At 40.7% G+C, this 115,858-nt stretch overlaps 3 protein-coding genes across 13 annotated transcripts; 1 reads left to right on the top strand and 2 right to left on the bottom strand.

Moving 5' to 3' along the window:
• Positions 1–15,132: 15,132 nt before the first annotated feature.
• Positions 15,133–26,454, top strand: LOC135464754 (zinc finger and BTB domain-containing protein 24-like). 2 transcript variants are annotated; one of them, XM_064742294.1, is made up of 2 exons: positions 15,133–15,243; positions 24,141–26,454. In XM_064742294.1, the coding sequence occupies exon 2, from the start codon at positions 24,158–24,160 to the stop codon at positions 25,802–25,804; it is 1,647 nt and encodes a 548-aa protein (XP_064598364.1). In that variant the 5' UTR covers positions 15,133–15,243; positions 24,141–24,157; the 3' UTR covers positions 25,805–26,454. The 2 variants fall into 2 exon arrangements, with proteins under 2 accessions (XP_064598364.1, XP_064598363.1); XM_064742293.1 differs by lacking the exon at positions 15,133–15,243 and adding an exon at positions 20,590–20,677.
• Positions 26,455–30,772: 4,318 nt separating this feature from the next.
• LOC135464589 (zinc finger protein 850-like) lies at positions 30,773–58,544 on the bottom strand. 2 transcript variants are annotated; one of them, XM_064742029.1, is made up of 13 exons: positions 58,442–58,544; positions 57,575–57,700; positions 56,413–56,592; positions 55,389–55,517; positions 53,458–53,880; positions 52,800–53,006; positions 50,335–50,808; positions 49,393–49,656; positions 45,364–45,642; positions 43,519–43,737; positions 42,949–43,167; positions 36,562–36,801; positions 30,773–36,118 (listed from the first exon to the last, which is right to left on the bottom strand). In XM_064742029.1, the coding sequence occupies exons 1-13, from the start codon at positions 58,493–58,495 to the stop codon at positions 34,946–34,948; spliced, it is 3,987 nt and encodes a 1,328-aa protein (XP_064598099.1). In that variant the 5' UTR covers positions 58,496–58,544; the 3' UTR covers positions 30,773–34,945. The 2 variants fall into 2 exon arrangements, with proteins under 2 accessions (XP_064598099.1, XP_064598100.1); XM_064742030.1 differs by lacking the exon at positions 45,364–45,642.
• Positions 58,545–59,863: 1,319 nt separating this feature from the next.
• Positions 59,864–102,143, bottom strand: LOC135464686 (protein suppressor of hairy wing-like). 9 transcript variants are annotated; one of them, XM_064742179.1, is made up of 19 exons: positions 102,056–102,143; positions 86,282–86,952; positions 84,841–84,996; positions 83,634–83,737; positions 82,568–82,664; positions 81,643–81,807; positions 80,765–80,879; positions 77,737–77,848; positions 75,608–76,946; positions 74,569–74,727; positions 70,656–70,796; positions 69,055–69,186; positions 65,784–65,930; positions 64,897–65,094; positions 63,605–63,748; positions 62,261–62,469; positions 61,282–61,518; positions 60,401–60,655; positions 59,864–59,967 (listed from the first exon to the last, which is right to left on the bottom strand). In XM_064742179.1, exons 2-17 carry the CDS (start codon positions 86,729–86,731, stop codon positions 61,470–61,472), a joined length of 3,717 nt encoding a protein of 1,238 aa, XP_064598249.1. In that variant the 5' UTR covers positions 86,732–86,952; positions 102,056–102,143; the 3' UTR covers positions 59,864–59,967; positions 60,401–60,655; positions 61,282–61,469. The 9 variants fall into 9 exon arrangements, with proteins under 9 accessions (XP_064598249.1, XP_064598250.1, XP_064598253.1 ...); XM_064742180.1 differs by having other exon boundaries at positions 86,282–86,732; positions 102,056–102,141; XM_064742183.1 differs by having other exon boundaries at positions 64,897–65,091; positions 102,051–102,132.
• Positions 102,144–115,858: the final 13,715 nt, after the last annotated feature.

The following is a 115,858-nucleotide window of genomic DNA, read 5'->3' on the forward strand; positions in this document are numbered from 1 at the left end:
TAATCAAAGCAAGGAATCACAATGAACTGAAAAGCGCGTGCAAGAAACAAAAATTTAACCTCTGGCGAAGAAAAAATAAAAAAATGCAGCCTTAGAGCAAGCAAGAGTTAGTCATGATTTATTCATTTTTAGCAAAAACTCCACAAAGTTCGAGTCAACAGTGGCTTGCAAAATCTGAGACAGTTTTTGTGTTTTGCATTAAAGATGGTAAAATAGCTAGTCATAAAAAAACGGCAGAATATTCTTTGAGGTCAGCAGCATTTTGCTTCTATTGTATTTCCAAAGCGACCTGGGTGACAAACATTCTCGCGGAGCTATTCGGGAGAACAAAGGGAAATTAAAACGGAAAATTCCCAAATCATTGACTAGCCGATGGCTCATTAACTTCCTCGCTCCCATGACAGAGAGTTGACGGATTCTTCTGCAAGCCGGCGTTCCCAAAGAGCTCGGTGTGTGAAGCAATCTCGGCAGGCAGGCATGCATGCATATTGAGGAAAAGTAGCGAGTCTTGGCAAATAAAATTCTTGTGTCACTGTTTCCATTGCTATGGGAGCATGCGCGCTCTACATGGCGATGGAAATTGGCCAATGACCTTCCATTGTCAAGCAGGAACAACGGCTTTTGTTCTCTCCAGGGAAGAAGACATAGTTGTGCGTTCCGTGGGTCCGGGGACTTGAGTCATGGATTAAGAATGTCCCCTACTAATCGGCGTAAATGGGGCTGCGGTAATGCGTGTGGGACAGAGACAGGACAACCACCCCACTCCACCCCCCACCCCCCATTTCCACCACCTCGACCCCCCCCCCCCACACACACACACAGTTTCTGCATCACGCCACATTTTGACCCGTCTTACAGTGACTGTGGCCAATCCAATATTGTCAAAGTTCGTTGTCACAACGGGATCATTAATTTTGCATCCAGTCCAAACGCAGATGGACACCCTCCTATCTCCGTTTATTCCAAACGTGCATTCCTGACCGGAATTTGAAAAGAAGGAACTGGCCTTGGTCTATATCGTATACAGTTTCACGAATAATAAGGTATAAAACCCTGTAATTATCTCTGTAACATCTCTCGTTGTTCGGTGGGTCCATTGTGACCATAGACGATGCTCGTGTGGCCGTTGCGCAGTATAATGTTGCTTAAAGACCATTTGTCTTGTTCGTAAGTTGTTTTTCAAAGGTTCGCAAGTGGTGATTTACCCTGGGTTCTCTGGGTTCCTGTTAGCGCTACACAAATGTTTGTTTGGACGCATAAATTCCCACACCCATAAAACCAAACCGCAATCGTGTAAGTGAAGAATAGTTTAGTATGACGTTAACAACAGTTGTTCTTTGTTACATCTGTGTGAAAGTCACATAGATGTTATGACCCTGCAGTCACAGTGCCCTCGTAGATCATTCTGGAAGTTCTAACACTGTGACCAAAAGGGCTTCTTGTTATAACATTGTGGCCAATAACGCTTCTCTTTATGACACTGTGACCAAAAAGCGCTTGTCGTTATATCATTGTGGCCAAAAAGCGCTTATTGTTATCGCATTGTGGCCAAAAACGCTTTTCTGCATAACACAGTGGCCAAAAACGCTTTTCTTCATAACACAGTGGCCAAAAACGCTTCTTGTTATAATAGTGGGTCCATACTTCAGAATTTTTGTAATTATACGATAGCTATCAGTTTTATGACTGGAAGAAACCAGAGTTACTGGCGAACTTTCCCACGTTTTTAGAACTGATTTCGATTCTTAACATTCATTCTATTTCCACCCGTACCCCTACGTTGTCTGCAGGAGAGCTGTACGAGCGAGTATGCAGCATTGGACGGTGTCGCACGAGCACGCAGCAAGCAAGCATGCAATCCGATCTCTTCACATATCCCATTATCAGCTTTAATAAATGTGGACATCATTTTTGTGACATCCCTACTACATCTCCGCTTTGCTGTCTCCGTTTAAAACCGTAACAGTGACAGATATTGTCCTGGGCTTTGTTACTCGCTCCCCCCCCATCCCCCAACATTCCCAGAAGAAACCAATCTCGTTAACTGGGTTTCATATCAGGAGATCGACGACTGTGTGTTTCGCTGTGGAACAGGTCAAAAAGGGTCAGTCCCGTCGCTATATTACGCTGCCCCGGCCGTGCATCTGATTCCTTGTGTCCTGTACGTTAGCTGCGTTGAGAAAAAAAGAGCCGCTAGCGACTCGTCATGCCACTTTAACATTTAACGCTCGTGTCACTCTTAATGGCAGCCATTTTGTTAGGGCGGCGGAGGAGGGTGGGGTCGTGAAACAGATAACAACTCATCTCTAGCCTACAGCTCAAGACTCTTGCATAATGATTGGGACTCCAAGTCCTTAAGATAAGATATGTGTTCATACAAACGAAACATGTGTAATAGATTTCTGTTAATACAACATATCTTCATCATCAAAGTGGCATAAGTGCGCATAGCAACAACAATTCAGACACACCCTAACTTTATATATAAGATTCTTTATTTGTTTAAATAAGTTTTCTCACAATTTTTTTTTACGCCTACGGGCTCTTCCTAAGTGAAATAGGTTCTTCGAGTTAAGTGAAAACAATGTTGCGAAACACTTGTCCAGAGCTAAAGCCTCCTTAAATATAACAGCATGGAGAGTAAAACCAGAGCAGCCACGATAGTGTGATAGTTGGCAAACGGTCACACGTAATGGTGAAATATGACCTCTTGTCCATTTAACACCCGGCAAAACAAACTAGCAACCTTAGTGAAATTAATTCAGTCCTAATTACGTCGAAGTTTAAGAGGTGAAGAATTTCTTAGTACGGTAGACATCAGTAGGAATACATATTACTAGCACGCACGTCAAAGACGCAGTGTCTCGCGGGATTCGGACGAGAGTTACAGTCCTCGTATACCACATGGCTAAACCACGTGTTATGTAACATGTAACAGATCTTGGACCAATCCAGGAACATCAATATCTTGTTAACTCGATTCCAAATTAATACAATCCTCAACGGCGTTCGTAAAAAAGGCGTGTGTATACGAAAGCGCAGATGTTATTATTTCGGACAAGCCGTATTACATCATATAACGAAAACTCCAATTTCTGTCTACTTTATCTGATTACAGTATGGCATTTCCAACTCACTTATCTCATTATGTTATTTCGTGGAGAGATGAGTTGATAAATATTATGAGTGCTGTCTCCTTTGTCAGCCAGCTTTGTACAGAGCCCGATGTAGAGCTGTCAAGAAGTGCATGGCGCAATATTATTGTTCTTCATCGAAATTGAAGTTTATAACCTTGCTTTTAAACAATTGGTAACGACTTGATTATGTAATAACACAACGCTCTTATGTAACAGCCACTGCTGTGAAATCAATAAAGATAAATTTTAGCGGATTGTAAGCCCTGTTATATATTATATCTTTTCCCGCTATAATAAAAAAAAAAAAAAGAAAAACATACACTGTGAAGTAGAGCAAGCCTTAATGTCGTAAATAATATATATGCCGTAGCCCTTTTATTGATTACGGAACTTTGTGATAATGTCATGAGACACATTTATTGTCCGTGGTGACTGTGTGCGAAATCACATGGGTCGAGCATTAGCAGCAAATGTATACAGCAGGGTGGCCTCTCTTTCGCCAAGTCGTGAGTTCAATTCCCACCCTCGTCTTTTTGACAAAATAAGAATTTTTTAGCCTGTAGTGAACGAGTTTTAGATCAGCGTTCGATAAATATTATAACGTCAGTATTAAGGCTCTGTGTGGCCTCCCGAGGAGCGAAGTTGAGAGTTCGCTTCCGGCCATGGTTCATGTGTTTGTTGAGAACTTTTTAGTAAATGTTGTGGAGGAGTGTGTATGTGACCATTATTGCCAAATGCTCACATGATATGTCCTTTTGTTTCTTTTTTGACCACCGTCTTTTGGAAATATTGCCATTGACTAACATGATCAGACCTGTTACATAGTATATGTATTTGGTACAAGGCTTATGAGAGTGAACAGATTTAACACTAATGCTCGGCTGTGGCACACTCATGGAGTTAAAACTATAAAAAATGGCTAGTGTACCATGATGTTAGCTTGATGTTTTGAACTTTTTTCTTGCTAATTACGATTATTATGGTGTTACTTTATAGCACAAACATTCTCGAATTTCCCAGTGCATAAAATGCAGTTTGTGGCCACTTCTTTCAGTTTCGTTTTCTAGCCTAGCCCCTTGAGCGTTCTAACGTTCGTCGAAGAGCACTTGTTTCCCTCCAATGCGCATGTCTGTAAATCGAATGTGAGAAAGTTGGTCAGTAAATGTCGGTGGTTTACATCTATGAAAACTTACCCCAATCTCTTAAGTAAAAAGGTCTTGGGAATGCCGTTAGACAACATTCAAATAAAAAAAATAACATGCCGATAAGTCCACGTATATAACATGTTACAGAGGCCTCCGTGGCCGAGAGGGTTAACATGCAAGCGGGTCGCAATGACCTGGCTAGGAGCCTCTCACCAATGCGGCGGCTGTGAGTTGAAGTCCAGCTCATACTGGCTTTTTCTTCGACCGTACGTGGGAAGGTCTGGCAGTAACCTGTGGATGGTCGTGGGTTTCCCCAAGGCTGTGCCCGGTTTCCTCCCACCATAATGCTGGCTGACGTCGCATAAAAGAAATATTCTTGAGTACGGCGCAAAACACCAATCACACCAGTAAAATAAATAAAATGACATATTATACTGACCTGATTGATATGTCTGTGACAGGTACAATTTCACGTCCATGCCGAACGACCTTGGTCACGAGCGTCAACACGATGTCCATTTCGACTGATGTTCTCCGGAACATGGTAGAAGAAAAGGTGCTCTCCACATTCCAGGAGGTTCTTTGTGCCATGTTTTACCACGGTGTTCCTGGACTGGTCCGAGTGGGATGAGAGTGGAACATCCATGTAGACAAGACTGTGAAATAGTTAAAAATGTGTGAGTTGGCCTACGTCTATAATTATATTATACTCCTGTATAAATCAGGATTCTAATCCTTGAGTTCTGGTCCCTTTGCCTTCTTTTAAATTTGAAATGTGAAGACAACACATCGTTTTGAGTAATTCTAGACCAGCGACCAGTCTAATAAATTGCAAATAACATCACTGCATTTCATATACGTAATTCTGCTTAAGGCATGGTGCTAGGGGGCATGTAATTCGCTACTATTTAAGCTTTTACACGAACAGATAGAATAAAACCCTAACTGACTTAAACTGACAGGAGGCCGTGTTTCACCGGTGGCGTGTGGCCATTTGCCAGCTGTCACACTGTCGTCGCTGCTCTAGTTTTACTCTGTATGCTGTACGTCTATCACACTGTGGTCGCTGCTTTGGTTTTACTCTCTGCGCTGTACGTCTATTACACTGTCGTTGCTGCTCTGGTTTTACTCTCTATGCTGTAAGTCTATCACACTGTCGTCGCTGCTCTGGTTTTACTGTCTATGCTGTACGTGTATCACACTGTCATCGCTGCTTCGGTTTTACTCTCTACGCTGTACGGCTATCACACTGTCGTTGCTGCTCTGGTTTTACTGTCTATGCTGTACGTCTATCACACTATCGTCGCTGCTCTGGTTTTACTGTCTATGCTGTACGCCTATCACACTATCGTCGCTGCTCTGGTTTTACTGTCTATGATGTACGTCTATCACACTATCGTCGCTGCTCTGGTTTTACTGTCTATGCTGTACGGCTTTCACACTATCGTCGCTGCTCTGGTTTTACTCTCTATGCTGTACGTCTATCACACTGTCGTTGCTGCTCTAGTTTTACTCTATATGCTGTACGTCTATTACACTGTCGTTGCTGCTCTGGTTTTACTGTCCATGCTGTACGTCTATTACACTGTCGTTGCTGCTCTGGTTTTACTCTCTATGCTGTACGTCTATCACACTATCGTCGCTGCTCGGGTTTTACTGTCTATGCTGTACGTCTATCACACTGTCGTCGCTGCTCTGGTTTTACTCTCTGATCTGTACGTCTTTAATTACGTTACGGAGAGTATTCATTATTATATTATAATACTATTGGTTTTAATTGTTTAAAATACTATGCACAATTTGTTCACGTTTTAAAAGACTCTCAGGAGAAAAAATTAAAATCATCTGCGCGTAAAAAAAAACTTCCAATGTTGTGTCTGAAAACTAAAATTTATTTAACTATTAAAGCTGATGAACATGTAAAAGAGAAACAGTCATCAGTTTTCAATGATGCCTGGAACACAGTCGATATTCTGGGTATTACGTCCAATTCAAATTTAGAATTTCAAATTCGTAATTTTCAGGTCGAAGGCAAACATGGGTATCTCAGTCGCACTTTTATTGCAACTGTTCATAAAATAATAAACATGGATGTTTATAGAGTCGCTTTAACTTGTAAAGTTTCGTATTTCTCTTCTTTTTTATTTGTCCTGCATTTAAAGCCTTACATGTCTGATGCCCCACCTCCCTATCTCATCACTTTCGTTTTACGTCTTGTCTTGCAGGTTGTGAACATTACCTCAACAGAAGCGGAACTAACTGGCCACACTTCCTGTCATGTGACCGGCTACCGGATCACTCGTGCTTACAAATATCAGCTCCAGCAGCGCCCTCTATCGATATAATAATGGCACGTGATCCGATGGACAATGCTGCGACGTCTCAGTATTTGTTGACTCAAACCAACTACCGACTTTTTATGACTTTACAAGCGGTCTTTTGTCTATATAGTGCAAAAGTGTTGTAATACAGTGTATATCGTGGATTGGGTTACCTCCCCTTGCTTCACCATTAAAATCCCTCTATCGGTCGACTTTGGGCGGTCGATTTAGGGGGAGATCACCCATCAACGTATCATGTGGCGCACATAGACATAGGATATGTGGTTTTGCATTTTATTGAAGAGATTTTAATTTTTATTCAAAAATGTTGTGTATATTATTGCAATTTGTAAATATTTGGGCACTTTGTGGTCTGTTGAATAGATCATCCGCTCTGCAGTTCAGCTATTTTCTCTCACGTTCTCGGTGTCAAGTGATAAAGAAAGTTGCATGAAATAATTTGTGTTAGCCTTGGTCAAGTCGTCGAGTTTGTAAAGCAAACTCCTCACAGGCGCGTGCTCCACTAGTTCGCTTACACCTCTGCCATCACTAACACATTTCGGACATAAATCTTGACCGACGTCATAGAGGCCGCATGGCCAGTGTCTACAGTGGTGGCAGAGATGCAAACACACGTATATATAGGTAGTCGCGCAGGCGCTGTCAAAACTGCGAATAGTGGTGGTACCGGTAGCGAAAAAAAAAAGCCCAGAGGTAGCGGCGTCCGTGCAGGGGAAAAGGTGAGATGACTCCAAACACACTGCTCTGTGCACGACTGCTGAGTGTCAAAACTCCTCTTGCAGCTGTGGCAAAATTTTCACCAGGTTTTAACAACTTTCATGTTCGTTAAATTTACAGATTTAACCGGTATTTATTTATATTAAAAAGCCAAAATTTCACCCCCCAAAAAATTTTTTATTCTGCTATGTAGAGAACGACATAATTATAGAATGACAGCAATAAAGCTGTTTTATGAATTGTTTCCAAAATCTATGTGCTAAACATCTTTGTATGTAAACATGTGTTACGTTTTTATTCGACAAAGTGTGCATGTAATTTGTTTGCTTACGCTACTAAGCTGGAACTGTGCAGACAAAAGCGATTAAACAGAGCTGTTGTTTTATTGAACAGAACATGGTATATTGGTTATTAAAGTTTATTAAATATTAACTAAGATCACAGCTGTTGTTGGTTTTTGTATCGTGTATTAATTTATTTATTTGATTCGTGTTTTACGCCATACTCAAGAATATTTCACTTATACGTCAGCATTATGGCGGAAGGAAAGAATGCAGAGCCAGGGGGAAAGCCCACGACCATCCGCAGGTTGCTGCTAAACCTTCCAACGTTTGCATCGTGTACTGTACAATCCAAATTTTACTGAAACAATTGGCTCGTCTTTCTGAATTCAGCTATACTATAGTCTATTTCTTTTAGCGAGTCGCCTATATCAGCTGTCTGTAAAATCAATCATACTGGCTACCAAAATTGCATTTAGTCAGTTACACGTAACAACACAAGCTCTACACATGGATATGTTGTACGTCTGTATTATTACAAGGAAAATGCTGTTAGAATACATTTTCTAATTCATAATGTTAAACTCCATAAGCCTGGTTTCCACACCAAGAACTCATTGCCTTGGGTGAACATCATATTAATTAAGTGCCGTACTGGGGAAGGGGCGTGGAGAGTAATTTGTTTGAAGTAGCTGGATCAGCATGTGGTTAGAACAAACGCCACGCAGTATTACAACTACAATTGTGTCTCAGCGAAAAGGCTACATTATTTTTTTTATAACAGAATTTCCTAACATGCAACTCTAAAGCCATACTGCTGTGAGATCGTATACTACATGAGATAAAATATAATCATTCATGAAACCTATGTTATACTAAAACGTGCGAACAATGGCAATATGGCAATGTCAGAAACAGGATTAAAGTCGACAGCAGTTTAGGAAACAGTGTGTAAATACATACACGTATGAACACGGCCTTATGATTCAGTTCCTATATACCCAGTGACGCCAGGAACAAAAAATTTGTCGGACATACACGTGTGAACACGGCATTTTGATTCGGTTTCTATATACACAGTAACGCCAGCCACAAAAGGCTTGTCGAACATACACGTGTTAACACGGCCTTATGATTCAGTTCCTATATACCCAGTGACGACAGCAACAAAAGATTTGTCGGACATGCACGTGTTAACACGGGCCTTTTGATTCAGTCTCTATACATACAGTAACGCAGCAACAAAAGGCTTGTCGACCATACACGTGTGAACTCGGCCTTATGATTCAGTTCCTATATACACAGTATCGCCAGCCACAAAAGGCTTGTCCAACATACACGTGTGAACACGGCCTTATGATTCAGTTCTTATATACACAGTAACACCAGCCACGAAAGGCTTGTCGAACATACACGTGTGAACACGGCCTTATGAACAGTTTCTTTACACACAGTAACGTCAGTCAGAAAAGGCTTGTTGAACATACACGTATGAACACGGCTTTATGAACAGTTTCTATATACACAGTAAGGTCAGTCAGAAAAGGCTTGTCGAACATACACGTGTGAATACTACCTTATGATTCATTTCGTATATACACAGTTATGCCAGCCACAAAAGGCTTGTCGAACATACACGTGTGAACACGGCCTTATGATTCATTTCCTATATTCACAGTAACGCCAGCCACAAAAGGCTTGTCGAACATACACGTGTGAACACGGCCTTATGATTCATTTCCTACATTCACAGTAACGCCAGCCACAAAAGGCTTGTCGCACGAACACGTGTTAACACGGTCTTATGATTCAGTTCCTATGTACACAGTAACGTCAGTCAGAAAAGGCTTGTCGACCATACACGTGTGAACACGGCCTTATGATTCATTTCGTATATACACAGTAACACCAGCCACAAAAGGCTTGTCGAACGTACACGTTTGAACACGGCCTTATGATTCATTTCCTCTATACACAGTAACACCAGCCACAAAAGGCTTGTCGAAGATACACGTGTGAACACGGCCTTTTGATTCATTTCCTATTTACACAGTAACGCCAGCCACGAAAGGCTTGTCGAACATAAACTTGTGAACACGGCCTTATGATTCAGTTCCTACATACACAGTAACGCCAGCCACGAAAGGCTTGTCGAACATACACGTGTGAACACGGCCTTATGAACAGTTTTTTTTTTTTTTTGATTGGTGTTTTACGCCGTACACAAGAATATTTCACTTATACGACGGCGGCCAGCATTATGGTGGGTGGAAACCGGGCACAACCCGGGGGAAACCCACGACCGTCCGCAGGTTGCTGCAGACCTTCCCACTTACGGCCGGAGGGGAAGCCAGCATGAGCTGGACTTGAACTCACAGCGACCGCATTGGTGAGAGGCTCCTGGGTCATTACGCTGCGCTAGCGCGCTAACCGACTGAACTACGGAGGCCCCCGCCTTATGAACAGTTTCTATATACACAGTAACGTCAGTCAGAAAAGATTTAGTAACAGTAACGCCAGCCACGAAAGGCTTGTCGAACATACACGTGTGAACGCCAGCCACGAAAGGCTTGTTAATTCGTGGTGTAAATATGGTCTAAAAGTTAATGACAACTGTTTTCAATTTACCAGCAAAACAATACTTAAATTATACATGACACATCTGCAAAAATTGACTCAAAAAATTGCACAGTGTATAGTTATCTGGTGTATGGTGACCTAGAATGAGCCAACATAGATATGCTACATGTATACATTGGCTTAATAGTGACAGTTTGTTATATAGTGATTCGCATTGTTTCTGACAAATCAATTTACAACTTTAATGAGTGTTTTTGTGGTAATTGCTTTATTAGGACAAATTACAGGCCATTTTACCGCCAGATAAATAAGAAATTGCGGCGCCGATAAATTAAACAAACCTGAAAAAAGGGGGCGAAAATCCACAAAAGGTTAGCATTTTGGCGCAGTTATGTGGCTTCCATGTATAATAAGCCACTGTGCCCTTTCCTCGACAGCAATGAATACGAGATGAATTTTGTTTCTGCTTTATCTCTGTATAGTTCTGATTTGACCGAGCAACTGCGCGTTGTGTCCAGTTCCTACAGCTGTGTCCAGTTCGTACAGTTGTGTCCAGTTCGTACAGTTGTGTCCAGTTCGTACAGTTGTGTCCAGTTCGTACAGTTGGGTCCAAGTTCGTACAGTTGTGTCCAGTTCGTACAGTTGTCTCCATTTCGTACAGTTGTCTCCAGTTCGTACAGTTGTCTCCAGTTGGTAGAGCCGGGTCAAATTCCTACAACTGGGCCCAATTCGTATAGCTGGGTCCACTTCTTACAGTAAGATGTGCCTAAGAACGAAAAAGTACTTTGGCACCGGCTGGGTAATACAGCCACACACATTAAGCTTGACTATTGATACAGGGTAAATTTCGACCCTGTTGTTTTGCACCTAGTTAAAATATATAAAAACTGTGTCTGCGTTGCATAGAACTGAAAACTGTTTGTCCATGTAGTGTTTCAACCCACCCATCTGGAGGTTGCCAACGTGACAAAATGCTGTGCTTTCATTTCCAACAACAACAGTGCTGGGATGGTTTTTGTTATATATCGTTGACGTTGACGCGTTGATTTTACTATATAAATGGTAAGTAAAATCAATGCTGTCGTGTAACCAGTAACAAATCTAGAAGGCACCGTGCATATATTACTAACTCGAATTATTCATGTACCTACAAAACTGGACGACCCCATGCCGCTGGGGGCCGTTTGTCCAGAGGTGTATTAAAAAAAAGGTGCCGTACGCGGGAAGGTCCCTCAGCAACCTGTGAATGTTCGTGGGTTTCTCCCTCTCATTGCAGGGTTTCCTCCCACCATAATGCAGGCCACCATCTTATAAATGAAATATTCTTGAGCATTAATGAAGAATGCGTGTTTATATTATATTAACAGAATAACCTGCTGCAATAACAGAATACATTCTAACATCACTCAGACGACACACGTAAAATTAATAGAATTTTTTTAGTGTAGAAGCTCTCTGATTACTTTTAAAGAATGTCTTTCTTACCCAAATATTTTTCACCTATAAAATGTTATTCAAGGCGTGTCTCGCCTGGGTTGAATTCTCTCTGTTTACATCTCATGTTTATCATCTTCTCGCGTGACCACAGAGAGCGCCAATGATTTTCTCAGGGCAGCTATCTCGTCCTCACGTGACCACAGAGAGGGCTGATGATTTGCTCAGAGCAGTTATCACATCCTCACGTGACAACAGAGAGTGCTGATGATTTGCTTAGAGCAGCTATCACATCCTCACGTGACAACAGAGAATGCTGATGATGTGCTCAGACCAGCTATCACATCCTCACGTGACCACAGAGAGTGCTCAGGGCGGTTATCACATCCTCACGTGACCACAGAGGGTGCTGATGATTTGCTTAGAGCAGTTATCACGTCGCTACAAAACTATGATTAGAATACGGTAATATTGTGATTTATGACAGCAGCTGCTGGGTTAATAGCCAGATGCTGTGTGGAAGTCCGTTAAAGGCCATGACCTTAGCATCGCCATACGAAGCCAGGTATATGTGAAGCGATAGCACGATGGCACGAAACCATGACACGACAACCATCGCTTCTTATACTTGTCCCCCGGCGCCGCTCATTTGTCCCCCGGCGTCGTGCTTTTGTCCAGTGGCGTCGTGCACTTGTCCCATGCTATCGTGCATTTATCACATAGCGTCGTACACTTGTCCCAAGCCTTAATGCATGAGCTTCAAAGCGTTGTGTACTAATCCCATGGCGTCGTTCACTTGTCCCATAACGTCTTGCATTTGTCCCATGGCGTAGTACACTTGTCCCATGATGTCTTGCATTTGTCACATGGCGTCGTACACTTGTTCCGGGGCTTCATGCACTTGCTCCAAGGTGTCGTGTACTTATCCCATGACGTCTTGCATTTGTCACATGGCGTCTTGCATTTGTCACATGGTGTTGTGCCAGCACCAGGCGATATATACTACAATGGCATGAGGATTGCCTTAACCGGCTTCCGTAGTTATTTGCAGATCGTGTGTTAAGTCAGACTGAACTACAGAAACATATAGTCACATCAAATATGACGAAGTTGTCTTCTATTCTTCGAGGCAAGACCACAATCATTTTCCACACTCACCATGTATATAAATACTTCGTATTCCCCCTCAACCAACCGTGATAACCAACCGTGATAACCAACCATGATAACCCACCAGGACAACAAACCATGCTAACTTTTTTTTTTTGATTGTTGTTTTACGCGGTACTCAAGAATATTTCACTTATGCGACGGCGGCCAGCATTATGGTGGGTGGAAAGGGGGAGGACCCGGGGGAAATCCACGACCATCCGCAGGTTGCTGACAGAACTTACCACGTACGGCCGGAGAGGAAGCCAGCATAAGCTGGTCTTGAACTCACAGCGACCGCATTGGTGAGAGGCTTCTGGGTCACTACGCTGCGCTAGCGCGCTAACCGACTGAGCCACGGAGGCTCCCCCCCCCCCCCCCCCATGCTAACTAATATTATGAGGCCATGAGTACGCACAATGCATGCATTTGATTAAACACTTTCACTCTAAGTTTCTAAACTTTTTCATTGAGTATAATATAATTAAAGACGTACAGCAGAGACGACAGTGTAAAAGCTGGCAAGTGGTCACATTTGTGAAAACCGGTGAAATACGGCCTCCTATCGTAGTCAGGGTTTTATTCTGACTGTTCATGTAAACGCATCCATAGTTGCAATTTACACGCCCTTTTAAATGCAATTTATTAGACGTCACTGGTTCAGAATTACTCAAAATGCTGTGCTGTCATCACGTTTAATATACAATCATGTTAAAACAATGAAAAGGGACCAGGCCTCGAGAAGCTTTGTCCACCAGCAGAGTCCTAGTTTATGCAGGAATACAATATAACGAGATGCGTACAGCACAGAGAGTGAAACCAAAGCAACGAAGTAAATAATGGACAGAGTGTTCAGAATCTCTTGCACTCTACTTCATGATTGTGTCTAATTCCGCTCAACTTTGGGCCTAGGGGCTATGCATTCATCGTGTTGAATTAGATAGTTACATAAGATATATGAACAGTTACAAACAAAGCGCAACTGAGGTGCATATTTTATTATCGATACCAGCATGTTACAAGATTTGAACACTGATTCAACTCAATCGCCTATAATACACCTAGCGCCTGTTTAACATCAGTGAAAACTGATAACTACATCGCTTTGCCTGACTCCATCCTAATTTCGTACTATATATACTTCCTTAGTTCTTTGCTTATTTGCTAGGTGTCGTGACGGGAATTGGCCTTGCGATTATTGATCTGGAGTGTCCTTATTGGTTGACGACTGGCACACGAATACCTGTTTCGACGCATAGATTCAGTTTCATCTAAATTGCCAACATTTTTCATGGCAGAGTTATAACAGCAATAAGCGTTTATCAATCCTAAACAGTGCTATTTTGCTATTTGTAACAGATGATATCACTCTCCTGCAAAAAAAAAAAAAAAAAAAAAAAAAAAAACAGAAAAAAACCCGCAAAAAACAAAGGTCACGAAGGTTTGTTGAAAAAGGCATGAGTAGTAATTTCAGAAGTGTCAGATTTGTCGGCAGTTGGCGTTGTCGATGCAGACAGTTCCGGAACAGCGTCTCCAGTCGTCTGCGCACATCCCATCCAAAACAACTCAATAACAAAAGGTTAACACCTTTGCCGCTCGTTTTGTCCGCCAGATGTCGTGTCGTGGTAGTTGTGACAGAGACATTACTCCGAGGTCATTGAGGATACGTTATTTTACGACTGGCCTTAATTGGCCGGGAAAAACAATGTGCTTTCACCTCCGTCCCCGCCAACAATAACCCCGCAAAACACATCAAACGCTTTTATAGGAGAATGGAAACAAGATTTTGCGGCAAATAGCGGACCTAAAATATGCAACAGAATAAATTTCCAATCCATCGGCGGGTAACAGCTTGGCTTGAATAAACAGCACTTGGAACTTTGAGGTCTGGGTTATGTATAAACCGGACCTGGAGCACGACACAAGCTATGCGCGTAATAAATCTGAATTCGGACTACTCGTACTCTGGGTGACAGGTGCTACTGTCGATATTGTGTCGAATTTGAACAAGAACTATTGTTTTCGCTTTTGATCTATAGCAAAGTAAACATGATATGTTTAACTGATAGCCGACAGGAACACGCAACTGAATCGTTATTTCTTCCTCAGACGAATTAATCGCCAACAGGATAAAGGCTTCGGGAGTACACGTAGTCCTAACCATAGACCAAGATCGCTATAATACCAGCATACCTTCTCATTTAACATCTGTACGTTTGTTGACCTATATGTGTATACAGACATACACGGACTATTGTAGATGAGATCGTGGGAAAATGTCAGCGGGTTTCGTTATCTGTCTTTCATGGATGAAGGAGTATGGCTTTACGCCACCCCGGTAGTATTTCAGCCATATGTCGTGGAGATACGTATATACCACTGACGAATATTGCGTGAATACAACAACATGGGACAGAGAGTAATACCAGAGCAGCGACGATCGACAGTGTGATAGCTGGTAAATGGTCACACGTATGTAACGGGTGAACTACAGGCTCTAATTCTTTGAGCTAGGGTTTCATTCTCTAACAGCTCATATCAGTGCTTAAACGTAGCAAGTTGCTTAAGCATAGCTGTGTAAAAACACTAGTGATGCTAATAACAATTTATTAGACTGCACTGGTCTAGAATTACTCAAAATGCCGTGTTGTCATCACTTTTAACAATAACTCAGAAATAATGCAAAAGAACCAGGCACAGGGCTTATAGGTGATGCTTAGGCCACAGGCAGAATCTTGCTTCATGCAGAAATACAATATAAAAGTCTAGAACATGGAGTGTAAGATCGGAGCTGTTTACCTCAGGGTTTTATTCTAACTGTTCAAATTGCTTAAATGCTAAAAGAGTAGCAGCTTATATGCCCTCTGGCACGTGTTCAATATTGTATATATAGCTATACCTTACTTAATGTAATATGTGGAAGATGACAGTTTTACAGGGCGCATTTACTGCTGATAGTTTTATTTATTTATCATACTGCATGATGTTTAACGACCTAATTGTAAAACATTTTACTCGTATGACTGAGATGAGGTTGCTGCATGATGGGTGGAGGAAAAAAAAGAGTTCCTTGTACTACTAACAAACCACCCTCTCAATTGTAGTATATCCAATAAACTTCTTGATTTGCGGCGAGAGCTAGGATCGAACACCCGACCTCCTTGCTCAAGGGCTTCACAGTTGCAGCTACTACCGCCCTTTTTTATGCAAACTCGCACTTGACAAACATCCTGGTAAAGCAGAAGTCAATTCGTGAGAGCTGGAGTCAAAAAGTCACCCGTTAGTCATCCAGGCAAACCCGTTGTGACAAAACCATTGCTTTAAGCAAGCTACATGAGTTTGGGGACGATGCTGGGATTTCATGTACAGGTTATGCATGGGGTACATTTCACCCGCACAGCTTGGTGACTCGGGTCGAAACTGTATTGGATGTTTTCCTCTTTTAAAGTTTACATATGAACGCTAACCAATTGTTTTACAAAAATGCACGCGGTACATATTTCCACGCAGTGGAGATACGGGTCCAAGTTGAATTGAACCTTTTCTTCTTTTAAAATCAGACCTATTTATGACGCTTAGCTATTGTTTTAGCTTGCCATCATACTTTTAAGGGAATTAATGATTTACCCGTGTCTCGATGTCTGCAGGCATTAGTTATGGTTAGGTCTTTTGGCCTACCGAGTGTACACTGGTTTTGTTTTAAAATTGAACTCTCAAACTCTCGACTTCAGCATTCTGAAGGGTGCAATCTGCAGTTTAGCTCACCGATCACCGATGTCATTAAATGAATGCTTTGGAAGTGAAGCTTTCGCAGGGTAAAACATCGGCCATTAGCAAGTTACTGACGAAGTTTTCTGCGAGAGGCGGACCGACATGCGTGTCATATTCGGAGAAGACAAGTGGTTTTCAACCAACTTTAGACTGCGCCAACCTGCACAAAACCATTATCACACCAAGGCCTCATTAAAAGTGAGAAAGGAGGAGGGGGGGGGGGGTGTGGGGGTACAAACTACCTGCCCAAAGCCGGTACTGAGCCCATATACTTCGTGTGTTTTACAATCGCATTAGATCATTGTGACCAAACTTAATGCATTTACCACATACCAGGACACCTATGTATTCATAAACTAGACAAGCAGAACGCGCGGGAAATGATCGCACTTCCAATGTTACCAGACAAACATCCTGATGTAAAGCCATATTAAAGTCAGCCAACCATGCCGTGAGATCACCTACCCCCTATACCGAGCAAACTAGAGTATTGTAGCAGCTCCAACAAAAGATACATCGCCTTGTACCTTTTGTTGCAGTTACCACAATACTCTACTTTGTGGAAATGGAAAAACTATACCGAGCAGATTGCAAACTATGGGGAACCCTCACTTTAAAAACAAATCTGTTAAATTAACTGAACATCATGTTTACAGAGCAATGGCGGCTCAGTAGATTATGTTACTGCTGCAACCGGTTATGTTATGCATGCCACATTTGTTCCGCTGTTCCAACAAAATGCTTTTGTTCGTGTAGCTGTTTATTGTGCTGTTCATAATGTAATGCTATTTTGCAGTTACATAATCTATTCTGCGCAACACTCTACTAGCGCCGCAATGCGGTTAAATCAGTGTGATGAACTTCAGCTCATGCTGGCTTACTCTCCGGTCGTGCGTGAGAAGGGTCTTCTAGTAACCTGTCAGCTGATGGCCGTGGGTTTACCCCGGGCACTGTCCGGTTTCCTCCCGCCATAATGTCGCCGCCGTGAAATGCTCTTGAGTTCCGTGTAAAGCTAAAATGAAATAAATAAATGTAAAAATTGCATCACTCAGAAAACATAATACTATGTTAAATTTAACAAGCTAGAACACAAGAGGACAATAGTCAGTCCAGCTTGGACCCGAAGCGCCACTACGTGGGAAAATGTATCTCAACGGCCAACGAATAAAATGGCTATGTTGAACCGCGGCCTGGACCTTAAATTGCAATAAACATCAGTGCATTTTTTGTACCTAATTCTGCTTAAGCCATGATGCTAGGGGGGCGTGTAAATTGCTACTATTTATGCCTTTACATGAACAGTCAGAATAAAACCCTGGCTAAGGTGAATTGACAAGAGGCCGTATTTCACCGGTTACACGTGACCATTTGCCAACTCTCACTATGTCGTCGCTGCCCTGGCTTTACTTTCTATATTGTACGTCTATCACACTGTCGTCCCTTCTCTGGTCTTACTCTCCATGCTGAGCGTCTATCACACTGTTGTCGCTGCTCTGGCTTTACCCTCTATGCTGTACGTCTATGACACTGTTGTCACTGCTCTGGACGTCTATCACACTGTTGTCGCTGCTCTGCTTCACAATCACTGCACTAGAGAAACATACGTTTTACACAGCTTATAACCGGCATGTTCGACTGGAACCCATATTTTTAATGCAAAATGTCACTCAGAGAGAAGGGGTTACGACATATGGTAAACTCATGAACTTGTGTCTAACAAATGCCAAATGGGGGTGATGACATAATGGGCGAGGCCGGCAAAATGGATAAGAGCGATACAGAGTGCCCACCATAATATCACAATCAATTTTTACTCTTCGGTAAAACCTGACCTAAAATGCCAAACGATTCAGCAACAGCGGGATGTGAACCTTCGACCTCATACACTGGTTAATCATACACTGGTTAATCCCATAAGGGCCCTGTATACATTGTAAATGGGGTTTTATGCGCATTAATCAATCGGGCATGTTCAGTTTTGGATTCTGCGGAGACATTTTCTGTTAGGTGAAGATCTCAGATTTTTAATAAAGGTACTGAATAAAGTAACTGAATAAGGTCTACACAAGCACAGACGGATATAGACTTCTGCATTCTGGAAGCATTGGCCTGTACATATACGCTTATCCTGCATCAGACAAAATGCCCCGCTTTTCATTGGGCAACAACGGTCACGTGGGGGACGTGTATGTTCTATCCTGCAGACTACGTCAAATGTATCTACTGTGTAGGTTGTCTCCCTCTGTTCCCTCTGATAACAGTCGCGGACAGACCTTCGTAAGCGTTTTATTAGGTTGGAAAAATTCTACAAAAAATATAAAAAGAACTATTTTCCCAGGCAGTGTTTAATCTGCCAAACATATGTATTTCATTGTAGTGATTTTCTTTGCTGTCCATGCATATTATCAGGTGATGGCTGTTCTATCCACCATGTTGGGAGCATGATGTGGTCTAATGGTTAGAAGCACTAGCATTTCAATAGCTATGACCGATAAACTGCTGATTCAAACCCGGTCTTGGTCAGCGAAATTTTCGCTTTGATTACCGGAAGGCCTACCTATCAGATCTTTGTGACAGTAATTAAGCTGTCGACCACTCTCTGTTGGTTTAACGCTCCTTAGGCCTATAAGTGAAAAACTCTTGAGTATGGCGTAAAGCAACAATAAAACAAATAAATTATTTGATTGGTGTTTTACGCCTTAATCGAAAATATTTCCCTTATATTACCGCGGCAAGCGTTATGGTGGGAGGAAACCGGGCAATGCCCGAATGTAACCTACGACCATCCGTAAGTTGCTTTAGGACCTTCCCCAAAACGGCTACAGAGGAAGCTAACATGAGCTGGACTTGAACTGAGAGCGACAGCATAACCGCGTGAGAGGGTCCTGGGTCATTGTGCTGGGTTTTCACCTGAACTACCTCGCCCGCGGAGGCTTCCAAATAAATAAATAAATAAACAAACATTCAACATAACGTCCCTTAGCCTCCTCAGCCGCCAAATAGATCTACAATGATGAATTGTTCGAGAAATTTAGTTAGACTTTCTTTTTACGCTCCTACTGAAGAATTGCTCATTTGGCTGCATGCCAATGCTACTAAACGGGCGTAGAGAACATTCCTAGAGACAGTGCGGTTAACGGAAGGGGCATAACTTGGCAAAGACTCAGAAAAGTTTCTTTTAACGAAGAAAGTAGCCTCCCTTTAAAACATCAATCTCTCATGATATAAAACATCAGCATAAAAGTGCAGCAGATACGACAGTGTGATGGTTGACAAATGGTCACACGTAACTGGTGAAGTACCGGTACGCTCTTCTGATATCCTTTTGCGTTTGTTTATCCATCAAGGGTATTTTTCAAAAGAGTTAGCGGATAGACACGCCATCAGCCTGTCAGTTTTTTAAGTCAAAGCATACAGAAATCAGCTGGTTCGAAATTGCATTTTCGAAATTTGTAGCAAATATTTATGTAAAATAAAGCAAATGGAAATCTACAATTGTTGACATCCCCAGTATTTAATGTTGCCTTACACTCTGGCCACACCTTTAGTGAATGGCCTCTACTATAAGATGAGACACCGATATCTATAAAGTTAAATTTATTTATTTATTTGATTGGTGTTTTACGCCCCACTTAAGAATATGTAAATTATACGACGGCGGCCAGCATTATTGTGGAAAGAAACCGGGCATAGCCCAGGGGAAACCCATTAAAGGGTGTTTTGTAATACGGTATTACAAATTGCAACTCCCATTGTGTTTTTTTCCAGTTGGGTTGAACATTACGTACCTTACCCGGCCAGTTCCCATTTGAGGTTTTGTTTACTTATATGATTGATTGTTTCACTTTTTAAAAAAATTAGTATTATTTTTCTACAAACGTTGAGCGAGTAAATGTATGCACGCCCATACGCCATCACAGTTGTGAATTAGATCAGATTTATCGAGTCTGGAGTGCCTTTAATTTTGTGATCCGTTCGGGCGTTTTCCAGACCTGTTGGCGGCTCCGGATTTCAAATGCACCCAGTAAGGGATGTAATTCTTGTCTGAACTTGAAATTTTCTTGTTTAACGAATTTTCAGCGTTTGGCATCGCATAGCAGCTCTGCCACTCTGTCGTCGTGGTAAGTACAGTTCTTTGTGCAAACCTCTATTCTTGTTTCGCCTTAACAAGAGATATTGAAAGCGTTACTATGAAGTTTGGCTAGATTAAGAACACGTTAAATGGCCTAGCATCGGAAACTGGACCTCGAATAACCATCGATGTGTTGAGAAATCAAGATATGAGTCAAGTTTTACTCATATCTTGTTTTCCTTTTATACCCAGCTTTCACATATGCTGCTTTGAAGATTACTTTCGTTTTCCAATTAAACTCATCAGGTAGAAGTGGCTAACGTCATTGTCTGTCACAAATTGCCCTATTCTTGAAAAAATTCTTTTTGAATTTCAGTTGTGTTTTTCTCACCTTTGTTCTGTTGAAAAGGTTTTTACAACTGAGAACGAGATGATTGGTACGTTTGAATTTCATGTTTCGTTGAAGAGACAATGTAAGCCTAAAGTTATCTGAAAAACCTACAACATACTTCGTTTTTGTGGCAGATCTCTGATAACCTTGAAAAAAATAATGAATTCACAACTCTTAAGGACCTTTAGGCCTGCATACGTGTACTTTGGGGATTGTGATTGTTTCAGTTAGTTTTTATCAAAATGATGAGCTGATGTAATTGCTTATTTAAAATTACAGCCGTACATTTATGATCCATTTTGAACAAATTAACTCCATAACGCAAGCGCAGAATTTCCACAGGGGAAAGGGGCATATGCAAATTAGTAAATTACCCAGGCAGTTTTTCATGTGAATCAGAAATTTTTGTAGTGATATCACTTAACCTACTCTTTCTTTGCGATCACTTCAAACTGTCAGAGCAAGGAAATTTCATTGGATAACAGACAGCCCTTTTATCTCACAAGATTTTCAATTTCATTGTATTTTGGATGAGAGCACGGTTTCATACTCATCACCTAATCCATGCAGTTTATAATTCGGACATCCTTAAATATCTCTCAAAAAAATCTAAGAAACATCAAAAATGATACACCAAAGAAGGATGTTGAAGCTGTTGCAAATTTTTTGGTGTCACACTTATTTGGTTTTTATCTTGGCTCATCTGCACTGCTGTTATTTGGGCACACCTGTTGGTGCACATCAGCACTGCTGTTATTTGGGCACACCTGTTGGTGCACATCAGCACTGCTGTTATTTGGGCACACCTTTTGGTGCACATCAGCACTGCTATTATTTGGGCACATCAGTACGGCTGTTATTTGGGAACACCTGTTTGCTTAACTTAGTATATATGATCGTTCCATTGTTACGCGATATAGGAATGGGTATACCATTTTGTGATCACTGGTCTAATTTGGTTATTAATTTACACTTATACCTGCTGAATTTCATTGTTATACACATAGTAAATGCTGGAGGATGGGATAGCAGGAATTGTCAGAGGCCATGTTCAGCTAGTGTCGAGACCTGATAATTCCTGATATCCAGTCCCCCAGCATGCACCAGTTGTTCTATTATACCAAAAAGCAAATCAGAAAAGAAACCAAAAAAAAAACAGTGTACTTGCTCAATTGGCACTTCAAAGGTGGAGAAAACATAAAAATGACATAAAGTTCAGATGAAAGAGTACGAAAAGCTATTCCTAAATGTGGTCTTCAATATTCTGATTTCTCCTTAAGGAGAGAAAGACACTCGAAATTATTTTTGTATGGTATGTATTTGGGACCACCTTTTGGTATTTATAGTTTGTTTATTAATGTGATAAATGGGGATGTAACACAGGTTTAATAAATATTTTTGCAATAGAATTTGTTCTTTTCAGCTAACAAATGTATTAAACCTCAATTTGGATCATATTTATATTTTTAATACGCTCATAAATATTATCATAATTTAGGTTTAATGCAAAAGTTTCAATATAAACAACATATTTATATTCAAATAAATTTATTAGACAAGCATCACGTTCTTATTTAGAACATTATTATGCAACAAAGATAAATACCAAAAGTTGGTCCCAAATACCCACCATACAAAAATATTTTCAAATACCCTTTTCTCTTGGAAAAAAAAATCCAAAAAATATTGAAGATCTTGTTTGCAAATAAGTTTTGACGTTCTTTCATCTGATTTTGACATCATTTTTATGTTTTCTACTCCTTTAAATTGTTGAATTTGTACATTGATAATGGAGCTAACCATTGCCTGGTTGTTTACTGTACAAACAATCAGATGTCAGAGAGGCAAACTGCAGTAGAATAAACTCCTGTGATTGTTGAATATTAGCTTAGATGACTGGCTGTTGCCACCTGAACATGTGATACATTGTATTACATTGGTTGAACGCATGATCAGTGCACATCATGTTTTGCAAAATGTCATGTGACTGTATATTGACCAATGGAAAACAAGAATCACTCTATGAAGTATAATAATACATCATATTTGGGCATGCTGGCTTGGTTGCTAAGGTAGGAAGAAAACTGTTTCAAAATAAGTCCCCCAGGCCATTTGTAAAAAAATTCTTTGTTGGCGGTAACCTATCACAAAAAATAGGATATTTCAGTAGGGACATTCTTTTTTTTAAAGGAAAACAGTAGGGATTTTAAAGAAATTGTACATACATACATGCATACATACATACATACATACATGCATACGTACATACATGTAGTGACAAATGAAAGTTTTGGTTTCATACAGTATATTATTGACCACTTGTGGGTATTTGTTCGTAAGATGTTCTGTTCAGCACACCTCGTACAATTCACATAGTGGTCTTTGCAGGGGCAGATATTTTCTCAATGGGTGTGTAGGGCGTGTGCGGGCCAAGATGGGATCCCACACGGGTTAATGTAGGCCTAGATGTTGACATCGAACATAGATACTCGAAAGTGAAAATCGTCAGCAGGAGTTTGTAACAATAGCCAGGTATAAAGCTGTCACAGAAGATGATATGCCATACACTGTACATGTAGATCCTCAGTCTGTTATAGTGGCCCTTGGCAGGCTGTGTTTGCCCTTGGCTTTGTTCCTGGCCATACAGGCACCTTGGATCAGTACAGTGTGCCCTGGGCCAGTGCCTTGGGCCAGTACAGAACGCTTTGGGTAAGTGCAGTGTGCCCTGGGCCAAAGCGTCGTACCTTGGGCCAATAAAGCATGCCCTAGGCCAATAAAGCGTGCCCTGGGCCTATACAGTGTGCCTTGGGACAATACAGCGTGCACAGGGCCAATACAACACGCACAGGGCCAATACAGCACACACAGGGCCAATGCAGTGTGCCTTGGGCCTACACAGCACTCCCTGGGCCAATACCGTGTGCTTTGGGCCAATACGACAGATCTTGGACGTACATGTGTGAAGTTAGCAAGGCCAATAGAAAACAACCGTTTAAACATTTTTTTATTTTATTTTTGGTCATAAACAAAGAACAAAAAACAAAAAAAACATCGCTTCTATCATTTCCCAACATCTTGATTAATGCAATTAACCTTATTTGCTTTTTTTCTACTTTGAAAGTTTTGAAGAGAACAGAGATGATGGAAACTGAGGGAGCTTTCACACTGGAGGTTCAGATATATGTGAACACATCCACCCCCAGTCGTATCCAGACGGTCACGCTGTGTAATGTGTTGTCATTTGTCTGCCGATGTCCTACATGCAGTAAGACTTTCAACTCTCACCTCACACTGAAAGCTCACATGAAAACTCATCTCCAAACCTTCGAAAACATCGAACAAGTTGTCACGGAAACGGAAAAGCTGAAATCAGCAGAGGAAAACTACACCTGTGTAGCCGCGGTACAAAGCGGAGAGCAGCATTTTATATTCATTACGCAGGATCCAGACATGGAGCAAAATGAGGAGAATGTAGACGGGTTGGGCAGAGTTCTGCAGCCATCAAAGAAGCCAAGGGTCAAGAAGGATTCTGTCGACCCTACTGGAACTCCGATGAGACGGCATCCTTGTACAGAGTGTGACTTGTCTTTCCCGACCCGCACAAAGCTGGATATTCACATCCGCACACACACCGGGGAGAAACCGTTCTCTTGTGACACCTGTGGAAAAAGGTTTGTTACCCGCGGAGAACTGACAGTGCACGTGCGAGTTCACACGGGCGACAAGCCGTACAAGTGCAACCAGTGCGGGACGTTCCACCGCACACGCAGCAGTCTGCACGGCCACATTCACCGCTACCATCAGGAAAAGGCGTACATGTGCACTGTCTGCGAGAAGAAATTTGCCATTAAAAGCTACTACATGGCTCACATGAGGATCCATGATGAAAGCAATCCGTTCAAATGCCATTTCTGTGAGAAAGTCTTTGCTTACAAGAGCTTCTTGGACAAACATGTGAAAACACATGGCAGTCAGGATCCCCCTGCCGCGATGCAGTCACCGATGAAAAAGAGGAAGAAGAAAGAAAGGAAGGGGAAAGGTAAAAAGGCAAAGAAGAACGAGGATTCTGATGAAGAGGAAAGCGGTATAGTGTCGACGGCAGAGAAAGAGAAAATTGCGGTTGAGGTGTTGCAGCAAGGACGGGCAGCTGGCGATGCTGCGCATCAAGGGAAAGCTGTGGAAAATGTGGAAATGAATGCATCAGAGCAGGGCATAATGATGACCAATCAAGAGCAAGGTACAAGTCAGGGAACAGCGACTGGTACACAAGTGGTCATGCCGGGTAATTCGCAGCTACCTCCGCCCCCACATTCCATCAAGCTCTTGGAAGCGGAGACGGGCAAAGAAACTGTGTTTGAATTAGAAACGACCAAAAATGGAACGTCAGAAACTATATACGTGGCTCTGGCGGAAGCAGATTTGAATGCTGCGGTATCAGGGCAGCCAATGGGTTTGCAAGTAGTCCCAGTGGATGAGCAGCAAGCTGTCCAAGCTGTCTTGTCACAGGCAGACTTAGCTGGGCAGAAAATTCAGTTTGTGTCCGATCCAGAAATGGGGATGATGGTGGTGACGGGTGACATGCCTGGGGTCGTCCTGGGTGATGCCATTCAGTCACAGAGCACCATTCAGACAGTTACCCCGCAAGTGGACGCCATTTTGGGTGGCGCAGGAGTGCATGTTACGACGGAGACGCAGCCACAGGAAGACGTCACGGCCTCGGAGTATGCAAGGCGTGTCGACGCTGTTGTACAAGAGCTTGAGAAGCGCATCAACACGAGTGAATGACTGATGTGACTGAGTGTGTGAGTGAAATCCTTATTTACATATCTCCCGATGGGTCAAATAGCACTTTGCACCCTGTGAAAATGAGATGTGGTTCCTATGACCGTGTAAAAACTGAAATACAGTGAACTGTCTCCTGGTCTCATACGGTAACATGAGAGGCCTGTTGTACAAACTGTACATTTGTTGTGCCTTCAGAGCAATAAGTAATAAATGTAGCATGGCTGAGGTCATTCTAATAAACACATCATGTTTTTGGCCATAACCCCGCTGATCCGTCACTGGCCTGTTCCACTAAGCGTAAACCATTGGCACCTTCCGCAACTTCCATGACATGATACGTCACCATGGTAAGGGCAGTTGATGTAGCATCATGACAGCTTTGTTAGACGGGCTCCTTACTAACTCCAGGGGGCCACTTTCACAAAACTTTATACATGAAAGTCATATTCCTTGTAACTTTTCATGATTAATATTGGTTATGTTAACAAGAAAAGTTGCAGAAATTTGATATACATTGCTTTGTTATAAATGTGTCCAGCTCCAACATGTTTTGTCTCTTTGAATGCGCATTTTCTTATATGAATACAGGTATTTATTTCTGCAACATTTAATTTTCACGAAAAGATTTCTGAACAAGTGAAAGAAATTTTGAATTTCCAACTAAATTTACGAGTTAAAGGAAAACCATTGTGGTATGATGCACAACGATTAATGAAGTTGTGAACAAGGGTGAACTGGTCCCAGATCAGTCATGCTTCCTTGATTTAATAGTTTTATAATGCCCTTGTTCACTGGACTATGCATTCTTTATCAGCTTCAGTTTTCTTAAGTCCAATGTTTTTCGAGCATTTTGTTGTATTATGCAGTTGTTGTTGTCTTAAAAGCTTGAAATCTGTTCACAACTTGTTGTTTTGCATTTAATATTTGGGGGCAGGGGGAGAGGATTACATGTATTTAAGGGGTAACAGAATTGATGATGATTGACTTTTGTGTGAGATAGGCAAGGATTGGTTGATGTTCAGATACTGTAGATTTCCAGTAAGTATTGTATGACCAAGGTTAAAGGCTGTAACCCAGGATGCCGTATGTCCACTGTTATCCAATCAGAATCAGTTGTGCGTGCCTCCAATGTAAATGTACGACATTGTTAAAGTATTTCTGTGGGATTGAGTCATTGACACATGGTTCTGTTGCTTACAATAAAACACACCAGGTGTGAGTTCCTGTCTCTGGAAGGGTGATGGAGATTCAGAATCTTCCGCTGTTCTCAGAGCCTTTGCAGTTACAGGGGAGTTTTGAGTTTTAAGTGTAAAAAAAAATTAATCTAATGTAAAAAAAAAAAAAAAGTGACTTCAAAAATTTTAGGCAGCTATTACCTAGACCATTACAAAGGCATCTGAAAATTGTTTACAGTGCAAGATGAACAATGGAGAAAATTGAGAATTTGCGAAGGAGGTGTCGTTTGTTGCCTGTGGAATGGGTAATCGGTGAATTAATGTCAGCAAAAATTGCCCAACACTTTTGAAAAGTCGTATGATACTGTAGGACTTTTTAACCTTTAGCGACTAAGAGTTCAATTTGAGCTCTTGCTCTATTAAGCAGCCACCTTCACCGATGTGGCTGGATGTTTCCAGGCAGTCTTACATGAATTTCACTGGAGGTCACATTGAATCGCCTTCCACCGCCCATACTACATGTAGCTGCTTTAACATTTTAGTTTGAATAAGGAACAGTTTCTCAATCGTTATATATAATAATATTCTGACAGAAATAACTTGATAAAACCTTTGAAGTCATCAGCTAATTATTATGCATAAAGAACATTTTTGTTATTATCATAATTAATTGTTTTCCTGCCCAAACCAGTCATGTTATCAGGCCTCAAATGTGGGAAAGATCAAGTGTGAGAACGTTTCTCTGTTACTTGCCAAAAACCAGAGGTTTACCCCAGGCACAATGGTTTCTTCCACATATAAAACTGACTGCCCTTGTAGCTTACATGCATTTATAAGTGAAATACCCTTGAACTAAGTGTTACACATACCGTATCATGAAAGTATGGAAGTACAGTATTTTTGCATTTGAAAATGTTAGTGCTAACAATATTTTGCAGATTGCCATAGCCGTCATAGATTCAGCAAGAATTTGATATCAGGGTTTCTCGTTTCCAATTCTTCTCCTTTTCTTCCTATCTCTTGATTGTTAATTTGTGAGAGTAGGGTGTCACACTGGGCAACCCCTGGCTAAGCCTTTGATTTATTTATTTGATTGGTGTTTTATGCCGTACTCAAAAATATTTCACTTATACAATGGCAGTGGCCAGCATTATGGTGGGAGGAATCAGGGCAGAGCCCGGAGGAAACCCACGACCATCTGCAGGTTGCTTGTAGACCTTCCCATGTACAGCCGGAGAGGAAGCCAGTATGAGCTGGACTTGAACTGACGGCGACTGCATTGGTGAGAGGCTCCTGGGTCACTACGCTGCGCTAGCGTGCTAACCAACTGAGCCACGGAGGCCCTCCTAAGCCTTTGAGCTAAAAGTAAAAATGATTAACAGTGATTTGAAAATGAAAATTGTGGTATAAACCTTGAAACAGTGTCACCGATAATCTGTATACATGTATGTAGGTGAAGCTCAGAAGTGTTCATTTTTCTTACAGGGTGTGCAGCAACCTTTGCCGCAGTTTATTCTTTTATGAGAATAGTTTAGCTCGATTCAAAGTTGCAGTTTGATCTGGTTTGCCAAGTACGTGTATTGTTGTCAGTTGAGACTGTTGTTTAAGTTGAAAATTTGCTTCATTGTAAAACTCAGAATAGTAAAGTTACTTTCTTTTTTGACCAGACTTTGTGATGGACAGCTCTGTCATTGCTTTGTACTTCCTGTTTTTTTGTTTGGTATGATCATCACCAAGACTTTAGGCAAAATTGGCAATATTTGTAGGTCAGCAGCTCACCATAGTAAGTTGTTTGACTACGAGTTGGTAGGGTGTCATGTCTGGTGTCCGATTATGATGGGTGTTGTGACTAGTGTCAGATGACGGAGTCGTGGCTGGGCACCATACGTCACGCCCCACCCATGACTGATGCCCTTTTAATATGACACAAGATCTCTATCACATCTGTTGTCAGATTACTGATTGGGTCGCAGGTGGGGTTTCATGTCTGGCCTCAGATTACTGGGTCATGGGTGGAAGTTCATATCTTGTCAGTATACTGTGACTTGGTGGGGTGTCATGTCTAGTGTCATATTACTGTGGGTTTTGGAGGAGATATCTGGTGTCAAATTATTGTGTAGTGAGTGCAGTGTCATGGCTGGTGTAAGACAACTGTGTCCGGGTTGCTGGGGGAGACATCAGGTTTCAGATTGAAAGGACATCAGTCGTAGGGGGAATATGTCTTTCTGGTGTCAGATTGCTGTGACTGGGGTTATGGGTGGGATTCATGTCTGGTGTCTGATGGCTGTGACTGCAGTTATGGGTGGAATGTCTCAGATTGCTGTGGGTTATGGGTGGGGTGTCATGTGTGGTGTCAGATTGCTGTGATTGGAAGGGTCTCATGCCTGGTGTCAGATTTATGTGACGGGTGATGGGTGGGTGTCATGTCTGGTGTCAGATTGCTGTGACTGGGGTTATATTTTTATGATTTTTTTCACATTTACTGTACAGTTTTAGCTGGAATGTCCTTTCAGCATTATTTATATAGCCAAAAATACTTTAGTTACTATGTTTCAACTAGTTTAGCATTTTTCAGGTCTCACAATTAGGTTGACCCTGATTGATTCTTTGACTGTAGGGGTTTTTGTGAAGTTTCATTACTTTCTTATCACAAAAATTTAAGAGTTGGCCTCAGAGGTATTATTTGGAAGCCTTTATGTGCATTTTGACGTGCTAAACTTCAAATGAAATACAGTAAATGATGGCCGTCAGTTTTAAGGGGTTGAGGAAACCAGAGTGCTTTCTATACACCATCGACCTTTGGCAAACTTTACCATGATCAGTTTTAATTTATCGAGGAAAAAGTGCTTGGCATAAACCGACCTTTGGCAAACTTTCCCATGATCAGTTGTAATGGGCTGAGAAAAAAGTGTTTGGCATAAACCGACCTTTGGCAGACTTTACTATGATCAGTTTTAATTTATCGAGGAAAAAGTGCTTGGCATAAACCGACCTTTGGCAAACTTTCCCATGATCAGTTTTATTTATTTATTTATTTATTTATTTGATTGGTGTTTTACGCCGTACTCAAGAATATTTCACTTATACGACGGCGGCCAGCATTATGGTGGGAGGAAACCGGGCAGAGCCCGGGAGAAACCCACAACCATCCGCAGGTTACTGGAAGACCTTCCCACATACGACCGGAGAGGAAGCCAGCATGAGCTGGACTTGAACTCACAGCGACCGCATTGGTGAGAGACTCCTGGGTCATTACGCTGCTCTAGCGCGCTAACCGACTGAGCCACGGAGGCCCCGATGATCAATTTTAATTTATCGAGGAAAAAGTGCTTGGCATACACCGACCTGGCAAACTTTCCCATGATCAGTTTTAACGGGTTGAGGAAACTACCGAACTTCACACAACCAGCTTTAATGTATTACGGAAACCAGAGTGCTTGACATAAACCACCAAACCTTTGGCAAACTTTAACCTTCAAAGTCCCCATCCTTGAATACAACATGGCTGATAATATCCATGTTCTTATTAGGCTGATGCAGCTCATGCTGGCTTCTTCTCCGGCTCCGGCTGTGGGAAGGTCTGCCAGCAACCTGCACAGGGCCATGGGTTTCCCCCTGGTTCTGCCCAGTTTCCTCTCATCATAATGCTGGCTGGCGCCGTATAAGTGAAATATTCTTGAGTAGGGTGTAAAACACCAATGAAATAAATAAATAAATAAATTTAAGACTAATGAAAAGCCTGCATCAGGGATTAATGTTTGCTTCATTAAACAAGAAATAACTCCTTTCTGGACATAAAATTTAATGCCATTTAAGCTGAACATGATCTTTCAAAAACATATTTTGCATGGTAAAAAAATGGACATCACTTGCTTTCACACAGCACGTGCTTATTATGTCGTAGCATACATACTCATGTACTTTAAACAGATTACCAACTCGCTCGTAAATGTACATCACATGACCTTAAATGAGAATTAGAACATCAAATCTGCAACAGATTCGTCCGTGTATTTAAGGACGTTGTACAAAGCTTTAAATCAGGCAGAATACACGACTGTGAAAATCGCCATGCTTTGCAAACGTGAACAGCTGGTACCATGTATTACAACCCTTGCTAAATACAAGAATGAGCGCACAGTCTGCTTAACATAATACAACAAACTAGGCCCCATCTTTACTGGGGTATAAAGACCTGTACTCCACATACACGCAGTAACTATCTCGGCACAATTAGTTCATGTAGGCCCTACTCCCAAGTGATCCGCAAATGGCCCTCAAATTTGGTTATTGAAAATGCGTCTTTGCTGTTCAAATTGAAATTAACAGCTATTGTGTCAGACTCGAGTGAATTTGATTTTAAGACTTTTAAGAAATATGTACCTCAGTGGGAAATTACCAACAACTGTATTATTGCTATGTGGTACACAAATATGTATACTACCACGCTGGGCAAGAAGCCTTTAATGAATAGTAAACTGCTTAACTAGCTACATGAGCATCATCCACTGTGTTTGTGTCTTGTCACCAAGGACCCAGCGATAGTAGTTCAGATTGCTCTGAAGTCAGGCTTGGCAAAATCTTGATCAGTCAAGAATGGTCCAATACCAAAGTCAGAGCATGCTTCATGAAAAACCTGTTGCAGTTACCTGTTCTTGTCAAATATGTCCAAGCTGTCAGTACGCTCATTCACTTTGAGCATCACCAAAGAATCTCGGGTCAACGCGGCCTGGAAAATAACTGCTTGATGTTGTGCTTGTGATACAAATAAGAGATGAAAAGACAAAGAAGATATCAGGTCTTCAGGTCTGCAGACAGATGGAGGCGTTTTTGATGGAGTGCGTTCTGACGTTGTTTTGTGGTCATCCTTGGACGCACAAAATTTTACCAAACCTGACGTCAGAGGAACCTCGGACTAAAACCGTGAAAGCGAGGCAATCCGCACATTCAATGTCCATCTCTTACATGTTCATTGTTTCTAATCAAAAACAGAGAGCAGCAAGATTTCTTTCTTTACTCTAGAATACTTCACTTACATGACGGTGACAGGACCCAGTTGAGACAACTTTAATATAAGTGTCCATGCCACTCTTGCATCATGGCCAGCCTGTGTGGTCTAAAACATTAACTGAATATGAAATTTTTATCTCCAGCAGTTTCTTATTATTCCAAACAAAACTATGAAACACAAAATGGTATTCACTTTGAAGGCGTAGAAAACACTAAATTGATGTGTGTACATATGAAATAAAAAAAACATTAAACATTGGTTCAGGAAAACAGCTTATAAACAAGTAAAATGGATTTAAAAATCGGTGTCTGTAATGACTCACAAGTGGAAACAAGACAATCTAAAATATCTGGTTCAACAAAGGTAGTGGAACTGATCCTATTTGGAGGATGACAGTCATGTTCATGTGAGTGCAAAGTACAGCAAAAATAGTTCTTGGTCAAGAAAAGATAACTCATTCTGAACATTACGACAACACGGATGTTACATCACAAGGCCATTGCTGTCAGCCCATCAACACAAACAGAACAAAGTCATAACAAAAAGCATTAAAAAAAAAAACAAATTCTACACAACAATTTTAACACTTTCAACTCCGGTTTATCCCACATATACTACACTGAACTACATACGTATATGTCAATTAAAATATATCAGCCGTCTTGTTCATATCAAATTATAATAAATTTGGTCAAGTATTCCAGAATTAGCATGCAACAGTACAAATCCTTCCATGACCACCTTTTAAAATGGAGCCCATAGTAATTATACAAAGCTGTTCTTAATTAAATCAGTGAAGTTTACCGTTATATTAACATTACATGTAAATCAATTTATGAGTCGATTCTTTTTTCTGCATGTAGCCTACAATGAAGCTAATTAATGCATTAAAATATGGAGAAAAGGAGTCTCGGACTAATGAAAGGCAGGAGTATGACCCTTGTCCACCAGGTGGCTCTACTATTTTGGGGGACATATCATGATATTGGAATGTCACATAGCAATCCATTATTGTTTTCCAACAATCCACAGTGGAAACATCCAGAGAACAAGGGAAGATTTTACACTCAACAATTCTGAGAAGTGAAAACATCTTTAAATCTATTAGAAATTAAACTATATGTACATGTATCCTATAATGACTGGCTTACTTAATGGGATGCACTGGAGGTGTGACTTTCTGACTTTGACCCCAAGAATTATATTTATTTATCTGATTGGTGTTTTACGCCGTACTCAAGAATATTTCCCTTATACGACGGCGGCCAGCTGACTGGTGGGAGGAAACCGGGCAGAGCCCGGGGGAAACCCACGACTCCAAGAATTATAAGCCACAATCTTTGGAAGACTGGTATAAATGAATCTCAGCCACAAACTGTAGATGATACTACACATGCAGGGAAAATCAGTGACTTGTTGGTAACTCTTATAAAACATACTACAGGACAATTCTGCAGGCATTTATCTCCCAGATTAGACATGAGCAGCGTGAAAGAAAAGTGCAATACCTCTCCTGATTTTACTCACGGGGATAAAAACTTGACCTGATTACGAATGGGAAAGATAATAACATCTTAAACCTCAACTTAAAGAAATTATACGGAATTTAACTATTAAACTATGTACAGATGTCTGAACAATGGCTCAGTAACTAATTAAACTTGCACGTACAAAATGCTGTTCACACTCAACTAACAGTGATTATTGCAACTGGCATGAATCAATGATCACACAAAACACTGTCTTAACAGATTTAATGAACGCTCATTATTTTTCTTTTGTTACCAATAGTTTGTGAAGAGAATGAGAGTTTAATAGCATTACTGTGTTTTACACCGTCAAATTGTTCCCGTAATTTAGGAAAGCTCAACAAGAAGTAAGAAATTCCACACTCCTTACAGTGCATGCACGGCTCTGAACGTTTGCTTTACATCACTACCACCACTAGCTAAATTTGTACCGAAATCTTGAACAATTGTCACTGGGGTTACAGTGTCCTCAGCAGGAAGAGATGTCAGAAAAAAGAAAACACAGTCTCAATATTTGCTTCTAATAATACCTCAAACGTGTGCCTTCCCTTCATCTAAACTTCATGTATGCATTACAGGATTCTAACCAACAAGTTATTTCATATCTGGCTACTGATTAAATAGTTCCACGTGAGGGCACCAGTGGCGAGGCAAAGTCTAACCAAGCCTACGGGTATTGCACAGGCTCCAAAGGTCAAGTTTGTCTAGTGGTGGCAGTGATGTAAACCGAGTGTGGAGAGCAGCACATGCGCTGTAAAGAGTACATGCATGAATACTTCCACAGCTCTTGAATGAATTTTTGTTACATGAACAGAGTCTCATTTCCACAAAAAACAGACACATGTATTGCCAATTGTTCATATACATAGCTCCATGTAAAGAGCAACACATTCGTACATTGAGCACAATTTCTAAAAAAGAAAGCATTCCTCCATAAAAGTATCTTTACATGTAGTCTTCACCTTAAGAAAAAACTCATCAGATCAGAATTCCACTGGTTTGTCACCTTCAACCAGTTCGATGAAACTTCAGCAGGAACTGCAGCTACAGCTGGATAAGAACTCTCTTGACACACTTCTTCATCCATGGGTTATGGTAAATTTCCAGGATCCATGGTTACCTTGGCAGAAGTCTCAACGTGACTGACTAAAACTACACTGCACGCCTCCTTTATGGAACTCTGCAGATTAGCCACTTTTTCAAGATCCAAGGTTACCTTTGGCAGAAGTCTCAACGTGACTGACTAAAATTTCACTGCACGCCTCCTTCATGGAACTACGCATATTAGCCACATTTGCAGGATCCAAAGACACATCTTCGGCACTGTAAATATGGTTGGCTAAAATTTCACTGCATGGCTTGCTCTTTGAACTCTGAAAGTCATCTTCTTGCCCTTCCAAAGGCTCTAGGATTTGGTCATAACTTCCTACAGTAGGCTTCCTACAAACTGGACTGTTTCCATGGGCTCTGAAGATACTGAGGGCAATGTATCCCTCTCTTTGACATGATAGGGAATATCTTGTTCCATAGGGAGCTCTGCATCGCCATCCTCCATCGCTGAGCCAATGCCTTGATCTAGTGCTGCCCCACACTTACCATCAAGCTCCTCAAAACGCTTTTCAACCTTTTCTCCATCTGTCAGTAACTTGGTTTCTCTCAAAAGGTCAGGAGAACTGTCTAATCCATCATGATATGCTGAACATACAGGCTCGTAAAGTTCTTCACCTTCTGTCTGAGACTCAGCACTTCTCTGTACGTCTACATGTGCAGAACTGTTCAGTCTGTCCTGATCTTTTACACAAGGTTGTTCCATGGACTTTTCAGTCGCTAAGGTATGATCCACAGAAAGGTTTTCTTTTCTTTCCTCATTTTCCCTAGACATTTCATTTTCACCACCTGGAACATCTACTGAGCTGTCCACATTTGCTATTTGTTCCACGTCACATTCCACATTTGCTATTTGCTCCACATCACATTCCACATTTGCTGTTTGTTCCACATCCCATTCCACATTTGCTGTTTGTTCCACAACACATTCCACATTTGCTGTTTGTTCCACAACACATTCCTCATTTGCACGAATCACAAAAACATCTGCATTTGATCCCTGTCCTTCAGGCGTTTCCATAGATGGTTGTTCCTTAGGAATTTCACTTTTACACAGTTCTACATTTTCTTGACAAGCTTCATTCGCTTGTTCATCTACAGAAATACCTCCATTATCAGAACAGCTTTCTGTTCTCTCATCATTTGCTTCACATTTTTCTGCATTGGACACATTTTCTGTCACTTCTTCCACATCAGAGACCTTTTCTTTCTGACCATGAGCAATTCCTGAATCTGTCTGACCTTCAGCATTAACTTTAGACTCCTCCTGTTGATCTGAGGACACACTCCCAGATGGTTCCTTTTCAGGGTCCATCTGATTTTTGGTCCCAGGTTTAGGTTCCTCTTCTTTGTCATCCACATCCACATCAGATTCTTCTGCCTCCGACGAGACATCGCCCGTGGCCTTGTCAGAATTTTCCCTGCTGTCTTGCTCTTGCTTTGAAGTCTTATCTAGGTTGGATACATCATAAGTGACACTCTTCTTGGCAGACTGCAAGTATAAAAAATTTATTTATTTGATTTTTGTCATGTTCAATATTTTTTACTCAAAACGTCGGTCAGTTTCATGAGAGATCACATTTGCAAATAAGATTTCAGGCTCTTTCATTTGATTTTGGCATCATTTTTATGTTTTTTTCTCTGTTACTACAATGAGCACACCACTAGCAGCCTTCACACCAGTGGACCCTCATGCTGACTTCCTATGTGGATTGTTGTGGACTTACCTCTGATGTCTACTCGGTTTCCTCCCACCATAATGCTGGTCACCATAGAATAAGTGAAATATTCTTGAGTACAGCATAACACACCAATAACCAATAAAAAAAAAAAAAACAAAAACAAAAAAAAAAATCTCCTGTCCATGGCTGGGATTGAACCCGCACTTCAACCACTAAGGCATGACCTGTTCCCTTTCCACTTGATTAAACTTACAGCCAGAGTGATGGAGTAGTCCTTATCAGCCCCTTTCTCCCCACTGTGGCATTTCTTCAGGTGGAAATCTAAGTAGCTCCTCTTGCTGAAACCAGCCTTGCATACTGTGCAGCGGTAACGGATGCTCCTGTGCTGCACGTTTCTGTGCTGCACCATGTTCTTGTGGTGTGCAAACGACGCAGAGCATATAGGACATTCATAGCGACCGTCTGGGCCGGGTTTCGGGAGTTCAGGCTTGGGCTAAAGAATAAAAAATAACGTCAAAAAATAATGTCAAAAAATTATTCTTCAGCTAGTCGATTCAGTGACAGGATGAAAAGAGATCAAACTGAAAGAAACGGTCAAACAACTTCCACACATTTCCATCTGCCAACATGGTGTAACATGAGAAACAGAAAGGCAATGTTTGGGCCGAACAACAAAATCAAAAACATTGAGATTCAATCCTTATAAAAACTTTTTTTTTTGCTTAAAATATAAAAATGCATGCTTTGTTTCAGTACAAGCATCTTGATAATTTGATATTGGAATAAAAAATAGTTTACGCATTCGAAAACAATACTGATCATCCCAAAGTGTTAGTATTTCCTATGATTTACATCTGGGTTTACTGTGTCCGACACGCAAGCTGGAATTTAAAGCTATAACAAATGAGCCAACAAAACCTAATCTTATCTTTTCCAAAACAAGCAATAAAACAGCAACAGATCCAGTGCACATAATACAGACCTGGCAATACAGCATCAAATTCTGACCTGGCAATACACCATCAAATTCTGACCAGGAAATACACCACCAAATCCTGACCAGTCAATACAGCATCAAATCCTACCCTGGCAATACGACATCAACATCAAATCTGGATCAGGCAATATAGAATCAAATCTTGACCAGGCAATACGACATCAAATCTGGACCAGGCAATACAGAATCAAATCCTACCCAGGCAATACGACAATTCGACATCGACATCAAACTCTGACCAGGCAATACAGAATCAAATCCTACCCAGGCAATACGACAATATGACATCGACATCAACATCAAACTCTGACCAGGCACTACAGAATCAAATCCTACCCAGGCAATATGACATCGACATCAAACTCTGACCAGGCAATACAGAATCAAATCCTACCCAGGCAATATGACAATATGACATCGACATCAAACTCTGACCAAGCAATACAACATCAAATCGTCAACAGGGCCATGCATTGTCAAATCATCAGCTGGCAATTTCACATCACATTCTGACGACAAAGCATAACCTTGAATCCACTGGCAGTAACACAACATCAAATCATCACTAACCACCAGACACCACCAGACATGACCGGACACCACCGGACACGACTTGCCTTTTCCACCTCAACTATAACACCATGTTGGACTTTGAGATGATGCCTATAGTAACTCTGTGACATGAATCCTGCATCACAGTGAGGACAAGTGAAGAGAGAGTTCGTATGCCCGTGCTGTTCTCGTACGTGGTGCCTTATAGACGACAGGTTAAGGAAAGCCGCCTTGCAGACAGAACAGACGTGTTTCCTCTCAGCAGGAATTTTACACTTTTCCTCAAGCTGTAATAGAGAAGATGTGGTGCAAGAGAGTGTGGGGAGACTGGGTTAAACTTCCTCACATAACGAATTTGTGGATTCCCTGGATTCCCCGGATTCTTACTGTTTGTGGGCATGCGAGTAACAATAAACATGAAGTTTTCATAAGAGAGAAAAACAGATTTAAATATTGTCATTTCCTACAAAATCCACACATTCCAGGCGCATTAAAAGTCTTGCCATGTTTTAGGCTTGTCCAATGACAAGCCTCTTTTCTTCCTCTTGAATATTCATTGTGATGTCAAGGTGCTCAACGTTTTACTCTTACCATATGATCAATGTGCATTTCCAGCTTCAGTTAAAAACATACGTACATTGTGATAATCGTGGATTTTAAGGTCTGTGAAAGCCAACTTTAAGAAGGAAGAGTTTGGGATATACTAGAGGACCCCATCATGCCTACATACGTGGCTGCTGTCTACCAAAAAAGCTGTCTTGAAGCACTACTTGGCAACGCTAAGCATGACGACGTATGTAATACGTTCAAATGGTGGCGTAATGGAGACTTCTAAGCCTTCGATGTTTAACTATTAAATACTCAAATAACAAGCCCTGCTAATAGAAAATTTAGACATTTTATTGCACCTTAAGTATAGCCCCTCATTTAAGGTATAGGTTGTATGCTTGAGGTCTTACGTCATACTTTAACAATTGTTCAGTCATATGACGATGAGGAGTCATTAGGTGTGTGTACATATACTGTGCCTTCTTGTGGCAGGGCAAATCCATGCTGCCACAGTGCTGTTGCCACTAAAGTATTTTGCCACAGACATCAAACATGACACCCCACCTAGTCACATTATATTGGCAACGTGCCAACCAGTTCTGTCTTCGTGGTGTGAGATTTATTGATGAAAGTCTGAAATCCTTGGCTTTCTGATCAATTGAGAAAAATAAAATTTCATGTGAACGTTGATAACATATCTACTTATTGACTGCTTCATTGAACTTGAGACAGAAAGCATATTTCACGGAATTTCAGTGTTAAGAAATCCCCAAAAGGCCCATCTGATTTACGTTAGAAAAACTGAGAAAATCAGGATATTGTCTGTCTTTGACAGAGTACTGGTATGCTTCCCGATCAAATTTCACAAGAAAGGATTACACCAACCAAAAGAGCAAAGTGAAAAAAGTACACATACCACATTATTTGGGAGTCGGAAGCACAAATTCCAAGTTCTTGGAAGTAATGTACGAGCTACTTCTGCAATAGTTTCCTCTCTGAGCATGTGCACAAGAGTTTGGGGCAATCCTGTGTGAACACACAGAGCCTATAGGCCTACACTTTGTGTCATACCATTCATATATAGTAAGGACGTGGTCTGACACAAGTCACAATATAACTTCTGCTGGCATGCAGTCATGTTTAAAAACCTCTACACTTGTTATTTCACAGGCTTAACCTTACCTGGGGGCCTCCGTGGCTCAGTCGGTTAGCGTGCTAGCGCAGCGTAATGACAGCGTAATGTGAGTCAGCGTAATGTGAGTCTCTCACCAATGCGGTCGCTACGAGTTCAAGTCCAGCTCATGCTGACTTCCTCTCCAGCTGTAAGTGGGAAGGTCCGCTAGCAACCTGCGGATGGTCGTGGGTTTCCCCCGGGCTGTGCCCGGTTTCCTCCCACCATACTGGTATGCTTCCCGATCAAATTTCACAAGAAAGGATTACACCAACCAAAAGAGCAAAATGAAAAAAGTACACATACCACATTATTTGGGAGTCGGAAGCACAAATTCCAAGTTCTTGGAAGTAATGTACGAGCTACTTCTGCAATATTTTCCTCTCTGAGCATGTGCACAAGAGTTTGGGGCAATCCGGCGTGAGCACACAGAGCCTATAGGCCTACACTTTGTGTCATACCATTCATATATAGTAAGGACGTGGTCTGACACAAGTCACAATATAACTTCTCCTGGCATGCAGTCATGTTTAAAAACCTCTACACTTGTTATTTCACAGGCTTAACCTTACCTGGGGGCCTCCGTGGCTCAGTCGGTTAGCGTGCTAGCGCAGCGTAATGACAGCATAATGTGAGTCAGTGTAATGTGAGTCTCTCACCAATGCGGTCGCTGTGAGTTCAAGTCCAGCTCATGCTGGCTTCCTCTCCAGCTGTAAGTGGGAAGGTCCGCTAGCAACCTGCGGATGGTCGTGGGTTTCCCCCGGGCTCTGCCCGGTTTCCTTCCACCATAATGCTGGCCGCCGTCGTATAAGTGAAATATTCTTGAGTACGGCGTAAAACAGCAATCAAATAAATAAATAAATAACCTTACCTGTTGGTGATACTGGAAACACCATTGTTGCATGCATGGGTGTAGGGGTACATACACGCAGACTTTCAGGCTTACTGCTCAGCTGCAGCAAGGATGGGGCTAGTAGCTTTAATAAATATTTATCTAATAGACAAAATTAGAAATATCTGCAATGATCCAGATTTATACCTCGTTTCCGACATAACCCGTGCTGATCGAACTGTTTCTAAAATTTTGTAACCCGCTTTATAAACTGAAGAAACTTTATTACCACTTTTGAACAGTAACACGAGCAAAGACACGGTATTATTGCTGCATGGTTGACTTTTTTTCTTTTTTCCAACAATCTCCGGTACAGCCTTATGAACTGAAACTTAACTGAACTATTGCTGTGCAATTTTTGTCGCAAAGTTTAGAAAATCCATTTCTTTTCAGTGTTGAATACCAAACTTCATAATGCATCACAATAAACATAATAATGACCAGTACCTCCGAGTTTGTTCCAAACTGAACCTAATAAACCGGTAGGAACGCATCAACCACAAACATGTAAATTATCAGATTTACTGAATCTTCTATAATAAGCTGATAAATCCGTCAAATTGAGTAACTGTAGATCACCATTAGAAGCCTAACCCTCTAGGCCTTTGATTCCGGGAATTTTCCTTTCTTACTGCAAAGAAGGCATAAAGGACGCTAATCAAAGAACCATCAATAATTCACATGATTTCCATTTTCAGAAACTTGAATATTACACATGTGCGTGTATTTTCTGCTTTATTTGTGTCATTTCAAGATCAAGACGCCTGCCAATCCTTTCTTTGTCTTCTTAGTCTGCTTATTTGCCAATATACAACCAGCTTCAATGTTCAAAACATTTATTTATTTCCATTTCAACCTAAAACCCCAAACAGAAGCACACAAACTTACAGGCGTTGTCCGCAGATCACCACGAGCTTGACTTAAGTTTTTATCAGAACACGTGTCCTGGCCGTTCACCTGCGACAGCCTTGAGAGCACTTGCACCAAGGCCTGACCAGTTGGACAGCTCTAATCTCCTGTCACATCAGAGAGCAGCCACCATGCTGTGGGTAACGTACTTTAAACACTTTGAAGCCTCATAGCTGTGCGTCCATCTAGTCTACCTCTGAGGCCTATCATATCACTTACTGGTGTTGGTGTAGGGGTCTGAGACCTATCATAACACTTACAGGTGTTGGTGTAGGGGTCGGAGACCTGTGATAACACTAACTGGTGTTGATGTAGAGGTCTGAGACCTGTGATAACACTTACTGGTGTTGGTGTAGGGGTCGGAGACCTATCATAACACTTACAGGTGGAAGTGTAAGTCTGAGGCCTATCATAACACTTACAGGTGTTGGTGTAGGGGTCTGACACCTATCGCAACACTTACCGGTGATGGTGTAGAGGTCTGAGACCTATCATAACACTTGCCAGTGTTAATGTAGAGGTCTGAGACCTATCATAACACTTACCTGTGTTGGTGTCGGAGTCTGAGACCTATCATAACACTTACTGGTGTTGGTGTAGGGGTCTGAGACCTATCATAACACTTACCAGTGTTGGTGTAGGGGTCTGAGACCTATAATAACACTTACCGATGTTGGTGTAGGGGTCTGAGACCTATTATAACACTTACCGGTGTTGATGTAGGGGTCTGAGATCTATCATAACACTTACCGGTGTTGATGTAGGGGTACAAGACCTAACATAACAGTAACTGGTGTTAATGTAGGGGTCTGAGACCTATCATAACACTTACTGGTGTTGGTGTAGGGGTCTGAGACCTATCATAACACTTACTGGTGTTGGTGTAGGGGTCCGAGGCCTATCATAACACTTACCAGTGTTGGTGTAGGGGTCTGAGACCTATCATAACACTTACCGGTGTTGGTGTAGGGGTCTGAGACCTATAATAACACTTACTGGTGTTGATGTTGGGGTCTGAGACCTGTGATAACACTTACTGGTGTTGGTGTAGGGGTCTGAGACCTGTGATAACACTTACTGGTGTTGGTGTAGGGGTCTGAGACCTATCATAACACTTACCGGTGTTGGTGTAGGGGTCGGAGACCTGTGATAACACTTACTGGTGTTGGTGTAGGGGCCCGAGACCTGTGATAACACTTACTGGTGTTGGTGTAGGGGTCTGAGACCTGTGATAACACTTACTGGTGTTGGTGTAGGGGTCGGAGACCTGTGATAACACTTACTGGTTTTGGTGTAGGGGTCTGAGACCTGTGATAACACTTAATGGTGTTGGTGTAGGGGTCCGAGACCTGTGATAACACTTACTGGTGTTGGTGTAGGGGTCTGAGACCTGTGATAACACTTACTGGTGTTGGTGTAGGGGTCGGAGACCTATTGTAACACTTACCAGTGTTGGTGTAGGGGTCGGAGACCTGTGATAACACTAACTGGTGTTGATGTAGAGGTCTGAGACCTGTGATAACACTTACTGGTGTTGGTGTAGGGGTCGGAGACCTATCATAACACTTACCTGTGTAGGGATCTTCCTGACAACACCATGCTGATTCTTGAGGTGCTGGCAGAGGTAGAGCACTGTGGTAAAGCCAGCTGGACACTCAGAACAGTGATGGTTGATGACTTCGTGCTGAGACAGCTTGTGGGGACGTAGGCTTTTCTTGCAGAAGAACTTTGCTCCGCAGATGTCACACTCTGTTGGCGACTTCTCATCTGGTTTGCTGGTAGGCGTTTTCTGAAATGAGTGACAGGAAACTGCAGGTGTGTTTGTTTTCTCTGCTCACTGCTTTAAAATATACTTTTCGGAAAATGGAGATTTTAAACTGTTTCTCAATGGTGTACATTTATTTAAGTGTCCTACAAGTGACTGTTCCATGCATACTTTAACCCAGCTGAGATAGGCACTAAAGAAGATTTTAGCATAAAAAGTGAAAAAAAGAGAAAATTGGAAAGTACTCAAGATGTATCTAGCCTTCAGATAAGATATTTTCAATGTCTTGAAATACTTAAAACTTTAGCAATTGGCAAAAATCCGCATTTTGCCCATTTAGCTCCATGTTATTTATCACCTCCTGCCTTGCCTTACCTTGACAATGACCTCCCCTTCCTCCATTCCATGCTGCCTGTTTAGGTGATACAGCAGGTAACTATGCGTTTTGAATCGTGCGCCGCACACGTGACACCCACACGTCGTCTCCCTGTGCTGTTTGTTGTGATGTTCTCTCAGCGACTTATGCAGCTTGAATAGTGACCCACAAACTTGGCACCTGTAACTCCCTCGGCCTTTCTTGGACTTATTCATAAACTGGGGATAAAATGATGTCACCACTAGTTAATGAAAGGGATCTCTCGCTCTCTCTCTCAACTGATTCATCCACTTACTGCTTATAGTTTTAGGCATTTAACCTGACACACATGAGATTGGCTTTTGGTCAAAAAAAAAAAAAAAAAGAAAAAAACCGGCGTACTCAAGAATATTTCACTTATATGATGGTGGCCAGCATTATGGTGGGAGGAAACTGAACAGAGCCCAGGTAAGAACCCAGGACCATCGGCCAGGTTTATGATCAGACATAAGGCCTAACATGCCTGAAGAATTGTGCATGTAGCAAGTTAGATCTATTGCATGTTGCACTAATAATCCGCTTTGCTACATTGGAAATTTGCCTTGGAATTTCCTTTGTTCCACTTAGAATTTCCATTCTTACACTTGGTATTTCCTATGTTACTCTATGCATGTTACTACCCTGGGAATTGGCTTTGCTACTTTTTTCAAAGTGTCTACAAGTGCAATTGTTTGCTACTTTAGTGGTTAATGCTTCAAATTTGCCAGCTAATTCACTTCCCAGTACCATGTAACTTTCTTTTTGTGTGTACTACCCCCTGAAGAAGAAAAGAATACTGTATTTCACCTAAATTGACCTCTAAAACTGCGCACTTAGAAGAGTATAAAGACTACAAAATAACATCTTTTAGTTTTTCTGATAAGAAGTCAATCAAACTAAAAAAAAAAAAAACTCCCGGAGAAACACGCACACAAGCTATGTAAATGTACCTCCTGGCGTAAACATGCAGCTATGCAGCTGAACTGGTGCCAGCTCAATTGTATTAGGAGGTCTTTTCAGGGGCACAGAATTGATTCTGATTGGCAGATGTGAGAGATAGCAAAGTCCACGCTATGCTTCATCCCTCAAATTTTGGTAGGTGCATTTATTCAAGCATGACCAAGGCTGCTCCACTGTCAGCTACAAGTAATCAGCTTCAATTCTGTATCCCTTTAAGCCTAGTGGTCTCCACAGAGAATCCATTATACCACTTGGCCAACAAGGATAAGACAAGCAGTAGAAGAGGAGAAAACAGTCTATATGAGAATGAAGATTAGGGATGTTCTATATTAGCTTGTAGAAGCATCAAGCCTGACAAAAAAAAAAATCCTGTAAATTTTTTTCAAACTTGGCTAAACAAGTTTGGTTGTGCAGTGAGAATCTGAAAGCTGTACACCACTAAGTATGTCAAGCAACAGTTTCGAAGGCTTTACAGAGAGATGGCATCAAAAGAATTCTGCCATTGTTCAACAAACTTTCTGGATTGACAATGTGGACAGCTGTATACTAGACCGAACCCCAAGAAAATAGCTGAAGCTTCTTTATCCAACACGTAATTGAAAAAAGCCGATTTGAAAAAAAAAAATTTCCGCAGAAAGAAATTTAGAGGAAATGGCTCCTGCAGATATTTAAGATGAAAACGACTGCTCGTGTAACATCTTTGGGAATTTCAAACCAAAAAACAGACGCCCCTTGTGTTTCTTCGTTACAATTGCAGTTACAAGGCTAAAATACTGCCTATGTGGCATTAAACTCTAATCATTCTTCCTTCCTTATAAATACTGACTAGTGACTTGAACAAATGGGGACTCCTGAACTTGTCACACCTTCAAATTTTGAAAACTCTTTAGTGACAAAGCTTTTCTTCGCAGTTCATCTTTTGGACTTTGGAGGCTGGCGTGTGAACCTCCCTCTGTCTGACGGCTCTTACTTGAACCCCCCTCACATTGCTCATCATCCAGGTCGTCAATGCCATGGAGTGTGTTAAGGTGGTAGCGAAGGTAGAACATAGTCCTGAAGCCGACAGTGCAGAAGGGACAGGTATAGCGATGACCAGTATCCGCGAAAGAGGAGGGAATGTCATGAAGATTGCGGTCTTTATTTCTCTGCAACGTCAACAATGATTGAGTAGAGGTTACCGTAATTTTGTTTAAAAAGCTTTTCGAGCTTAAAAATGACAAACTTTTACACTTACCAAAAAGCTCTGGATTAATTATATTGACAATTCCAAACCTGAGGATTTTCAGTCTCATGTGTTGAATACAATAATCTGACCTTAAAAATTGTTTCAATCACACCTTCTATTTATATAACATTCGGGATAAATTATGGAAACAATTCTATACCTAAATATTTTCCGTCATGTCCAATACGGTAATCAAATGTTCCAATCACACCTTTTATTTATATTGGCCTGCTTCCTATTTATGGGCCTACTTCCTATTTATGGGCCTGTTTCCATTTATGGGTCGGCTTCCTACTTATTGGCCTGCTTCCTATTTATGGGCCTGTTTCCATTTATGGGCCTGCTTCCTATTTATGGGCCTGCTTCCATTTATGGGCCTGTTTCCTATTTATGGGCCCGTTTCCTATTTATGGGCCTGCTTCCATTTATGGGCCTGCTTCCTATTTATGGGCCTGTTTCCATTTAAGGGTCGGCTTCCTATTTATGGACCTGCTTCCTATTTATGGGCCTGTTTCCATTTATGGGCCTGCTTCCTATTTATGGGCCTGTTTCCATTTATGGGCCTGCTTCCTATTTATGGGCCTGCTTCCTATATCATAAATATTTCTGATGAAACTTGCTCAGTCTTCATGGAACAGAATCAGACTGACATCTTTTCAAAGCACATAATAATCAGTCTGTGGTTTGCTCATCTCATATTTTTAACCAATATCTAAGGGTTTTGGATCGGGCATAGGGCCTAACATGCCTGAGGAATTGTGTATGTAGCAAGTTTGATCTGTTGCTTGCTGCACTAATAATCCGATTTGCTACGATGGAAATTTGCCTTGGAATTTCTTTTGTTCCACTTACAATTTCCACTGTAACACTTGGTATTTCCTTTCTTACTCTACGCACTGACTTTACCACTTGGGAAATGTTCCTTGATACACTTAAAATCTGGGTTTGCTACACTGGGAATGTCCTTTGCTAGACTGGGGATGTCCTTTCCCACACTGGGATATATCCTTCGCAACATTGGGGATGTCCTTTGTTACACTGGGAATGTCATATTTTACACTGGAGATGTCCTTTGCTACACTGGGACTGTCCTTTGCTACGCTTGGGATGTTCTTTGCTACACTTGGAATGTTCTTTGCTACACTTGGAATGTTCTTTGCTACACTTGGAATGTTCTTTGCTACACAAGGGATTTATTTTGTTAAACAGGAATTTGCTCTCCTACACTGGGAATTTACTTTACTTATTTGTTCACACAACGTAACAGGAATTTTCTTATTTCAAATACCCATAGAAAAAGAAAAAAACCAGGCACAAAAAAAAAGAGGAAGTAATTCATGCAGTCCTTCTGAAGGAAAAAAGATCCAAATCACCCAGTTTTCAGCAAGAAGAAAAGATTAGCAAAGCTATTCATGCAAGGAATAATCATGCTTATTTCATTAGAGAAAAACCAGCAACAACTGCACAACCAGACCAGGTTTTCACGACATTTTCACATCTAGTACAGCAAGTCAATGTGACAATGTTCATAAAGTAAAGCCAAGTCAATAAAGTGAAAGAAATATAACACAAAAGAAAAAAAATAACAACAAGACATCAGACAAAACACATTTTATTCACAGTATTTAAGGCAACGATTTGAGACGGAAAATTGTGTAAAATCTTAGGTAATGCAGTTTCAGCACAGAAAAAAAAAAAAGAAATGAAAATGCATAATGCCATTTGCTTCATGATCCTTGTTAAAGACACCTTGTATTGACCATTGCACAAGCAAATGACTTTGCCACAAAATTCATTTCTAAATGTCATTACCAACCCTAAATGACCTCAAATTTCACCCACAAAAGTGCATTATTAAAGTGACAATAAATGTCACAAAATATTATTTTTGGTTATGAAACTTACAATTTTCCAGTAGAATATCATTCCACATTCCAAGCAAACCTCAAAACGCCTTACTAAAATCAATAAAACTCTTAAAATCAGGAAAAATGGGCAAGTTAGTCATGGACGAAATTTATGGTCATTTCATGTACTGCTTTCTGAAATCCTCCTACTTCTCCAAAAAACCTTTCTAGCATTAATAAAACTCTCTGAATCAGGCTAAAAGTGCAACTTAGTAATTGGCAACATTTTAGGTTAGTGCAAGACACACTCGTGTGAAACAAATTCATCATCTAAAAACCAGGCTATGGCTTCTCAGTGGCAAGTCACAAGCTCACCATAAGCACACTTTCAGCGGGATTCTAGCATTCCATGAACATTCACTTACATACATGTACATGTATATGTAGACTACATGTAGATGTGTTAAAGTTATAGGAATACTTCTGTGGTTTCTGGATATCTTAACAATTCAACTAAATCACTATTTTAAAGCTTCTCAATCATTTGACTCGCTCAAAAGTCTAGGGTCCATGATTAGTACTACCTGTTTAGGTAAGGTTGTTCACTTCTATACGAACTTCAAGACTGCTTAAGGATTTGACACTGTCGTATTGGTGTTTGTTGCGTAACCTGATACCGCTGAACCTTTTCGTACCGAGTCAAATCCCAAGAATGTGCGCAGCATTCAAGGGATGTGATGAGGTACGAATAAGGTTCAGTGGTATATGGTTGTACGACCAACACTGAGACAAAGTCTATTTTGCACCCAAACATGAAGAAAATGAGGCAAAAACTGCATTGCTTCACACAGCTTTTGCTACTGTACCTTGTGCATAGGTCACGCATTTTAGACCAATCAATAGTAAGCTTAGGCCATTGCAGTTGATCTAGACACATAAAAGCTGCATGTACATGACATTGTGTCTTTTTGTTGCTTAATGCAGGAATGTAAAAGTTTTAGAACAATCAAGCTTATGCCATAGCAGTTGACCTAGATAGGTCAAAGCTGCGTATGCAGGTCGTGTCTTATTGTTGCGTAACGCAGGAATGTACAAGTTTACTGTACATGTATTATGACGTCATATCTCTGAGGTCAGACTGGAGTGTCATGAAACAAATGTTTCTTTTTCCTAGTCATGGCATCTGGGTGTAAACTATCAAAAATGTTACAGGAAAAGTGATACCTATCAACTATGCAAAGTGACACTCTTATGACTGAAGGAAATTCCGATAGTTTCACATTTATAGAAATCATAAAAGCAAACCTAATAAGTAAACCTAACTCAAATTCTTTTGTTTGTAGAAATAAGCACCATGAACTGATATTATTCAGGGAGGTAAACACACCCACCAGTGTGTTACGCGACACACTTGATGTAGTTTGAAAGGTTACCTCTATTTAATACGCATTTCTGCAAATGGGCTGAATCTGCTAAAAGGGGTAGAATAATGCACACAATCCTAAGAGCAGGTAATCCCACATCTAACCATGTTACTACGTTTTTATTTCATTGGTATTTTTACACCATACTTAAGACCATTCATTTATACTACGGTGGCCAGCAGTATGGTGGGAAGAAAATAGGCAGATCCAGGGATAAACCCATGACAATCCACAGGTTGCTGGCAGAATTTACCATGTATGGCCACAGAGGAAACCACCATGAGCTGGACTCACAGCAACTCCTGTGTCACTCCACTGTGCTGACCACAACGGCCACTGAGGCCCCATTTTAATCCTTAAATTCTCTGTACAGCAAAGATCAATCAGGTTTGAGCCTACCTTATCTGAGATGGGACTTTGTGTGCGTCCTGCAGTTGCCACTGGGCGCTCTGTCTCTGGGTCTGTAATACCGTGCTGACGTTTACAGTGGTAGTTCAGGTATACACGCGTCCTGAATCCAGCGGGGCACTTCGGGCATCTATGTCGAATCATGCTATGTTGCACTTTCTGATGTTGCACCAGAGATCTCAAGGTTTGGAAGAGAGCACCGCAGTTCTTGCACTGGTACCGTCCATCTTCAATCTGTATGAAAGATTTTGGTCGCTGGAAAAAGTCAAAGTAAAATTTATTTGCATTCAAAATTTACAATGCACTAAAGACTTTTTCAAGAATTTTTTTTTTATGCTCAATCTCTCTTTATTATGCTAAATACTTGGCAAACTTCGTTTCTGTTTCTTTTTTTTTTTTTTGGAATTTTTAAATGCTTCTCAAAAAATAAAGACAGAATTCTGAAATTAAATGATCACTTTGAACATTTACAGCCCCATAAAAAAGACCGTTTCCTTATTCAAATACTACAGATATTGATACATCTATCTTCATACACCACTAAGCCATGTATGAGATGTCTTTGTTTTCTCCCTAGATGTGACAAGTAGCCCTCTGGGAGGACAGCGTTGTTGTTGTTCCGGCTGGTGTTCTTATTGTTCTGGATTGTGGGGTGTATTTTGAAACAGACGTGCGTTACAAGCACATCAGCCACTTTTTCTTGTTACTGAATTATTAAGAACATACAGGTATTTAAATATTTATAAAACCTTTGTTATTTTTCTTTACAGCTTAAACAAGACAGCGTTGTTGTTGTTCTTGTTGTGACTCTTGGTGTATTTTTTGATCATGGGGTTGCTTATAGGAACAGTGGCTATATCACAGCTTGTGACTGAGCATCCATCATTTTTCTTGTTTTGTAACAAAAACAAGACCAACAACTTCCCCACTCACCTGTCCTTCAGAACTGGCCTCTGAATCTCCTGACCCAGACCTCCTATCCGCCTCTCCCACACTCGAGGGTACTGCTGCTCCTGGGGAGAAGTCCTTGGGTTCCGTCTTCACCACAGCCACAGGGTCACTCTCCCCTTCACGCATTACAACCGCCAACTCATTACCAGACGTACACGGTTCATCCAGCCGTTCTGTCTTAATCCTGACGGCCTGATTGGCCACAGCTTGACCGATGGGGCGAACCAAAGGCTCTGAGGCTCCGTGCTGGTCTTCATCACTCCCTTTGTTCGCATGCTTTCTCTTGATGTGGTACCGCAGATAGTTAAGCGTCCTGAAGGTGGCGCGACAGAACTTGCACGTGTGGACGGCATTGCGGTGTTGTTGTCTGTGATGGCGGACAAGGGTGTCAAGCTGAGAGAACGACTCCTTGCAGACTTCGCACTTGTACCGCTCGCATTCGCCTTCTTCCTGTTTCTGTCAGACAAAATTTAGTCGTAAAATGATAGGTGTGTTATGCCATATGTAAACGGGTCAAACAAAACATAACAATGAAGTATTCCTTTAAGAGATGAACTACATGTGTAATCTACTTCTGTTTAATGGACAATCTATGTCAAACTGTTATGGCAACACAAGAATGAAGTAAGTATTTTACTCATCTGGTTGTAGTCAACACCATATTCAAGAATTTTTCGCTTATACAATGGTGATCAGTTTTATGGGTGGAAAAACCAGTGTCCTGTCACCATCAGAAGACAGAACTTTAATTTAGAAATGGTAGCAAGGCTACCAAACAGTTCGCCTGTGGAAGGCAAATAAATGCAAAACTTCAGCTCAATACATAACGTACTGAAATGGTGAATTTGGTAATTTACGATAACTACTATGCACACAGAGCATCAGCGATGGAATATCCCCCTTGTGTCACCGTGCTTTTTATGTATGCAGGTTAAATTTCAGGTCAATGCATGCTGTCCTTTTTTGAGGTTTCCATTCCTACCATTTTGTTTAACTATGATTACAATACACAATACACTCAGTCAGGAATTCAGTGATTTAAGGTATTTAATATATACACTCCAAATCAATGATGGAATATCCTCCTCATTGTGCCCTACACATGTGCAAACCCTGAGCTCAACACAGAGTACTTTTTGAGAAACCACCCCTCATGCTATTGTGCTCTCCATGTGTGAAAACCTTGATCTCAATACATGCCGTACTTTTGGAAATACCACCTCTAACACTAAGTCAGGAATTCAGTAATTTAGGGTATTTAATATTTACACACCGAATCAATGACGGAGTATCCCCCTTGTGTTATTGTGCTCTACATGTGTGGCAACCCTGAGCTCAATACATACCGTACTTTTGGAAATACCACCTCTAACACTAAGTCAGGAATTCAGTAATTTAGGGTATTTAATATTTACACACCGAATCAACGACAGAGTATCCCCCTTGTGTTATTGTGCTCTACATGTGTGGCAACCCTGAGCTCAATACATGCCGTACTTTTGGAAATACCACCTCTAACACTAAGTCAGGAATTCAGTAATTTAGGGTATTTAATATTTACACACCGAATCAATGACGGAGTATCCCCCTTGTGTTATTGTGCTCTACATGTGTGGCAACCCTGAGCTCAATACATACCGTACTTTTTAAGATAACACCCCTAACATTTTGTTAACCATTACTTTCACTGTTATTGGACACAGCCACCAATGCTCACTGTACGCTATAAGCTGTACAGACGATCTAATAACTGTATGTGAATATCCCTTTCTTTTTGGAGGTAGAATTTGCTTTCACTAAATTAGATGCAGTCAGATGCAGGGTTGGCCAATTGGAACGTACTGATACCGTACTTTGCAATGTCTCCTTGAATTTTTCAGATTTGCTTTTCCATACGCAGCCAGACATTACCATCAGTACAGTTCACAAGAATTTGGCATTCCAACAATTTTGCGACATAAGAAAAATATGTAATTGTGTCTGTTATCTGTTGATGGTGAGGAACTGTATAAATCATTCCTGGATCTGCATCCAGATCCAGAAGCAGGTCAGAATTCAGATCCAGAACAAAAGATCGATCAAGATCCACACCCGCCACTAAATATAAACACCACCACTAAAATATACACTGTAATGGACTGGCACCAGGACAAAATCCAAGCTGTGCAAAAAATTCATCCAAGTCTTCTTCCATAAAGTTACAGATAGACAAAGACAAATAAACGCGAGCAAAAACTTAATCTCCTTGGCAGAGGTAAAGGTAATCAATAAATCAAATCACATTTACCTGTCATGTACATCACATTTACCTGTCATGTACATCACGTTTACCTGTTATGTACATCACATTTATCTGTCATGTACATCACATTTACCTGTCATGCACATCACCAAGTCGTTCTATTCAATGTCCCCGTAAGTAGTGATTGTTAGAAATCTTTTCCTACCTGTGGTGCAGATTCGCACCCTTCCGCATAATGCACGCTGAGTGCCTGGCAGCTGCGGAATCCTGCCCCACACTTCTTACAAATGCGCCTTTTCTCCTGGAGCAAAGTGTTCTGGTGCCTCAACAGGGAGTTGGCCAACCAGAAGCCACAGTTGCAGATAGGACACACATAGTCAAACTTCTCATCAGCACTCGAGTCCAATAGGCCCTGGAGATACATAGGAGAGGCTCCTGGGTCATTGTGTTGCACTAGCACGCTAAACACATATGTCATGGAGGCCCTAATGGTGCAGGTGAATGCACTGCGAGCAGCTGATTAAGTTTCATCAAAGCTGTGTGTAAAAAACTTTGTGCTCTTCAGTCAGTAAATGTTGCAATGATTGATTTGTTCATTTATTTGATTGTTTTTTTTGTTTTTTTTTTTACTCAAGAATATTTCACTTATTCGATGACGGCCAGCATTATGGTGGGAGGAAACCGGGCTGGGAAATCCTATGACCATCCGCAGGTTTCTGGCAAATGCTTCATTGATTACAGACTTTGACCAAACTGCCAAAGATGTGTTTGGTTTTTAGATTAAAACCAGCACAGACATAAAATGAAGGACCAGGCTTTCTCTGTCAGAAAATTTGAATCAAACAGGAACAACATTTACTCACAATGCCAGGCAGTGACGTCGTTGCAGTCCTGGATGTCACTGGTGTTGTGGGAACTTTGTCCGTCGTCAAATCACTGTCGATTGGTTTTATCTTCACAAGCAACTTTGACCCCTTCACAATAGAAAACGATCCCACTGACTTGGAAGAGCCTCGTGCCTCACTGGAATTTGGCGACTTCATGGAAATTGGTGACTTCACGGAATGTGGTAACCGTGCCAAACTGGGTAACTTAGTAATCTTCGGCGACATTCCAGAGTTCTTGACATGGCAAGTTTTTGGGATCAGGGTTTTGGCCGAATGAGGTCTGCCACAATGCCTGTTGATTGCCCTTAATAACAAGCGGCTACGGATGCAAGTCAAGCAGGGCTTGGGACCAAATGTTGTCTGCAGCTGCTTCCAAATGTATGTCCGCAAAAGCAAAATCTATTTAAAAAAAAATATATATATATATATATATAACATATTTATTTATGCAATTGATGTTTAATGCCACACTAAATTACTTTTCACTTACATGTATATGATGGCAACCAGTTTGGTGTGGAGGACACCAAAGTGCTTGGTTCAAACCAACCACCTCTGGCAGGTTACTGACAAACTTTCCCACATGTGCATATTAATAAGAAAGACAACGAAACAGCACGAACTTTAATTTGCTCTGTGACTTGTCTCTGTGAAGGCATGTACCAAGTCGTAATTCAGAATAAAAGTTTCAAAAAAAAAAAAAGTTCAAAAGAGGACAAAAACAGTCTCAATTCTGTCTCAAAAAGAATGAAACATCCCGAAACTTGAACTTTTTTTTAACAATTCACCAATAATATTATTCAACTTCACAAACTACTGTACAAAACAAATGGAAGTCAAGAAACACAGTTTCTGATTTATTTACAAGAGTATTTGTATTCATGTACAGCCTACACTTTCAAAGCGTCATGACTTCAAAGCCGACTTGTTCACTATGTTGAGTGAATTAATCAATCACTGGGTAGGGTGGGCCTGTGTTTGATGCCAGGAAAGGTTATAATCAGTGTGATAGGAAGTATAAACAATGTCCACTCAGCTGACGACAAGTGCTAGCGGTTCAACCTAACTGAAAAGATTAAAGAACCCATTTCCTGATTCCCCACCAGACCTCACTTGAAATCTGTACAGGGAAAATGTGAGCATACCTGTCATCTATCACATACAAACGACGTATATTTCATATGGCACCTGTATCCCCGTAAGGTGCGAGGTTCTGGAAGGTATCCCTCAATTTCCGACACAACATTGATTGTTGCCTGTCCTAATATCCTAATATGCGTATGTGTATTTATACTAATCATCCTAGAACATGTTACCTCTTTTCCCATCTCTCGAAAGCCTCAACTCAGACTTGGATTGAACCGAACCATAGCGACACAACGTACGTATGGATTAGATCAGACTGAATGACAACTGGTACAGGTATTTACTTTAGAAATTATTATCAAACACAAAACAAAAAGGCAGGATTACAAGATTATTTGAGAATTCAGACAAAAGCTGAAGTTGTCAGCTTGTATGTAGCCTGCGGAGATTTTTAAGAGGCTTTCCGTAATCATCTGAACATCGCGGAGATTTTTAAGAGGCTTTCCGTAATCATCTGTACATCCCCTGGTAGCCCTACTCACGCGCACATGTACTTGTACCGTGTACCCAAGGCCTGTATGAGTTTCTGGCAAATATGTTCGACCACATATTTAGGCCTATATATATAAATCGTTTAAACCAAATGAGCAAGCGAAGGGTTAAGATCGAATTCAATTTTTCACAGAAAAAAAAAACTGAACGAATGCAAACGATTTATGGGGGGATGGTACCTCATGGATTTTTAGTGTTGGCTCACCCGTAATACACACAAAAAAAATAATGTTGCCTTAGCTGAAATCCCACGAATCCAGTGGACTCACCTGGGCCTTAAGGTTCTGACTGTCCCAGGCCCCTAGTCGTAGACCATGTGACACATGGAGATGTCGCCGGAGTTCACGCGTCCTCACGATGAATTTCACACAGAGGGGGCATTCATTGGCCGGCGTGCTCTGGGCAAACAGAGAAACAAATAAAAGATTTCGCTGCAGTCCATCACCACAGTGCCAATAGAACTGGCATTACTCCATAATCATTCAATCATTCTGGCTTCATCGCTACGACATGGCTCTAAATTTAACTGGTGTTACGCCATAATCATTCAATCATTCTGGCTTCATCGCTACGACATGGCTCTAAATTTAACTGGTGTTACGCCATAATCATTCAATCATTCTGGCTTCATCGCTACGACATGGCTCTAAATTTAACTGGTGTTACGCCATAATCATTCAATCATTCTGGCTTCATCGCTACGACATGGCTCTAAATTTAACTGGTGTTACGCCATAATCATACATTCATTTATTCATCTGGAGTGCAGCTATGGGTTTCTTACGTTGATGGATTAATGTTTAGTGCCATTCTCAAGAAACTTTCACTTAGATAATGGCAATCGCTATTATGGCTGCAGGAAACCAGCGATCTTCAGTTACTGATGATCTTTCCTACAGACTTGCACATCATATTGATGGAAGACAAGTGGTCCACAGTCTTCAACAAACATAAGATGGCAAAAATGACCCTTAAAGAGGTGTGAAGAGCCAGAGCCCACTCGAGCCACGTGTGGCAAGGCGCAATCAGCAATAGAGTCCAAAAATAAAGGACTTCTTACAATGAGATTTTTCATCATGCCACAAAATAGTTTATGCGACATTCCAAAAGAACATTGGAGAAATGCATACAAAGTATATCCCTGAAACATCTTAACACTAAAGTCAAAACTTCAACCACATCAACAATAAAATATGTTGTACTCAGGGAAGTTTAAATTTGGTACATTGATTCTTTTTTCAAAACCAACTACAACTTAACATTCTAACTCCTAGAGAGCCCACAACTGCTTACCCCTTTAGGTGAAGTCATTGGGGTCTGTGCCTTACTTCCTGGGGTCCCCATGGCCCCTGGTTTTGGCAAGCCCTTGACGTTGCTGACCTTGTGGATGTCTTTCATGTGGCGGGTCACATTTCCTAAGCTGGAGTATGCCCTGTCACAAATTCGACATTTGAACTTCTCTGACGCAGTGTTCTGAAATACATATAATTTATGTCACATTTAACATCACACAGATGTAATTAAATATTGCATTTTTTTCACCATGGGATTCAACTTTCATCATTTGATATATTTATTTGTTTATCTGATTGCTGCTCTATGCCGTACTTGAGAATATTTCACTTATATGACAGCTGCAAGCATTATGGTGGGAGGAAACTGGGCAGAGACCAGAGGAAACCCATGACCATCCCACAACCATCCACTATAAAGCAGAATTGCCTTGTCTTCTTTTTTTCTTTTGTTAAATCCCATAAATACCATATAAATACCATAAATAAAATCTGCTCATTAAAGCACAATGCTGAGGATATAAAACAATGCTGAGGATATAAAATCAACTTTTCTACTTCTTAAACAAAATACGAAAATAATTTTTCTTTTCAATGTTGTTTTTACGCCATATGCAAGAATATTTCACCTATATGATAGCCACCAACATTGTGGTGGGAGGAACCTAGGCAGAGCCCGGGGGGAAATCCACGACCATCGGCAGGTTTTCTTTTCAATTAACACTCTTGTTGTTTCATAAGAGACTAATGGATTTGCCAAACATATTTGTGATTAAATCGAAATGACAAAAGTTAAAGCATTTCTGTTTCTTAATACGGGACTCTTTAACTCTTTGACACTGAAGGTAAACAAAAAAAAATAGTCTGATTATATCATGTGACTTGTCAAAAATGCAAGGGCACCCTTTGTTGACATTAATATACCAATCCCCATCTCACAATGTTTCTGAGGTATATATGACAACATTTAGCACCTTAGTTTCCTCTATTTTTTATATACTCTTTAACTTCTTGTAAAACTTTTTTCAATGCCTGTGTTATAGTTTTTAAAATGTGATCTAAGATAGTTGCGTAACATATCTGAGTCACATGATACAGTATGACTTTATTTTTACCTCTGGCAATTAAAAGAACTCAACCTCCAAACTCCAATAATTACCTACCTTCACGTGATGGTCATCAATCTTGTGGGCCACTGTGGCATGCCGACGCAGATTTACAAAGTCGGGGAACCATTCTCCACATCTAGGACATGTGTATAAATTTGGGCGTCGTCTTGCATTCCGAATCTGATGAAACAGACACATGTAATAACAAAGCAAAACCTGATAGAGATCACATAATTAACACCTTGCAGAATCTTATCTGTCTCGCATTAATGGTGTAGTGTCAGGCAGACACTCTCACTTCTCAATACAACAACAACACTCATACAACTCAGACTGGCTTTACAGGAAGACTTATTTATTTATTTATGCCTTGCATGTTTTACGCCCTACTTAAGAACAGTTCACATACAAGACGAAAGCCAGCATTATGATGGTGGGAAGAATGACCCATTATCTTGGATGTGGCTAACACAGTATCTGCTTTAGGAAGAAGGACCCATTATCTTAGATGTGGCTACACAGTATCTCTTTTCAGAAGCGGGGCCTCCGTGGCTCAGATGGTTAGCGCACTAGCGCAGCGTTATGACCCAGGAGTCTCTCACCAATGCGGTTGCTGTGAGTTCAAGTCCAGCTCATGCTGGCTTCCTCTCCGGCCCTATATGGGAAGGTCTGTCAGCAACCTGCGGATGGTCATGGGTTTTCCCCGGATTCTGTCTGATTTCCTCCCACCATAATGCTGGCCGCTGTTGTATAAGTGAAATATTCTTGAGTACGGCTAAAACACCAATCAAATAAATAATAAAATACTCTTCTCAGAAACAGACAGGAAAGGATCCACTTTGTGTCAATATAACACAGGGAGATCACTGCCCCTGCCAGACACGGTATATATGATTCCGGTTCATTTTGTTCCCACTTTACCTTGGACAGAAGTTTCACTTTGCTCTGGTGAACAGCCACATAATGTTTCCTCATGCTGGTCTCCGTCTCAAATTCTTTAGGACAAACTTTGCACTTTGTTCCCAAAACCTGGTAAAACCAAGTTCCACATTAATTTAATAGGCACTCAAAAACAGACTTTGTGAAAACAGCAGCTAACCCTGGGGAAAGGGCCATGAATCTTTGCAACTTAGAATTCAAAATGTAACATTTTTTGAGGATTTTAATTACCTACAATTAGATATGTCATCACAAGTCAGCAATTCTACATTACCTGTAAAATACAGTTATCTCCCTTGATAAATGGACAGGTCAAAATTGGTTTTATTTTTTTTTTACAATGATTCAGCTGTAGGAAAATGTAATGGTCAGAGTGAATCTTTCTCCTTTCAACTTGTATTAATTTCTTCAGGCAGAACCACTCTTCATACAACATCCACATAATTACATTTATTAATTTATTTATTTCATTGAAATCTTATGCTGTACTCAAGAATATTTCACTTATACAATGGCCACCAAAAATTATGTTGAGAGGAAACTTGGCAGAGCCCCTTAGAAATCCACAACCATCACTTTACCTCTTGTCTTTCAAACACTGATTTGCCTTGCATACTCCAACCAACTATCTAGCTTTCTGATTTTCTTTCCCCTTGTTTTATCAGGTTGATTGGCCTTGCACACTCCAAAGAGCTCTCTAGCTTTGTGATTTTCTTTCCCTTTGTCTTTCGAACACTAATTTGCCTTGCATACCCCAAACAGCTCTCTAGCTTTCTGATTTTCTTTCCCCTTGTTTTATCAGGGTTGAATGGCCTTGCACACTCCAAACAGCTACCTAGCTTTAAGATTTGCTTAGCCTTTGTCTTTCGAACACTGATTTGCCTTGCATACCCCAAACAGCTCTCTAGCTTTCTGATTTTCTTTCCCCTTGTTTTATCAGGGTTGAATGGCCTTGCACACTCCTAACAGCTACCTAGCTTTAAGATTTGCTTAGCCTTTGTCTTTCGAACACTGATTTGCCTTGCATACCCAAACAGCTCTCTAGCTTTCTGATTTTCTTTCCCCTTGTTTTATCAGGGTTGAATGGCCTTGCACACTCCAAACAGCTACCTAGCTTTGTGATTTGCTTAGCCTTTGTCTTTCGAACACTGATTTGCCTTACATACCCCAAACAGCTACCTAGCTTTCTGATTTCTTTCCCCTTGTTTTATCAGGTTGATTGGCCTTGCACACTCCAAACAGCTATCTAGCTTTGCAATTTGCTTAGCCTTTGTCTTTCGAACACTAATTTGCCTTGCATGCCCCAAACAGCTATCTAGTTCTGTGATTTGCTTACCCCTTGTCTATCCAGGACTGATTAGCCTTGCACAACTGAACAGCTATCTAGCTTTGTGATTTGCTTACCCCTTGTCTTTCAGGTCTGATTTCATCTTGTGAATAACCTTCTTGTGTCGCTGTAAAGTGGCTCGGGTTGCATAGCGGCGTCCACACCTCTCACAGGTAAACGTCTGAAATTTACAGCACATTGATTTCATAATTTACACACAGTGTAATTCATGTTGATTTTAGGACAGATATTAGTGCTGTAATTCTTCAACCTTTTTCGAATGTTTGCAAAGGTGTTTCTTCAAGCATGTTCTAAATGCATTATTCTGTGAACACCGATAAAATTATACTTTTTGTGAAGCCCTGAAGCTGACTTAAACTTTTCTTGCCTTCATTCACAAAAAATGTGTAATGATTCAGCAGCTAACAATGACATGTGAAAACCCTTCCTCTCACATTTTTTGATCTGAACTTATAGTATCTCATAGCAATCACATGAATAAATAAAGTAATAAATAAATACAAATATCCTTCTGAATGTATTCAAATTAAAATGCACCCACCATACCTCCACCCCCACCAAAGAAGAAATAAAGCAAGTATGGCAATACTCACCTTATCCTCTGCATGTTTTCCTCCTCCCTCCTTCTGACCGTCCTCCTCCTCCTGACCTTCCTCCTCTTGATTCTCCTCTTGATCCTCTTTGGACTCTTCCTCGTCTTCACTGCTCGCCTCAGATGCCACATCCACTAGTTTCTTGGCCATTTTCCGCTTGTGGTCCACGGCGATGTGCTTCATCAGGTGGGCGAAGTCTGTGAACCTTTCCCCACATTTACAAGTGTAACAAGGTGCGTCAGGCTTAGGCGTGCTCTGGTCAGGGAAAAGAAAGGCGCATATTTATTTGTCTTAGATGACAAACTTTTACACCCATGACTACCTCGTACACTGTGCCCAATTCTGTGAGCTCCATTGAGATTAGAAAGGTGTCTTGATTTTTTTTTTTTTTTTTTTTTGATTGGTGTTTTACGCCGTACTCAAGAATATTTCACTTATATGACGGCGGCCAGCATTATGGTGGGTGGAAACCGGGAACAGCCTGGGGGAAACCCACGACCATCCGCAGGTTGTTGACAGACCTTCCCACTTACGGCTGTGCTAGCGCGCTAACCGACTGAGCCACGGAGGCCAAAGGTGTTTTGAGGTTTGTATTGAAGGATTTGGATTTGTTTCCTTCTGAAAATCAAATTTTTGAGGGCAAAATTTTAGGTTATATACTGTATTTGATTGACAATGAACAGGTCTTATTCTGGTATTACCTTCTGGTATTAAACATGTTCTTACAACAATATGGCTGCAATTCTGCTGATGTGAAATTAACCAATAATCATTCACTCATTCCAATGTAGTCAGTCACAAAAAGCTACCATTACATCTAATTCTGAGTGAGATTTATATCCATATATATAAATACATTAAAATTTCACCACTGGTTTCACCTTCTCTGTTTTCACTTTCTGTTTCTCCGGTGTCACTTTCACTTTCGGTTTCTCCGGTGTTGTTTTCACTTTCACTTTCTGTGTTGTTACTTCCACTTTTGCTTTCTCTGCCAAACCAGCTTGGTTGTGTAAAGGCGTCAGCACCTTGCCATTGATGCTTCAGCTGATGCCTCTTCAGGTTGGCGAGGTTAGAATATCTCTGGCCACACTGACGACAAAACAGATCCCTCTGCTGGACTGTGATAAACAGAAACACCAAGGATTCAAACATTTTCCACCATCACTCCTTTCAATTATTTTACACTACGGAGAACAAAGAAAATGTTCTTCTAAAACATTCAGCAGTACAAGAAGTGGTCAATGTCAGAAAAATGTCACTATCAGTACCCCAAGACAAACCCCAATAAAACAATAGCTGAGCGAGAAGCAGTTGAGTCAAGCAGCAAGTTCGGCTGAGGGTGTAGAAACCAACATACTAATATGCCTTCCTTGTGATGATGACATAAAAAGATAACCTAATATTTCCATGTTCAACCTTTAACCAGCTCATACCAAAGGGAAGAATGCATGTAGCATATCTGTAAACACTATCTCTTCAGTTTTTTCAAAAAACATGGCCATGAGTAACACGGAGGCACACGCACACACACAGGGGGCATATTAAAAAGAACCACACGACAGGACCCAACTGTTCAAAAGTGTATTAGCTAATACCAGTATTAAGACATGTTTTATATTTAAGCTTTAAGCCAAATTCAGCAGCCAATGCAGTTGTCCAACATCAGAGTGTAAAAGCAGAAGTTCATTTTCATATTTAATATATTGTTACACAATTATTTTGGGGCAAATTACAAACTGAAGACTTACCCTAGAGCTAAATCTGGTATTAAATTTTCACACAGTTTCGAACAACCGGCCCCTGGTGTCTAACAACTCTAACTTCTTCAGAATTAAAACGCTATGCCAGAAAAGAGCTTACTGGTGAAAATGGTGGTTCGTCACTCTGAGAGGTTCCACGTTTACTCTCCGCGGAGCTGTCTTTTGTCGGTGTTCTCTCAACGGAAACCTTGGTCGTGCCCCACCGCCAGGCTTGTGTTTGTCTCGGACGTGAAGGAGAAGGCTGGACATGTCTGGACACAGCTCCTGACACCTACTACATTTTAGGCCCTTCTTGCCTTCTGTCGCACCCTATTGTTACAAAAACATAACACTTATTTTGGTATCAAATTTTATTTATTTGTTTATTTTCCTTTATATTATTTATAAAAAGCTATGCTAAAAAATTTTCGACTTGCCGTAATTCACCTAATATTTGGCATGTAAAAATGCACTTCCTGAAGCAGATAAAGGCCTCAAAATGAAATGATGCAAAGACTTCAGCTTTTTTGGATAACAAATTAATCGTCACAAAAAAGATTAAAGTGGCCCCATCAGGCAGATGAATTAATCAGAATCAAGCAAAATGTGCAACGTGAAAAAAGCTAACCCACAGGTAAAATACACTAATCCAATAGCAGTCAGTTTTATGGATATTTGCAGTGCTTTTTAAGATACCAACTGTAACATGTACTTCAACACTGCTTTCCCTGTTATTGGATGCTGGTGCTCACGCTGACACTCAAAGTGTGAAATAGGCTACACCTGTACAAAGTATTTATTTATTTATTTATTTTTTTTTTTTGATTGGTGTTTTACGCCGTACTCAAGAATATTTCACTTATACGACGGTGGCCAGCATTATGGTGGGTGGAAACCGGGCAGAGCCCGGGGGAAACCCACGACCATCCGCAGGTTGCTGGCAGACCTTCTCACGTACGGCCGCCAGCATGAGCTGGACTTGAACTCACAGCGACCGCATTGGTGAGAGACTCCTGGGTCATTACGCTGCGCTAGCGCTTTAACCGATTGAGCCACGGAGGCCCCTATATTTATTTATTTAAGCTATAAATGTATGCATGAAAGTGCAGAGTTCATTTAGCTTTATTAGATGTACATTTGTGAACCCCATTTTAATAGCGTACAAGCATCTCATCACGGCTCCGATTTTACCAAACCATTTTAAAGGCTTGTTTACCCTAATACTTTTAATTTTTGGGACACCTGGTCTTCTGTTTTAGCCAATATACACGTACATTTAACTGCAGCAGGGATATTTAGTTTCTGTTTTTTCACATAGTTTGTCCATCTAATGAACAACATATTCATATCGCAGCTTTTCCAAAAGGCTCGTAAAGAAATGTAATTTTTTGCTTTCAGCACTAATAATATCTGTCCTAAAATTAGAAGAATTAGGGTATGCCTCAGGTGTGTCCCATATCCTCACCTGTGCTGAGACAGCTTTGCTGGATTCCCGTTCAGGCTTGGGCGGAAGTTTCCCTGTGTGAATCTTGTGGATGACGCGGACATGCTGGTGAAAACATTTACTGCTGCTGAAGGTTTTATCACACTTCCAGCAATAGGTGTTCTCCTGAAAATAACAATAAACTGATGAATTGGTTGATTGTTGGTGAACATAAATATATTTCACTTATAATGGTGGCCGTCAATGTCTTAGGTGGGAGACACCACAGTGACAGTTATAAACACACTGGCCTTTGGCAAGTAAGTGATGAACTTTTCCACAAATCACACACAGACTTTCAAGTGACCTCAGACAAGCTTCCTGAGAATAGTGGATACAAGGGAAAACTCCTTCACCAAGGCTGGGATGAGCTCATGGTGCATTTCCCACGGCCATGCGATTGCGTTTATGATGAAGAATAAGAATTACAACTACGCCGGACTGTTTCAACTCACTGCATTTGATTCTATAACGCACACATTAACCCAGAGCGAAAGGAAAAAGTCCCATTTTTCAACGTATCGGATAAGGACTTCCCGCTGAGCTAAACTGACGAAGTAGAATCACAGTTGTTAACATATGAGCCGTGGATACACTATAATGAAAGCGTTAAGTAATCGAAGTAAGTAATACAAACGCAAATTGCATGTCCGTGGAAACACGGCCTGCTACATATTATTACATTATTAATTGAAAGAAAAGTATTTTAATTCCCTTGCCACAAATCTGCATCCTACCAACGGTTACAATTCAGAGCTACAGTGTATACATGGGTGCTGCACTTGTTGTTTGGGCCACACAGATTTAAATAAAAATAAAAATGAAAAATGTAATAAAAATAAATACAACTGGAAAATCATCTAATTTGGCAGTCATGGGGACTGTTCCAACTATTGTTAGGGTTAAAGCTTGGAAATGTGATTGGAAAGCCTTGAAAAACATAAAAAAAACCCACTAGGATCAGACAAAGTCAAAAAAGTGGATTCTGGGGGGATTTTTTCATGTCAACACAAAATAAACTTCACGTCACCTTACAAAAGTTTTGTACTTAATGGCATTTTGAGACAAAAATACATGTACAATGTATACGGAGTAGTTCACACTGTCTCACTTTCCTCTGAAAATTTTAAAAAAATAATAAAAATAAAGCCACATTCTTCAAAAATTAATTAGATTATCATCAGCGTACCCAAATTCGAACAGTCTTAAGCCATAATTATTCAGTCATCTCAAAACTGGTCAAAAGTAAAAGCCACAAGGTTGTTTCGTTTTACCTTTTCAACATTCCGGCGAATGACGAGAACCCCAAGTTTGCGTCTGTGCACCCTGACGATGTGTTTGTAGCATGAGCGTCTGTCTTTGTAAATCATCTGACACGACGGACACTGGTATGCATCCTCAACCTGCGCAACCTTCAGGCCACCTTCACCTGGTTTTGAACTCGTTTTTTGCTGGGGCTTGGAAACTGTCTGCTGAAGAGTTGATTGAATGGTTGCTAAACAGTTGACAGTTTCTTGATTTCATAATGAAACAGTTTCAAAACATTTCACCAAAATTAGTTCCAAATTTTCTCAAATAATTTACACAATTTTCCATATTTTATAATATATTTTACTGAGCTTTTGTCAAAATTATCTTGATATTATAACACAATTAAAATATTCAGTTAATTGGTCTGATTTTTGGTTGATTGGTTAACGAATTTAATATTTTACTGAAAATGAAAACCACTTTCAAGTGAACTACAATAATTGTTTGTAGAATTCATAATAAACTGAATGTACCAAATATTTATCAAAATTATTCCCACATTTTATAACATATTTCACACCTTTTTTCATATTTTTCAATATGCTTAACCGAACAATCGTCATAACTGTCTGAATATATATAAAAACACTATTTCCAAATTCTGTTTAAAAAAATGGTAAAATACATGTACTTTGTCTTCCAAATTTTGCAAAATACATCATCACATAAATTTAAAATGCTATAAACTATGTTAACCTGCTTGTTTTTCAAAATTATGCCAAGTATTTTGTCTTTCAATTTTTACAAAATGTCTCACTACCCCTTTTTACAAATTTTATTACAAAAAACATTTATTTAAGCAGCAAAAATTAACAAAAAAGGACAACCCTGTTCGTTTCTCTGTACACACCTGGCTTGATTTTGTACCTGCAGCTGACATGAGATTTTGGGGTAGAACTCCAGACTTGACCCGGTGAACAACTTTAACATGTCGTCGCAAACACTTCTTACTGCTAAAGTTCTTTTGACACTTCCAACAATACGTCTGCATCTGAAACTGAAAGATAAAAAGTGGTAAATGTAACATGTTTAATTCATATTATCCTAAATGTTTACCGAAGAATTCCTTGTTCAGAACGAGCTACTTTATTTCTTCTAATTTATGGGGCACTTGGTCTGCTCATTTTAGCCAATATATATGTAATTGTAGCAGGAATATTGAGTTTCTTTTTTCTCAACTTTTTCACATATGACAAAGAAATTTCAGTGCATTTTAAGCATATTTAAAGTGTGGTTTTTGACACAAAACTGAATTAGATGGATTGGCTAGTTTCAGGACTTAATAAAACATACAATTTTATCCATCAAAAAGAATAATGCCTTCAGAACATGCTTGAACACTTAGCAAGCATGCGAGAAGGTTGAAGAATTACAGTACAAATAATTTCACGGTTACGGTAAAACCATACACATGAAACTTAAATTTGTGATAAAAATTTGTGTTCTCCTAAATTACGTTCTAAACATTTTCAAAAGTTTGAAATATGTCACAGAGTACAAAAATAAGGTTTACATGCAACATTAAACAACATCCAGCTTACGTTGAAATTATCTACAATTTCTGTGACAGCCGAATAAAATTTTTTTAAGAACAACTTTAACAACCAAAGACAAAGACCTTACCTGATTTGTTTAGGAAAATTGACTTTCCTTTTATTTGAGGAAACTTGATTTCTATAATTTCTGTTCTATAATTTTCAGGCATTGGTAATTTGTCTCGTAGTACTTATAATGCATGAGCTCGGCTCTCGGTAACACCATTTTGCTGATGCAGCCTGTCCCACCTTGGGCACATATATCAATATCACCATATAAAGGAATTTTGTATTCTGCTAGACCAAAAAGGTAGTTCAGTGGCCCCCATTATTTATTTGATATTATTCACTCTCACGATTATTTTTTAAAATTTCCAAATTTCAACAAAATTTTTTATTTCTTGTGCCTTGTTCTCACAACAAATACTATTACTTTGCCTTTTTTTTTTCTCTAAATCTGAGTCATACAAGTCAAATGTAAAGAGCTATCTAAACAGGTCTTTTAATACACTTTTAAGGTAATATAACTGAGTTAAATGTAAAGAGCTATCTAAAGACGTCTTTTAATACACTTTCAAGGTAATATAACTGAGTTAAATGTAATGAGCTATCTAAAGAGGTCTTTTAATACACTTTCAAGGTAATATAACTGAGTTAAATGTAATGAGCTATCTAAAGAGGTCTTTTAAGATTTATTTATTTACTTATTTGATTGGTGTTTTACGCCGTACTCAAGAATATTTCACTTATACGACGGCGGCCAGCATTATGGTGGGTGGAAACCCACGACCATCCGCAGGTTGCTGGCAGACCTTCCCACTTACGGGTCTTTTATGACACTTTCAAAGTAATATAACTGAGTTAAATGTAATGAGCTATCTAAAGAGGTCTTTTACTACACTTTCAAAGTAATATAACTGAGTTAAATGTAATGAGCTATCTAAAGAGGTCTTTTAATACACTTTCAAGGTAATATAACTGAGTTAAATGTAAAGAGCTATCTAAAGAGGTCTTTTAATACATTTTCAAGGTAATATAACTGAGTTAAATGTAATGAGCTATCTAAAGAGGTCTTTTAATACACTTTCAAGGTAATATAACTGAGTTAAATGTAAAGAGCTATCTAAAGAGGTCTTTTAATACACTTTCAAGGTAATATAACTGAGTTAAATGTAATGAGCTATCTAAAGAGGTCTTTTAAGATTTATTTATTTACTTATTTGATTGGTGTTTTACGCCGTACTCAAGAATATTTCACTTATATGACGGCGGCCAGCATTATGGTGGGTGGAAACCCACGACCATCCGCAGGTTGCTGGAAGACCTTCCCACATACGGGTCTTTTATGACACTTTCAAAGTAAAATAACTGAGTTAAATGTAAAGAGCTATCTAAAGAGGTCTTTTAAGATTTATTTATTTACTTATTTGATTGGTGTTTTACGCCGTACTCAAGAATATTTCACTTATACGACGGCGGCCAGCATTATGGTGGGTGGAAACCCACGACCATCCGCAGGTTGCTGGCAGACCTTCCCACATACGGGTCTTTTATGACACTTTCAAAGTAATATAACTGAGTTAAATGTAAAGAGCTATCTAAAGAGGTCTTTTAATACACTTTCAAAGTAATATAACTGAGTTAAATGTAATGAGCTATCTAAAGAGATCTTTTAATACACTTTCAAGGTAATATAACTGAGTTAAATGTAATGAGCTATCTAAAGAGGTCTTTTAAGATTTATTTATTTACTTATTTGATTGGTGTTTTACGCCGTACTCAAGAATATTTCACTTATACGACGGCGGCCAGCATTATGGTGGGTGGAAACCCACAACCATCCGTAGGTTGCTGGCAGACCTTCCCACTTACGGGTCTTTTATGACACTTTCAAAGTAATATAACTGAGTTAAATGTAATGAGCTATCTAAAGAGGTCTTTTAATACACTTTCAAGGTAATATAACTGAGTTAAATGTAATGAGCTATCTAAAGAGGTCTTTTAATACACTTTCAAGGTAATATAACTGAGTTAAATGTAATGAGCTATCTAAAGAGGTCTTTTAATACACTTTCAAGGTAATATAACTGAGTTAAATGTAATGAGCTATCTAAAGAGGTCTTTTAATACACTTTCAAAGTAATATAACTGAGTTAAATGTAATGAGCTATCTAAAGAGGTCTTTTAATACACTTTCAAGGTAATATAACTGAGTTAAATGTAATGAGCTATCTAAAGACGTCTTTTAATACACTTTCAAGTAATATAACTGAGTTAAATGTAATGAGCTATCTAAAGACGTCTTTTAATACACTTTCAAGGTAATATAACTGAGTTAAATGTAATGAGCTATCTAAAGAGGTCTTTTAATACACTTTCAAGGTAATATAACTGAGTTAAATGTAATGAGCTATCTAAAGAGGTCTTTTAATACACTTTCAAAGTAATATAACGGAGTTAAATGTAATGAGCTATCTATAGAGGTCTTTTAATACACTTTCAAGGTAATATAACTGAGTTAAATGTAATGAGCTATCTAAAGAGGTCTTTTAATACACTTTCAAAGTAATATAACTGAACGCTCACCAAACTTTGAGCAAACATTTTGCTCTCTTTGGTGTTTCTGTGTAGGACATTGTTATGCTTGAGCAGTCCTGTGGAATTGTAAAAGTCCTTGTCACAGATCACACAAGTCCAGATTTCAGATCCAGCCTTGGTCTGCAATTCAACAACCACACAAATGTAACATACAGAATTTCACCTAAAGTTTAGCATATTTCTTGTGACACATTTTGTTGGATTGATTTGTCCATCTTCCGAAGTTTGATTAATTTATCAGAAAATTCTTTGTGTTGGCATGAAAAATACCATTTTAATGCCCTTAAATATCTACTTCTGAAAGGGACTTTTTACAGGCCTGTCAAACTTCAGGTGAAAAACTGTAATTCTTCTAAACTTTTCAAGATGTTATAAATAAAATGTACCAGGCATAGCCTTTCATGCAAACAACTATGCCTAAGGTCAAAAGACTGCTTTTCATAAAATCAGATTTAGGACTTGAAACACTTGGTCACAAGAACGTAGTCGTGTGTAATGCCTCGGATACACTAGGCGGATGTTTTTCGCTTGTAAGGACACACTTCTCCGTCAGCGTAATATATCTTGGTGATATTCACAAAATAGTTCATGGTCATGTAAGTTATGTCATGTGACCTAGCAATTCATGTGACACAAAGAGTGAGTGAGTGCTTGGGGTTTAACGTCGTACTCAACAATTTTTCAGTCATATGACGACGAAGGAATCATTAGGGTGCATGCACGTGTAATGTGCCTCCTTGTTGCAGGACGGATTTCCACCGCTCTTTTATTTAGTGCTGCATCACTGAGACGACTTACCGAAGGCAAGTAAGCCGCCCCGCCCGAGCCATTATACTGATACGGGTCAACCAGTCGTTGCACTGTCCCCTTCATGCTGAACGCCAAGCGAGGAAGTTACAACTTCCTCTTTTAAAGTCTTAGGTGTGACTCGACCAAGGATTGATCCTGGATCTACCGGTCCCGAAGCGGACGCTCTACCAACTGTGCTATCCGGGCCGGTCTGTGACACAAAGAAAAGGTCAACACAATTCCAACCTGCAGATGGTTGTGGGTTTCCCCCCAGGCTCTGCCCGACTTCCTCTCACCATATTGCTGGCTGCCGTGGTATAAGTGAAATATTCTTGGTGTACAACTCCAATCAAACAAATAAATATATCAACACAATTCCATGCTGTTTGATTGGTCAGCTCAATCATTCACCGGTCAATATCGGACAAACCACACAAACAGTTTGGAATTTCCAGTGTAATTTTTCGCTAGTACCTCACATGTTTAATAACACTTTATTTATTTATTTTATTGGTGTTTTACACCGCATTCAAGAATATTTCTCTTATACGGTGGCGGCCAGCATTATAGTTTGAGGAAACCGGTGGCAAAATAAGACCATCCGCAGGTTGCTGTCAGACCATCCGCAGGTTGCTGACAGACCATCCCACGTATGGCCGGAGGAGATGCCAGCATGAGCTGGACTTGAACTCACAGCGACCACACTGGTGAAAGGCTCCTGGGTCATTATGCCTCACTGGAGAACACTTTAGCAGAATGACCCAGCTAGTAGAGTAAAATAAGGGGCAAGACTGACTTACCGCACTGATTGCGAACTGTGGTTCGTCATCCTTGATGTTTCTGTGAATTTGTACAGCATGTCTTTTCACACCAATTGCCGATTCAAAATAACGATCACACTTCAAACAAGTGAACTTGTTGGGATGTTTAGATTGTGGTGCCTAAAACGAAAACAAATTGAATAGTTCAAGTTTGAGAACCAAGTACAATTTTGTAGGGATACAGGACCTCAGAACTGCAGATGGTCCTGGAATTCCCCCTGGTTCTGCCCCGTTTCCTCCCGCCATAATGCTGGCCACTGTCACATAAGTAAAATATTCTTGAGTACAGCTTAAAACACCAATCCAATAAAATAAATAAAAATATAGGGATACGGAATCAACGCTTATTGGCTGAATGTGGAGATAGGATTTCCTGGGTTAACCCATAGCCTTGGTCATCGCTGAATAAATAAGCCATACCCAAATTCAGCTTAGGCTGAGTACAGCCTGGTCATGCCCATCTCACACCAGCCAATCATAATGAATTCTGTGCCCCCTTTAAGCTCTGATGATGTCTATCATAATGCTTACAGGGTCTTTCAATTATTTACTTTATCGTTGTTTTAATGCCTTGCAGGTACTCAAGACCCACAAAAAATCAAGTTGTGACACAGGCCTACAAGACTGGGGTAGAAGAACTACAAATACTTTCAACATTTGACTCATTATGCATACAATTACAAATGGTTCAAAATATTGGTTGCAGAGGCAGATTGCAAAAGGTCGAAGAATTTTTATGTAAGCAGTATTTATCCTCACCACAAAATCAAACTGTAAAGCAGGAGCAGTATTATAATACAGGGCCAATATCTAGAGCCAATTCAGTTCTGGAAAACGTAGGGTCCTAAACTGTTGGACACCTAAACTGTTGGGCTCCCAAACTGTTAGACCCCTAAACTGTTGGGCTCACAAACTGTTGGGCTTCTAAACTGTTGGGGTTCCTAAACTGTTGGGCTCCTAAACTGTTGGGCCCCTAAACGGTTGGGGTTCCTAAACTGTTGGGCTCCTAAACTGTTGGGCCCCTAAACTGTTGGGGTTCCTAAACTGTTGGGCTCCTAAACTGCTGGGCTCCCAAACTGTTGGGCTCCCAAACTGTTGGGCTCCTAAAATGTTGGGCCCCTAAACTGTTGGGCTCCCAAACTGTTGGGCTCCTAAAGTGTTGGGCCCCTAAACTGTTGGGCTCCTAAACTGTTGGGCTCACAAACTGTTGGGCTCCTAAACTGTTGGGCTCAAAAAATGTTGGGTTTCTAAACTGTTGGGCTCACAAACTGTTGGGCTACTAAACTGTTGGGCCCCTAAACTGTTGGGCTCCTAAACTGTTGGGCCCCTAAACTGCTGGGCTCCTAAACTGCTGGGCTCCTAAACTGTTGGGCTCCTAAACTGTTGGGCTCCCAAACTACATGTAATCAAGCTGTATTAAAACTAACAGGTCATTATGATGGTTTACCCCCCAAAAAAATAAGTATTTATACAAATTTCTATCATTCATGCACTCAGAAGTCGTCATAAAACATTTTTGTGTTGCATTACATAAAATTTCTTACTGGCAAATTTAACGCAGACAAAGTTTCACCTTTAAAGTTTGGGTTCAGAGCCTTGAAATGATTTCTGGATATTTCCCCGTCACCATTCATTATGAACAACATCAAGTTGTGACAGACTAAGGAAAGAGCCATAGAATCACAAGTGTACACCATTCATAACAGATACAATATAAAGTTGCAACAAAACAAGGAATTAATTCAAGACCTAGAATTAAAAAAAAAAAAACTTCCTAACCAACCCAAGTTATTTTTTTATGAGTGTGTCTGGTTATGCCCAATAAAGAATTTTTCAATCATGGATTAGATTATTTGACTTTTTATTATTATGTTATTTATTATTATTTTTTTTTTTGTATTACAAGTCATCAGACAAAGGGCTAATGAATTAATTCATCTCGGATCATGATGACTGAGCAGATCACAAAATGTTACAGTTTAATACATTGTGTAAGTTCATTTTCTATTCATTTGAATTCGTTACAAACAAGCATTAGCACCCAGAAAAATCTTGACTACCAGCATAATAAATATAAAAGATATGCAACTTAGAATTGGTAGCAAGGCTACCATAGAGCTTGCAAGTATGACACACAAGAATGCAAACTTCAACTGAATGTATAAAGAAATAAAATCGTGAATTTGGTAATTTACGGTATTTAATATGCTCAGAGAGCATCAGCGTCATTGTGCTTTATATGCATGTAAAACTTCAGGTCAATACACACAATACTTTTAAAATACCAGCCCTACCATTTTGTTTAACAGTGTTTCTAATACACAATACACTAAGTCAGGATTCCGGGCTTGAAATAAGCTGCGAACGATCGTTTAGGTTTAGCGGGACATTACACGATCACTATTTTCTCAGATCGATTCTCCGTTCGCCAAAGATAAACTGACCAAGCTGGAGAAAAATACTAAATACCCTGTATGACTAAATCTGTAGAAGGAGTCAACAATTTATTTCCAGTCCTAGTCGCAATTTTCTTCTTAATCAAAAGTATTGTAAATTCAAATCCCGATGATTGAAAACTTTAACTTTAAAAGTTGATGCATTGCACACCTGCCATGATGCACTGCAACTGGACTCGTGAGGCAAAGAAAGGAAGATTAAAATCACAGCAAACAATGCAGTTACCTGTCACCTTTCCAGGACATTTGTCTCGCGATAATTAACTTCCCCCTTTTCAAAACTTCTTCACTGTCAAAGTCTCTTATAAAATCCAAAACCGCGTTGTTTTGAAAACCAGAAGGTGGTGCATGAGGCCACTGATGTGACGCACTTCCAATACTTGGTCAGTCGGCTAGTTTAATGTTTATTAATAATGATTATTTACTATCCATCAGTCCATCTGATGATCACTCTCGGGTGGAAAGAAATGTGCACCGAATGTGCCACCATGAGCTCAATTAAATTCTTTAAAACACTACTTAAAATGACAGCTATGTACAGAAATCATTGGAGTGAATTATAATGATGCAACAACACATATTTTTACATCATCAAAAGACCTTAGGCCAGCGGAAAATGTAACTTCATATTTTATGGTTTACTGGTACCGGTATCAAACATAAAATGAAATACATTATACTTACTTACTTAAATAAAATTTCAAAAAAATAAAAATCACAAATAATCTTGATTTGACAAAATGATTTCTAACTTATGTCATTACTTGGAATTTAAAATAGTACTCAAGAGATTAAAGAATAGAGAATAAATGTTTTATCACTGCGTAATACATATCCCCAGATTATATATAGGGTTTCAGACAGTCCAATTCCTGTAACCTACCCTGTAACCTAATGGGTTACAGGTGAACATAATCCTGTAGCCTACAAATAGGTCACTTGTGTGAGGTCTTATTTCAAGCCCTGGGAATTCAGTAATTTACAGTATTTAATATGCGCAAACACAATCAGTGATGGAGCATTCTCCTCCTGCTATTCTGTTCTACATGTCTGCAAACCCCGTGGCCAATTTCATAAAGATGTCATGAGATCTTGTTCACCGCTTTGAGAAGGTGGCCCCAGAGCTCAATACAAGCGGTAATTTTTGAGATACCACCGCTAACACTTTGTTTAGCATTGATTCTACGATGAGTTTCCAAGCACACGTCCATTTCAACACACCAATGCTTATGACCATGCACACATGTAGAAAATATCACAAAGTCTGGCTAAGTAACACAATTCATTTCTCCCAATGACATGTACTAAAGCAACACAAGGTGAACATGCAAAAAAAGGTTACAGCAAAAAGGACTAGCAATTAATACTGGAAGATGTAAGCATTGTGTCACAACACCAAGTGTACGAGAACATCCGCGTATGACTGAGTGACTGACCAATTGAGTGACCGGCTCCGTGGGCACTGGTAATTTCCCCAAGTCCGATGAGTTAGGATCCAAGCCATGCAGCATCCGTATATGCCGCCGCAAAGAGCTGCGATTGCACAAAGACTTGCTGCACACCGGACAACGCTTTGGACCTGGCTCTGTTAACAGCTGCAGAAGTGAACAGACGGCGCTCAAAACTAACATAAATGTCGTTCAGATGGTCAATTGGTCAGTTGGTCCGAGGTCTGGAGAGATCTAGACTACATGCGCTCATTGGACTGGCCAGTGATTTTACATCATCAATTGATTTAGCAACATATTATTTATTTACATGTACATGTATTTATCTTACGATGCTTTACTCCAGACTCAAGAATACACAACTGATATGGCAGCGGCCAACATTGTGATGGGAGAAAACCAAGCAGAAAACGGGCGAATCCCAAGCTTGCTTGCTGGCAGATATCTGATCTGTTTTCGTTACCAAGCCTGTTTTGCCCTCATTCATAAACAAACAATCATCTAAAAATATGGAATATAAATACCTACTGCAAGTACATGCGGCTACTCATCATTTGGGTAGAAATAAATCGTAGAACAGTTGGTTCATGACTTTCTTTCTTTCACTTAAGGTGCGGATTGACAAGTACATTCTAAATGGCACAGATCATAAAATCCAGTGACATTCTTCAGTTAACTTTCACCCATGTGAACAGAGTTTACAAATTCCTCCGGATTGAAAAACAATAAAAATCATGCCCAGTTTCAAGGCATCTCACTAAAATGTCACATTTTCTGTGTCAAATTCTAGGCTGTTTAAAATGACAAAATCATGAGTTTTTGTTGCACTCTGATTGCAGCCAGCTGAGTTTCAATCATGATTACACAGTTCTGAAGTTTAAGAACCAAAAGTAATGATATAAGATCTGTAATTACCACTAAAACACTAAAAATGCACTTTTTGTGGGTCAAACATAGCAAGTACAGTATAAGCAGAGGTTAATTTTATATTAAAGGAATTAAACAAGATTTTCATCATCTGACTGACCTGAGCTGCATGGGTTCCATCGCCAGCGACCTTCATACCAGATTCATCACCCTGCTTCTCAGGGTCAAGGTCAGTGCTTTCTGTGCTGTCATCAATTTCCTGATTTCTCGAGGTTTTCTGTTTTTTGAGAAAGGTATTTCCCAAGGCAGAACTTGTTCGCTTCTTTTTTGCAGGAGCAGACTTCTTCTTGGCACTGAGAAGTTCTTCGATTCTCGGATCACGAGACAAAATCACAAAGCAGTTATCTGAATTGTCATCTGACTGCGAAGCAGATAACGCAGATTTTTTCTCTGGCTTCTGCTCTTCCATCTTTGAGCGCTTTTCTGGGACAACCTGTTTAGCGTTGTAAGATGAAATTCGCCTTTTATTGCTCTTGTTTTTGTTGCTAGCAGGGGGCGAGACTTTCACAAAAATGGCACTAGAAGAATCTGTTCTTATTGATGAGAGGGAGACTGATTCCCTGGTTGCATTCACCTCTGATGATTCAACTGGTGGACTTAGTCGAGGCCGGCTTGATATCGAGAAATAGGTGGCACCTTCTGGTTTCTCCTTTGAGAACATGTCTTCCCCACTTTCAAACACTTGTTCTGTCACAATAGTCTTACTGCTTTTTGAGCGCACCGAGGATGAAGGGGTTAAGATACTTGGTTGGTTCAACCATGATAACGATTTCACACTGTCATTAGACCTGGCAACAAAATCTTTTGCCCTGGATTCTTTCGAAAATGACCCTGATTTGGAGACAATTCCAGAACCTTCAACTCTGCCTTCACCATCACCACCAGCACGATCGTCGTCGCCATCGTCATCATGATCATCCAGCTCCACATATTCATCAGCCACATCTTCTTCATCGCTACTCCTTATCACATCTTTACTGATTGATTTCCAAAATGCCCCTGGAGAGCTTCCCCCAAACAGCATCTGGGATGAAGGTGCCGTCATTCTCTTGAAAGGGGATGAAGTTGGAGTAACTGACGTCATGGGAACAGCAATCTCAATATCTCGTGGTTCCTCCTGGCTGACGAAAGGTGGAGTCAGGTAAGGGGAGACAACTACATTTGTAGTTGTTGCTACAGGAGATGATTGTGACTTCGGCTTTGATTGTTGTGAATTTTGCTTTCTGGACAAAGTTTTTGGAGTTTCCTCTTTAGACATGGCCTCTTGTTGTATGCTCCTACTATCCGCAATCTTAATGGAGCCAAAGATACTTGACTGAGCACCACTGCTATTCTCGTGAATACTTTCAACATCAACACAATTGCTCCCATCCTTTTCCTCTTCTTCTGGCGCAAAATTCAGCTGAACTTCCTGTTCTTTTAGGAATGGCAAAGTAACCCTGCATGCACACAAAATAAATACTTAAAAAAGCTTACAGGTGTTTTTCGATCCCATTTATTTATTTGATCAGTGTTTCACATGGTAGGCAGGAATATTTCACATATATGACAATGACCCTCAAATGGCGAGAGGAAACCCGGCAGAATCTGGGGGAAACCTACAACCTTCCGCAGCTTGTGGCCAGAAATTCCCACATACGGCTGGAGAGGAAGCCAGCATGGGCTAGATTTGAACTCACAGCGACCCCATTGGTCACGGGCTAGCTTTGACATATACCCACGAACAATAATGACCTAAACTTTCATCCAAGACAAAGTTGCCTTATTTTGCAGGATTCTGAGGGCTTTACTGATCTTAACGTGCATTGAGGTTTGTTTGGAAGGTAGGGTGATATCCTACTGAAAAAGTGTAAGTCTCAGAGCCAAAAGTAAAATTAGATGATATATATATTAAAACTACATCAATGCACTTTTGGGGCACATAAATGTACCTGACAAACCTTTTGACTTATAACAAAAGCTTGATTCTAATTTATAGCATATGATGATTGATACTAATCTCATGCTAAGACTCCTTTTAATGAGTCAAAACCCTTGAACACCCTCCAATGTATGACCAGAGAGAAAGCCTTAAACTCACAGCGACGACAATGATAAGAGGCTCCTTGGACTTTGTGCCGCTGACATACTAACCACAGGCCACGTAGGCCCCAAATTGTTGCAAAGAAGCAGGTTGTAATAAGCATGTAAATCCTAGCAAAATCAGTGGGGGTAACAATATAGTCTTACTTTTGTGGGCTGATGCAGGTTTCGCTCTCCGGACTCTCGCGTTGTGGTTTGGTCACCAGCCAATCCTTCAACACTTGCTTCACAAAGTCTGTAGAACTGGACGACTTGGAATCTGAAAATCATCAAAGACAGCTTCCAATGAGAACGGAATGGACAATGCTACTGTATTATACTGAAGGTAAGACTTGCTGCCCGTAGTGAGTAGAACTGGACGAGCTGGAATCTGAAAATCATCAAAGACAGCTTCCAATGAGAACCGAATGGACAATGCTACTGTATTATACTGAAGGTAAGACTTGCTGCCCATAGTGAGTAGAACTGGACGAGCTGGAGTCTGAAAATCATCAAAGACAGCTTCCAATGAGAACCGAATGGACAATGCTACTGTATTATACTGAAGGTAAGACTTGCTGCCCATAGTGAGTAGAACTGGACGAGCTGGAGTCTGAAAATCATCAAAGACAGCTTCCAATGAGAACCGAATGGACAATGCTACTGTATTATACTGAAGGTAAGACTTGCTGCCCATAGTGAGTAGAACTGGACGAGCCTATCGGGCCTATCAATTATTGTGTCTCTAATGGAGGACCGGCCCCACCTCATTATGACAAGAGAATGCATTGCACTAGAACACTGTATGACACTGTATGAAATTTTTCTTGCACCTAGTCATTACCATTTCTATTTGTTCGGTGGAAACCTTCATTATTTGTACCACTGCAACAGATCAAGGCAACACATTGCAATACAATACAATTTTGGTCCTTACATTGTATAGTTGTATCTCAACAGTACAAATATGGCAAGGACAAATAAAATACATGTACAATTTGTTGACCATTTTTTTCGATCTTTTTAGGATTATATTCAACTGTTCATCACATACAGCAAACATAATTTACAGCTCATTCCACAATTTAACAGTTAACTTCTTTAACAGACCATGAAAAACTTTGTATAATAAGTTTGTTGGCCCTCACGAAATGAGGAAGATCAACTACTGGGCTGTAACCCAAGGGGTCAAGCAGTGCTACAGGTAATTTTTAGAGGTAGTGCCCTACTCCCTACCTTTCCAAAAGAGGTAGTACTGGGTAAGCCTAAGGCAGAACACTTCACTATTTTGGGTCCCTAGCAATACACCTGGAAGGTGTGAAGTTGACAGAATGGAGGGGGTTGACAAAATCAAAAGACATACATGTGCGAAATGTACAGGCCTACAAAGACCTACCAGTAAACAGATTCTCATAGTTACATATAGGACTACAAGCATATGTATGTACATGTCGATTGTCCAGAATTAACATTCTACAATAATTAATTATTTCAGGAATGAATTTGATTGACGCTTATAGGCCTTCATTCATTTATTCCACCTCAACCTGTAGACCTACTGGGTTTATTCCAATACCTCACTCATTGACAATTTTACCTTTTCATTTTGTTTTGATTTATTTATTTTTTTATTTATTTATTTGATAGGTGTTTTATGGCGTACTGAAGAATATTTCACTTACATGACCACAACCAGCATTATGATGGGACGAAATCGGCCACAGCCCGGGGGAAACCCACGACCATCTGCAGGTTGCTGGCAGATCTTCCCACGTACGGCATTTTTGTTTTTGATAGCAAGGGTTGCAGTATTATTTCATTCTATGGTAACTTGCCTAATGTGATCGGTAATTTTTTTTTACCTGTCAAAACATTTCTGTACACACCAACACCTGCCGTTTTGGGATCAGAACATGACATGCTTGTTTATGCTAAATCCAAATGCAGGCCTACATTAGAAGACAAAAACTTATTATTTGTGCTTTATTTATTGGCAGTATATAGCATAAATCTGTTTCTGAACACTAGCTGTTCTCGTGATCGTTGTGTATCATTGCATTAGCTTCTTTCCTCAGAAATCACTGACACATGTGCACGTTGGAAACTGGACCCTCGATAACACTTCAACATATCACAAATAACTGACGATCGGTTTAGAATTAAAACCATACACTGGGAGCGATATTTGGATGACTGATGCAGTACAGTGGCAGAACTTGCTGTATAGTAACCCAAATGACCATTTTTATTAGCCCTTGCTACATCTTCATGGCAAACACTCCAGAACGTCACAAATACAAATATTACAGTAGTCATTCTCCACAACTCCTGGTATTGGTACATGAGCCTTTGCTATAACCTTCAGTTTCTGAAAACTAACCCATCATCGAGAGCATCTTGCATGTAACCTACATTAGAGATCTACTTGCAATTTTGACAGGACTGTTTGCATTAAATCTTGCATGTACGCTATACTTTTCAAGAATTTAGGCGTACGCATAAATTGCCATGTGTATCCAGTACGCTTGGTCTTAATTTTAGAAGCGCATCATCTAATTTTTAAGCACCGCTACGCCTACGAACTTCCACATTCTTTATTTTCACCATTTTGGTGACGAACAAAGCGTTCGATTGCCATAAGGTAGGCCTAAACATTATTAGGAGCAGTTATTTTCATGAACGTAGGCTACCTTACATGGTGTAAATCTTTTCGCTACATACGCTATCACAGGCAATCAAGGTACCGACTGGTATGTGACATTTACCGTCGCCACCCTGAAAAGAGAGCAAGTGTATTCAATAACCTGAATAACCAATAATCAATAACGTGACACGAAACTAAGCAAATAATAAATGAATGCACGACTTCAAACATAATTAAAATTCTTATTCAATGCATAATCATAACATATAATTCCCAACAAAACAATCACAAAGGAAACGTCACAAAAGGAAACTAATATTTGACCGTAACACAGGGCCTATTTCCTTATATGCACTGATACATCGTACTTCCGGCAATTTGTTCACATATTTTCATGCCTCTATAATGGGCCTCTGGCAATTCTCACCAATAGAGACCCATAAAAATTAGCAGAGCATTATGGGAAAACATGAATACAGCAAACTAAGGATAAGTAATAATTTCCCACAACGACCAAAACTCTGTGCCATAGGGGCAAGGTAAAAGATGCACCTTTTCCAACGGATGACTTCTCCTTCATTTGACCTGAGAATGGATCGAGCTCCCAGTCTTTGTTGCTCAAGTGGCCACTGTTGTCAAGGTAGTTACACGTTTCAGGTTGATCAATCTAAAAACCAAAACACGAATAATGCAGATTAATCGTGATCAATCTCTTTAAGAAACTTTTTCCGTACCATGCTTTAAATTATTTTAGCTTTGACACGTTGATGGTTACCTCAGGAAAGCTTTGGGACATAAAGATAAAGGGAGTTCACTTTAACTTGTCCAACTGGCAACCATCTCCTGAATCTTATTTATTTGATAATTGTATTACCCCGTGCTCAAGAATATTTCGCTTATACGCTGCTCCCCAGCATTACGGTGGGAGGAAACCGGGGCCAAGCCCACAACAATCTGCAGCTCACGACAATCAGACAGACATTCCCACCCACAAAGGCTAATGACTGACAGGTACTTTGCTCTATCCACAAGTCTTTCCCGGGGTTTGATCTTGGGCACATAAATGTATACACACCATGTCACAGAAAAATTTCCAGTGACTGGATTTTAACCCCAAATATTACAATTCAAAATGGCCTTTACACACATACATTTATTAAGACTTACTTTCGCTTTGTAAGGGAGTGATTTCACAAGTCTGATTTGGGGCATATATAATTACCATGTCACAGAAAAATTTTCAATTACTGGATTTGAACTTCAACACCAAAGATCAAAATGGCCCTATATACAAACATGTGACATACCTTTGCTTTCTCTATGAGTTATTTCACAAGTCCCACCTTGGGTACATGACACCATGTCAGAAAAATCTTCAATTACTGGATTTGAATTTGGCCCTTAACACGACATTATGTATGAGTACTTACTTTTGATTTCTCTTGTCTGATCTTGGGGGGTGCCTGTAAGTGGAATGTCTTAATCCTCTCCTCAAGCTCCATGACATCCGGGGTCTCCAGCTGGTACACTCTGACCCCTCCCCGCAGGAGGACAAAGGTCGGGGTTGTCTGCACATTGTACATCAGCGTTGCATCCTGACCATAACAACAACAACAGCATTGTGGTCAGGCCAAGACTCATGAAGCATCTGACAATACCAACAACATGGTCAGGCCAAGGTTCATAAAACATCTGACAACAATATACCAATCATGGTCAGGCCAAGGTTCACAAAACATCTGACAACAATAAAAACGTGATCAGGTCAAGGTTCATAAACCATCTGTCAACAATATACCAACCGTGGTCAGGCCAAGGTTCACAAAACATCTGACAACAACGTGGTCAGGTCAAGCTTCAGAAAACATCTGACAACAACCACAACATGGTCATGTCAAGGTTCAGAAAACATCTGACAACAACAATGTGGTCAGGTCAAGGTTCAGAAAACATCTGACAACAACAACGTGGTCAGGTCCAGGTTCATAATACATCTGCTAACAACAACATGGTCAGGTAAAGGTTCAGAAAACATCTGACAACAGCGTAGTCAGGGTCAGGGTTCAATAACATCAACAAATCAGAGCAGTCAGATTGGGGTTCACAAACTGTTTCATTTTTAAACTTCTGATATGAACCCACAGCTGGATTCTAACACTCACATCTTAAATGACATGTTATAATCCATGTCATAGCACATGATGGATGGTTCCATCGATAGGATCCCCCCCCAGCAAAGCATACTTGATCACTCAGCTAGTAAACTCCTCCCCCTGCCTTCCTACCCAATGAGCTCATAAACGCATGTACTCCACACTGCATCAGTGTTTTACTGGAATAGTCTGGCTCACATACCTGAGTGTGTTCCACATCCACCTTGAGGAAGACGACATCCTCATACTCCAGACTTAGCTGCTGGACCTGGGGGGCGGTCCTCTGGCAGGCGGAGCTCCTGTAACACGTCAAACCAACAGCCTGTCCCAAATCACCATAGGAACAATACACAAATCAGTGACAAGCAGCACATTTATCAACATTCTATGACAAAGCACCATGACGATCAAACAGACTCGGACCATTCCCTTTCAGTACACAAGCCCTCGGACAGACAGAGCTCCTGAAACACATCAACCGTCTGTCACAAATCATCATGGCAACAATCAAACACACGCACAGCCCCTCCCTTTTTAATACACAAGCCCTCTGACAGGTGGAGCTCCTGTAATGCATATCAATCAATAGAAGTTTTTGGAAATCTTGAAATATTTTGGTTATCCACCTGTAAATTACTCAACCACTGTTTTTAAGGCCTATCAGATTTTATGAGCCACAAAACCAAGACACGAGACACGGTAGCAAATTTAATAATTGCCAATTATCGGGCACATATTCAGTGTATGTATGATAAATACTCAAGTCTACCAGAACAAGCTCTTCCATTCACAATGAAACAAGTCCTTGAAATCTTGTTACAAACGTTACAAGTCATGAGCAATTATCACAAATATACTGAAACAGAACTCACACCATTGAGAAGAAGTCCACAACAACCAGTCTGTCCCTAGCATTCCTGATTTCTTCTCGTAGCTGATTTCCATCTTTTATCATTGTCACCAGAACTTACCCCATTGAGAAGAAGTCCACAACAACCAGTCTGTCCCTAGCATTCCTGATTTCTTCTCGTAGCTGATTTCCATCTTTTATCATTGTCACCAGAACTTACCCCACTGAGAAGAAGTCCACAACAACCAGTTTGTCCCTGGCATTCCTGATTTCTCCTCGTAGCTGATTTCCATCTTTTATCATTGTCACCAGAACTTACCCCATTGAGAAGAAGTCCACAACAACCAGTCTGTCCCTAGCATTCCTGATTTCTTCTCGTAGCTGATTTCCATCTTTTATCATTGTCACCAGAACTTACCCCATTGAGAAGAAGTCCACAACAACCAGTTTGTCCCCGGCATTCTGGATTTCTTCTCGTAGCTGTTTTCCATCTTTTATCATTGTCACACGCCCACTTTTCGACTGAAACATGCAAGGTTGTGGAGATATAGCAGACAATATTTAATCTATTTATTTGATCATTGTCTTGTGCAGTACTCAAGAATATTTCACTTATATGACGGCGTCCAGCATTGTGGTGGGAGGAAACTGTGCAGAGCCTGCGGGAAACCCACAACCATATGCAGGTTGCTGCCAGACCATTACCACGTGCGGCCGGAGAGGAGACAAAATTTAAAGGACTTTGATATGCATGAAAATGACCAGTCATCTTGTCAACATACTTGCACATGTACTTATAGTACTGACTCACTAAAACATCATGTAAAAGACACCAGATAAGACACTCTCACCCTATCACCAGGGCAAACAGAGAGCACTTGCAACTACAAGTATTACAAAAATCACAGTTCCAAGTTCTGTATTGGGTGAGCAGAGGCCCAGTCAGTATACAAAAAAACTAAAGAGTAAATGGACTTATAAAGGACGCCAAACAAGAAAGCAGTAAGACTGCCAAATCTAATGCACAATGCCCTCAGCAGTGAAGATGAACTTTGACAGTGGTATCATTTTTTTATACCACTGACCTTCACCAGATGCCTGATACGCCTCCTGACTACCAGCCACAGTAATATGAACACAGCAAGGGCTAGGCATATCATCCCCATTCCCTGCTAATTATGTAACCAATTGAGTGAGTGACTGCTTGGGGTTTAACATCGTACTCAACAATTTTTCAGTCATATGACAACGAAGGAATCCTTAGGGTGTAGGTAATGTGCCTCCTTGATGCAGGACGGATTTCCACCGCTCTTTTATCTAGTACTGCTTCACTGAGACGACTTACCCTGAAGTACATTTAACCAAAAACAATACAGACGTATTTGATCTAAAATTGCGTCCATGATTAAGTTGCTTATTTGGCTTAATTCTGATGGTTCTATTACACTAAGAAAGATGCTTTGAGGTTTCCCTGGAAGTTAGGATGATATCCTAATTGAAAATGTAAATTTAAGCACCAAAAGTGATATTTTATGAACTTAATCTTCCTTTAAAAATGCATTTTTTGGAGCGAAATTTTAGGTCAAATACAGCATAAATGTACACAACAAATAAACTAAGGTTACCAGTGTTTTGTTCAAATAGTCCAACAGCGTCTTGTTATAATCAGGATTCTTTGATGCCTTTAACGACTCGTCAAGATTGACTCCAGGCTTCCTAACAGGGCCGATTTCGGGCCTTACTGTCACTACTCGCACCGACTTCTGGCTTTGAGGGAGAGCCTAAAAAAAAAAAAAAAACCTGGTATAATCCAGCTTTATGTTATTTTACTTCTCCAGTCAAAGCTAAGGCCATCATTAACATATGTTTGTTGGTCATAAAATAATCAACCCACAAAAAGCCCTACTCTATAGCCTTAATTGGGATTTTGACAGAATTAATTTTTTCTCTCCCTGTTAATTTCTTTTTTCTTACACAGTTGATAGAGCGTCCGCTTCGGGACCGGTAGATCCAGGATCAATCCTTGATCGAGTCACACCTAAGACTTTAAAAGAGGAAGTTGTAACTTCCTCGCTTGGCGTTCAGCATGAAGGGGATAGTGCAACGACAGGTTGACCCATATCAGTATAATGGCTCGGGCGGGGAGCCTTACTTGCCTTCGGTAAGTCGTCTCAGTGAAGCAGCACTAAATAAAAGAGCGGTGGAAATCCGTCCTGCAACAAGGAGGCACATTACACGTACATGCACCCTAATGATTCCTTCGTTGTCATATGACTGAAAAATTGTTGAGTACGACGTTAAACCCCAAGCACTCACTCACTCTTTTTTCTTAAAAAATAAAAATTTTCTACCGCCTCTCTTCATTTGCTGATTAGGCCGGATTACACTCAACAAATAATTTTTTAAGAATGGCCTAATTAATCTGATGAAGTTCTGTATGACCTGAAGTCCTCTACTGACAGGATTTCTCCTCATACTTCACAGTCAAATACATATGCAGGCCCCTATTCAGGACTGATAACTGAAACCCCACCCCCACCCCCTAGCTCCCCATTCCCTCCAATGACACGGGCGCTGAAAGCTCCCTAAAAACAGACATGTAGTCTACTACTTTCCGAAAGTCCATGCTCAAGGTAACTGGTTCTCTAACAATGAGACACTCCGCATCATGCCAGTGAACATAAAAAAAAAATGAAGACGAATGCAAAATTTGTGTTGTTCCACGCAAACCAACAACCAATGAGAATCAAGGAAATCATTACAAAAACAAAATTTTGGCATAGATCTGACTGCTTTTCAAACATCACTTGATGTTACACAAAATGAAACGCCACACAAAATTTTATCCAAATCAGACAATATTTTGAATATTTAATGCATGAAAGCCTGCAACCAATAAGAATCAAATCAAATTCACAGATCAGGCTTGATCAGGCACGCACAATTTTATTCAAAGCAGACAATATTTGGTGGAGTTATGGTACATAAACCAAACTGTGACAGACAGACAAACATACAGGACTCAAATAAATAAACCTCAATTTTTGTAAAACTTAACCAACTCACATGATTCTGTCCTGACACCGGTGTCCGTGCTGGAACTCCATCTGACCTTTTCACATTTGTGCTTGTTGACGTGCTAGTGCCTGGTGGACTCGTTGGTGTCGGTGTTGCACCGGGGATAAACGGCAATGCTTCCGTCAACGCTGACGAAACTGTTTGGTTGTTTGCAAGCCGTCTCACAAGATTCACAGGTCTTGGGGCTATCACCTCTGAGAAATTGGTGGCCTCACCAGCAGAGTTCGCAGACTTCTGGGATTCCGCTGATTTTGAGCCTGAGTCAACAGGGGACACAAGCAAGCTGATGACCTTCCTTCGACCTCCTTGCTGGAGTTTATCCGACTGAGGCGTGATGGGTAGTCCAGATGAAGGTGTCACCCGCTTGTGGTGGACGACTGTGATGGTCTTGATGGCCTTTGGACATGTCGGAAGTGCAGACTGTGATGGTTTATCCATTCTGTAACATAGAGAATGAGGAGCAAATCAACCAGACCATCCCATCACCTTTTGTACTTGGCAACCTAAGAGTCTGAATCCCAGTTATGTTAATCATGTCTCTACCCTGTTGTTGTCCAACTAGACAGGTGACTGTCTGTTAGTCTTGCCAACACACACGTAACTCAAAATGGCTAGTCCAATTCTTGGCGCATCATACATTGAAATCCTTCCGCCGGAACCTGCATGAAAAACAGAAGAACATGAAGACAAATCAGAGAATGTATCATCATCAGGGGTCCAAATATTCCGTATTTTGAGCTCTTCAAAGTGATGACCTCAACAAAAAGTGTGGCTATCCAATGTGATGGAAAGGTGTCAAATCTATTAGCTTTTATTTACATCTGGTAAAAGAACATCAAAATGGATAAAATTAGAAAATCACTTAAGAGTTTAAAATTAGGAATATCTGCATAATACAAACTTGAAAGACATCTTTATGATATCCTGGGCACATGAGTGAATGGCAGCACATTTTGACCAATGATCATGTAACAGAAATTCAAAGGGTTGAGGCAATCATCATGTCACGTATCCACTTCCAGGCCATCAACATTCTAACAGTGAAACGAAGGTTTTTCATGAACACCATGAAGACAAATCAGAGCTTTCATCATGTAACAGAAATTCAAAGGGTTGAGGCAATCATCATGTCACATATCCACTTCCTGGCCATCAACATTCTAACAGTCAAATGAGGGTTTTTTATGAACACCATGAAGACAAATCAGAGCTTTCATCATGTAACAGAAATTCAAAGGGTTGAGGCAATGCAATCATCATGTCACATATCCACTTCCTGGCCATCAACATTCTAACAGTGAAATGAAGGTTTTTCATGAACACCATGAAGACAAATCAGAGCTTTCATCATGTAACAGAAATTCAAAGGGCTGAGGCAAACATCATGTCACATATCCGCTTCCAGGCCATCAACATTCTAACAGTGAAATGAGGGTTTTTCATGAACACCATGAAGACAAATCAGAGCTTTCATCATGTAACAGAAATTCAAAGGGCTGAGGCAATCATCACGTCACATATCCGCTTCCAGGCCATCAACATTCTAACAGTGAAATGAAGGTTTTTCATGAACACCATGAAGACAAATCAGAGCTTTCATCATGTAACAGAAATTCAAAGGGCTGAGGCAATCATCATGTCACATATACACTTCCAGGCCATCAACATTCTAACAGTGAAATGAAGGTTTTTCATGAACACCATGAAGACAAATCAGAGCATTCATCATGTAACAGAAATTCAAAGGGCTGAGGCAATCATCACGTCACATATCCGCTTCCAGGCCATCAACATTCTAACAGTGAAATGAGGGTTTTTTATGAACACCATGAAGACAAATCAGAGTTTCCATCATGTAACAGAAATTCAAAGGGTTGAGGCAATCATCACGTCACATATCCGCTTCCAGGCCATCAACATTCTAACAGTGAAATGAGCGTTTTTCATGAACACCATGAAGACAAATCAGAGCTTTCATCATGTAACAGAAATTCAAAGGGCTGAGGCAATCATCATGTCATATATCCACTTCCAGGCCATCAACATTCTAATAATGAAATGAGCGTTTTTCATGAACATCATGAAGACAAATCAGAGCTTTCATCATGTAACAGAAATTCAAAGGGTTGAGGCAATCATCATGTCACATATCCACTTCCTGGCCATCAACATTCTAACAGTGAAATGAAGGTTTTTCATGAACACCATGAAGACAAATCAGAGCTTTCATCATGTAGCAGAAATTCAAAGGGCTGAGGCAATCATCACGTCACATATCCGCTTCCAGGCCATCAACATTCTAACAGTGAAATGAGCGTTTTTCATGAACACCATGAAGACAAATCAGAGCTTTCATCATGTAACAGAAATTCAAAGGGCTGAGGCAATCATCATGTCACATATACACTTCCAGGCCATCAACATTCTAACAGTGAAATGAAGGTTTTTCATGAACACCATGAAGACAAATCAGAGCATTCATCATGTAACAGAAATTCAAAGGGCTGAGGCAATCATCACGTCACATATCCGCTTCCAGGCCATCAACATTCTAACAGTGAAATGAGGGTTTTTTATGAACACCATGAAGACAAATCAGAGTTTCCATCATGTAACAGAAATTCAAAGGGTTGAGGCAATCATCACGTCACATATCCGCTTCCAGGCCATCAACATTCTAACAGTGAAATGAGCGTTTTTCATGAACACCATGAAGACAAATCAGAGCTTTCATCATGTAACAGAAATTCAAAGGGCTGAGGCAATCATCATGTCATATATCCACTTCCAGGCCATCAACATTCTAATAATGAAATGAGCGTTTTTCATGAACATCATGAAGACAAATCAGAGCTTTCATCATGTAACAGAAATTCAAAGGGTTGAGGCAATCATCATGTCACATATCCACTTCCAGGCCATCAACATTCTAACAGTGAAATGAAGGTTTTTCATGAACACCATGAAGACAAATCAGAGCTTTCATCATGTAGCAGAAATTCAAAGGGCTGAGGCAATCATCACGTCACATATCCGCTTCCAGGCCATCAACATTCTAACAGTGAAATGAGGGTTTTTCATGAACACCATGAAGACAAATCAGAGCTTTCATCATGTAACAGAAATTCAAAGGGTTCAGGCAATCATCACGTCACATATCCACTTCCTGGCCATCAACATTCTAACAGTCAAATGAAGGTTTTTTCATGAACACCATGAAGACAAATCAGAGCTTTCATCATGTAACAGAAATTCAAAGGGTTGAGGCAATCATCACGTCACATATCCGCTTCCAGGCCATCAACATTCTAACAGTCAAATGAGGGTTTTTCATGAACACCATGAAGACAAATCAGAGCTTTCATCATGTAACAGAAATTCAAAGGGTTGAGGCAATCATCATGTCATATATCCACTTCCAGGCCATCAATATTCTAATAATGAAATGAGCGTTTTTCATGAACATCATGAAGACAAATCAGAGCATTCATCATGTAACAGAAATTCAAAGGGCTGAGGCAATCATCATGTCACATATCCGCTTCCAGGCCATCAACATTCTAACAGTCAAATGAGGGTTTTTCATGAACACCATGAAGACAAATCAGAGCTTTCATCATGTAACAGAAATTCAAAGGGTTGAGGCAATCATCACGTCACATATCCGCTTCCTGGCCATCAACATTCTAACAGTGAAATGAGGGTTTTTTATGAACACCATGAAGACAAATCAGAGTTTTCATCATGTAACAGAAATTCAAAGGGTTGAGGCAATCATCACGTCACATATCCGCTTCCAGGCCATCAACATTCTAACAGTGAAATGAGGGTTTTTCATGAACACCATGAAGACAAATCAGAGCTTTCATCATGTAACAGAAATTCAAAGGGTTCAGGCAATCATCATGTCACGTATACACTTCCAGGCCATCAACATTCTAACAGTGAAATGAAGGTTTTTCATGAACACCATGAAGACAAATCAGAGCTTTCATCATGTAACAGAAATTCAAAGGGTTGAGGCAATCATCATGTCATGTATCCACTTCCAGGCCATCAACAATCTAACAGTGAAATGAGCGTTTTTCATGAACACCATGAAGACAAATCAGAGCTTTCATCATGTAACAGAAATTCAAAGGGCTGAGGCAATCATCATGTCATATATCCACTTCCAGGCCATCAACATTCTAATAATGAAATGAGCGTTTTTCATGAACATCATGAAGACAAATCAGAGCATTCATCATGTAACAGAAATTCAAAGGGCTGAGGCAATCATCATGTCACATATCCACTTCCAGGCCATCAACATTCTAACAGTGAAATGAAGGTTTTTCATGAACACCATGAAGACAAATCAGAGCTTTCATCATGTAACAGAAATTCAAAGGGCTGAGGCAATCATCACGTCACATATCCACTTCCAGGCCATCAACATTCTAACAGTGAAATGAGGGTTTTTCGTGACCACCATGAAGACAAATCAGAGCTTTCATCATGTAACAGAAATTCAAAGGGTTGAGGCAATCATCACGTCACATATCCGCTTCCAGGCCATCAACATTCTAACAGTGAAATTAGGGTTTTTCATGAACACCATAAAGACAAATCAGAGCTTTCATCATGTAACAGAAATTCAAAGGGTTGAGGCAATCATCACGTCACATATCCGCTTCCTGGCCATCAACATTCTAATAATGAAATGAGCGTTTTTCATGAACATCATGAAGACAAATCAGAGCATTCATCATGTAACAAAAATTCAAAGGGTTGAGCCAATCATCATGTCACATATCCACTTCCAGGCCATCAACATTCTAACAGTGAAATGAAGGTTTTTTCATGAACACCATGAAGACAAATCAGAGTTTTCATCATGTAACAGAAATTCAAAGGGCTGAGGCAATCATCACGTCACGTATCCACTTCCTGGCCATCAACATTCTAACAGTGAAATGAAGGTTTTTCATGAACACCATGAAGACAAATCAGAGCTTTCATCATGTAACAGAAATTCAAAGGGTTCAGGCAATCATCATGTCATGTATCCACTTCCAGGCCATCAACATTCTAACAGTGAAATGAGCGTTTTTCATGAACACCATGAAGACAAATCAGAGCTTTCATCATGTAACAGAAATTCAAAGGGTTGAGGCAATCATCATGTCATGTATACACTTCCAGGCCATCAACATTCTAACAGTGAAATGAAGGTTTTTCATGAACACCATGAAGACAAATCAGAGCTTTCATCATGTAACAGAAATTCAAAGGGTTGAGGCAATCATCATGTCACGTATCCACTTCCAGGCCATCAACATTCTAACAGTGAAATGAGGGTTTTTCATGACCACCATAAAGACAAATCAGACCTTTCATCATGTAACAGAAATTCAAAGGGTTGAGGCAATCATCACGTCACATATCCGCTTCCTGGCCATCAACATTCTAACAGTGAAATGAGGGTTTTTCATGAACACCATGAAGACAAATCAGAGCTTTCATCATGTAACAGAGATTCAAAGGGTTGAGGCAATCATCAAGTCACATATCCGCTTCCAGGCCATCAACATTCTAACAGTGAAATGAGGGTTTTTCATGAACACCATGAAGACAAATTAGAGCGTTCATCATGTAACAGAAATTCAAAGGGCTGAGGCAATCATCATGTCACATATCCACTTCCAGGCCATCAACATTCTAACAGTGAAATGAAGGTTTTTTCATGAACACCATGAAGACAAATCAAAGTTTTCATCATGTAACAGAAATTCAAAGGGCTGAGGCAATCATCACGTCACATATCCGCTTCCAGGCCATCAACATTCTAACAGTGAAATGAAGGTTTTTCATGAACACCATGAAGACAAATCAGAGCTTTCATCATGTAACAGAAATTCAAAGGGTTGAGGCAATCATCATGTCATGTATCCACTTCCAGGCCATCAACATTCTAACAGTGAAATGAGGGTTTTTCATGAACACCATGAAGACAAATCAGAGCTTTCATCATGTACCAGAAATTCAAAGGGTTGAGGCAATCATCACGTCACATATCCACTTCCAGGCCATCAACATTCTAACAGTGAAATGAGGGTTTTTCATGAACACCATGAAGACAAATCAGAGCGTTCATCATGTAACAGAAATTCAAAGGGTTGAGGCAATCATCATGTCACGTATCCACTTCCAGGCCATCAACATTCTAACAGTGAAATGAAGGTTTTTCTTGAACACCATGAAGACAAATCAGAGCTTTCATCATGTAACAAAAATTCAAAGGGTTGAGGCAATCATCATGTCACGTATACACTTCCAGGCCATCAACATTCTAACAGTGAAATGAAGGTTTTTCATGAACACCATGAAGACAAATCAGAGCTTTCATCATGTAACAGAAATTCAAAGTGTTCAGGCAATCATCATGTCATGTATCCACTTCCTGGCCATCAACATTCTAACAGTGAAATGAGGGTTTTTCATGACCACCATAAAGACAAATCAGAGCTTTCATCATGTAACAGAAATTCAAAGGGTTGAGGCAATCATCACGTCACATATCCGCTTCCAGGCCATCAACATTCTAACAGTCAAATGAAGGGTTTTCATGAACACCATGAAGACAAATCAGAGCTTTCATCATGTAACAGAAATTCAAAGGGCTGAGGCAATCATCACGTCACATATCCACTTCCAGGCCATCAACATTCTAACAGTGAAATGAAGGTTTTTCATGAACACCATGAAGACAAATCAGAGCATTCATCACGTAACATAAATTCAAAGGGCTGAGGCAATCATCATGTCACTTCCAGGCCATCAACATTCTAACAGTGAAATGAGCATTTTTCATGAACACCATGAAGACAAATCAGAGCTTTCATCATGTAACAGAAATTCAAAGGGTTGAGGCAATCATCATGTCATATATCCACTTCCAGGCCATCAACATTCTAACAGTGAAATGAGGGTTTTTCATGAACACCATGAAGACAAATCAGAGCTTTCATCATGTAACAGAAATTCAAAGGGCTGAGGCAATCATCATGTCATGTATCCACTTCCAGGCCATCAACATTCTAACAGTGAAATGAGGGTTTTTCATGAACACCATGAAGACAAATCAGAGCTTTCATCATGTAACAGAAATTCAAAGGGTTCAGGCAATCATCACGTCACATATCTGCTTCTAGGCCATCAACATTCTAACAGTGAAATGAGGGTTTTTCATGAACACCATGAAGACAAATCAGAGCTTTCATCATGTAACAGAAATTCAAAGGGTTGAGGCAATCATCATGTCATGTATCCACTTCCAGGTCATCAACATTCTAACAGTCAAATGAGGGTTTTTTATGAACACCATGAAGACAAATCAGAGCGTTCATCATGTAACAGAAATTCAAAGGGCTGAGGCAATCATCATGTCACATATCCGCTTCCAGGCCATCAACATTCTAACAGTGAAATGAGGGTTTTTCATGAACACCATGAAGACAAATCAGAGCTTTCATCATGTACCAGAAATTCAAAGGGTTGAGGCAATCATCATGTCATGTATCCACTTCCAGGCCATCAACATTCTAACAGTGAAATGAGGGTTTTTCATGAACACCATGAAGACAAATCAGAGCTTTCATCATGTAACAGAAATTCAAAGGGTTCAGGCAATCATCATGTCACGTATACACTTCCAGGCCATCAACATTCTAACAGTGAAATGAAGGTTTTTCATGAACACCATGAAGACAAATCAGAGCTTTCATCATGTAACAGAAATTCAAAGGGTTGAGGCAATCATCATGTCATGTATCCACTTCCAGGCCATCAACATTCTAACAGTGAAATGAGCGTTTTTCATGAACACCATAAAGACAAATCAGAGCTTTCATCATGTAACAGAAATTCAAAGGGTTCAGGCAATCATCATATCACGTATACACTTCCAGGCCATCAACATTCTAACAGTGAAATGAAGGTTTTTCATGAACATCACGAAGACAAATCAGAGCTTTCATCATGTAACAGAAATTCAAAGGGTTGAGGCAATCATCATGTCATGTATCCACTTCCAGGCCATCAACATTCTAACAGTGAAATGAGGGTTTTTCATGACCACCATAAAGACAAATCAGACCTTTCATCATGTAACAGAAATTCAAAGGCAATCATCACGTCACATATCCGCTTCCAGGCCATCAACATTCTAACAGTGAAATGAAGGGTTTTCATGAACACCATGAAGACAAATCAGAGCTTTCATCATGTAACAGAAATTCAAAGGGCTGAGGCAATCATCACGTCACATATCCACTTCCAGGCCATCAACATTCTAACAGTGAAATGAGGGTTTTTCATGAACACCATGAAGACAAATCAGAGCATTCATCATGTAACAGAAATTCAAAGGGCTGAGGCAATCATCACGTCACATATCCGCTTCCAGGCCATCAACATTCTAACAGTGAAATGAGGGTTTTTCATGAACACCATGAAGACAAATCAGAGCTTTCATCATGTACCAGAAATTCAAAGGGTTGAGGCAATCATCATGTCATGTATCCACTTCCAGGCCATCAACATTCTAACAGTGAAATGAGGGTTTTTCATGAACACCATGAAGACAAATCAGAGCTTTCATCATGTAACAGAAATTCAAAGGGTTCAGGCAATCATCATGTCCACGTATACACTTCCAGGCCATCAACATTCTAACAGTGAAATGAAGGTTTTTCATGAACACCATGAAGACAAATCAGAGCTTTCATCATGTAACAGAAATTCAAAGGGTTGAGGCAATCATCATGTCATGTATCCACTTCCAGGCCATCAACATTCTAACAGTGAAATGAGCGTTTTTCATGAACACCATAAAGACAAATCAGAGCTTTCAATCATGTAACAGAAATTCAAAGGGTTCAGGCAATCATCATATCACGTATACACTTCCAGGCCATCAACATTCTAACAGTGAAATGAAGGTTTTTCATGAACATCACGAAGACAAATCAGAGCTTTCATCATGTAACAGAAATTCAAAGGGTTGAGGCAATCATCACGTCACATATCCGCTTCCAGGCCATCAACATTCTAACAGTGAAATGAGGGTTTTCATGAACACCATGAAGACAAATTAGAGCGTTCATCATGTAACAGAAATTCAAAGGGCTGAGGCAATCATCATGTCACATATCCACTTCCTGGCCATCAACATTCTAACAGTGAAATGAAGGTTTTTTCATGAACACCATGAAGACAAATCAGAGTTTTCATCATGTAACAGAAATTCAAAGGGCTGAGGCAATCATCACGTCACATATCCGCTTCCAGGCCATCAACATTCTAACAGTGAAATGAAGGTTTTTCATGAACACCATGAAGACAAATCAGAGCGTTCATCATGTACCAGAAATTCAAAGGGTTGAGGCAATCATCACGTCACATATCCACTTCCAGGCCATCAACATTCTAACAGTGAAATGAAGGTTTTTCATGAACACCATGAAGACAAATCAGAGCGTTCATCATGTAACAGAAATTCAAAGGGTTGAGGCAATCATCAAGTCATGTATCCACTTCCAGGCCATCAACATTCTAACAGTGAAATGAAGGTTTTTCTTGAACACCATGAAGACAAATCAGAGCTTTCATCATGTAACAAAAATTCAAAGGGTTGAGGCAATCATCATGTCACGTATACACTTCCAGGCCATCAACATTCTAACAGTGAAATGAAGGTTTTTCATGAACACCATGAAGACAAATCAGAGCTTTCATCATGTAACAGAAATTCAAAGGGTTCAGGCAATCATCATGTCATGTATCCACTTCCTGGCCATCAACATTCTAACAGTGAAATGAGGGTTTTTCATGACCACCATAAAGACAAATCAGAGCTTTCATCATGTAACAGAAATTCAAAGGGTTGAGGCAATCATCACGTCACATATCCGCTTCCAGGCCATCAACATTCTAACAGTGAAATGAAGGTTTTTCATGAACACCATGAAGACAAATCAGAGCTTTCATCATGTAACAGAAATTCAAAGGGCTGAGGCAATCATCACGTCACATATCCACTTCCTGGCCATCAACATTCTAACAGTGAAATGAGGGTTTTTCATGAACACCATGAAGACAAATCAGAGCATTCATCACGTAACATAAATTCAAAGGGTTCAGGCAATCATCATGTCACATATCCACTTCCAGGCCATCAACATTCTAACAGTGAAATGAGGGTTTTTCATGAACACCATGAAGACAAATCAGAGCTTTCATCATGTAACAGAAATTCAAAGGGTTGAGGTAATCATCATGTCACATATCCACTTCCAGGCCATCAACATTCTAACAGTCAAATGAGGGTTTTTCATGAACACCATGAAGACAAATCAGAGCTTTCATCATGTAACAGAAATTCAAAGGGCTAAGGCAATCATCATGTCATGTATCCACTTCCTGGCCATCAACATTCTAACAGTGAAATGAAGGTTTTTCATGAACACCATGAAGACAAATCAGAGCTTTCATCACATAACAGAAATTCAAAGGGTTCAGGCAATCATCACGTCACATATCCGCTTCTAGGCCATCAACATTCTAACAGTGAAATGAGGGTTTTTCATGAACACCATGAAGACAAATCAGAGCTTTCATCATGTAACAGAAATTCAAAGGGCTGAGGCAATCATCATGTCATGTATCCATTTCCAGGCCATCAACATTCTAACAGTGAAATGAAGGTTTTTCATGAACACCATGAAGACAAATCAGAGCTTTCATCATGTAACAGAAATTCAAAGGGTTCAGGCAATCATCATGTCACATATCCACTTCCAAGCCATCAACATTCTAACAGTGAAATGAGGGTTTTTCATGAACACCATGAAGACAAATCAGAGCTTTCATCATGTAACAGAAATTCAGAGGGCTGAGGCACAAACATCATGCCAAATTTTCCTTACCAGAGCATCAACATTTTTTAAGAAAAATCATACATCTGTGGTAAGAATACCTTAATATAAACATATAAACTGTAACAGAAGATAATCAAACATACAAAAAATGTTGAATGAAAAGAGAAAATACTGGTTTGAAATCCTTCATGAAGTTGTTCCTGAATGGCTTCATTGGGTTATTCAAGATTGTGTAACAAGTGTGTTTTCACTGCCATCCAATGGGCATGTGAAGTTTGTCACACCAATCGAGTGCTGTATATTATCTATTTATTTCACTGGTGTTTTACCCCGTACTCAAGAACATTTCAATTATACAGTGGCAAACAGCATTATGGCGGGAGGAAACTGGGCAGAGCGCGGGGGGAAAACCCACGACCATTCGCAGGTTGCCAGCAGACCTTCCCACGTACAGCTGGGTTGGAACATGAACTCTCAGCCACCGAATTGGTGTGAGGCTCCTGGGTCATTCTGCTGCGGTGCCTGCTATGGAGGCCCCGAGCATCTGTGTTTACAAGATCTCGTATCCATGGGTGCTCAACCTTTTATTCTAGACTATGCCCTGTAGTCAAAGGCCCACATGACTTTAATGTTTAGCACTGATGGTCATCCCTTTCTTTCAGCTTCATATCTAACATAGCTTTTAGCTTTAAGTTTCAACAACAACGGAGACACCATGTATGCCATTCTCACTATACCAGAGGTCATCCTTCATGCATTCAGGATTAACTCTGGCATCTTTTACGGGTAATTACTGTTCACTTCAAATACATGTACAAAGTTTCAACCAATGAAGTTTCAGAGCAAAGGAGTTGAGCTGTGACCAATCAGAGAATCAGAAGTGTGTACATGAGATCACATAATTAAACATCTATTTCTAGGACATGACTGAAGATACATGCTGAGATGTGACTGAATGATCTACATGCAGTTACCACTAACCTGTACCTGTGTCAATCAGCCTGCAGTGTTCAAATCAGTCAATAGAACAGCTGACTATCATGAACATGGAGTACAACATCACTATCTGATAATGCATCATTGCTGCTGGTGTACACGTCACCATATTTATCATAAACCTGCTTTATTGATTGATTGATTGAGGCAGGGGTGGGAGGTGATGAGGTGGGGGCGAGATGGGCATGGGAATGTCTGTCAGCAGCTTGTGGATGGTCGTGAATTTCCTCCTGGGTCTTGCTGGGTTTCCTCCCACCCTAATGCTGGCCATCATTGCATTAGTGAAATACTCTTGAGAATGGCTTAAAACTCCAATCGAATCAATACCCGATTGATTATTGAACTGACTGGTGCTGAACAGCATTTCTCCAGGATATTTAAACTTTATGTTGCTACTCAGTGTCAGGGCTAAACTGGAGGTGGCCCACAGATTTTCAATCCCAGATGGAATAATTTAAGTGATTCATTACCACTGTCAAGTGTTTATCTGTCAACTTTACATAAATAGTTAAGAACTTGAAGAACATTTGAGCACAGTTCAGCCTTCGAGGAAGCATCATATTTACACCCGTCTACCTTTCGCTTTACCAACTTGGTGTATGCTTACAACTCGTTTGAAAATTAATACGGTAGTCGCATGTCCATTTCCGCATATCCTAATGTCCCACAACCCCCAAAGCATATAGAAAGACATACAGGGCCAAAAGTGGTAATAATTTTTATTTATTTATTTATTTGATAGGTGTTTTACTCCGTACTCAAGAATATTTGATTTATACAGCGCCAGCCAGCATTATGGTGGCCTCTGCACAGGTGAAACCCACAATGACCTGAAGGTTACTGACAGACCTTCCCATGTGCAGTTGGAGAGGAAACCAGCATGACCTGTATCTGAACTCAAAGCGACCACATTGGTGGGAGGCTCCTGGATCATGGAGCCGTGCTGTATGTGCTAACCCCCTTGGCCATGGATGCCACCGTAATAACAGTTAAGTTGATGCAGGACATACATGTATTGACAAATCTTCCAACTATTCACATTAAATGTAGACATATACACCATATTGGTGCAAGACTAGCTGTGTTCAATAAACATTAAACTGTCCATGGGCCTCATGATCACTGTCCATGGCTTACTGTCACCAAGGATAACACACCCAAAAACCCATCCCCGATGCTGTTAGCATTACATCAATCGCATCACGACAGTGTCTCCTTGAAGCAGGTCAGACACAATATATATAGTGCTGCCTCACTAGAATGTATATGCTGAAGACACCAGACGCCCCAGACGCCCCACCCAGACGCCCCACACATTCACACTGGGCCAGCTACATGTTGTAGATGGCCTATTTCTCTTAGATGTATGCTGAGTGCCAAATGAGGTAGTGCCAATGATAGGGCTTTTGCCAGCATTCGAGGAAAATGCCAAGTTTTAAAAATTGTAATATAGAGAAAATATGCTATTTAAGGAAAGTAATACATTTCATTTAGATTTTCTTTAGATTTATTTAATGCATCATTTCACATTACAAAACAAAAATAAAAATACATTTAGGTGTAAATGGCTTAGGTATATTTTTTGAGTGATTATTCTTCTGCTTTGAGGATGATTTAATAAGGAACTTTCTCATGTCTGAGGGAAAAATGTTAATTGCACAAAACTCATTTTGAAGTCTTTGGCATGACTTGACTGGGGATTGAACACACCAAAACAGAACCTGTTTCAATTCAAATCGAATATGATTGCGGACACACCAAATTCTGTTACAAATTCTCCTCCACTTCGACCACAAGGCCAAAAATAGTCTCCATACTTAAAACTGGATCTCTATCAATGAATTTGGTAAATTCTGGCTTGTTTTCACCCTCAGGCTTCATTCATTTACAGTTACTGTACAACAACGTTGTCATGTTTTCGGTTGATGATCGTTACCATTGGTCCTTCTAGATTATGTTAATTAGCCACCTGTCCACATATAAGATTTGTGAGCTCTTTGAGCAGAGGTAGTAGATGGTAGGCTGCAGGCCTCTCGTGATGAGATCAAATGAATGCTAGCCAAACAAAGCTTTAGGAGTTAGTGCTTGGGGTTTAACGTCGTACTCAACAATTTTTCAGTCGAAGGAATCTTTAGGGTGCATGTACGTGTAATGTGCCTCCTTGTAGCAGGACAGATTTCCACCGCTCTTTTATTTAGTGCTGCTTCACTGAAACGACTTACCGAAGGCAAGTAAGCCGCCCCGCCCGAGCCATTATACTGATACGGGTCAACCTGTCGTTGCACTATCCCCTTCATGCTGAACGCCCAAGCCAGGAAGTTACAACTTCCTCTTTTAAAGTCTTAGGTGTGACTCGATCAAGGATTGATCCTGGATCTACCGCTCCCGAAGCGGACGCTCTACCAACTGTGCTATCCGGGCCGGTCAAAGCTTTAGGAAGCATCTGGAACTGAACTGTGTCGAAGTTTATCCTCATCAATGCTCACTGGAAGGTGGGATGTAAGTGGAAGATCTGTTCAAACTGAATGTGAATCAACTCAAATAGATGCGAATTACATGTAACTGCCACCATATCTGATGTCAACTGCATTATGAGCCATAGACTATCCACTATATGCTTTGTTTGTTTGTTTTTTTTGTGTGTGTGTGTTTTTTTTTTGGGGGGGGGGGGGAGGTCTTTTTTTTTTTCTTACCTGCTCATGTAAACCCTGTGTAGATTTGATCAACCATGTTATCACGTCATGACATCACACTACCAAGGGACATTACTCTGTAATTACACCTGACTAGGGGACGTTCCCAATCGGAGTTCAATCAAACAAATCACTATATATGTGGCTTTGATGCTTAAAGCTTATATGCTCAGTCTGCATAGTATTACATGTAGAATACTGTGACATGGTGTTGTGTCATGATTGGTGTCTTCAGCCATATACTTCAGTGAGACAGCACATCCATTCTCATTGCGAAGCATGAATGAATTCATGTAAGTAGTGACGAAGAAAGTTACACATATATATAATTCTAGTGTTTACAACAGCCAAAACAGGAAAAGAAGCAACCATATATTCCCTGTTCAGGAGTTGTCAAGTACAGGGTGCTGTCTCTGTTTGTCGCTGATCCGCATTTCAGATGTTCACAGCAAAAAGCAGATTTTTCAAGGAGCTGACATCCTATTCTCTACCACAAGATCAAATTACAACCTAAACTATGCAGTTCTGCCACATAAAGTTTTGCTTTGTCTTTTTCTTACAAAAACACTGATTTTTGCATGGCTCATTCATGCTCTGTCTCTGTGAGTGCATCAATCAGTATTTCATTAAGTTCCACAAGAAAAATGAGTAAACTAGGTTAACACTTTCCATATTAATACCATACACAAAGAAAGTGTAAGGACTAATCAAATCAATTATATCTAGAAATCTTTATTTTCACTTTCATGGATGCAAAGATGGATGGACCAGCTTCCACTTTGGAAGCTTCCACTTTGGGTGCTTCCATACGCTTTGTGGTGCACCCAACTTGCAGACTACCACATTATCGCTATTAACATCAGTCAAAACTGATTATTATTCTATCCACGACCACAGAAACACTGCACAAACTGCCAGAGTTATCTGCTGTAGTGAGATACAACATTTTGTACGAACATGGCCACCAACAGGTTCCTCGACTCCAGATCACGAAGTGCGAACAATGAACTGGGTCATTCGAGTTGGTACCGGTACATGTAATTCCGACACGTCTGCTACGGCATCTCAGGCGAAAGCGCAGCGATTACCAATGAAAACTTCGATGCGACAGGTCTGATGAAGTATCAACATGTAAACCGAACGTACCTTACCGTAAGCAAGCGTCTTCAGGTACAGATTCCAACACTTCAACGTCCAGGACGTTGCCTTTTCAACATTTCTGTAGCTCCGCCATTTCATCTAGGCATGTGTTGTACCTAAAACCCGGAACTGTACTTGGATAAATTGTTTCGGCACGGACCAAAGAAGCAAAACCATTAAGCACGTTTTAAAACGTGGCATTTGTGCATATTTATTAAACTGAGATAATGTGATGTTTTAATTTCGCTATTTGGCAAATACATATGTGACTGTCGCCTACAATATGTTTTCGTTCACAAGCTAGCTACATATACGCATGTAGGCTACATTTACTAAACTGGATAGTCCAAACTATGCCACATGTATCCATTCTAGTTAAAGTGATTTCCTACAACAAGAATAATTATTACATTGTCTTTAATAACAAGCTTAGTTGCATGTCTTATGTTGTATTACGCAAGTATTGCGATCTCTGTTGTGACTACGACAGGCGTTAAGCGATGCCTATCGAATATCTCCTGAGACCGCGATGCGACACATCCCCGTATCGACCCTCAACCCAATAGCGCTCTGGCTGCACACAGTTGCCACTGACAAGAGCTGGCTTTTTCCACTCCACGGGTTCCCGCCATATTTCCTCCTGCTGGCATGACGACACCGTTCAGTCGCTGGCTTCTGTGGCCTTCTGCCAGCGTTGATCTAGTGGAGGAGTGTTCGCGGCTTGCATTTAATCTGAACAGGGCGGGGAGTTGCAGACAGCGCTCAGCTCATCCCAGCGTTCGATGACAACATCATGAAACGTACGCCTACCGGCATTGAATCTGTGAATGCGTCATGCCTGTCTTTAAGGGAGTGTTCACCCTCGAGTGCAAGTCGGATGGGGTATAATTTGCACGACGGCTTATACGGTGCAGTTACAGGTGCGCCTGTCGGATAAAATCAGACTAATTCTTGAACAGTGAGGAAGAAGTGATCTTTGACCTTTTATACCATTTTCACTATGAACAAATTCTAAAGCCTGCCTTTTTATAAATACAGAATTTGAAAGATGATGAAGCCGAGGTTCGAACCCTGGTGCGTCCTTGAGTTTCACTCCAACATGAGAAATTCAAACATGGTAGGGAAAACAATAATAGATAAAACAATTATCTTGTCCGTTTGCTGTACGCGACGTCATGGCAGATGTAATAAATCGGGATTAGGTGTGCGATGAGCCGTACGTCAGGAAAAGCAAAATGGCATGCATGGAAAGGGGTCCTCTTAGCTAAGATGAAGGGCTACCGTACGTCTGACTAAAACTGAGATACTTTGTGTACCGGTACGGTTTTCGAATCCCGTGACGGCTTCTGCAAGGGTTTACGATCCTCTGACGAAATTCACATGGCGGAACAACGAAGGAACATACACATTTCGCCAGACTTTGCATTCGTCACGTGATGGGACTGGAGATGACCACTAGATGCGAAGCCTCTGAGTAACCTGCGGTTCCATGATTAGAACAAACCTCTGCAAGCTTGTCTAATGAAGTACGATAGTACAGTCACACCATTTGGGCATTAAGTGCTTTAGAGTAACACCAGCACCTGATCCAGATTCTAGTAGCCTGATGTAACCTCAAAGAAACCACAGAAGTGACAGACCAACGTCATCAGATCCTCGTGCGCCCCCAGGCAACATACATCAATCCATGCGTCGAAACAGACATTCGTCGTTTGACAATGAAACAGACATTCGTCGTTTGACAAAAAAGACAATGTCCTTTCAATAAATGTCCGATGAAGATATCCGAGGATGCTATAGGATTTTAACGTAGACTTATGCTTTCATTGATATTTGACTGCAGCTGCTTTGACCGGAACAACCATACAGATGTTGTGTCATCTATTCCATGCCCGGAATTTGGACTATCTGGACGATGCATTCGGCTTCAACGACCCTTGGATTAAAGCTAGACTTGGTGAGGCATGTTGTAATTTCGACGCCCTTTTCCTGAAGCGCACGATGTAGCGTTCCGTGATCGGTACTTGGTAACTCCAGCGCCCGTTTCTAGACGCACACACTGCACCATTCTGTTCACGCATGCATCTACCGCTCCTGGCAATGAAATGTCTTCGCGATTTTACTGGTCGCCATTGTATCTGGGAGCGTGAGCGGCTTGTGGTAACTTCGATGCCTGATTCTAGAAGCGCGATGTCTATATATTTTGCTTCGTTCCATAAGGCGCAGACCAAACATTGTCCAGTAACCAGTACTTATATACGTACAGTAGTTATAATGCCGGATAACAAAAGGCCAACAGCTGCACTCATCAAACTGCCATTTAAGACAAACGACTGATACCTGCATGAGTGTTAACATTGTCGGCTTTCTGACATCGACATTACTGGCCGGTACTGGTGTTGCATGTGGTAATGGTTTAGTGAGTCACCCACCGTAGGAGTATAGCAACATTAAACCATGGCAAGTTAATTGATACCTTAATCGTATGTAAGAGATATAGCTCGAAATGGCGGCAAAGGTTTATGCCTAATGAAATATTCAAACAGGTCTCCTTTGTGGTTGTGTAGTTTTGATTGGCCTCCTTTTGATCATACAGTGCCTGGTGCTTTGGATAGCTGTTTGGGCATACAAAAAACACTTATGATTGCCACCGGTAGACTGTTATCCGACGTGACCCGAACCCCGCGGAAGCCCTTTCAAGGGTCTTGGACAGTGTATCGTGTCATCCAATACTGTCTAGATGTGTCTAGAGGCCGTATATTCATCGTTCTGAATTAGAGTGGCACGTGGGATATATGAACAGCTGCAAACAAAGAGCAACAGAGTTACATTTCTGATGATAGACAACTTATATAGTAGCATGGTACATGGTTTGAATACGGATTTCACTCATTCGCTTAAAACATTCTTTGTGCCTTTCCAAAATCACTGAAAACTGTTTGAAGGCTGCTTCATTCCATCCTAAACTCGTACTCATTATGTGCTTTCGTAGGTCTTTTGTGGTGTGCGTTTTGGGAAATGGCCTTTCGATGTTTGACCCAGAGAGTCCATTTCGGTTAACATGGAATACGGCGAATATCTGCTTTGATGCACAGATTTTGCCCACAACCTAACGAAGACAACTCAGCAAAAGGAACTGGTCTTCTTTGTATTAATACTGTGTGCAGATGTGAAGAAAGCAATGATATCACCGAGAGGACGACACGTCACACTTGGCAGTGACGAATGTAATGTGACGGGGTGAGTGGGACGTCCTGTATAGCCTATTCTCCATTAGACTGTAGAAGTAAGGAAAGCAAAGTCAGAAAGATTGGGTGCCATTTGGTTTTGGTGAACCTACGTGTAATGTGACTAGATTTAGTGTCCTGTAGTGCTTTTGCTTTAGAGTTCAAAAGCCAAAAAATTTAAGCATCATTTCCGACATTTATATAGCATCCATGTAGACCATTCAGGGGCATTAATTCCATGTCGATAATCGCTATATCCATTTCCAAAACTATAATTGAAACACAAGTTCGCAAAGGAATATAAGGAATAATATATATAGCAAATAAAGTTGGTGACATGTGAGAGAGAAGTAGTGATCAGTTGTAAGTGATGTGGGGAATCCAGCCAATGTTAGAGCACGACGTTCATGCAGATTAAATCCATGGCCGTCGATATCTTCAAGTTTATATACAAACAGAGGGGCAACAGCTGTGATTTGATTGCCACTGCGCCTAAAAGCATCATTCTGGTGTAAAACAAAGATAATGGATTTTTATAACGATGCCTATAATATAGATTGCCATAGATCCTGCACGCTCTGTCCATATTTGCTGACAAAGACTGGGTTGCGCATGGTCTTAGAGGACATGGTGTGCCTACCCGGAGTGTCCAGGGCGGTGTATTCAGCATTATAGCTCGGAATACCATGAGTAGATGAAGGCGTCATTATCATGATATTTCAAAAGCAAAGAGTACAACTGAAAGACTGACATGAGTTTTATGAGCTATAAATGAGCAAGTCTTATTCCACGAAAGCATTAAACACCGTATGCGCTGAGAAAGAACACATGAGATGACCGACTTTATGCCAACAGTGCTGTTATAGGCCAGAGCAGGAAGCAAAGTAAACAGCCAGCATCTTAAGTGCCTACACTTATTCCACAAACTGCATTACTTGAGGGGCTGGGTACCCCAGCGTTAATGCTGTGCCAATCACCATTTCCGGCTGCAGTGCTTCTAGCCATATAGCCTTGTAGCTAGATGCTTCCGACTTATACTTGTTGGCCGGGTGTCGGAGTGCTCTGGCTGGTTGGTTGGTCATGTCTGGTGTCAGTGTATCCACCTTGAGTGGGTGGATTGTCCTATACCAATGTCCTATACCAATAAGCCGTGATTGGGCAGAGTGTCATGTAGGGTGTCAGTTTACTATGAAAGAGTGGACGAAGTGTTGTGTCCGTTGTGAGTATACTTTGAATAGGTGTAGCGTCATGCCCTGTGACAGTAAACTGTCACTTTTCCGAACTGTCATATTCGGTGTCCGTGTATAGTCAAGGTAGAGCCTAGAGTGTTATTCCTGACTGGGTTAGTTATCAATGTCTGGTGTCAATGTGTGTGACCAGGTAGGGTGTCATGTTAGGTGGAGCCTCATGTCTGATGCCAGTATGCTATGAATGGGGATAAAGTGTCATGTCTGGTGTCAGTACACTGAGACTGGGTGTCACGACTATGTAACTAGTTGACTAAAGAAAAAAAAAATGATTTGAATATAAGCGTCATGTCCGACATTCGTATACCATTCGTAGTCCGTAAAGGGCGTCCCAAGTCGATAATCGCAAGATCCATTTCCAACACAACGTTTAACACTAGCTCCCAAGGACAAAGGTATGTGAGAAATTATACAAATAGGAAATAAAGCCGGTAACACACAAGAGAGAAGCGGTCATCAGTTTTCAATGATGCCGGGCAGACAGTGGATATTCCAGGCATGAATTCCACATCAAACTTCAAATTCGTAGTCCAGGAATGAGTTCCAGGTCAAATAACAATTAAACAGGGTATCTCAGTCGCGCTTTCATTGCAACTGTTCATAAAAACATTATGCAGATGTAATGAGCATGGCTGCCTTTACGGCCCCTTGCTCCAGGTTAAGCGGTATTAGATACAGCTCGAAAATGACGAGCGTTACAGACCTTAACCGAACAGAATGTGACTAAAAAGTAACGGACGATTACGTCGTTTCCGTTAATATGTAATGATCTCATACTACAAGAAGAGTATCTGCGGAATAGCTCCGCACATCACCGCAGACCATTGCAGATATGGTAAAGTAGTAGACAGTAATTATTGTAAATAATCATTGTATTTGCAGGGAATGACGACGTACTTTGCATTTACGGAACCCCACTCCAGTGAGCCACTGAGAGAGTCTGCCGCTCCTCGAACCACAACATTGCCTGTACATGGGAACTAGACTCAAACGAGTCAACAGGTTACCTAAAGGCCACTTGGCATTAAAATGGAATCAATACTCGGCATAACACCACATGCGGTTAAGCTTCCGATCGTTGTTCAGAGAAACGCATTTGTAAGGAAGCCGGATAAGGCCATCATCGTCCGCTCCTGTGCAAGTACGTCAATGTTTCTGTATATATAGCTGCTCTGGTAAAGAGGTATGCAGTTCACCAGCAACGCATGGAAACAGCAGAGAATGATTTGCTTTTACACGCCTTGGAGCCGACTTGTTTAGATGGCAAATGCTTCCCATTGCGAGAGATGTATATCCCAAAATTGTGGAGCAAAAAAAGAAATCTGAGGCTGGTTGCCATACATCCCAAAGACAGCCATTCACAAGACCTACTGGAATAATCCTTTAGCTGCGACATATGTTAAACCTTGTGATTCCTTTATTGTGATCTTAACGATTGGTGACGTGGCGTTTTGTCATAATAATCTTAGCCTTTATCGTGCTCTGGCCGAAGAATCATCTTCGGCAATTGGCAATCTTGCACGCTTTTTGCTTGGCGAACCTTCGGCGTAGGCTTGTTTGGTGTAATTGGTACTTTGCACTCGCATGTCCAGATGACAATTCTATTTTGTGGTGGACACCGGAATTACGAATTCATGCGCTTGGTATTTGGTGTACGCTGTTCTTAAAATACAACAAAATAATTAACCTTAGTTACTTCGGATTGAGTGAGTGCTTAGAGTAACGTCGAACCTCATTTTACTTCAGAATAGAGGTGGAAACAGATGTAAACGTCTACGGTTATTTTGTTCTGATCGACGTGCATCGTAACTGACGTGCAACTTTTAATCTGCAATTCTTTCGAGGTCATGGGATACACATTTTGAAAAAACCGGAAACACAATACGGCGTCCGTCCAAAAGTGTCCGCGTGACGTTAACGGAAACAGGTACATTCTCACGTTACGGACAGGAAGTAACTCGCGACTGACTGCTTCCCGACTGTGCGCGATTTTACCTATTTTGATCCCGGTTAGGCAACATCACAAAAATAAAAGTACTTTATGGATGCATACATACATTTAGTCTAGGGGTTTTTTTTCCGTTGAAGAAGGTAACAGCCATTGGTCTTGAGATATCGCAGGCATTTCTTGAGATATGCAAGACATTTCTCAACATATTCCGAACACAGTATTGTACAGCCTATTCTCAACAGTGGATAATGTTACAGGCGTACACTATACATATGTAGAACCTCGAACAATCAAAGAGGAGGAATGTACAAAGCTGAATGATCATATTTTACTACGCTATGACGTCTTTTTATATGGTTTGCTCACCAAACCAAGTATCCGTCTCCTGTATCCACAGAATATATAGCATATTCGATTGTTCAGCATGTGATGGCCTTTTCATATGGTTTGCTCATCAAAGCAAGTATGCATCTTACACAGTATCGCCACAGAAGTCAAGGCATATACCGCCATGCCAGGAAGTGACTATGCTGTACTTACAGGCTTAACATTATTTTTCACCTTCAGTATACCGAATGAATGGCCGGTGAAGACAGGCAGTGTTATTTCGCCTAGTCGTAACCCTTTGCAAATCTACATTATTGATTTCGTCCAGCCTTTAAATCTCATGTGAATGAAGTCTTGCGACAACCAGACCCGACAATCGTAATGACTTTTTGTCTCAGCTTTGTTGAATGTTGTTTTCAAAACTTGTGATTGTTGATCTGGAACGTTTATTTTGATTGACGGCTAATGTACAAATGTCTAGTCATAATTTCTTTTGTGTGAGTTGAGGTCTATGATAGTGTTGTGTACGCCACTTCTTTCTTATGTGATACACGCATATTGCTTCCAAACAGTGAATGCTGTATGGCATAAAACCTCATGGCATGGGGAGTAAAACCAGAACAGCGGCGATACTCTGACAGTTAGAAAATGGTAACACGAACCAAGTGAAGCACAGTTTCTTGTCAGTCCACCTCATTTGGGCTTTTATTTTAAGTGTTCTTATATGAATGCAACTTATACACCCTCTGGGGCCTCCGTTGCTCAGTTGGTTAGCACGCTAGCGCAGCGTAATGACCCAGGAGCCTCTCACCTATGCGGTCGCTGTGAGTTTCAGTCCAGATCATGAGGGCTTCTGGCCGTACGTGGGAAGGTTTGCCCGCGACCTACGGATGGCGGTGGGTTTCCCCCGGGCGCTTCCCGGTTTCTACACACCATAATGCTGGCCGCCGTCGTATAAGTGAAATATTCTTGAGTACGGCATAAAACACCAATCAAATAAATAAATAAATATACAGCCTCTACCACTGAACTTAGGCAGAATTATGTGAAAAAAATGCTGTGATGTTATTTGCATGCTATGTTGTAATCACGTATAATAAACAGTCACATCAAAACAATGCGAAGGAAACAGAAAGCCTCGAGGACTCTGCATTCTCCAACAATCCTGTTTTATGCAGGTATACCGTTCAAAAGACAACAGCATGGAGAGTAAATCTAAGTAGTGACGACAGTGTGCTAGTTGATAAATGGTCAGTTTATATTATATGGCACCTTTCCATACACTTAATGCACGAGTGTTAACCTGTATATCTTTGGCGTCCAACTCGTATATGTCAGTTCATCCATTTACCAGTATTTATTTCTTTCTTTGTTCATTTGTTTGTTTATTTATCTCATTGGTGCTTTACGCCGTTCTCAAGAATATTTCACGTTTAGGACGCGGCCACCATTATAGTGAGAGGAAATCAGACAGAATCCGGAGGAAACCCACGACCATCCACAGGATGGTGCAAGACTTTTTCACGTACGGCCGGAGTGGAAGCCAGCATGAGGTGGATTTATATTGGTAAGAGGCTCCTGGCGCTCGCGTGCTACCCTCTCGGGTACCCTGCATTTACCAGCAAACACACAGATGCACAACAGACGACATACAGAGAGTCAGAGAAACTAGCGACTCCTTTGTGTCTTGTTTGGTTGATTGACTTATCGCTGTATGTTAATGACTTCTTGGTAATATGAAAAACTACATACAGCATGGAAAATAAAACTAAAGCACCGGCGACAGTCTGAGAATTGGCAAATAGTCACATGTAACCGCGGAAATCCAGCCTCCTGTCAAAGGACAATGATGGCGAAGACCTTGAAACCGTAACGGTATCCCCAGACATACTGTGTGTCTAAGGGGGCGCGGGGGGAGGGGAGGCTACATTAACCGGAATACTCCATATACAGCACATAGGGCAAGTGTTCGCATTCCGTCTACATATCTGGCATCTTTCTGTATCGGTATTGAGTACGTGGACGGTTGTCACTAAAACAAGGATCTGGAAATTAGACCGAACATGTGTTCTCGTCTTGGATGTATTTCATGCAGAGGAGGTTTTATTCTAATACATCCCCCTAGAGGTTGGAAAGGCAGCGAATCTCTCTGTATGCATCTGTAGAATATCGACAAACAGGTGACTAACACATCAGCCATCCAGTCAATAAACCAACAGGACAAAGAATGTCTCTACGGATTGCGCTGCATAATCTTTTACATCAGCCACGGAACCTGTGCAATGTTCCTGTACAAGGGGGGCCTCCTAAACCGTTTTTCTTGGCTACGAATTGTATCATCCAAGGCATGGTCCTTTGTGAAATTTAACCTTAACAAGCGAATGTACTGATATCACAGAAATCACATTAATACACCGTAGTTTACGCGATACAGATTTCACGATAAGCACTATAAAACGATTTTATGATAATACCTGCAACACCAGTTCTATTTCGAGGAAATCTATATACCCCTGTACTCACGTAAATTTGCGTGAATTGGTGTTATTCCCTGATATCTAGGCGTCAGAATAGACACGCGAGACTGCTTTGGTGGCCGAATAGTTAGAGCGTCCGCCCACGTAGGGAAACCCCGGGATCTAACCCGGGCCGAGTCATACCCGGGTACTTGTTACAGCCTCGCTTGGCGCTCAGCACTCAGAGGTTAGAACACGGAAACATCACTGGTTGCTCCGGTGTCAGTAAAATGGGACTGCTGGAAGTGTCATGTTTGGTGTCTTCGGCATGATACTTCAGTGGTGGCATGGACTCGTCCTGGCACAAGACGACACAGTATATGTACAACACCTAACGGCTCCTCGTTGTCATATGACAAAAGCACGACGTAAAACCCCAACCATATATACATACATACATACATACATACATACATACCTTAAATGACCCTAAATTTCGTCCATGACTAACTTGCCCGTTTTTCCGGATGCGGACAGCTCTGTTGATTTTAGAAAGGTGTGTTGAGGTTTGCTTCGGTCATGGAATGATATTCTACTGGAAAATTGTAAGTTTGAGCACCGAAAAGAATATTTTGTGACATTTATTTGCTTCTAAAAGTGCACTTGTGTGGACGAAATTTGTGGTCATTTAGGGTACATACACACACATTTCGTATATCAGCAGTCAATCAAAATGGATGCTCCTGGTCAATGATCTCAAGACCAATTCCCAAAACAGCGTTGAAAACAAACACCAATGAACAGCATGTCCCTCTCATCGATGCTGCCACTTCATGCTGCTCGAAAGGAGGGTGTTACAACTTGCACCTAACCTCAATGCTACCACGAAACGTCACGTTACTTGAAAGGCGGGTGTGACAATTTGCATCTCCCCTCATCGATGCTGCCACGAAATGTCACGTTACTTGAAAGGCGGGTGTTACAACTTGCACCTCCCCTCAATGCTACCACGAAACGTCACGTTACTTGAAAGGCAGGTGTTACAACTTGCATTTGCCCTCAGTGCTACCACGAAACGTCACGTACTTGAAAGGCAGGTGTTACAGCTTGCACTTGCCCTCAATGCTACCACGAAACGTCACGTACTTGAAAGGCAGGTGTTACAACTCGATGCTACCTAGCCTCGTCACCTCAAACAAAGGGTTGCAACGTCCACTCTACGTCTATATGCCTGCAATAATATACTTTCCTGTTGACTGGCACGTGAGCACTGCAACACATGGACTCCTGTCAGAAATCCGGGATATGGCTACTCACGGTTCGGCGTTTCTGCAGCGGAAGGTCACGTTCGTACATGTGTTGAAGCGCTAAACAGGACATGTCTGTCACAACCTTCATCGGTCACATGGCAACGTTTTGGAAAAGAAGGATGCAATAGCCATCATATATGAGACGTTGAGATTACGGTATAAATGCATTGGAAAGCCCTTTACAGCCACTTTGCTAACACTCGGGAACACTTTCAGGCAGATCGAGCATTCTTGTATCTTTCTCAGGAAGCATCTGTACTCCTCCGTGGCCGAAGGGGTTAGCACGTCAGCGCGGCGCAAAGAATCATGCAGAAGCCTCTCGCCAATGCGGTCGATATGGGTTCAATTCCAGCTCATGCGGGTGGTCGTGGGTTTCGTCTGAGACTGCTAGGTTTCCTCCTACCATAACGCTGGCCTCTGTCGTATAAGTGAAATATTGCTGTGTGCGGCATAGAACACCAATCAAATAAATAAATAAAATAAAATACCCTGAAGGAAGGGTGTCTAATGTTTAATAGCAGAGGATTCTTTGTCGGGTTGGATACAGGTTGTTGTACAATCGTACATGCAAGCGCAGCTGTACATCAACGCAGATGCCGTAGAAGCATGTACTCTACACTGGGAACGTGTTGCGTATCGCGTGGATTATCGCAACGTAATCGTATTTCCGTCGTTACTTAGATCTTGGTATACATGTATATCGTTTTGTAGCTACTGAGGGTGAGGGGGTGTGTGTGGGGGGGGGGAAAGAGGGGAGGGGGGAGGGGGGCATATAAATGAGTATATCGCGTATATGGAGCCATGTAGGTCCCGAGATCGATGCCCAGTAAAGTCACACCTAAGACCTTAGAAAAACAAAAAATCCAAGTTGGTACCACCTTGATTGACGCTCATTGTAATCTGACTGGGAGCACGAGCCATGGGGCTTCGTGTCTCGTGTCTTCAGCATCTCACGCAGCATTCTACAATGAGGCAGCATTAAAAATGCGTTGCCACGGGGACCGTCAAGCTAATAAAAGGGGACATCTGACGCTGTGACAGGACCAGAATAATGGTCAAAAACGACTAAGCAAATAATAGGGGCCAATGATGCAGATTTTGTTATACACAATGGCCGTCAAACCAGTCATACAGAACTAGTGGTAGTCACTTGCAAGACTGAAACGCTGTGTACGCCTTTACAGTCTGCCTACCCCGTAAACCGCATACTGCTGTGCGTGACGCGTGGGCAGTCTTGTCTACGAATGTAGAACGAATGTAGAAATTTAATGTCGTGACAACGACAAGGTCAGGCGTACTCACTATTTCGATGTTTAAAAGGGGGTATGGGTTGAAAAACAGTACAGACGGCTTGACCTAATTCGTTCGCGCTCAGAACTCGGTGCATGAGGCATTGGCTGATGACCGAGAGGGAGAGGCTCTACACCTTCGTTCAAAGGGGTTGTCGATTAACGACACATTATATCCATGGTGTGCGAATGGCTTTAACCTTTTGTTATTTTGCTATAGCCTTTGCTCTGCAATGCAAGTGTATAGTGTGATCTTGGAGAATGGCAGATTGTGGATCCATGTGAAGGGTACATATCCTTCTTCCTACTAAGACAAGCCACTACTGATACTGATGATAAACAATGGCGTCACAAGGAAATTGAATTTTGGGGGCGCTGAGAGATGGGGTTGGAAGAGTACTAGCCGTAAAAGCGATATGATAAAAAAATTGAAAGACTTTTTAAAAGTGGGGCCAGTATACCATTTTAAAAGTCTGACCATATGCGGAAATTGAAAATGCCAGGGCCCCGAGTTAAAATCACGTTATAGGCGAGTGGTCAGGGCCTACTTACTATATATAATTATAGACGTACAGCATAGTAAGTGAAGAACAGTGATGAAAGTCCAACTGGTCACATGTAACCGCTGAAATACGGCCTCTTGTCAGTTTACCTCAGTTAAGGGTTTATTCTAATTGTTCATGTAAATGTTTAAATACATGTAGTAGCAAATTACACGCCCCCTATATATCACAATGGCTTAAGGAGACTTAGGTTAAGAGAAGTACACTGATGATATTGGCAATTTATTAGAAGTCAGTGGTCAAGAATCACTCAAATGAAAATGCTTTGTTGTCATCACATAAAACATATAACATTAAAACAATGCAAAGGATCCGAGCGACCCAAGATAACCATGACCGATTTCTCAGCCATTCAACTTTGGACCACCTGGACACAGGATCAAAGAGTAGAGCCGTGTAAGGGTGACATGGTGAGCAAAGTTGTCAAAGATTAAAAGTAAGGGGTGAGATTTCAAAAGTCTATTCAAGGTTGTTAGGCGAGAGTCCATGGGCAGCTCAGGCCCCGGAAACCCATTGCCCTATATTGCTTAGCACAATTTTGAATACTTTCTTATTTCGCGTTATTTGTGAAAACTAAAGAGAATCTAGCTTTAAAATTTGTATCCAAAGTTTAGTAGCCAATGAGAAACTATTATTTTCAATATCACCATTGTCATTGGTTGGCGATAAGTCGGGCCCCGCATTAGGAGAATGGTTCTTTTATTTTTTTATTTCGAAGAAAAAAAAATAAGAACTAGGCCTAAACAACTGTATGTCCGTACATAGGCAATATATAACTTGTGACGGCCCTTAAAATAATTTACTTGGTCCTTATAACCTTAGAGTAATAATGAAAGCACATTAATTGTGTTCATTAAATTGAGTGATTTTTTACAGCTGATTAGCACCTTGGCTACGAATGTTTTCACTCCTGTTGGCTTACGTGACAGGCGGAACGATAAGCCTGATGAATTAAACGGTGTAGCCGATAGCCTACATACACACAATGTTATGTACCGCAATGGTCAGTTAGTATTACTCTCAATATGTTGTCAGCAAGTTTCCCATGGAGTCCAAGACATCGAAGGTCAACACACTTTTCAGTCATTCTGTAATGCCGAGACCGATGGAAATTATAATCTACAAAACTCGCTGTCGGGAGGAAGGATCCATCACTGTGAGTGGGATATCAGCTCTGTCATAGCGCCCCCTAGTGAGTTCGGACAACGACAGATTTTGATACGGACATCTTAAACATTGCATGAAACCTCTTTAACGATGGGGGGAGGCGGACCGTGCAAGATCCCAGATTACAAGATCTATAAAATAGATGGAATTCAAGAACTTGAGCTGGTCCAGCGTTTGTTAGCTGCAAAAGGACTAAAAGACCCGTGGCTAAGGTACTTTTGACTAGGTGTCCAGTTTTCGACGCTATAGCAATGCTGTCAGAATTGTCTTCGAAACT

This window comes from Liolophura sinensis, chromosome 4, assembly GCF_032854445.1.
Source record: "Liolophura sinensis isolate JHLJ2023 chromosome 4, CUHK_Ljap_v2, whole genome shotgun sequence".
Lineage (NCBI taxonomy): Eukaryota > Metazoa > Mollusca > Polyplacophora > Chitonida > Chitonidae > Liolophura > Liolophura sinensis.

Bases quoted from the DNA above. Each gene is read 5' to 3' on its own strand.
- LOC135464754 (XM_064742294.1), top strand. From the start codon at position 24,158: ATGATGGAAACTGAGGGAGCTTTCACACTGGAGGTTCAGATATATGTG.
- LOC135464686 (XM_064742179.1), bottom strand. From the start codon at position 86,731: ATGGATAAACCATCACAGTCTGCACTTCCGACATGTCCAAAGGCCATC. The intron at 80,880-81,642 runs GTAAGTACTCAT...TTTGGTTTTTAG, and splicing joins TCAGACAAGAGAAATCAAAA to ATTGATCAACCTGAAACGTG. The intron at 74,728-75,607 runs GTCAGTCAGATG...TCACTTCTGCAG, and splicing joins ATGGAACCCATGCAGCTCAG to CTGTTAACAGAGCCAGGTCC.
- LOC135464589 (XM_064742029.1), bottom strand. From the start codon at position 58,495: ATGAGGAAACATTATGTGGCTGTTCACCAGAGCAAAGTGAAACTTCTG. The intron at 49,657-50,334 runs GTGAGTGGGGAA...GACTTTTTCCAG, and splicing joins AGGCCAGTTCTGAAGGACAG to CGACCAAAATCTTTCATACA. The intron at 36,802-42,948 runs GTAAGTGTTATG...TTTATTCTTTAG, and splicing joins TCAGGAAGATCCCTACACAG to CCCAAGCCTGAACTCCCGAA.